This window comes from Rhododendron vialii, chromosome 9a (assembly GCF_030253575.1).
Source record: "Rhododendron vialii isolate Sample 1 chromosome 9a, ASM3025357v1".
NCBI lineage: Eukaryota > Viridiplantae > Streptophyta > Magnoliopsida > Ericales > Ericaceae > Rhododendron > Rhododendron vialii.
In genome coordinates, this window is record NC_080565.1 from 32,800,614 (window position 1) to 32,915,848 (window position 115,235).

At 38.3% G+C, this 115,235-nt stretch overlaps 6 protein-coding genes across 10 annotated transcripts; 5 read left to right on the forward strand and 1 right to left on the reverse strand.

Moving 5' to 3' along the window:
• The first annotated feature begins 14,325 nt into the window (after positions 1 to 14,325).
• LOC131301125 (uncharacterized) lies at positions 14,326 to 25,449 on the forward strand. Of its 3 annotated transcripts, none has more exons than XM_058327289.1 (10): positions 14,326 to 14,455; positions 16,516 to 16,825; positions 17,753 to 18,039; positions 19,119 to 19,368; positions 21,537 to 21,702; positions 21,998 to 22,100; positions 22,280 to 22,411; positions 24,085 to 24,300; positions 24,661 to 24,982; positions 25,258 to 25,449. In XM_058327289.1, exons 2-9 carry the CDS (start codon positions 16,588 to 16,590, stop codon positions 24,937 to 24,939), a joined length of 1,671 nt encoding a protein of 556 aa, XP_058183272.1. In that variant the 5' UTR covers positions 14,326 to 14,455; positions 16,516 to 16,587; the 3' UTR covers positions 24,940 to 24,982; positions 25,258 to 25,449. The 3 variants fall into 3 exon arrangements, with proteins under 3 accessions (XP_058183272.1, XP_058183273.1, XP_058183271.1); XM_058327288.1 differs by lacking the exon at positions 14,326 to 14,455 and adding an exon at positions 15,876 to 16,083; XM_058327290.1 differs by lacking the exon at positions 25,258 to 25,449 and having other exon boundaries at positions 24,661 to 25,041.
• A 4,065-nt stretch (positions 25,450 to 29,514) lies between these two features.
• On the forward strand, positions 29,515 to 36,312 carry LOC131301128 (uncharacterized). Its single transcript, XM_058327296.1, has 9 exons — positions 29,515 to 29,595; positions 29,745 to 30,332; positions 30,501 to 30,835; positions 32,805 to 33,054; positions 33,395 to 33,560; positions 33,867 to 33,969; positions 34,133 to 34,261; positions 34,798 to 35,013; positions 35,785 to 36,312. The coding sequence occupies exons 2-9, from the start codon at positions 30,077 to 30,079 to the stop codon at positions 36,061 to 36,063; spliced, it is 1,734 nt and encodes a 577-aa protein (XP_058183279.1). The 5' UTR covers positions 29,515 to 29,595; positions 29,745 to 30,076; the 3' UTR covers positions 36,064 to 36,312.
• A 5,606-nt stretch (positions 36,313 to 41,918) lies between these two features.
• On the forward strand, positions 41,919 to 72,436 carry LOC131301127 (uncharacterized). 3 transcript variants are annotated; one of them, XM_058327293.1, is made up of 9 exons: positions 66,511 to 66,597; positions 66,735 to 67,314; positions 67,520 to 67,863; positions 69,438 to 69,687; positions 70,180 to 70,345; positions 70,648 to 70,750; positions 70,875 to 71,003; positions 71,124 to 71,339; positions 72,015 to 72,436. In XM_058327293.1, exons 2-9 carry the CDS (start codon positions 67,059 to 67,061, stop codon positions 72,291 to 72,293), a joined length of 1,743 nt encoding a protein of 580 aa, XP_058183276.1. In that variant the 5' UTR covers positions 66,511 to 66,597; positions 66,735 to 67,058; the 3' UTR covers positions 72,294 to 72,436. The 3 variants fall into 3 exon arrangements, with proteins under 3 accessions (XP_058183277.1, XP_058183276.1, XP_058183275.1); XM_058327292.1 differs by having other exon boundaries at positions 66,520 to 66,586; XM_058327294.1 differs by lacking the exons at positions 66,511 to 66,597; positions 66,735 to 67,314 and adding an exon at positions 41,919 to 42,408.
• On the forward strand, positions 43,754 to 49,855 carry LOC131301158 (uncharacterized). Its single transcript, XM_058327337.1, has 8 exons — positions 43,754 to 44,088; positions 44,526 to 44,775; positions 46,302 to 46,467; positions 46,651 to 46,753; positions 46,892 to 47,020; positions 47,616 to 47,831; positions 48,792 to 49,080; positions 49,478 to 49,855. Exons 1-7 carry the CDS (start codon positions 43,762 to 43,764, stop codon positions 49,068 to 49,070), a joined length of 1,470 nt encoding a protein of 489 aa, XP_058183320.1. The 5' UTR covers positions 43,754 to 43,761; the 3' UTR covers positions 49,071 to 49,080; positions 49,478 to 49,855.
• LOC131301144 (uncharacterized) lies at positions 58,473 to 61,627 on the reverse strand. The gene is made up of 4 exons (XM_058327321.1): positions 61,262 to 61,627; positions 59,306 to 59,682; positions 58,759 to 59,008; positions 58,473 to 58,633 (listed from the first exon to the last, which is right to left on the reverse strand). The coding sequence occupies exons 2-4, from the start codon at positions 59,678 to 59,680 to the stop codon at positions 58,605 to 58,607; spliced, it is 654 nt and encodes a 217-aa protein (XP_058183304.1). The 5' UTR covers positions 59,681 to 59,682; positions 61,262 to 61,627; the 3' UTR covers positions 58,473 to 58,604.
• A 15,522-nt stretch (positions 72,437 to 87,958) lies between the features above and the next one.
• On the forward strand, positions 87,959 to 94,850 carry LOC131301129 (uncharacterized). The gene is made up of 10 exons (XM_058327297.1): positions 87,959 to 88,054; positions 89,103 to 89,617; positions 90,170 to 90,531; positions 91,146 to 91,395; positions 91,737 to 91,902; positions 92,167 to 92,269; positions 92,472 to 92,555; positions 92,740 to 92,784; positions 93,103 to 93,318; positions 94,305 to 94,850. The coding sequence occupies exons 2-10, from the start codon at positions 89,443 to 89,445 to the stop codon at positions 94,581 to 94,583; spliced, it is 1,680 nt and encodes a 559-aa protein (XP_058183280.1). The 5' UTR covers positions 87,959 to 88,054; positions 89,103 to 89,442; the 3' UTR covers positions 94,584 to 94,850.
• The last annotated feature ends 20,385 nt before the right edge of the window (positions 94,851 to 115,235 follow it).

The following is a 115,235-nucleotide window of genomic DNA, read 5'->3' on the forward strand; positions in this document are numbered from 1 at the left end:
CACAAGCCTTGAGCTGCTTCAAAGTACTCCAATGCATGGCTGCCGTGTGGCCTTCTAATAGAGGTCTAGGCTTGAGTAGCTTCAAAATGGTCCAATGAGGGGCTATTTTCTGAACAAAACGTGCCTTTCACTCCAAGAGATCGGCAAAGGCCTGAGAAACCTCTATTCTCTCTGCAAAAAAGGATTTCTGTTCCTGTAGCATTCAGGCCTTTGAGCTGCTTCAACACTCAAACTATTGTTTTGAGTGGAATCCCACCGGGCCCACAACTGCTGAAGACCAACATTCCCATCATTTCATTGGACCTTGCATCTCTCGTGGGCCTTTAAATCTTCTGCACCTGGTTCTTTTCAGAAGAAGAATCGAGAATCAGAAGCTCGGGCAAATCTGGATGAGCTGCTTGTGAGCAGCTTGCCTAGATCTGTAAGAGTTATGCACTAGTATTTTCATGGGCTACATGAGTGCCACCTGTTGTGTGCCTTGCATCATTTTAAAAAGCAAGGTCCCACTAGCTCAGACTTTGAGCTGTTTGTGAGCAGCTTCCCCGGACCTGTCTCAGCAAGAATATTCTAGGCCTTTGAGCTGCTTTGAGAGCAGCTTCCAGGCCTTGGAGCTGCTTGGGAAAAGCTTCCAAGCCTTTGAGCTGCTTGTGAGCAATTTTAAGCCCTTTTCTTACTTTATTCAAGGCTTTAACCGGAGCTGCCAAAACGGTGGGCCCTTTTCGTACTTGGACCTAAACTCATAGGTGAGTAATGGGCCTTTGCCCATTGTAAGCCTTCTGAGCTTAAGCCTGGTGAGAAAACCAAGGCCTTTACTGATTTGGGTTTGATCTCGAAGGCCTTGCTTTATTGTAGTGACATGCTTTTAGGTTGGGCTTGGACGAGACAAGTTGACTGATTCAGGCCTCGAGCCTTTAACTGATTTGGACCTACTGAAGGGCCTCATCTTTTCCAAGTGTCAGGCCAAGCCTGATTTTTATTGGAGTGACATTTCGGCCCAAATACCACCGGCAACCGACTTTCAAATCCTTCCCAAGCCTGAAATTTTCAGCGAGGGCTATCTTTGAACCGACCAATCGGCCTTCTGATTATTTAGCCAAAAATGGGTGTAAACAGTATCACATTGGTGTCCGACGCAACAAGCCAACTTCTCTAGAAGTGTTCTGGCATCGTAGAATTGTACATGTTTTTAATAATGACTTGAGCTTGAATTGAATGGTTATACCATACTTCCAATCCAGTGTCCAGATGACTTTTCTTTTTCTTTTTGTACGAATTATGCAAGATATCCGAGCCAGTTTCGGCAGTAACAAAATCACGAGGAACCAATTCCACCATCCACTAATACGGGCGCAATTAAATCGGAGCAAAGTCTTGTATCCACAGGTCTAACCCACTATTTTAGAGCTATTGAGTGTTTCTTCCAAAGGCTCCTTCTCTCCCGGGATTATCGAAGCTTTGGGCTTTCATTGTGCTCTGGAAACAACCTTGAAATGGAACTATTCTCGGATCATAGTAGAACGGGACGCACTGCAAGTTATTCACGCTCTCAACCAATTGCACGATTGGAGCATGTCCTGTATTTTGTCGTCTCCCGATTGTGCTTGTCAGAGCCTCACCGAACTTGGACAATCAAAGCTGGAGCTTCTATTGTCATTGGTGATAAGGGGTGGCAAATGGACGGATTTGGACCAAAATGGGTAAGTTACAAGTGAGTTGGATCTTTAATGGGTTATTGATCAATTTAGACCCATTAATTATGAGTCTAATTACCCAAACACAACCTGACCCATTTATTTAAAAAGCAAACCCGACCCACTCATTAACCCAATTACATACTATATACTAAAATTTAAAATGACTAAAATATCAATGTACACTAAAATGACTATATTTACCCTTGTAAATTTTAATGACTAAAATTACCAAATTACCCCTGTACACTTAATTTTTCCGATACGTATCGTTTGTGCAATGCAATTTTCTACAAGATTCCATTTGTATCATTTTCCTACTTACTTCCGTCGATAGTGCAATAGTGAAATGCCATTTCTAATTGGTTGTTGGGTTTGCTGACGTGGCACCAATGCCAAATCCATTTTTGATGCCATTGAAGCCGAAAATGACACACCATTGGGGCCCCATTTTTTGCAAATTTCGCTGTTTTAATTTGTACAATGACTCAAGACATTTCAGACCACTGGACTTGGTTCGTGGGAATTCACTGATGAATTATCTCACGTCTCAACCTTACACATTCTATCGCTAAAATATCGAAAAAGCTATGGGAACCGATAGTTTGTACACAGACCGTTCTTGAGAGCCCACAACGGCACACTGATTATCTGATACGTTCAGTAATTTTAAAGTAACTAGTATATGAGTGGCCTTATATGAAATTAGCTTGATTGAGGTTCCTTAAATGTCTGATGGATTCTAAGAGATCGAGAAGGTAAGTTAGCCTTTGATTCTCATTCTAGGGTCTGGTCCGATTGGATAAGTGTAAGTGCTTGATCAAATATTCTAATTTTTCATTCATATTAGTATATTACAAAATCCTATTATCTGAATGAAAAGTTAAAAAGTTTGATCAATCAATTACACTTATTCAATCAATCTATCAATCTGATTTATCACAAGACTACTTGATAAATTATTTTAAAATTATCAAACGTATCGGATTATTTGTGTGGGACCTGGAGCAAAGCCCCAACGCCGGTCTGTGCACCCTATGTGCACAAACCATTGGTTCCCATATAAGTTCTCGTAAAATAATTACGTACAAGTCATGAGCCAACGACTCTTTTTCGTGCCTACAGTGGGAGGAAATCAGTTACACGTGATTAGAAAGCTAAGTTGGATTAAGTTGATGTTAATCACCTTCATCAAATTTGGTAGTTGGACACGACTCTCAAATTAAGTAAAATGTGTATGAGTTTCGATAGAGATAGTCGAAGCTATCTTTGGCGTGGTTAGACAAAAAAAAATTTGCAGTTGTTTGATACTTTTTTGTTTTTAGTTTTTTTTTGCTTTTGTCATAAGTTTTTACTTTTTTAAGTTCTTTCGTCGAGACGAATGATTGATCCAAAAAATATAACGAAATCTAACTAAAATTAAAAAAAGATGAACAAAGCAGACAAAACGAAGAAAAAAAATAAGTTTACAAAAACCCACTCTTAGTGCCAATTTAGGTTGCATTCTTGTGAACTTTTTTGTCCATAATTTTTTTTGGTATTTTTTATTTTTCGTAACTGTTTGTTTAGCTTTTCATTTTTTAGGATTAAATGGGTTAGATGAGTTTGGATCCATTCTAACCCAACTAATAAATTGATTGGGTTGGTCTATATATTAGTGGGTGGGTTTGGGTTGATTCAACGGCTTAGAGTAAAAGTCCGGACCTAAGCTTATACCAGGGAGTCCGGACCTGATCCGGAGTGTCCTCTACTATATTTTTCTTTTGAACAGAAAATAAAGAAATTTATTATTAAAACAAGAAGGTTACAATGTTTAAACTGTAAATTAGGACAAGTTCAAAGGTCAACGTTTCACTCACAAAAACATAACTTCCAGGGAAGGACGAACAAAAGAAACACAGAAGACACTCTCCCAATGGCCACCGAAGTCTGCAATGGGTATGCATTTCTCTCTCTCTCTCTCTCTCTCTCTCTCTCTCTCTCTCTCTCTCTGGTTTTTTGATGTAGTACTCTGTTTTGGTTCTTGCTCTGCTTACTTTATTTTGCTTCTACTCATTACCGCAATAGGAGATGCACCGATCATGCATGGGTTGTTGTGGGCTTTCACACATTTTTTTGTTAAACTCGGAAAGGAGAGGTTTTATTGCTAAATCAAAAGGGGGCAGTGGCCCGGTACTCCTTACGAACCAAGAGTACTAGTTAACTTTTTGTTTTCTGCATATTGTTTGATCTCCTTACGGCTGGGGACATAGTTACTGTTGAAAGTCTAAGTCTTTGTAGTAGGTAATAAAGTCTGTAAACTACCTAAAGTCTAAGTCTGTAACCTAAAGTCTAGTCTGTAAACTTAAAGTCTCTGTAAACTGTAAATGCATGCCCAGAAGTCCTATGCAGTAGAAAACCTAACGGGCACCAATTATGTTTAAGCCTTCGTACTCCGCCTATAAAAGGAGAGCTTCACTTCTGTACAAATCAAGTTAATGAAAGCCAATGTCTTCCTAATATATCATGTGTCTTGTATTCTCTTTGATCCTAACCTACTTAGTGTTTGTACCCACTTCGTGTCTGTGAGACAAATAGGCGACAGGACTATTCTAAAAAAATGGGGACATAGACACGGCATGGGACACCTGTTTGTACCATAACTAAGATTTTCATTTTTTACCCGTCGATTAGGCGACACGTGACAAGGGTAAATATGGGCAAGTAAAAGAAAAGAATGGACTCACCTTAATAATTTAGAATGGAAGTAAATCGATGATGAAACTATAAAAAAGTATTGTCTGTCGATTGGCCTACACGTGGCATATTCCTATGGCCCTTTGATCCGTCGATCAGGTGACAAGTGTCAAAGGGAATTAGATTCCATGATTCCACGATTAAAGAGGATGGTAACCGCAATTAACAAGACAATTTTTCCAACGTGGGCATGATCGGCAGTTGGAGAAGGTTCTCAATCAGAATTCTAAGGAGTTTTCAACTGCTACTTTGGGGGGAAGATTTGAGTTCAAATTTAGGGAGGCCTATTTAAGAACAAGTTAGTAGCAGTTTCAAGGACACACAAACAACGCCAATCAGGCATTTATCTTTTCTTTTCTAGGAGTAGAGTTCACTACAAGAAAAATTGCATTGGGTGACAAATGAAAATCGTCGCAAATTGTATCTTTTTCGTCACAAATAATATAGGTGACGAAAAAAAATTTGTCGACTAAAGGTTGTCGAGGATTCCTACCTGGTGACGAAATCTATTTTTCGTCACCTATAGTGCCTTTTGGTGACGAAAAATTTCGTCACGGAAAAATGACTTGGTGACGAAATTTTCTTCGTCACCTATTGTGCTTTTTTGATGACAAAAAATTTCGTCACAAATTATTCCCTTTGGCTCGTCAAAGGTGACCCATTGGTGACGAAATTTTTCGTCACGAAAGACATTCTTAAATGTGAAAAAAATCTCACTTTCTTGCTACTGCGGGGTTTCGAACCAGAGTCTCCTAAGTTTTGCACGCATGCTTTAACCAACTACACCACACAAACTTTTCAACATATGTTTAAAATATCTAATATATAACACATACATTGAACATTAAAATATATTTTGAACGCTATTTTGAACTATTAAACATTAAAATTAGCAATTTTAATAAACATAAAAGTCGTAGCTCTTTATGTTATTGTTCAAACCCAATTTAGATTATCTCAATCGGAGTTCTGAGCAAAGAGTTATGCCCGAAATATACTTGGTGACAAAGCGTAATTCATAAATTTCGTCACCAAAGGATAAATTTTTCGTCACTGAAAACGTAAAAAGAAGACGAAAATATTTTTCGTCACCAAATTGGTTCATTTGACAACAAAATATTTTTTCCGTCACCGAATAGTTATCTTTGGTGACAAAAAATAATTTCGTCTCCTTTTTTAACTCTTTTGGTGACGAAAATTTTATTTCGTCGCCAAATAGGAGCCTTCGGTGACAAAAATATCTTTTTCGTCACTAAATAGTTATAATTGGTGACAAAATAATTTTGTCAAGGAAGTTATCAAAACAGTGACAAATTTATTTTTTTGTCGCCAAATATACTCATTTAGCGACGAAATTAAATTTTGTCGCCACTTTTTCGTCACTAAACATACTTTTTCTTGTAGTGGTTAACTTGTGATTGTTCACTCAATTATCTCGATTGATTGCTCTTCTACTTTGAGGGTTAATAAAGTCCATTTTGTTAATCTTCTTCCATAATTCATCCACTTCATTGTTTGTTTCCAAAGAAGTCCTGAAATACGGCAAGGAACCAAACTCCACTTTTCACACCCACATTCCAGCAAACCTCGATTACAATTTTCCGTCGATTCTCCGTCGATTGGAAAGAAAACAAGAATTTTGGTAACAACACCTCAATCTTTTTTTAAACGGTTCTTTCAGGTATGCAAACCATCATTGTAACCACTACATATTTAGGTTTGGACTCCTATCGAATCCATTATTGAGTGATGGTGTATCCTTATGCACATATATATATGCTGATATGCATGCTCCTTATATTACAATTTTTTGGCTAAATACTATTGAAATTACAAGTATATTGCCGTCACCCTGCCGTGTCCCCATGTGGGTCCCTAGAGTGTCCCACCATTAACAAATATTGAAATATAATGGAAACACCACATGGCGTGTCCCATACGTGTCCCTGGAGTGTTTGACACGGTTACGGTGATCTCTAGGAGTGTCGGTGCTTCACAGGCCACACTGGATAAGTCCGGTCTTTTCCGGTTGAAGTTGAACACAAACCCATTGAGTTCCATTGGAGTTGTTTGATGACTTGATCATAGTGTGTACTCTTTTTGACAACTTTTGTATAGCTGTTGTGATCAAATTCTCATAGTACTACTTTTCTTGAGGAAGTAATTGATAGATCGAGATCATACCCCCAGTGGAATTTCTACTACACAAACATGACACGCCAGGTGGAGAACATGTCAATGGCTACTTACGAAGCCAGCCTGGGGAGGGAAACCAGCACGAATTACCCTCTCGTTAATTTCTTGATGGCTGGGGATTCAGATTTCTTCGTCGGAGCCTTGGGTTCCAGTTGGTGCTTTCTTATAGACGGAATGAGGAACACGGGAGGAAAAGTTATGGCTGGCTATACAAGTGTCAACAAGGATCAGTTTTGGTACTTAGAGAGTAAATATACATAAAGATGTCGGCTGGCGGTTCTACGGGTACGTTTGTTGTAGTTTACTTGTCAGATGTATATGGCCATGGGTATCCTTGCCATTTTTGTAAATGTTCATGTATTTAGCACACTAATGTACAGAAAATTAACTGTCAATGTTGTTGATGGTGCTGTACTTCTATAATAAAATGTGGAAATTAAATGCAGTATCCTATGGTCTATTTGCCATTGCCTGGGTAATCATCTCGAATCAAGACAAAATTGAATGTGCAAATGAAAGTAGAAAACAGAAGTTAAAACCAAATAAGGCACTCGTCAATATTCCTTCTCTATTCCATACTGTGGCCCAAAAAATGACTAGAGAAACGTTGCTATTACAATTTCTGCAGATTGATTCCGCAATGTTCTGTCAGAGCTAGTCAATTCATGAGCCATGCATTCAGGCTGCTGAAATCATAATTTGGTAAATTTTGAGGCAAATTTTGAAGTCCATCCGTTGTTATCTTTTGCTGCAAAAAAATGAAAAACCCATCTTTGGTACCAACTTTGGCTTTGTCGAAGTTGTGTTTTTGTTTTTGTCGGGTTGGGGGTGTGGGTGTATGTGGAAAGCTGTGCATGTGTGTGGGTACGTGGGCTAGCAGCTTTGTGTGTGCGTGTATGGGGTGCTAGCAATGTCTATTGCTGGTGTTGATATAGCTGAGTGCCATTTCCTGGTTTTGCCGCTGCTGCCATTCAAATGCTACGGTTAAAGAGATCCCTTCCTCTCGCTTTAAATTAAAAAAGACACCCTATAGGGTTGCCTTCCCGGGTCTCGCTGCCTCGTGATGTGCCTTAAAAAAGACACCGTATTATGAGTACTACAGTAACAATAGTCATTATGGCAAATAAATTTCACACGAACAGGTTTACTTGCTTTTGCTCTTAGAATCTACCATTCTCCCGCGTTCTATTCTTCTATCTTTCGGGGCCTATATTGCGTATATATAAGAGACACAAAACGAATGCGGACTAGGGGACATTTTTTTTTTTTGAACAAGATTAACGTGAACTCGTGATTTATTTCTTCTTATTTCTAAAGGGCTTTCCAAGCTGTTTTAGGCTGCGGATAAAAAAAAAAGCTGTTTTAGGCTTCTAGCTGAATTTTCCCATATCCAGAGGGGGTCTAAATTGCTTTATCAGTTGTGGCTGTCAAAGGCTGAAGAGAATCGGGAGTACTTCCTATGTGATCTCGATGTGGGCTCACTACGGGTCCCACACAAATTATCCGAGTCATTCATTAAATTTGAAATATTTTTTCAAGGGCCTCCTGCAAAAAATCAGCTCAATCCGATACCTAGAAGTACTTGATCTAATCATCTAACTTTTCATTCAACTTTGAACCTGAATGAATACTTATATGATTAGATCGAGTACTTATAGGTATCGGATTGAACTGATTTTTCATGGGAGCCTTTGAAAAAATGTTTTCAATTTAATGAACGGTTCATATTTTTTGTGTGGGACCCGTAGTGGGCCCGCATCGAAATCTATGCACCCTTTGTCTGTGTCCACAGACTTACGCCTTTACAAAGGATCTATTTACCCTTTCGTGAAAAGCCACGTCTTTATTAGACACACATTAAGAAGAATCACGTCTTTTGAAGACCATTAATTAGGAAAAATCATGCCTCTTACCGGGGCACCTTTCTGCATAGAGCCATACCTCCAGTAGACTTCAATCAATTGGGAAGGGCAATGCCCCTAGTAGGCACCCCCATGTTACACATCCTTTCCCAATAAACACATTCCAATTTAATGAGTGTTATAATTATTCACATAAAGTCATAATCCATGTGAAATTAAAGGTGTTGCAAAATTTCACAAAAATCTATCAAAATACAAAAAAGAATTTTTTTTTTCAAAAAGTCCCAAATAAAAACCCATTTATTACGTTGAAAATCTCTAACGCCGGATTTGCTGCTGTGCTAGCACTCGTTGATGAACGGAATTGGCTATGTTCGTTGCACTTAGAGTATCTGACTCGTTGATGAACTGAATTGGCTATGTACGTTTTCTGCACTTGGAGTGAATTCTGTGGGGTGTGAAATCTGTGGGTGGCGTGTGAATTCTGGAGGGTGTGAATTCTTGAAGGTGTGAATTCTTGGGGTGTGAATTCTGTGGGTGGGGTGTGAATTCTGTAGAGTGTGAATTCGTAGAGGTGTTAATTCTGTGGGGTGTGAAATCTGTGGGTGGCATGTGAATTCTGGAGGGTGTGAATTCGTGGATGTGTGAATTCTGTGGAGTGTGAATTATTGAGGGTGTGAATTCTTGGGGTATGAATTATGTGGGTGTGAATTCTAGGAGTGTTGAAATAGTGACAAGGGTAAAATAGTAAAAGCATATTTAAAAAGGGGCTGGATGAGATAGCTCTACAAAAAAGGATTTGCATGGAACTCTATGGAAAAAAAGGAACCGGCCAGAAATTTCCTGAATATCCAATAGAATATTGAATGAAACACCGTAGGGTCTAAATCCAAACACCAAATAGGCCAAGCTTAAATCCTAGACGTACACTTAATGGGTCAAGCTCAAATATCAAGTGGGCCAAGCCCAAGCCCAAGCCCAAAAAACCTAAGAAAACCAAACCTTACTCTACAAACCCTAGCCGCCGCTACCGACGGCTACTATAGAACCGCCACCTCCACAAACTCCACTGCAGCCGCCACTGATTAGCTACCGCCACCTCCATAATCTGCAAGAGAAGACCTCCCGCACGCACTGATCACAACTTTCGTCTTTATTTCCTACTAACATCTTCTACATTGGTGATTGTAGCTAGACAATACTCAGCTTTAAACAGTTGAATTTGTTTGTTTCATGATTCTTTTGTCATGTTGTCGGCCAAACCCCTATGCGTGCATGCCGTTTTTTTTTTTTATCAACCTTTAGATGGTACTTTCATTGATACAAAAAGTAGACATGGGGAAGAGGCAACCACCCCTATGCGTGCATACCGTTTTGATGGCCCAAATATCATCACTTCAATTATCAAAGAGAAGAATACATAACCAAATGGGTTGACCAGTGTTTGGGCTTCTTGGACCAACTTTAAATTCAAGCCTGATTGCTCGGTCCGAACCTTACCAAACTTTTGACTTCTAGAGGAATGGGCTTATGACCGACCCATCCAAAAAATGAACATCTGATGTGAGGGTGAGTAACGTGAGTTCGAGCAACCTTTTTGTTCTTTTTTCGTTTCAGTATTTTTTTTTTTTTGTATTTTTGTTGAATTCACGGTTTATTTTTTAAGTTAATCATCCGTGTCAACAAAAATTCTAAATTACCCTTTGGTTTGGTATAAAGTAAATGCTAAAATACTTTTAAATTGCCTTAATTTAAGGCAATGCCATTGTCAGTCTTCGAAATTTATGGCTTTTCAAAATTATCCTTTTGATATGTGGTTGAAAATTGTAAATTCAATGTACTTTTCCATTAGTAGAACACTTTTTCCAATTGCATTCACCAATATTTAATGTTTTGAGATTGTTACATGATCGGTAGTAATCAAACATATGACCGAGCATAATTTCTTTTAGCCAATTCCTTAGTTTGGTATAAATAAATTAAATGTTAAAAAAGTAAAGAAAGCATTATTTGATAAATAAAATCTTAAAGGTTGAAGAATGAAACTTAGGACCCGATATCTAAAAATTTGCAATCTTAAGTCTAAGAAGTTTGGCCAAATAGAAATGAGAAAAGCAATACTCCAAGTGATTGTCCTCCATAAGGTTGCATGTTCGAATTTCACAGAGGCCAAACATTCAAACATTGGAGCTATTGGAGGGTTTGTCCGGTCGTTATTTCAGGACATCAAAATTAGTTGAGGTGCACGTGGAAGAAGCTGGTCCGAATATCCGGTGGTTATTATTATTATTTATTTATTTTTGCAATCTTCGGTGATAAAACTGGTCAAAGAGAGAAGAGAGACAAAGAAGGGGCCAGTTCTAACTTCTCCCTGTTTCGGTAATGGGTTCACCGTGTAATATTTTTATGTGGTCAACTAAACAAATAAATAAATAAATTGTAGGCTATGATTAGAGCAAATTCTTTTCTTTTTTTTACCAAAAAAATATATTTTTCCCATGGTGTCTGATCCACACTCCCCTTACTTGCCGGCGCCTCTGTAGATCTTGCCTACGGTTTTCCCGGAATATTTGACTAAAATAAGGATAGTCAATTAATAAACTACTATATATTAATGGATTCGGAGACTCTGCCGTCCCTTTGATAGATTGGAAGACTCTGCCGTCCCTTTGGAACGACACCCTTTGCCGACCTATAAAATGGCGCCGTTTAATGGGTTTAGGGCCCTTCCTCATTTGATTTGCGACCGTTTGGCAGAGCAAAATAGATTACTGGTTCATTAATTTTGTGAGGGCTTATTTCCGGTATCACAAGGATGATTTGCACATCTCATTATTATAAAAATGTTGCGAATAATAAGCGATTAGAATTCTTTTTGTGAGATCCGAAATGAGCCTCAAAAAAATCAATAGATCATCAATCTATTTCACTATGCCAAATGTGACTTAACAATCAAAGAGACCCCCTCAAACCCATGTGACGGAAACCGCGCTGTTTCATGGGACGAAACACTCTGCCGTCCAAAACCGTTTCATTGGGACATCAGAGTCCCCGATATCCCAAATTAATGTATATTCTGATAATTTGGCGTTGCCACGATTATAACTTTATTTGCACCAACGGTAGTGATTTCATAGTTCTTTTTCCGATCTTCACTCAAGTTAATAGACCATATCATATTAATATTATTTGCCTTCTTTTTGTTTCCTTTATTTTAAGGTCATAATGACCTTTTCGTTTAGAGGATTCAAATTTTCTGGGCACGAATTTCAATAAATATTTTCTATCTATCTCTTCCTACTTATTACTACTTTCAAAACCCCAAAACAACATCTGCGTTCTTTGGCAGGCACAAATCAATTAGTCAAGTCCACATCTGCATTGTGAGAAACATTTGAATTTAAAATAACTACGTACGCTACGTTGTGATCTTTGTTGCCATAAATTTATGGAGTATTACTACTACTTTGGGTTTGGAGTAATTAAGGGTCCTATTCCTAGGTAATATGTATACTCTTGATCCAAGGAATATCGAAAAAAATATTTTCGAAAGAGAATAAAAAAATGCAGAGTCAAACAATGCCTGATAACGGTGGAAGCATCCTACTAATGGATTATTTTGTTCAAACTATTTATTCATTCGATCACATACTCCAATCTCGAGACATCCGATGCTTTTATAATAAAAAAAAAAGAGAGAGAGAGAAAAGAAAAAGAAGATTATCTCGATTGTAGGTATTTATTTATATATGGTATATTTGATAGGTGAGTGAGTCTCTGTTGATTTATTCGACAAATGTGTCTGGTGCTTCGTCCTAATTATATCTTCATCTACATATAGACTTCCATCCCGCATGTGCCGATTTTTACTTGAGAATTGATTTTCACACTCTTCTTTTGTCCAAGCGCACTTCATTTTTGTCTTCATTCATGTAGAATTACAAAATTACCCTTTATACATTTTTCTTTCAAACATGAAAAGGATAATAATGTAATTTCACATCACTACAAAAAAAAAAAAAAAAGAAGAGGAGGAGTGCATTTGGACAAAAGGGAAGTGTGAAAATCAATTTCCTTTTACTTTAGTGGTGTAAAAGTCCTTTTTTGTACTACACCAGTGTCGCATGGAAGATTGTGAGAATAGAAATTATACGAAATAAAGTTTTTATGAGTCTTTGAATGTGGATACGACGACAACCACTTTAGTGTAGTTGGTCAGTCATTGTCTCTCCTTTGTGGTAGGTTTTGGGTTCGAGTCCCACAGGGGACAGGCCCTTTAGGGGGCCAGGGCTATGGATATTTTCTGGTCTCCCCGTATTAACTCTAACACCCCCACTAACCCCCGCTGATGTATATCGCTGTGGCAAAAAAAAAAGAAAAAAAGAACGTGGATACGACTAGTCCCGAGAATTCATTGGATTGTTAGTTAAATTTCAATGTGATACATGTGACATAATCTTATCCCATTTTCTGAAATCTTTTTTTTTTCTTTCCCGAATTTGAAGTACAAAAAGGTTACTTGTTTAATGTACATCAAGCGAAAATTTGTGTGATGTACACCAACAGGGTGCATTTGGATAATTGGATTTTTCCTGTGCATTGCATAGCACGAGTTATATGCTAGTTAAATACGATAACAATTATAAGTAGGTGATGCGTGGCAAATTCGGGATGCTTCTAAAAAAAACACCTTCTTTAATAGTACTACTCCTGTATATAATCAATGGCCAGCATAACAATTCATTTTTCTCGACGATGGTTCGCGGTGATGGATTCCTTAATAAGGGAGGAACAGAAGTGGGCGGGCTGTGCTCCGTGGAGAATTGACGGCGATGGGGGGTTTGACAAGGTGAGAATGAGCAGGGTGATCATGGAAGAATTTGATTTTCAAAATCACGACTTGCTATCGTTTTTTATTGGCGAAAGTCAGTACTGTTAGAATAGTTAGATTAACATGTTGAAAGAGCCAAAGAAGAGTTGGACTCCTGACATCTATACTCCTAGCACCTAGCTAGTTGCACGTCTAATGCCATTGGTCCAAAAGCTTCTTGGCTGGCCAGGACTTGCTATCGTTTATACTACCTCCGTCCCAATTTAATTGTCACTTTTGAGAGTTCGTGTTATTTTTCAATTGATTATATCTTGTAATTTATAATGTTTTAGGTGATTTTGAAAACATTGTATTATAGAACAAATCGAGATTTATCAAACAAGATCTATATTAGATATAAAATTCAATACCAATTTAAAGATATAATTAATTTTTTTATCCTGTTAAAATAGAATTGGGACAAGTAGCAGTAGTTTGAGATGATTAAGGAATATAATCTTAAGCACACAACTAGTACAGAGAATATCTGAATTCAAATGGAGTCACTCTAGGTATCGGATTTGACCAATTCCATAAATCATGAGAAGTTCTAGCGTTGTCTTATTATTTTATGAATTAGCGATAATCCACGGAGTTGTCACACAATCGGTACGCAACTCTTTGGTATCCATAGTTGAGTTGGATGTATAAATACACATCCTCTGCTACAGTCCGGTTCCTATTAGGGCGCCCTGACAAGAGCTTAGGTCCGGACCACCACTCAGTCGTTGGACGTGTTTTCAATGGTCCAAATTTTAATAAAACTTTTTTGGGAAAAAGTTAATTGTGACTGGTTATAAATCTTCCGCAGATCTGAACCATTGAAAATACAATCCAACGCCTTAGAATAAAATTCCGGACTTAAGCTTATATCAAAGAGTCCGGACCTGATTGGGAGTGTCCTCTACTATATTTTTCTTTTGAACAGACAGAAGATAAAGAAATTTATTATTAAAACAAGAAGTTTACAATGTTTAAACTGTAAATTAGGACAAGTTCAAAGGTCAACGTTTTCACTCACAAAAACATAACTTCCAGGGAAGGATGAACAAAAGAAACACAGAAGACACTCTCCCAATGGCCACCGAAGTCTGCAATGGGTATGCATTACTCTCTCTCTCTCTCTCTCTCTCTCTCTCTCTCTCTCTCTCTCTCTCTCTCTCTCTCCAATGGTTTTTTGATGTAGTACTCTGTTTTGGTTCTTGCTCTGCGTACTTTATTTTGCTTCTACTCATTACCGCAATAGGAGATGCACCGATCATGCATGGGTCGTTGTGGGCTTTCACACATATTTTGTTAAACTCGGAAAGGAGAGGTTTTATTGCTAAATCAAAAGGGGGCAGTGGCCCGGTACTAGTCCTTACGAACCAAGAGTAAACTTTTTGTTTTCTGGATATTGTTTGATCTCCAATCTGTTGGTTATATATATAATTCAGATTTTTAGTTTGGGATCGTTTCTTAATTGATTCGCAAACATGGTTGCAGTTGGTTTAGTGGTCAAGTCCGGAGAGTCAAGAATAGCTCTCAGATCTCTAAGATTGAAATCTCTCAAGTGTTACCAACTCTTCTGAAGCTAGTTTATACGAGTCCACAAAATTCATAAGTTGAATCAACAAAATTTATACTCCACAATCTATTTTTCAATAGAAATCATATCTCGGGCCGCAATACCCTAGGATCACGAGCCATGGAAATATGTCCGTAACATAGCAAAATCCAAACAAGAACTGTGTGTTGCCTTCATCCAGGGTTGGTATTTTCTGATATGGCCGTTACCCGATCGGTATTGGAATCGGAACCGAAACGAAATTAGCTAGAGCAGTGAGGTTCCTGTTTTATGAAACAACAGTATGTACCGGCCGGTATGGTGCTATATTGACAACCTTGGTGGCAACGGTATGACTTTTTTGCTATTGTGTTCATTCTTCTAATGCATAAAATTTCTTTCTTCCAATGACGAGTTTTCAAAAATTAAGTTACATTTAACTATTTTGATAAAGCTCTGGATATGATTTTACTTTTTCTAATGGATTTAATTTTTTGTTCAAATTAACCTTTTCTCTTTTCTAATATTTATGTGCTCAAAATTACAAAATTTGGAATTTCAACTGTTCCGAAAGAGCTCTTAATTATTTGTACACATTTTACATTTTTATTCAGAATTACAAATAATTTCTTGTCAAATTGTGTCTTTCCTTTGGTATCAGGTTTTTTTTTTTTAAACTTGAACGAAGTATTTGCACCATTTTAAAAGTCCAACTCATTTCCTTTTATAAGACGTCTCTTTAAAAAAAATTGTTCCATTTTTCTAAAATTGATGTTGACTCTACCAAATTCGACAATTGATTTAATCTTTATAAGTCTTTTAAAAGATTAATAAAATATTTTTTGCCGATAAAAAAAAACACAAATCAACAAGTAGTTGACTAATTAAGTTCATTCCAAATAAAAAAGAATCACAAAATAAGATAACTACATGTATCTATATTCTTAAAACAATATTCGCCCCCACCAATTTGAATGATCAATCAGGTGTGTACCAGGTTACCGCGAAGCCATCTCCAAGATATAGTGAAGCTCAATCTTAAAGACTGTTGTCTTATTGCGTCATGCACCAATGAAGAGAGCCCGAATACGTTCAGATTTTGCTAGCCCAACAAGAATAAATTTAGGAGATAATCTAGAGAGAGAGAACAATCAGAATTGTTCTAATCAACTTACATGTTCGGTACGTAGATCCCCTTGCATTTATACAGGCATGGATCGTGACCGTTGGCTAAAGATTACACCTTAAACCCAATAATCATATCAATTTATAATAGCTATGTCTATTCATTTCGCCCCAATAGTTACCTTTTTGTTTGATCATTTCTATTATTTTAAACCAAACAGACATACCTTTTGTATTTAAATTCAATAGCCACATCTACAAATTCAACGTGAATAAATACACCTTTCGGATTAAAACTGTTCACCAATAGTTACATTTAACATCCATTAAATAGCTTGAAAATGTTACTAACACTAATTGTTTTAGCTGATTTTTAAGAACCATGATCATGAACTGGCCCTCTTGATCAATTTTCAAGCTATTTTCTCTTTTCTCTTATGTTTTGGCTTAAATTTTTTTTTTTTAAATGGGCTTCTTATGATTTTGCAGTTGGAACAAGGTAGAAGTGGACCACTGAACTCTCGGGCTGTTTGGGGTGTACGTTCCTCTTGCCTTGGAATTATGAGAACTGGGGAGAATCGTTCAAAAGCTGTCGAGACGGTTGTTTCGCAAAGAGCCCTACAAATGGGCACCTCATTTCCATGCCGAATCTGTGTGGTTGGTTTTCTCTTCGGGGTTTGTCTTACGACGTTATTCCTGGCTGCTCTCACTTCAGGCAGCTTTGCCTTTGGAGGGATTTCGTTCTCTTCGTTTTCAAATGGAATCGCTTCTTGGAACCCGAACACTTCAGATATGAGCAGTAAGTGGAATTAATTTCCTCAATTTTCTGCTCATTTTGTGGTTTGTTATACATAGAGTTTCTCGTATTAATTTTGTACGCCGAATGAGCTATTGACTGGACGCCGACTTAGCATGCTTTGCTGACTAGCATGCCACGTGGCGTACAAAGGCCAACGTGGCAGCAGACGTGGCGCTAACATATATAGCCATATATTGACTCAGCACTAACGTGACGTTGATTGGATGGAGTGGAACTAGCATGGACCTGACTTATAGCGTTGAGCTGGCACCACATGTTTGTCCAAAGCCAATTTTGACTTTTCGGAGGCTTAAAGTGAAAATTAAAAATGAGCCCTCTTTGTGGGACTATAATAAGGAATAAAAAAAGTAGGATGATAAGGAATAAAAAAGTAGGAGAAACCCTTACAATTCAGAATTTTTTGAAGGCCTAAAGTGGCCACAACACAATATTTAGCTTAGGGTCGGCTCTGTGTTCGTTGACCATCAACTCCTGGCATGTTCGCGTGTAGATCTGACATGCGGCCACGCACTGCCTTCAACCAGTGCGTGCGGGCTCCTCCGACCTCTGATCATGATCGGGCTTCCATGTCTGTGATCGTCATGACGAGACGCACAAAACTCTCTGGAAACTTGTTTTCGATAATTTTGCTTTTTTGGTCAAAACGAATAGAAATTTCAAACTAACTGTGTTTCCAATGACCACATTCACACCTAACGCTTGATACCATTTGTCGGGGATCGCGATACCAATCATTTGGACTCCAACGTTGAGAAAAACCTCACAAGACCTCACATATTGTAATTTGTAAACATGTAGTCATGGCGCGCAAGTAGCACTTAACTAATGATACTATATCTGCATTCCAAAACCTCCGCCATGGCCAGTAGTATTGACCAGAGAGCATAATTTTGCGTTGTGATGCAGATATCGATCAGGAGAAAGTGTCTTTCTTGTACTCGGCTTGGAGTGCTTTGCTCAACGAATCAATGAAAGGCCAAGGTGATCAGTCGCCGCAAGGTGCAGATCAAGTGAGGAATGTGCCGAAAGCCCCTCACTTGGAGGATTGCAAGCTGAGTGCACAAGTCAACAAGAAACTCGATAAGCGTGTCGAAAATGAGAGCTTTCCTCCTTGGACGCTGTGGAAGGGACTCTTAGATACTTACCCATCTAGCGAGGCGCGCAAGTCTGATGAAGGTGCTCATCCTCCGTGGGTATGTGTTTTCCCCCCTCATTTTCACTAAGGGTATGTTTGGTTTGATGGAATAAAATTAACAATGGAATGAAATTGAGGTTGAAATAAGATTGAAATATCTTTTTCATTCTCAAGTTTGGTTGTACTTAGGAATAACCCTTCTCATCAGCAATGGAATTGTGTGACAATAGTAGTTTATGGAGTAGAAATAGTAATTTTTAGAGTGGCAATAGTATTTTTTTGGTGTGAAAATACTCCTAGTAATTTTCGAAGTGGAAATAGTGAATTTTGGAGCAACGCTAATAATTTTTGTTTGGCAAAGAAATGGAATGTCCAATTCCTTAGTTTTTTGAGTGGAATGACAATTCTTTTACTAAGGTGATTGAATAGTGATTTCATTTGGAATAATTATTCCATCATTTAATATAGTGAACCAAACATGGGAATAAGTATTCCATAGAATAACCATTCCATTCCGTCGAACGAAACATACCCTAATAGTTATTCGGGATTGTTCAGATACATGAAGAGTTTCCTTGAAAGCGTAGCGTACATGAAAGGTAAATGAATGATTCGGATTCAAGAAGGGTTTCCATGAAAGGGTAATGAATGGTTGGATCAGATTACGTAGTTAGGTCTAATTCCTTTCTTTTCAACAAAATTTCATGCTTTCAGTACTTTCTGTAGAAACTTTACATCCATCTCAAAACCAATTGGCAATGAGTGGAGAGGTCCCAGATGTTATTAAGTGATCACCCATTCCACTCCCAAGCAATGTGGGATTCAATTCCTTAACATCCCCCCTCACGTGCAGCCGCGTTTGAGGTCTGTCACGTGTGGCCACTTTTTGGGTCCTATCATCGTGCAGCCTTTTCGCTGGTCTGTCATTGCGGGGTGTGGATTGTTAATTTTTAAAATGTGGGGTGGAACGGGCCCCGCTCTGATACCATGTAGAAACTTTACATCCATCTCAAAACCAATTGGCAATGAGTGGAGAGGTCCCAGATGTTATTAAGTGATCACCCATTCCACTCCCAAGCAATGTGGGATTCAATTCCTTAACACTTTCAAAGCCAGTTGTTCGTAATTTCTTTGCAGGTAGCGGGATCGGACGAAGACAATTATCCACTGACTAGGAAAGTGCAGCGAGACATATGGGTTCACCAGCACCCTGTGGACTGCAATGATCCTGATGTGAAGTTTCTTCTTGCTGACTGGGAAACGTTGGCAAGGTTAGGCATGGGAGCTCAGTTTAACGCAATGATCGGGCTCCTTGCTATGGCGATCGACGAAAAAAGGGTCCTCGTTACGAACTACTATAATCGGGCGGACCATGACGGGTGTAAAGGTATGAGTTGGTCTTAATTCCGTTCGTAATTCTTTTCCTTACGGACATCGATCTGATTTCTATGATACTACTACTAGATACATGTTACATTGCAGATACATTATCTATATACTCCTTATAACGTTAATTTCAAAAGTTGTGACTTCTTGTAAGAGTTGTAATTTTTGAAAGATTTTAATAGTAATCACTTTTCATTAGGAGTTGTGACATTTGATAGAAGTTGCAACTTCATATAAAGTCGTGACTTCCCTTTAGAAGACAAGGGGATCCTGCAGGGCGACCGATCGAGCCATCCATGTTGACAATAAGTGGCTCAGATCAATAGGAGCTCGGATTTAATCCGAGCTGTCGACGTCAAAATAGATGGCCGGCATTGTTTCTCAATATAGGATTCTCCCCATAAAAGTTGCTTTCTCATTCTTTCCCTCCTACGCTCATACCAATTTATTAACTTTTATATGGGGAACTTTAGGGGATTTTTCCAGAATTACTATCAACAGAATGCATTGATTTGTTATATCTTGGACGAAATTTGATAGAATCCCAGTAAAAAACTCAATTCAAGTGAGGAAAAAAAATATTGTTTTAAAAAAAATTATACGTTTGTGTCTGAAAGCTTAAAGTGTTTGTATCCATCCGGCCTTCCATTTTTGTTATTTTTCCAACAAGAGTGCCATGAAATTTTCCTGTAAAAAAAAGTGTTATAAGAATGATTATTTATCTTATGAATAGCTACATTAGATTTTGACGTAGCGTTGTAGCGGAAGAGAGACTAGATATGGTTCTAGTAGACGAATGTGTTAGATATCGTTCTAACAGACGCTGAAAGTGTGAGAATTTTACAGTAAAAAGTTTTACAGTGAACATGTGAGAAATTTACGCTGCAAGTGTGAGAATTTTACACCTCTAAGCGTGAGAATTTTAGAACAAAAGATCGTGACGATTTAAAAGTCAAAGTTTGTGGATGGCGCTGGTAAAATTAATTTTCTTTCTTTCTTCTGTTTTTTATCTGTAATTTTTTTTGAAAATACAGTTAGAGTTTAATTCAACTCCCACAGGAGAAAAGAAGCAAGGACACGATCGAGCAATTAGCCATACCTCTCAAACACAAAAGACTAGAGTTTGATTATTTTGTGGCCACATACGGCGGGTTCACTCATAGTTTTAAATCGCGGTATCGGTCGCCGTCGCGGTATCGGTCGCGGTATATCGGTATCGGGACATATCGGTGATACGTCGCGGGAATCGGGTGTCGCGGTCGTGAATTTTTAAAAATCATCAGCAACATGTATAAAACTTGAAAAATATACTTTTACCCCAAACATTGGCTTAATTATCACATTTACTTATTTTCCAAGACAAGATCCAAAATTTTTGCAAAAAAAGCTGTGAAAAAAGCTGTGAAAAAAGCTGTGTGGAAGGAGTTTTTTGTTTTTTGCTTTTCTTTTTTTTTTTCAGCACCGATACGTATCGGCCGTATCGGCCGTATCGGTCCAAATATCGGTTACGGACCGATACGTATCGGGAACCGGCCGATACGCCTGTGAATTTCAATCTCACCGATATATCGGCCAATATCCGTATCGGAAGCCGAAAATTCCGGTACGTATCGGCCGATACGGTACGTATCGGCCGATATTTAAAACTATGGGTTCACTGCGGTCCATTGGGTGCTTCACGGCGGTGTCAGCTTGATTAGTTTAGGACTGGGGTGTGTTTTGGGCTTATCCCCTTGTACTTGGGCTTTTAGGTCTTCTTTTGTGTTTGGGCTGCATCTCATTTGCGTTTATTGTTTTATCTGGGTTTTAAGGCCTCTTAAATGCTGGGCTTTGTCGCTTGGGGTATTTTCTTAGTTGGCATCTTGCCAATCTAGAATTGTGGTTGGGTCTCGGATGGGCAATTGTTGTCTTTCTTCTTACTCTAGTCTTTGTAAGCTTTCAATTTTGCCCTTAAAAAAAAAAAAAAAGATGCTAGGACCCAAATCTTACATAAAAAATAGTTTTTTTTTTGTCATTCGTTAAACCTAATCTACTCTATCCTAGGGGATTTGGTGAGAGAGATGGGTGGTTATGGGAAATAAACCATGCTCATGTGCATGGGAGTATAAGGGGAAAAAAATGATCTTCTATTTTGATCGCTCTCTCTTCTCTCTGTCTGTGGTCTTTCAGGGTCATCGCGCTCTAGTTGGTCTTGTTACTTCTTTCCAGAAACATCCCAAGAATGCCGAGAACGTGCATGGAAGTTAAAGGAGGACAAGGAAGCATGGGAGAAAGGAATCATAACAGGAAACGCCAAGTATACAGTAAACCAAGTATGGTTTAATGGGGGTCCTAGGCAAGCTCCTGAACGTATTCACTATATTTGCTTCATAACTTTAGACGCAGATTATGCGTCGTTGTGCAACGAACCAAACACAAGCGCATGAGTGCGCGCACAACAGCACAACTCGCCATTTCTCACTATGTTATTCTCAAACGAAGAAGAAACCAACATCGGCTTAGGTTTGCCAAATTAGATATACTAGGGTTGGCATACATTTGGTGAGGTGTTCAGTATTATTCACGCTTCGAAAACCAACACCAGACAATCGTCAATGCTTTATCTCACTCCATCTAATGTCTTGCGACAGGATTTGGGGTGATCCTTGGAGTTACATGCAGCCTACAGCTGATATAGACGGAAAACTGATTGCTTCTCATCGCAACATGGATACACGGTGGTGGCGAGCCCAGGTATAAAAGTACTGGTCTCGAAATTTTTCTGCTACACTTATTTCAATCGCAAGTACGAAAACATAGTTGGAATTTGTATACGCAAGTATGTGCAATTCAGATGAAAGTATGTTTTCATGCTTATACGTATTATTTGATCATGGCTGACACGCATACTATTGTTCGTTGAATATTTTCAGGGACTCCGCTACCTAATGAGATTTCAGACTGAGTATACCTGCAACTTGCTAAATGCTGAACGTCATGCTGCCTTCGGACGGGAGGCTGCTAAAATGGTGGTTCTTGCAACACCCGCCAAAAAATGGCGCGAGGTTTACATTCTTATATTTGCCCTTGTTTCAAGTAATACAATATGAAGCTATGAATTTTGGAATATTAGCTCCTAATAGATTCAGAACATTCTTCTGCTTAATTAATCTGTTCACCTGGTACTGTAAGGGTGCGTTTTCTCAAAACTAAATGGACTAAAACTCACGTTTTCACGGATTTTTAGGCTGCTTATTTTCCTCACATACATTAACTAAATACCATTTGACGAAAACAACTATTGCTATTAACCTGTAGTCCATTTACTTTAGCGGCAATTAATGTACCCTAATTGTTCAATATGCATGAAGCTGGTCATTTTTCTCACATACATTAACTAAATACCATTTGACGAAAATACATTAAAGTTGCAAACGAGCCGAGCCGAGCTTTACTATGTTTAATTAAGCTTGTTTATTAAGTCTTAACGAACACGAGCTCGAGCTCAATGAAAACTTAACGAGTTGAGCTCGAGCCGAGCGGGCCTTGGCTTGACTCGAGCTCGAGCTTGTTCACGAGCCTCAACGGACCAACGAAAAATGTATATATATCCTCGCATAAGCCTAATACAATCAAAAATATTTTGATTGTGAATGTATATATCTTTCATTTTCCTATGGAGGGATGGTGTGCTGATGTGCGTGTGTTCTCGCCTCCCTTGGTTGACTGGAAACTGAAAACGAAAAGAACAAATTATGAAATAACAATAAAAATCCTAAACTTAAGTGTATATACTCCGGCTCGCGAGCCGACTCGAGCCGAGCTTATCCTAGCTCGAGCTTGTAAACGAGCTGAAAAAAATTGGCTCGAGCTTGTTCGTTTAACACTTTCGAGCCGAACTTGAACAAGCCACTAACGAGCCGAGCTGCGAGCGGCTTGGTTCATTTGCAGTCCTAATTGCCATTAGCCTGTATTTCATTTTCTTTAGCGGCAATTAATGTACCCTAATTGTTCAATATGAAGCTATGAATTTTAGATTAGTTTGAGAGATCGATAGCAATGCATATTGGACTTTTTAATGCATTTTCTCCTTTCCTTTTAGTATCAGTGTCTTTGGAATCCAGTTCTGAAATGGAAAGCTTGCAAAAACAAGGCTATAGAGCAACTGAGTAGCTTAATTACTTGCTTATTACCAATTCCACAAGAGAAAGGCTTTTTGTTGACAACGCTGCTACTTGCACAGCAGCCGTGCACAGACCAGTTTTGCGCCCGTCTCGGGTCTTGTAAAGATGATCGGAGCCGCTCATTTTGTTCAAAATACTTCGTTTATGGTCCATGTAAAAAATCACCTCAATCCGATATCGGAAAGGGTGTTTACGAGACCCTAGACGGACACAAAACTGGTCTGTGCATGGCTGCTGTGCAGCCTTTGCTGTGCAAGCAGACTTTCTGTTTTGTTGAAGCTTGTTGGCAATCCTTGTATTCCTTTGAACCTTTATTTCGAGTTCAATGGCCAAGTGTTTTTTCTTTTTTTTGTTCCAAGTTACTTCTTAAACCTGTTTCTCAAAGCCAAGCTTCAAATTGAAGCTTCTCGGTAAGTTCGGCTTCACATATAAATTTCAAATGAGTGCAGACATGCATAACGTAGAGAATGTGTTTCTGAATTTTGATATAGTTTATCAAAGAATTGCGTCGTTCACTTTTGCAAACTCACGCCTATTAAGAAAATCATCTTCAGGAAGTTACAGAAGAACCTCAGTCTGACATAGAACGATTTGTATGGTCCAATCACAAACCGTGGATTCCTAGGCCATTGCTAAGCATGCATGTGAGGATGGGCGATAAGGCAAGCGAAATGAAGGTAGTTGGATTTGAAGGGTACATGAATCTTGCTGAACGCACAAGAAAGCGCTTCCCAAATGTTCACAACATCTTGGTATCCTCTGAGATGCAGGTTATTAACACTTTCCTCATGCTTTAAATCCTTTTTATCATTAAGACAGTCCCTACGACATCAAGTAGTCGAACTGATTCTCATTCATACATACGAAAGTTGATACTCACGATTGTTTTTGCATCAAGTATGAGATAAATGTACTATACCAAGGGTTTATATATTCCGCAATCCAACCCGAATCAAAAAAATCCAGATACATGCAACAGTACGAATGCCACATATATGTATCGGATAAGTCCGGGCATTCGCAACATAAGTTGAACACAACTACACAAGAACATTGAGTTCTACTTCTTCTTTTTTATCATTTTTGTTTAGCTGTTGTGTTCAACTTCTCACAGTACTTTTTTTCTTCAGGAGGTCATCGATAAATTGAGATCATACCCCGGTTGGAATTTCTACTACACAAACGTGACACGACAGGTGGGGGACACGTCAATGGCTGATTACTCAGCAAGTCTAGGCCCGGAAGTCAGCACAAATTACCCTCTGGTTAATTTCTTGATGGCTGTCGACTCAGACTTCTTCGTCGGAGCCTTGGGTTCCACCTGGTCCTATCTTATAGACGGCATGAGGAACACCGGAGGAAAAGTAATGGCCGGCTACTTAAGCGTCAACAGGGATCGGTTTTGGTAGCTAGAGATTAAATAGATAAAGCCGGCGGCTGGCTATAACACGGGTATGTAAAATAAAACAGGGATCAGTTCTGCTTGATCAATGAACTCATTGAAGTTCCCCATTGTTGTTGGATATCATATCTAATCACCATGAGATTCATTATTGGTTAAATGGTTCATTGACTAATTTATTATTTTGTATTACATTTCTTATGCGAAAGTTATGTTAACAGTTAACACGATTAACGATTTTAATTCCCTGTTTTAGAATATTATTATAATATATGTGCTTTTGAACTTTCAACTAACAGATTTATGTTAAATTTTTTTTTTCCAGCCAAGTCGAGAGCTTAGGTGAAGACTCTGGCGACATCTTGGGAATTTATCATACTTGACCTCATTAGGGTTTTTACTCATGGCTTCCGCACTTTGTAAAATCTTTTTGGTGGACATTGAAACTCCTTTTTCTATTGGTGGCACATAGTTATTATTTGACTTATGGGATATTAATTAATTGGTTGTTAAGTACTATAGGTCGTAATACACCTTTTTGGCTTTGAGTTTGTTGATCAATATCTGGTCCTTTTGTGTTCGATGGTGTTATTTATTTCTGAGCTGGGTGTTCGATCGGCGGGTTCGGTGGTTCGCGCCCCATGCATCAATCACTTCTCATTTTGAGGTGTTGTTATAGAGTCTATTTCCCACTCCCCTAGCTAAATTAATCATCACACAAAGAATCGATAGCTCAGATGAAAGTTGAAAGTGAAAACTCAACCAAACAGAGCACAAGCCATTCCTTCCCAGCATTTCCAGTGATGCAATAGTAACATTACTAGTAATCTAATTCTGCTTACTGCTACCTCAAAATTTTTAATTTACAGAGGGGGTTGTAATTGCTCTATAAGTTCTTCTTGTCATCAAAGGCTGCAAAGAATTGCGAGTACTTTCAATATTGTGATAGTACAATCCGAAAGGAAAAAGCCTTTTTTTAGCTTCATGAAAAAAGAAGAAGAAGAGAGGTTGGCTTATTCATGGATCGTTTGCAGAATTGCACGATCTCAGCCGTCTGTTTCGGCATTGGACGGTCCGGATTTTAAAAAAATTATTCGCACGAAGAGTCTTGATTTAAAAAAAACTATTCGCTGGAAGAGTTAACTCTTCCAGCAAATAGTTTTTTTAAAATCCGGACCATCCAATACACTTTGGAAGCACGCGATTTGGTTCCGTAAACGTTTATTCACGGAAATCTCTATAATAAAGTTTTTAGGCCTCCTTTTGTGGTTGTTATATTCCCTCTCTTAGGATGACTGCTTGTTCTATGTATTTTCATTGTTATTACCAATGAAGTATCCTTTGACAAAAAAATATCAAGAGAGAAAATGTAACATCAACCATGTTAACAAAATTGACCTATCGCAATCGAGAGATTATAAGTGTAACATCAATAACTTTTACGAAGTTGGGCTATCGCAATCAAGAATCTTATAAATGAAAATTACTAATGAAGTGGTTGATGTCGTTGTGACGGGCCAACTTCCTGTTGCGTAAGATGCATGATCTTAAGCGTTGTGCTTCTTTTGCAACTTTTGTTAACTTGTTTTTCGCTCGAAAGGACCATCGTGATCCTTTCGACTATCAAATTATTATCTTTTTCAACTAGACCAATCAATCAACATTCTGACAGTTCATCCTGTGACATTCAAAAAAAAAAAATATCCAAGTAAAAAATGCAACAATGATGGACTATGATCTATGTAGATCATTTGTCTTGTGATTTTAATTCCAGATAGAAATGAGAATACAGTAAAACCGAAGAACACCACCAAAATGAAAATAACACAATGCATTAATTGAATGGTCTTCGGACTTGAGATCATTGCTAGCTCTGAGCTTCGATGGAGGCGTGGGAGATCGTAAGTCTTTTGCCTAGATGAAGCTGCTGATCATGGATGTAGTGAAGTTGGTAAAATGGACTGTGATAAGTTTTTTTAAAAAAAATTAGAGGAAATTTAAAATTTTCTTCCAATCCTACTCTATGAGCATCAGGTTCTGCCCTAAAGAAGTTGATAGCACCTACGAGGTTTCGAACTTGAGACTAAGGAGAGAGCAAATCTATATGTCTGACTGCCCGCCAGGGTTTGAGTAGTGGTTCCTTCCTCGCATGTTTTGTGGTGACGGATGAACTATATTTCTATAGGGTCAACTAGACTAATAAAGAAAATGTAAGCTATGATTAAAGCAATTTTTTTTTTCATGGTGTCAGTCGACCTCACACCTCCCTTACTTGCGGCGCATTGCCTATCGGTTTAGTTTGGACGCCCGTAGTCTTTTGTAGAAGTATGAATTTGATTATCAAGAATCAAAATTCTTAGTAATTTGATAACTGGAGTAATTCTATTCCGACGTTTGGATTAATTAAGTAATCTTCTCTAGTAATCATTTATTTTGGAAATATCCTAAAGTCAAACGTTCCCCTTTTGTATCGATCGAGTCAGGAATCCAAGGTTCCCATGGGAGTAAGAGGGATCAGATTTGTCCTGTATTCAGCAATGTGATTCCTCTTGAAGTGGGAGATCAATAGTCTCATTCTCATTCACACTCTTCACAAACATAAAAATATTAGAGTTTCGAAATTACATTCTCATGCCCCAAGATACCTGTCATCCCCTGCAATGTTTGACTTAAAGAAGGAATATTAAGATCAATAATCTAACAAATTAATATTCCTCATAATCTGGCATGACGTTGACAATGCTTGGCATGATTATTAATTGGTTGTGATAAAAATAAAAACAAAAAATCGCACATATGGTCGGTCACCCTATACGTGTGCATAATTTTGTTTTGTTTTGTTTTTTTTGCTAATCAGTATTTTATTTCGATAGTCGCTGGACAAATTGGGGGATGGTGTTGTGCAATGGTGTGCGCAAAACCGTGTTATGCACCTCCAAACCGTCGGATCGTACATCCGACAGCTTGAATCTCATCTTGGCAATGAATGGCTGCGCAGCACGGTGCTGTGTACCTCAATGCACAGCACCAATCAATGCACAGCACCAATCAATGCACAGCACCAACCTAAGGTCAATCGCTAGACGGTGGGTAGTCTTTGAGTTTTATTTTGTTTATTTACTTAACGGGCATCTCATATTCTCTCTCTTTTCAAGTTCCTCTCAAAAGGATAATGTTAAAAGTTTAATTACTCACTTTGCCATACAACAAAAGTATATACTTACTAGCGATGAGCACGGGTTTGTAAAACAAATTTTTCGTGATGTCTATATTCTATGAATATGTGATAGAATTAAATAACAGATGATATTCACGGAACCAATAAGTATGAGGTACTTGGCTTGTGGGTCTGTGAATTATTAAAATTATTATTTTTAGTAGAAAATTTGAATTTGGATGAATATTTCGAAATATCTCTTTATTTGGAAGTTTGTTGGATGCACTATTTCTTAGGTCGATCGAGAGACGTTTTGCGTAACTCAGTGAAAAAGCAAAATATTTACTTTTTAACCTCATGTATCGATCCCAGCGACAACGAAATCGATATTTGACTGCTTGCAACTCCAATCCAATTTGGAGCTAAAAAGAATTAATAGCGACACTGAAGTACTATCTGTAATCTACGTCCAACATAAAATTTACTTTGTTCCTTGATTCTTTGAACAGCGGAAAAGAATTTTAATTAATCGATATAAATAGATATACAACGTGAATCAGAGGAAGTGAGCATGCATGCTTGGGCATCACGACGCAAGGAAGCATCCCAACGAGGATCGACGATGGTTGGTGGTGATGGATTCCTCAATAAGGAGGAATAAGCAGGATGATCGAAAGTTTAGTTTTAAAATTCTGGACTTGCTATTGTTAATGGTAGTTTGATTAAGTGTTGTAATCTTAACCTCGCAACTACAACAAAGAATATTTGGATTCAAACGGAGTCACGCTAAATAATGGAGTTGACCAATTCCATAAATCATAAGAAGTACACTAAATAATGAAGTATTTTAAACTATCTTACTATTGAAACGCGCTTTGAACGGGGTTATCTTGTGAGAGACGTTTATATTATATAATCTAGCAATGACCCGTGGTATGCACGGAGTTACGAAATAACCAGTGGTGTTCATGGAATCAATAAGCATGAGGTTATTCCTGTAAGACTCCGTTTTTTTAAAAATGTCTCTCGGCATATATAAATGAGTGCATCCAACTATCTTCTAAAAATAAGGAGACATTTCTTAACATTTATCATAATTCAAAATTTCAACATCAATTTGCAAACCCACAAGCACAATATTGCTTTTTGACCTCATATATCAATTTTTGACTGCTTTTATGGCGCCAATACAACTGAACAAATCGATCAAGCACTTTTCATTTTCCAAATAAACTGGTCATTTATAGGGCACATTCAAAAATTATTCTAAACATGAACATATCTGAGTAACATTTGTATGGGACGCAAAATAGAGCTCACACAAGCAGTCGGTTCACAATCGGTACACAACCTGTCGGTACCCATATGGTTGGGTTGGACTTGGCACTATGAACACATATCCTCTGTCAACGTTTCACTCACCAAACATGTTTTAACATCCAGAGAGAGATGACCAAAACGAAAAATAGAGGACACTCTTCCAACGGCCACCAAAGTCCATATTCTGTATGCATAACTCTCTCTCTCTCTCTCTCTCTCTCTCTCTCTCTCTCTCTCTCTCTCTGTGTGTGTTTATTCACAATGATTTTTGAGCGAAGTAGTACTCTGTTTTGGTTCTTGCTCTGTTTACTTATTTAGTTCTCATGATTTTGCAGTTGGAAGAAGGGAAGAAGGTAGAAGTAGACCTCTAAAAGCTTGGGAGGTCCCAAGAGATGAAATGGATGGTGAAGATTGAAGCCACCTCCTGAATCTTCTTTAGAGCAACCCTTAATCTTTCTAATTTCTGATAATCAGTTGAATTCCACTTCTGGGTTTTATTCTTTTCCGGCATATGTATCTGAATTGGGCGTCATTTTGCTGATCAGAGAAACGGAAATTTCAACTTAATTTTCATGTGATTGTTGTTGAAAGTTGGTTACAAGGCTATCAACTTTCAATACAAAAACCGTTGAAAAGGGCTGTTTGGGGTGCTCTCTTACCTTTGATTATGAGAATTGGGAGAAAACGGATGGATACTTCTAAAGACAATTCCATTGAGAGAGCTGTCTCACAAAGAGCACTGCAAATGGGAAACTCATTTCCGTGCCAAATTTGTGTGGTTGGTTTTCTTATTGGGGTTTGCCTTGCATCATTATTTCTGGCTGCTCTCTTGACTTCACTGGGCACCTTTGCTTTTGGTGGGATTTCATTCTCTAAATTTTCAACCGGAATCACTTCTTGGAACTCAACTTTAGATATCATCAGTAAGTGGAATTTCCTCAATTTATGCTCATTTCAAGTATTGACAACCTTACACATATGTAAAACTGTAGTTATGATGGCAAGTTTTGACTACGATCGATAATATGAATTCCCAAACCTCTCCATAGCGTATGGCTAAAAGCACTCTGCACTCTTTTCTGGTAATGCAGAAACAGAGAAGGTGATCATGTATTCTCATCGAACTTCCAAAGATAACATTGACGAGAGAGTGTCTTTCTTGTACTCGGCTTGGAGTGCTTTGCTCGATGAATCAACGAGAGGCGAAGGCGAGTTGCCGCAAGGTGCAGATCAAGTGAGGAGATCTAATAATAATGTGCCAAAAGCCCCTCACTTGGAGGATTGCAAGCTGAGTGAACAACTCAATAAGAAACTTGATAAGCGTGTTGAAAATGAGAGCTTTCCTCCTTGGACGCTGTGGAAGGGACACTTAGATACTTACCCATCTGGCGAGCAGCGCAAGTCTAATGGTGCTTATCCTCCGTGGGTAAGTGTGTTTTCCCGAAAATGGAAATCCTGTGGTGCACTCCCTTGTAATGCACCCTGCATGGTAGATCCAAACCGTTCATCTCGACAATCAATAGTTCAGATATGTTTGTTTTTTGCCGGTCCAAGTTAATTATTACCAGTAAAAGATAACAAACATATTTGAATCATTAATTGCCGAAATAAACGGTGTGTATCTTTCTTTCAAGGTGCACTACAGGGAGTGCTTTGCAGAATCCCCGGATCTATTTCCTTGATATTCACCCATAGTTGTTAGTCTAACTCTGAGATATATACTAGTTCATCGTCTTATCACAACCACATGAAAGGGAAATAAATGGTTCAGATTCAAGAAAGTTTCCATGAAAGGGAAATAAATGGCTCAGGTGAATCTAAACCATTGATTTCCCTTTCATGGAAACACTTTTTTTTTTTTAAATCAGTAAATTCATTCAAATATATCCGAAGGCAAAGATTACATTAATATACAGGAAAACACCAAACTACCTAATCTGAGACACGAGTTACTACACAAAGCATACCAGGCTACAAATTCAAGGATATCATGCAGAAGCAGCCGACACAAGTGTCGACATAAGAATCCTGTCCGGTACTAAGCAGAGAGATACCAAACAGAATCCCAGTACAAACCATTAGACAATAAGCACAGATGTAATCACAACAACAACAAATACAAGCAAAAGGAAAATATTTGCTCCCAAGGGCCGTCGGCCGAAACTAGACCAAAAGACCCAATCTAGAGCAGTGGAGTCCTCCGAGTAAAACCTTCGCTGCCACACAAGGCTCTGGGCGCTTAGGCCGAGGCAGCGCAGGGGAAAGTCTTCGACAAGCCAAACACACCCAGGGCGGACAAAGAACAAACATACCCAACCGTCAGATCTATTGTTGACCACCAACCAAAAATAGGGAGAAACGTAGCCGACCAAATAGTACCGATATTGTTCTCGGAAAACCCTGACATAGCCACTATCTACCACCACTGCTGCTGCCGAGAAGAAAACCCAGAACACGACCACCACTGACGTCGAATCACCAAAACTCTCTACTACGGCCAGACCACCGAAACCCTAACTAAAATTATTCACCCACCACCCAACACCCACCGGATCTAGAGCACTAGACCTGTACAAACCAGACTGGGGTGACCAGCCAGCAGAAACCAAGACAAATTGCCGGAAAAAACAGAGAAAACGAAAAAAAAAAAACCTCTCAACCCATCAGAGCCCAACCCTAAACCGCCATTATTACCTCGCCAACAGCCACTTAACGCCAGAATCTGGGAAAACAAGGTGGAGCTGTGACGAATATATCCAGCCCATAGGTCACCGACCGGAGGTTAGAACACCTGAAACTTGGTCACCACGAACACAGCAGCTCATGGCCCCAAACCGGTGAGAAGATACACTGATGGAGAAGAGAGAGGAGGCCGGAGGGGAAAGGGAGAGGAGGAGAGAGGGGTGGGGGGAGGAGGCGGCGACCCCCTCTCCCAAAACCAGATCTGTTTTTGGGGCTTTTAGAGAGAGAGAGAGAGAGAGAGGGAAGGGCCAGCCCAGTTCTGTCATGGAAACCATTCATTGAGTAACATTATGAAACTTTAGTTTTTTTAAGAACAATCAATCCAATCTGAGACCCATACCTACAATTGGCAAGAAGCCAATCCAGGACACCCAAATGGGCAGAAGCCCACGTAGAGGCCGAAGCCCGAACAATTAACTACCGAGAGACCTAAAATGCCCAAATCAAACACTAACGCTCATTATGAAACTTTAGTTGCATGGGTTATTTATATGCAAGTGAATATATATGGTTGTGATCATTTACATGAAGTCGTATTGAATCATTTCTCCTGTGGCGAGATTTTTTGCAGATTTTATTTTAACAGCGAAAAAGCAGATATTTTATTAATAATCTAAAGAAACAGTACAAGAGATTTCGTAATTTCTTTGCAGATAACGGGATCAGATGAAGAAAATTATCCCTTGACTAGGAAAGTACAACGAGACATATGGATTCACCAGCACCCTTCGAACTGCAATGATCCTAGTGTGAAGTTTCTTGTAGCCGACTGGGATACGATGGCAAGATTAGGCATGGGAGCTCAGTTTAATGCAATGTGTGGACTTCTAGCTATGGCTATCACTGAAAAAAGGGTCCTTGTTACCAACTACTACAATCGGGCGGACCATGATGGGTGTAGAGGTATGAGTGCCTTTTAATTTGAGAAGTTGCGACTTCTATTCACAAGAGTGCCTTTTGATGGAATTTGTAACTTCTCATAAGAGTTGTGATTTTCAGAACAATTAAATAAAACCAATTCGAAAAATTGACTTTTAGTAGAATGAGTTGTGACTAATCTTTAAAAGATTGCATAGCAACAAAATGAAACTAATTTGAAACATTGTGACTTTTCATAAGAAATTTAACCTCTTAACTTTTAACAGAGGTTGTGACAATAAACTAGTCTAAGCAAAAGTCTAAACGAAAGGGGAAAATGATTGATCTTCAATACTGATCTCTCTTTGTATCTATGGTGTTTCAGGGCCATTACGTTCTAGTTGGTCTTGTTACTTCTTTCCAGAAACATCCCAAGAATGCCGAGAACGTGCATGGCAGTTAACGAAGGAAAAAAAAGCATGGGAAAAAGGAATCATAACGGGAAGGCACAACTATACGAAAAAGCAAATATGGTTTGGACAGGCTCCTAGGCAAGCTCCTGAACATATTCACTATTTCCTTCATAGCTTTAGATGCAGAGTATGCATTGTTGTGCAACAAAAACAAACACAAGCGCATGAGAGCGCACAATAGCACAAAGACTAAAATCAATCATGACTCAAGGAGGAACCATGACTCTCCATTTAAGAAGAAACCAGTACCGGCTTAGGTTTGCCAAATTAGATATGCTATGTTGAGAAACATGTGGTGAGGTGTTCATTGTTATTCAGGCTTCAAAAGGCAACACGAGAGCGTTGTCAGTGCTTTATTTCACTCCGTCTAATTTCTTGCAACAGGGCATGGGGTAAGCCTTGGAATTATTTGCAGCCTACAACTGATGTAAACCGAAAACTAATTGCCTCTCATGGCAGAATGGATGCAAGGTGGTGGCGAGCCCAGGTATAGAAACAATGCTATTTGAGATTCAATTTTGCAATTGCGAAGACATTACGGCAATTTGTATATGCAAGGATGTGCAATGAAGATGAAAGTATGTTTTCATGCTTATATGTATTATTTGATCATGGCTGACATAATTATATAATTCGTTGAATATTTCCAGGGACTCCGCTACCTAATGAGATTTCAGACTGAGTATACTTGCAACTTGCTAAATGTTGAACGTCATTCGGCTTTTGGACGGGAAGCTGCTAAATTGGTTCTTGCAACACCCACTAAAGAATGGCTGGAGGTTTTGTCGATCTATCTATCTAAGAAGCTATGAATTTTCGGATTAGCTCCTAATAGATTCAGAAGATTCTTTTGCTTAATTGATATGTTCTCCTGGTACTTTAATTGTTCAATACTATATATGAAGCTATGAATTTTGGATTAATAGCCAGCGAGAGAGAGAGAGATATATATATATATATATATCAACGCGTATTGGACTTTGTAATGCATCCTCCCGATCCTTTCCAGTAATTAATTACTTGATTATTACCAATTTCACTAGAGAAGGCTTTTTGTTGAAGCTCGTTGGCACTCCTTTATCCTTTGAACCTATATTTCGAGTTCAATGCATGGCTGAGTCCTTTTTTTTTTTTTTTTTTCTGCTCTATGTTACTTCTTAAACCTCTTTCTCAAAGTCAAGCTTCAAATTGAAGTTATTTCAAAGGTGTAACTTAGAGAATGCATTTTTGAATTTTGATATAGTATATCAAAGATTTTTGCATTTTGCATCACTCACTTTTCTAAACTCATGCCTGTTAAGAAAATCCTCAACAGGAAGTTACAGAAGAACCTCAGTCTGAGATAGAACGATTTGTATGGTCCAATCACAAACCGTGGATGCCTAGGCCATATATAAGCATGCATGTGAGGATGGGCGATAAAGCAAGCGAAATGAAGGTAGTTGGATTTGAAGAATATATGAGTCTTGCAGAGCGCACAAGAAAGCGCTTCCCACATGTTCACAACATCTTGGTCTCCACTGAAATGCAGGTTATTATTAACACTTTTCTCGTGCTTTAAAACCTTTTTATTCTTAAGACATAAAGATCATAGTAGGCCTGTCAATGGACCGGATCCGATCCGAATCCGATAATGTCAATCCGAAATCCGATAATCCGAATCCGGTAATTCAAATACGGATCGGATCGGATTAAATCCGTTATCAATCCGAATCCGAACTTTATTTTTTTAATTTTTTAAAATTTTTTTAAAAAAACAGTAAATTTTTTATTTTGAAAAAAAAAGTTTAAGAAGTTGTATTTTTATTTTTACTTTTTATTTTAAATTTTTTTAAATTTTTTTAGGAAATATATTTTTTTTTTTTTGCTAAAATTTTTGAAGTAAAAAAAGTTTTCGGATCGGATTCGGATCCGAATTACCACTATCGGATTCGAGTCTTATCGGATCCGGATCGAATTTGGGTCTTATCGGATCCGGCCCATTGACAGGCCTAGACCATAGGACACCAAAAAGTAGTAGAACTCATGATTCTCATTCATACATACAAAAACACTTCTCTCACTATTCTTTTTGCAAATGGGAAAGTCTACAATATACATGCAACAGTACGAAAGCCACATGTAGCGGATAAGTCTTGGCGTTTGCAACATAAGTTGAACACAACTATATAAGAACATTGAGTTCTACCGAAGTTTGATCATATTAGTTAGGCTGAGGAAAATAGGCTCGGCAGCCTACTTTTTTCTGGACATTTTTGTTTAGCTGTTCTGTTCAATTTCTCACAATACTATTTTTCTTCAGGAGGTCATTGATAAATTGGGATCATACCCACATTGGAATTTCTACTACACAAACGTGACACGGCAGGTGGGGAACACATCAATGGCTGCTTACACAGCAAGTCTCGGCCGAAAAACCAGCATGAATTACCCTTTGGTCAATTTCTTGATGGCTGCCGAATCAGATTTCTTCATCGGAGCCTTGGGTTCCACTTGGTCCTATCTCATAGACGGAATGAGGAACACAGGAGGAAAAGTAATGGCCGGCTACTTGAGCATCAACAAGGATCGGTATTGGTAGCTAAAGAGTAAATACATAAAGCTCATGGCTATCGGTTCCACGGGTAGGAAAATGGGCTTTGTAATTGCTTTATCACTTCTTGTCATCGAGGGCTCCAGAGAATAGGGAGCACTCTCAATGTGGTAGTATATGTATAACCGATCACTAAGTAAAAAGCCTTTTGAAGCTTCACGAACAAAAAATTCTTTTGTTTTTCAAAAGAGAAAACAGTTTTTATGTTTCAGCTGCAGGTAAATTATATTGATTGCACAGGACATCATTTTAGGCAGTATTACATGAGCCTCATAAACAAGCTCTCGATTAACCTTGCGAAATGAAATCATCAAACGAGCTCTAGATCAAGCTTTTGGTGAAAAACGGAGAACTACAAGAACACTGATAGACGTACTTACAGGCACAGACAAACTTGAACACACATGCATATCTTTGAAACATCACCGGTCCGACAATTATCTAGTCTCAATATGCTAGGAAATAGGTCGATCGAAACCAAACACACACACAGAAAAACTTGGAACACAATATCTACGCCTACTCATCTCTGATACATTACAAGAGCACCCTAATTGTACAATATGTAGCTATGAATCAATTTTGGATTAGCTTCTGATGAATATGAAGCTATGAATTTCGGATCAGCTTGAGAGAGATAACAACGCGAATTGGACCTTTTAATGCATCCTCTCCTTTCCTTTTGTATGTATCAGTGTTTTGGGAATCCAGTACTGAAATGGATAGCTTGCCAAAAAAAAAAAGGTTATAGATCGAGCAATAGAGCAACTGAGTAGCTTAATTACTTCCTGTTTCTCAAAGTCAAGGTTCAAATTGAAGTTTTTCGATAAGTTCGGGCTTCAGATATAAATTTCAAATGAGTGCGGACATTAGAAATTTCAAAATCTTTGTTTACTGCAGTGTACCATATTTGGGGGAGAGAAATAGGATGCAAGTACCATTTTCAAAATCTCTGCTTCAGCTGCAGTACCGTACCATATTTGGGGTAGGATCTTTCAACAATCAGCTGCCATGAGTGCGGTGTGGTGATTCGTCAAGGGGCCGGATCCTCCAAGCCACCTTTCCTTCCCACCTGAGTTAGCCCGTAAACCGAGCACTTTTTCATTATGACTTTGTGATTCATGAGGTGATAATTATCATCTAAAGCAGGGGGTTTTCTAATTGGAAACAAAATCACAGGACAATTGAATCTAGCTAGGTCATAGTTCATCGTTGTCGCAATTTTACTTAGATTTGTTTTGAATGTCACAGGATGAACCATCACAAGATCGATTTATTAGTTGAGTTGAAAAAAACAATTCCTTGTCACAATCAGCTTAGTCTTATTTATAAATCACACTTGTAAAGTGGTTTATGTTGTTGTGATAAACCAACTTCGTGTTGCGTTAAACCAACTTCGTGTTGCGTAAGACGCATCATCTTACGCAATCATTTTAAGGAAGTTGGCTTGTCACAATCAATAGAGAATATCCAACATTAACCGTGTAACAAAATTGGCCAATCATAATCAAGAGATAAATTAAGTGTAACATGCATCAACAACTTTCACAAAGTTGGGCCATAAATTTTTAAAGAGTTGATGAGACCAAATTGTGAGACGTGAAGGAATACATTGTCAAATGAGAGTAAAAGAAACAAAAAATAAAAATAAAAAAAAATCATAATTTGATATACACTTTCACCAATATTTATTAGTCGGTGTACCAAGCATAATTTTTTAAATGAATTCCTTAGTTTGGTACAAATTAAATGCCAAAATAGTTCATACAGAGTTTTGCTCCGACTTTAATTAGGCTCTTTGCAAGTGAGCATTGAATTAAGGCCCCGTTCAGTTGCACGGAAAGGAAGGGAAAGTATGGGAAAATCAACTTTCTTATAACTTTTTGTGTGTTCAGTTACCAGGAAAGTTGTAGGAATTACAGCTTCAACTTTCCCACTGGAAAACACTTTCCTACAAAATGGGTCTTGCCAAAATAAAGGAATTCTTGTTTTCCTGCAAGATTTCTTGTCAAGAAAACACACATAGGAAAATAAATTTCTATTTCCTTTACTTCAACTCACATTACTTTTTCTACAATCTAATTTTTCACACAACATTTTCGACAAGTGAACGGAGCAAATCCATAAGTCCGACCACTAGGGTTTGAGTATTGGTTCCTTCCTCGCATATTTTGAGGTGATGGTATAATATTTTTGTAGGGTCAACTACCCAGTTCGGCTAAATAAGCCACTTTGGTTTATTTTTTGTCCTTATTTAAATTTTTTTCGTATTTGTTAGTTTCCTGTCAATTTTTTGGGAATTATTACAACATCATGATGAGAGGAATCTAAAAAGTAAAAAATTATGATCAAAAGCCAATTTTTTTTGAATAAAGAAGAAAAAATTGGCTTATTGGCTTATTTTTGTCTTTATTCAAAAAAAATTAGATTTCGATCATAATTTTTTATTTTTTAGATTTCTCTCGTCATAATGATGCAATAATCTCCAAAAAATTGATGAGAAACTAACAAATATGAAAAAAATTTGAATAAGAACAAAAAATAAGTCAAAATGACTTATTTAAACGAATGGGTAATAAATAAATGGTAAGCTATGATTAGAGCAATTTTTTTTTTTTTCCCATGGTGTCAGTTGACCCCTCACCTTGCGGCGCATTGCTTATGGTTTTGTCTATTTTCCCCGGAAAGGTTAAGAAAGGAAGTGAAAATTAATATTTTAATAATATTTTTGTGTTTTCATTTACGAAAAAAGTCATAGGATTCACAATTTCAATTTTCTCACCGGAAACACTTTTTTGGAGAATAGGTCTTGCCAAAAGGAAGAAATTCTAATTTTTCTGCAAGATTTGTTATCAACAGAACACATACTGGAAAATAAATTTTATTTTCCTTAACCCTCACTTTACTTTTTCTGGCAACCAATTCTCCACACAACATTCCCGACAACTGAACGGTAATGTTTGACTTGAAGAAGGAATATTTAGATAGATTAACAATCTAACAAATTAATATTCCTGATAATTTGGCATGACGTTAGATAATGATTGGCCTGATTAGTTTCTATTTTCTTGCTACATAATATATTTATTTTGTAGGTCACGCTAAACGTGCGCATAATTTTGTTTAGCTTTTTTTTTTTCTCTTTTTGCTACATAATATTTTTTTTTCTATAGCCGCCAGACGGTGGGTAGTCTTTTGAGTTCTATTTTGTTTATTTACTAAACGGGCATCTCTCTCTCTCTCTCTCTAAGTGCCTCTCACGAGGATGACGTTAAAAGTTTAATTACTCACTTCGCCCTACAACAAAAATACTTACAAGCGAGGAGCACGGGTTATAAAACAATTTTTTCGCGATGTCCATATTTTATGAATATGTGATATAGAATTAAATAACTGATGATATTAACGGAATCAAAAAGCATGAGGTACTTATACCTGCAGACTTTACGACTTGGCTTTTCCACTAAGTTACGCAAAACGTCTCTCGATCGAACTATGAAATAATGCATTCAACAATATTCCAGATAAAGAGATATCGATATCGATCTTGAGACATTCATCAAAATTCAAATTTTCTACAACAATTTACAGACCCACAAGCCAAATATTTACTTTTAAACATAATAACGTACCTCAGCGACAACAAAATCGATATTTGACTGCTTGCATAACTTCAATCCAATTTGGAACACGAATTAATATCACTAAAGTGCTATAAGTAATGTAATCTTTCTTTTCTTTTTTTTTCTTTTTTGCCAAAAGGTTAGAAATTTCATTGATACGAGAGAGAATACATCAAAGGGCACATCCTTCCTTAAACAAATGAGAGAATAGCCAAACACGTGAATAGACTCCAAAGAGTGAAAACCTACATCTCAAAAAACAAAGCTCACACGTCAAGAGGAAAAAAAACATGTTAAAACAACGACACCTGCAGGAGTTGAGGATAATCTTGGTCCAACATATATAAATGGATACAACTAAGATATATATCCTATTAAAAAACATAAAAGGATACTACGTGAATCAGAGGAAGCGAGCATACATTGACATCACAACGCAAGGACGCATTCCAACGAGGATCGACTATGGTTGGTGGTGATGGATTCCTTGACCAGGGAAATTTCCTTGATGATGGTTGGTGGTGATGGATTCCTTAATAAGGAGGAATATAATAACTAAGGGGGAGGGCTAGCCTGTCCTCCTTGGAGGACTAATACTATTTTTTTTTTTTTCATTTTCTGAATCTTCAGGATTTCTATCTGAAAGAGAAAAACTTTATTACGGAGCTTTTTGTGAATGAACGTTTATGGAGCCAAATTGCGTACGTCCAAAGTGTATTAGACGGTCCGGATTTAAAAAAAAAAATTATTTGCACAAAGAGTTAAACTCTTCCGGCGAATAATTTTTTTAAAATCCGAACCGTCTAATGCCGAAACTAACAGCTGAGATAGTGCAGCTCCGCAAACGACTTATCCCCGGCTCCTCCACGAATAAGCCAACCTCTTCCCTGAGATTCGTTACAATTATTGCGTGGGATGGGGTTATAATTTTTATATACCAAACGGAATGTGGGTACGCAGTTTGATTAAGGTTCATATATAATCTTAACCTCGCAACAACTACACAGAATAATGGAGTCACGCTAAATAATGGAGTTGACCAATTCCACAAATCACAAGAAGTGGTAGCTAAATTTTTTTCCGTATTTTACGTTATATATCTTATTACCATCGATGAAACGCGCTATGAAGGGGTTATCTTGTCAGTGACGTCTATATTTTATAATCTATCCACGACCCATATATATGCTATGCTGAGTTATCAAAAGAGAATAAATTATATTCAATGTCGGTGTAAAACTTCATTTTTCATTACTATCCATATGGGCCCCACCGAGCGTCTATTATTATAATCTGAACCGTTCATATTATAAAACCTGCAGTATAGTATTGTCCCGCAAAAAACCAGCTTCATCGAAAGTCGACAGATATATCAAAATTTGAAATTTTGGTTTATAAAATGGACGATTTGATTTATGTCAATAATAATAAAGATAAACTATCTATTTTATAAAGCAAAATTCAATTTTTGATACTCCTATCGATGTTTGATCAAATTTATTTTTTGCATGGATACACTATTATGTAGAGTCTACAAGATAAACGGTTCAGATCAACAACAAACACACGCTAAGACCGAAAAAGGCAGTGGTGGAAAAGTGAAATTTTTCACCGCCGGTGGAAAGAATTTAATCTCTTATTAAAAACATAGTGACGTTTATATTTACTGCATATGTGATAGAAACTAAATAACCTAAAAATTATGGACTGCAACTTTTTCGTTGTCTTTATTCATAAAAAATTTGTGTTTGTTAGTTTTGTCCCAAACTTTTACGTATTATCAGTTCGTCTCAACGAAAAGAATAAAAAAATAAAGTATGACTTTTACCTGAAATTTTTAGGACATATCCAACAAAACACCCAAGAAATTCAACTTTTTCCCATTTCCCCGTGGTGGGACTTATGGACTTTGGGGTCTCACAACATCACCCTTCACAATCGGAAAGAAACCTTTCGGTACCCATATGGTTGGGTTGGACCTGGCCCTATGAACACATATATATCCAATGGCCAACAAGTCTATATTCTGTATGCATTACTCTCTCTCTCTCTCTCTCTCTCTCTCTCTCTGCATATTCACAATGATTTTTGATCGATGTAGTACTTTGTTTTGGTTCTTGCTCTGTTTACTTATTTAGTTCTCATGATTTTGCAGTTGGAAGAAGGTAGAAGTAGACCACTTAAAACTCTTGGGGGGTCTCAAGAGATTAAAATGGATGGTGGAAATTGAAGCCACCTCCTGAATCTTTTGGAGCATCTTTCTGATTTCTGATAATCAGTAGAATCCCACTTCTGGGTTTTATTCTTTTCCGACATATATATCTGAATTTGGTGGAAATTTCATCTTAATTCCATGTGATTTTTGTTGAAAGTTGGTTACAAGGGTATCAACTTTCAATAATAATAAAACCCATTGAAAAGGGCTGTCTGGGGTGTTCTCTTTCCTTGTGGATTATGAGAATTTGGAGAACAGGGATGGATACTTCAAAAGACAATTCCGTTGAGAGAGTTGTCTCACAAAGAGCACTGCAAATGGGAAACTCATTTCCATGCCAAATTTGTGTGTTTGGTTTTCTTTTTGGTGCTTGCCTTACAACATTATTTCTGGCTGCTCTCAGTACTTCACTGGGCACCTTTGCCTTTGGAGGGATTTCATTCTCTGCATTTTCAAATGGAATCACTTCTTGGAACTCAAGTTCAGATATCATCAGTAAGTGGAATTTTCTCAATTTATGCTCATTTTGTTTTTTGTTATAGAATAAATGATATTTCGAATGTTTTTCGCAAGACTTTGGTTTATTTGCAGTTGTTGAATTAACGATAATTTGAACTAAAACGAGAATTTTGTCCTCTGTTAACATGGTTTGGCTGGAATGCCCGCTCCACCAAGGAAACACGGTTAAATTCGTGATTAGACGATGGGAAACTATGGAGTTACAAACCTAACTCTCTCTCCCTCACTCACAGAGACTCTGGATCCGGTCCTAACTGCCATTTGTCTTTCAGATTGAAAAGCCCTCCATATAACCATCATGTTATTCACGATGTCTTCGACTGATACATCGCCTCCATCTTTGCCCAAAGAGTATTGGCATCCGTCTACTGGGCTATATGGTCAAACACTTCGTATTGAACAACCTGTGGGATCAACCCAATCATCTTTTAATCAAGTTTCTTCCTATTCTCTGCCTTTGTTTCTGTTGATTGACACCTTTAAGCTCCAAAGTGTCGAACAAAGTGTTCAATTACATGACTAGAAGAGCTATTACTGACCTCCATCATCTACCTTAGCTCTTCTCAAAGCAAGAAAATTCAGAAACAATGGCCCTCTAAGCTCTTGGTTGCTCAAAACCTTTAAAATATAGCCTCCAAGGGCTCTAAAATGCACACAGTCGTAGTGTCAAGATCAAGTCGATCTCAAAATTTATGCATGGGGTTCAATCCGAAATATCGAAACAACTCCTAAATTATGTACTTTTCTGGAACATTCCCTAACACCAAATAATTATTCTATCTCTACAAAGGAATATTACGTTAACGCTGAATGGGTCATTGACTGGATGCCAACATGGCACGATTCGCTGACCAGCATGTACCACTTGGTGTACGGACCCTGAAATGGCAACCATCGTTGCAATAACATAGCCACTGACACAGCACTGACGTGGCGTTGATTAGATGACATGGAACTAGCGTCAACCTGACGTGGCTTTGAGCTGGCACCACGTTTTCGTCATCAACCCCTGGCTCGCATGCTTGTAAATCTAACATGTGCCCAGGTGCGTGCGAGCTGCGAGCTCCCCTGACCTCCGTTAGGGATCAGGCTTCCACGTCTCTGACGTCACGATGAGATGAACAAAACTATGGAGTCAAAACTCATTTCGACAACTCTGATTTTCCGGTCATGCAAATAGAAAAGTTTAGACCATGTTTCCAGCGATCACATTCACTCCTGACGCTTGATACCATTTGTTATGATGCCGCGCTAGTGAGCATAATTTTTCGTATGGCTAAAAGCACTTTGCACTTTTCTGGTAATGCAGATATGGTTACAGAGCAGGTGATGTATTCTCAGCAAACTTCCGACAATAATATTGACAAGAGAGCGTCTTTTTTGTACTCGGCTTGGAGTGCTTTGCTCGATGAATCAATGAAACGCAAAGGCCGTAAGTTGCCGCGAGGTGCAAAAGGGAGGAGACCTAATATTAATGTGCCGAAAGCCCCTCACTTGGAGAATTGCAAGCTGAGTGAACAACTCAACAAGAAACTGGATAAGCGTGTTGCAAATGGGAGCTTTCCTCCATGGACGCTGTGGAAGGGACTCTTAGATACTTACCCGTCTTCGACATCTAGCAAGCGGCTCAAGTCTGATGGTGCTTATCCTCCGTGGGTATGTGTGTTTCCCGGACCTTAGGACCCCACAACGCCCATAGCGCGCTGCAAGTTGCAATGCTTGATCTTATTCGTCCGTCTCGGCAATTAATGGTTCAGATTTTAGAAAAACATTTTTGGGTACAGATTTTTTTCTAAAATCTGGACCGTCCAAAACACTTTCGGACAGTGAGATGCAGCACTGCAAGGTGCAGCGCTTTTGAGGCACTGCACCAACCTGCCTTCCTCTATTTCCCTGATATTCACCCACAGTTTATTAGTCTGCAATTGAGGATGTAGGACTTTTGACGAACTACTCGAAAGAAAAGAGATGAGTTAATCATTTCTCATGCGGCAAGATTTTTCAGATTTTTTTTTTTAACAGCGAAATAGCAAAGATTTGAGTAATAATCATAAGAAACAGTACAAAAGATGGAATTCGTAATTTCTTTGCAGATAACGGGATCAGATGAAGAAAATTATCCCTTGACTAGGGAAGTACAACGAGACATATGGATTCATCAGCACCCTCCGAACTGCAGCGATCCTAATGTGAAATTTCTTGTAGTTGAATTTGATACGGTGAAAAGAATAGGTATGGGAGCTCAGTTGGCTGGAATGTGTGGATTTCTTGCTATTGCTATCAATGAAAAAAGGGTCCTCGTTACGACCCGCTTTAATCGGGCAGACCATACCGGGTGTAGAGGTATGAGTAAGCGGTAATTTCTTTCAAAATTCTTTTCCTTCCGGGCATATCTGATTTGCGCGATACTGCTAGATAAATGCATATTCCGTATACACTATCCATGCACCTTCTAAAATTAATTTGAGAAGTTGTGTCCCTTGATTTGGTTTCTTGCTAACCTCGGATTTAGTCTTGGATGGGCATAGGATTACTCTTATTTTTATAACTCCGATGGGTCTCGGGTTAAGGATATAATGCCATTATTTCTTGTTCCTTTAAATCTTTGTACCAATTTTAGATATTAATAAATAAATAAAATTGTCTTTCAAAAAAAAAAAAAGAATACCTTTTAATTGAAGTTGTAACTTCTCATAAGAGTTGTGATTAATCTTTACAAGATTTCACAACTATAAAATACAACCAATTCGAAAAATAGTTACTTTTCATAAGGGTTGTGTCTTAAAAAAAAGTTATTTGTTTGTGTCAAAAAGCTTAGAGTGTTTTTATCCATTCTCCATTGTTTGCTAAATTCTCAACAGAGTGCCATGAAAATGATTCAGGTTACTTTATGTGAAGAATAACTATACGTTACATTCTGCCATTAAAACTAGACCAAACATGCTTAGGCCTTGTTCCGCTAAGGTTCTTAATTTTTAAATACTTATTTTCTGTTTTATGAAACAGGTCATTCTCTCATAATACATTACCTTTAATTCAAAAAATAAGTACTTATTTTAGATAGTGGAACACATAAACCAGTCTAAAAGTAGAATAAAAAAAAACTGAAGAGGAGAAAAAGACAAGAATAGGGGCGAGAAGTGCTAGGGCTGCAAACGAACCAAGTTGCTTGCAAGCAGCTCGAGGCTTGGCTCTCGTCAGGGCTCAGCTCGTTTAGTAAATGAGCCGAGTTCGTGCTCGAGCTTTGGGCTCATTTATTTGGACTCATTTACTAAATGCGCTGAGCTTAGCGCTTCAGAAGCTCGGCTGGGCTTGGCTAAAAAATGTAAGCTCGGCTCGTTTAAAGAGGTCGTTTAATAAATGTATCGGGCTTGGCTCGTTAGTAGCCGAGCGAGCTCGAACACAATAAAGCTTGGCTCGTTTACGGCCCTAGCCAAGAACTACATGCCCAGACACCCGTCAACCAACCATCCAGTAACTATAAGGATTACCCGAGAGCACATTTGGACCGACTGTGTTTCGTTTGGGTCTGGAGACTATAGCTGTTAAAAAAAGAAATAACAATCACCGAATTATTACTAAGGGATACATATAAATCTTTACATCGATATTAAAACTTGTTGTCAATCTTACGTTGTCCAATTCATGTATAGCTCAAAGAGAATTATAAATAAACATGAATGTTGAAATACGTGAGTTATGCTTCACCTTATATATTACTTGCCTATTGTGCGCAACGAACTTATTTGATCACACTTTAAATAAATATTTTCACGTGCAACACACGTGACAATATAAACTAGTCTAAACGAAAGGGGAAAATGCTTGATCTTCAATACTGATCGTTCTTTGTGTCTGCGGTGTTTCAGGGCCGTTACGTTCTAGTTGGTCTTGTTACTTCTTGCCAGAAACAACCCAAGAATGCCGAGAACGGGCATGGAAGTTAGTGAAGGAAAAAAAAGCATGGGAAGAAGGAATCATAACAGCAAGGCGCAACTATACAACACCGCAAGTATGGCATGCAGAGGCTCCTAGGCAAGCTCCTTAACGAATTCACTATTTCATTCATAACTTTCAATGCAGAGTACGTATGTGTACATTGTGCAACGAACCAAACACAAGTGCATGAGCGTGCACAACAGCACGTAGACTAAAATCAATCACGAGATACATGTGGCGTGGTGCTTAATCTCCACTCTGTCTAATCTCTTGCAACAGGGCGTGGGGCGAGCCTTGGAAATATTTGCAGCCTACAATTGATGTAAACGGAACACTGATTGCTTCTCATGGCAGAATGGGTACAAGGTGGTGGCGAGCCCAGGTATAGAAATAATACTATTTGAGCTAGATTTATGGCAAGGATGTGCAATTAAGATGAAAGTATGCTTTCATGCTTATATGTATTATTTGATCGCGGCTTACATAATTATTATATTATATATTCGTTAAATATTTTCAGGGAGTCCGCTACCTAATGAGATTTCAGACTGAGTATACTTGCAACTTGCTAAACGCTGAACGTCATTCGGCTTTTGGACAGGAAGCTGCTAAATTGGTTCTTGCAACAACCGCTAAAGAATGGCCGCAGGTTTGTCGATCTATCTACAAAGCTAAAACTTTTGGATTAGCTCCTAATAGATTCAGAAGATTCGTTTGCTTAATTGATATGTTCTCCTGGTACTTTAATTGTTCAATACTATGAAGCTATGAATTTTGGATTAGCCTGCGAGAGATATCAACGCCTATTGGACTTCGTAATGCATCCTCTCCTTTCCATTTAGTATCAATATTGTCTTTGGATTCCAGTATTGAAATGGATAGTTTGCAAAAACGAGACTATAGAGAAACTGAGTAGCTTAATTAATTACTTGCTTATTACCAATTTCACAAGAGAAGGCTTTTTTTTAAGCTTGTTGGCAATCCTTGTCTTTGAACCTTTATTTCGAGTTCAATGGCCCGAAGTCTTTTTTTTTTTGCTCTAAGTTACTTCTTTAACCTGTTTCTCAAAATCAAGCTTCAAATGGATGTTTCTCGATAAGTTTGGACTGTAGATATAAATTTCAAATGAGTACAGACAAGTGTACTTAACTTAGAGAATGCGCTTCTGAATTTTGATATAGTTTATCAAAGAATTGCATCACTCACTTTTGTAAACTCATGCCTGTTAAGAAAATCCTCAACAGGAAGTTACAGAAGAACCTCAGTCTGAGATAGAACGATTTGTATGGTCCAATCACAAACCGTGGATGCCTAGGCCATATATAAGCATGCATGTGAGGATGGGCGATAAAGCAAGCGAAATGAAGGTAGTTGGATTTGAAGAATATATGATTCTTGCTGAACGCACAAGAAAGCGCTTCCCACATGTTCACAACATCTTGGTATCCACTGAGATGCAGGTTATTAATTAACACTTTTCTTGTGCTTTAAATTATTTTTATCTTTAAGATAGAAAGACCCTAGGACATCAAGCAGTAGAATTGATTCTCATTCATACATACAAAAACAATTCTCTCACGATTCATTTTGCAAATAGTTATCAAGTACAAGATAAATCTACAATACCAATTAAGGAATTATTCCACCATTCAACCCGAATCAAATGAAGTTGTGTGGCCTTATTCAACAAGATAAGCGTCTATTCAAATGCAACCACGCTCTGAATGAATGAATAAAAATCTTGAGAAAGTCTTTCATTGGTCTGTCAATATACCAGTCTAATTAAACACTTTTTACCATTCATAATTCTATATCTGCTCATTTCCATAAATTACAAATACAAAGAAACCTAGCAAAACCCTTGCTTGCCCAGCCTTTTTTTTTTTTTTTTCCTTTTGATTTTCTTCATATTTAAGAAAAAGTCTACCTTTCAACTAAATGATTGTGCAACTTATGAGCTAGCTAACCTCTTGCAACAAACTTTTTCTACTACATTTAGTTCATCGGTTGTCCTTAACTATCAAAAAGATCCCACGTACTGGCAGTCTTCCTTTGTCATTCTCTTTTATCTGAAAAATGTTGCCACTGAGAACAGTATGGATGTTAGAGTCCTGTTCAAGTTTTCTTTTCTAAGTTTCTGTGCGTACGAACTCTACGTACGCTAGGTCTCTTTGAACTTTGGATGCACCACTTTTACGGGAGAAAATTTCATATACATGCAACAGTACGAAAGCCACATGTAGCGGATAAGTCTTGGCGTTTGCAACATAAGTTGAACACAACTATATAAGAACATTGAGTTCTACCGAAGTTTGATCAGATTAGTTAGGCTGAGGAAAATAGGCTCGGCAGCCTACTTTTTTCTGGACATTTTTGTTTAGCTGTTGTGTTCAATTTCTCACAATACTATTTTTCTTCAGGAGGTCATTGATAAATTGGGATCATACCCACATTGGAATTTCTACTACACAAACGTGACACGACAGGTGGGGAACACATCAATGGCTGATTACACAGCAAGTCTAGGCCGGAAAACCAGCACGAATTACCCTCTGGTCAATTTCTTGTTGGCTGCCGAATCAGACTTCTTCATCGGAGCCTTGGGTTCCACTTGGTCCTATCTTATAGACGGAATGAGGAACACAGGAGGAAAAGTTATGGCCGGCTACTTAAGTGTCAACATGGATCGGTATTGGTAGCTAAAGAGTAGTGGGGCCGGTTCCCCTCATACAAAAGTTTACACAAATTTTGACACAAATTTTTTGTGTGAGACTCATTTTGAAGTCCTACGCAAATGATTGAAGCCGTTCAATTTGTTTAAAACATATTTTTAAGGGTTCTTGTAAAAACTTAACTCATTTGGATATCGGTAAGTGCTTGCTTGGTTCATTCAGTTGGTTCTTGTCAAATTTTATAGGATAAAATTGAATAGAGTATTGATCGAGCCATTACCGATATCGGAATGAGTTGATTTTTTATGGGGACTCTTAAAAACCTATTTTAAACGAATTGAACTGGCTCCGATCCTTTGTGTGAAACTCCAATTAGTGTTGTGTTAAAATTTGTGCCAACTTTTGTGTGAGGGGAACTGGCCTCAGAGAGAAAGAGTAAATACATAAAGCTCACGGCTGTCCATCCCATGGATAGGTAAATTTCGGTTTGTCAGTTATTTTCTGTATATGGGTACGTATATCCATTTTTGTTCAGTGTTCTGTATTTAGCAAACCAAATGCACATATAATATCTCCTGTCAATATTGTTGATATGTATTTGTACTTTGTACTTCAATAATAAACTGGCGATTATAAATGTGTAGTTTGAGTGTCTACTTCACATTCCCTAGCTAATCATCACGAAAAAATCTATTGCGCGGATGGAATTTGAAAGTGAAAACTAAACCAAATAGAGCACAAGCCATGCCTTCTGATCAGCATTTCCAGAACTGCAATAGTAACATTCGCTCTTTACGTGCACTAGTAATCTATTTCTGCTTACCTGTGGCTGAAGATTTCAATTTACAGAGTGGGTTGCAATTGCTTTATCACTTCTTGACATCGAGGGCTGCAGAGAACTGGGACTACTTTCAATGTGGTAGTATTACATGAGCCTCATAGGCAAGCTCTCGATTAACATTGCGAAACGAAATCATCAAACGAGCTACAGATCAAGGTTTAAAATAGCGGTAATGGTAGTGGGAGTATCGAATGAGTCGTAGCAAGAATCGGATATTCCAACCGTGCATTTTATCTTACTTATTTTTGGTGCTAGAGCACCTAAAGCGGGCAAAGATCAGATAAAAAGAAATACGTAGTGGGAATCGGCCGATACGGGTGTGAATTTTTCATAGTACTGGAGGGCCAAAAACCGCTATGTAGCAGGTAATATTAAACTGAAATCGGCCATGAGCTTTTCCTTTATCTATTTACTCTTTAGCTACCAATACCGATCCTTGTTGACACTTAAGTAGCCGGCCATAACTTTTCCTCCTGTGTTCCTCATTCCGTCGATAAGATAGGACCAATTGGAACCCAAGGCTCCGATGAAGAAGTCTGATTAGGCAGCCATCAAGAAATTCACCAAAGGGTAATTCATGCTGGTTTTCCAGCCTAGACTTGTTGTGTAATCAGCCATATGACGTGTTCCCCACCTGTCGTGCCACGCTTGTGTAGTAGAAATTCCAATGTGGGTATGATCTCAATTTATCGATGACCTCCTGAAGAAAAATAGTATTGTGAGAAGTTGAACACAACAGCTAAACAAAAACGATCAGAAAAAGTAGGCTGCCGAGCCGGTTTTCCTCGACCCAAGTATTATGATCAAACAACTTCAATAGAGCTCAATGCTCTTGTACAGTTGTGTTTAACTTATGTTGCAAACACCCAGACTTATCTGCTACATGTGGCTTTCGTACTGTTGCATGTATCTAGAGTTTTCTCCGTAAAGGCAGTGCATCCAAAGTCCAAAGAGACCTAGCGTAGAGTTCCTCCGCACTGAAACTTAAAAAGAAAACTTGAACAGGACTCTATTATCCATTACGTTCTTAGTGGCAGCATGTTTCAAATGAAAGAGAAAGACAAAGGAAGTCTGCCAGTGGGATCTCGATAGTGAAGGAATAAGCGATGAACTAAATGTAGTAGACAAAGTTTGTGACCAGTTGCAAGAGGTTAGCCAGCTCATATGTTGCACAATCAATTTGTTTGTTTGTTTTCTTAAATATGAAGTCAAAAGAAAAAAAAAAGGCTGGGCAAGCAAGGGATTTGCTTGGTTTTTTTGGATTTGTAATTTATGGAAATGTGCAGACATAGAATCAGGAATCGTAAAAAAGTGTGTAAGAATGAAATCGAAAGAGATGAATGGGAGTGGTATATTGACAGACCAATGAAAGACTTTCTCGAGATTCTTATTCATTCATTCATAGGGTGGTTGCATTTGAAAAGACGCTTATCTTGTTGAATGAGGGCACACAACTTAATTTGATTCGGGTTGGAATGTTGAACAATTCCTTGGTATAGTACATTTATCTCGTACTTGATAAGTATTTGCAAAAAGAAACCTGAGAATTGTTTTTGTCTGTATGAATGAGAATCAGTTCTACTTGGTGTCCTAGGGTCTTTATGTCTTAAAAAAGATTTAAAGCACGAGAAAAGTGTTAGTAACCTGCATCTCTGTGGATACCATGATGTTGTGAACATGTGGGAAGCGCTTTCTTGTGCATTCAGCAAGATTCATATATTCTTCAAATCCAACTACCTTCATTTCGCCTGCCTTATCTCCCATCCTGACATGCATGCTTATCAATGGCCTAGGCATCCACGGTTTGTGACTGGACCATACAAATCATTCTATGTCAGACTGAGGTTCTTCTGCAACTTCCTGAAGAGTATTTTCTTAACAAGCATGAGTTTACGAAAGTGAGTGATGCAATTCTTTGATAAACTATATCAAAATTCAGAAACACATTCTCTTAAGTTACACTTGTCTGCGCTCATTTGAAATATATATCGGCACTCCAAACTTATCGAGAAACTTCAATTTGAAGCTTGACTTTGAGAAACAGGCAAGAAGTTACTTAGACCAAAAAAAAAAGACTTGGCCTTCGAACTTAAAAATAAAGGTTCAAAGGACAAGGATTGCCAACAAGCTTCAACAAAAAGCCTTCTCTTGTGGAATTGGTAATAAGCAAGTACTGGATTCCATTTCAGTACTATCCATTTCAGTACTGGTTTCCAAAGACATTGATACTAAAGGGAAAGGACAGGATGCATTAAAAAGTCCAATACGAGTTGATATCTCTCGCAGGCTATTAATCCAAAATTCATAGATTCATATTGAACAATTAAAGTACCAGGAGAACATATCAGTTAAGCAAAAGAATCTTCTGAATCCATTAGGAGCTAATCCCAAAATCATAGCTTTGGGTATTGCAAGAACCAATTTAGCAGCTTCCCGTCCAAAAGCCGAATGACGTTCAGCATTTAGCAATTTGCAAGTATACTCAGTCTGAAATCTCATTAGGTAGCGGACTCCTTGAAAATATTCAACAATTAACATAATTATGTCAGCCATGATCAAATAACACATATAAGCATGAAAACATACTTTAATCTTAATAGCACATCCTTCATCCTTGTATATACAAATTGCCATAATGTCTTCGTAATTGTGATTGAAACTCAAATAGCATTATTTCTGTACCTGGGCTCGCCACCACCTCGTATCCATTCTGCCATGAGAAGCAATCAGTGTTCCGTTTACAGCAGTTGTAGGCTGCAAATAAATCCAAGGCTCGCCCCATGCCCTGTTCCAAGACATTAGACAGAATGAGATAAAGCACTGACAATGCTCACGTGTTGGCTTTTGAAGCTTGAATAAAATGAACACCTCACCCATGTATTTCAACCTAGCATATCTAATTTGGCAAACCTAAGCCGCTACTGGTTTCTTCTTAAATGGGGAGTCATGGTTCCTTCTCTTGATTGATTATAGTCTTTGTGCTGTTGTGAGCGCTCATGCGCTTGTGTTTGGTTCGTTGCACAACAACGCATACTCTGCTTTGAAAGTTATGAAGGAAATAGTGAATATGTTCAGGAGCTTGTGATGTAGTATGTAGGAAGGGTATTTATGTCTTTTATATTGAGTCTATATATATATAGGTGTTGGAGTCTTTTCTTTTGGAATTTTTTTATCATTTTGAACAAATATTATCAAGAGCTAGTCTCTTTTGTATCACATTTGGGAGTTTCTCTCTCTACATTATCTATGGGTATTTTTGATTGCATCATGTGGTATCAGAGCTTCTAGGCTCGATCCCCACCGTTCATCTCGCCGGAGACTTCACCGGAAATCTAAATCTCGCCGGAAATTTCGCCGGAAACCTAAAACGGAGCCGAAAAATCTCGCCGGAGCTCTCAAATCACTCCAAATCCTCAGATCTATCCAACCCAACACCCTATACTTCGATTTCAACCCTATTTAGCCCTAAATCGAACCCAAAATCCTTCGGATCTGACGTGTTCAAACTTGAATCAGCCATTTCGGCACTGGTCAAGCTCGATCTACCCATTTCGGCACTGTTTGGACCTGTTTGAACAAGACCCAGCCTTGTTCGAGCTCAAATCTGCAATTTCGGAATTCAAATCGAAGTTTCAAACCCAAATCTGCTTGTTTCGGACCATTTCGGAGCTGTTTCGGAGCTACTACAGTGATTCCGAGTCTGCTACAGTGATTTCAAGACTGCTACAGTGATTTCGGAGCTTGCTACAGTGACTTCAAGTCAGATCCGTGGGTTTTGAGAGTTTTCGGACTGATTTTTGCTGATTTCGGACAAGATCTAAGGTGGGTAAGTATCAATTCCTTATTTTCTTTGCTGTGTTGTTGCTAGATTGCTCCGTAGTTGTCGATTCGAGTATGATTATTGGTGATTATGTGTTTTTGGAGTTGTTCTGTTGAAATTGGTGGCTGAGTTGACTGGGTTTTCATTATTTGGGGTGGATTTACTTGTTTAGAGTTGAATTTGGGTATTGTAATGGCTTATCGAGCTAGAGGTAAAAGAGGAGGTAGAGGTAGAGGCTTTGTGGTGAACAATGGTGAGGAGAATGAGTTTGGCAACCAAAACCATGAGATTCAAGAGTTGAGACAACAAGTTGCTACCCTAACAGCGATGGTGCAAGGCTTGCAAGTGTCGCATGCGGGTAGTGGAGGGTCCGAGGACTCTCAAAGTCACTTTGACAATCCTTTTGATGATCCGAATTGGCGTAGGCCACCTTCCACTCACTCTCCTTATAGATGGGAGAAGAACATCAAGATTGAACTTTCCGAGTTCAATGGAAGTCTTAACCCGGATAAGTTTGTTGATTGGATTAATACGGTTGAAAGAGTGTTTGATTATGGAGACGTCTCCGAGGAGAAGAAGGTGAAGTTAGTGGCTATCCGCCTCAAAGGAAGAGCTTCTGCTTGGTGGGAGCAATTGCAAGGAACTAGGCTACGAACAGGAAAGGGAAAGATTAGAGAATGGAAGAAAATGAAGAAGAAACTCAATGAACAATTCTTGCCTTTCAACTATATGCAAAATCTCTACAAGAATTTGCATAATCTCAAACAAGTTGGAAGTGTTGATGAGTACACGGAGGCTTTCCATCAACTTGTTGCTAGAGTTGATTTGAATGAAAGTGAAGATCAAATGGTTGCAAGGTACATAAGTGGGTTGATGATCACAATCCAAGATGCCCTCGCTATGCAAACTTTGTGGACGGTTTCGAAAGCTTACAATCGGGCCTTGGTGGCCGAAAAGCAAAAAAAGAGGAAGTTTTTGAGATCCGGGCAACAATATCAAGGCGGTTCCAAGTCCGGGCAGCCCTTTTACTCTTATGCTAGAGGTAGTTCTTCCTCTAGTGGTGGCCAATGTACTTCTTTCGGAGTTGGTACTCAAAACCGAGCGGATAAAACTTCAACACCAGCTCAAAATCAGTCTCAATCCGGTGCTTCGGGGGCTCGAAATCAATTCCAAAGTGGGGGTTTCAAGTGCTTCAAGTGTGGAGAACCGGGTCACAAGTCTTCGGATTGTCGTAAGACTTCCGGAGGTCGTAACAAGGCACTTTTCATTGAGGAAGTTACGGAACAAGGTTGTGAGGATGATATTCCCGTTTATGACGAAGAAATATGTGAAGAAATTGGAGGTGATAATGAGGAAGAAGAAGGCTATGCGTTGATGATAAAAAAGACTCTCCTTACTCCTAAGGATGTTGGTAATAAAGATTGGTTGCGTACCAATATCTTTTACACCACTTGCAATGTTGGTGGTAGAGTTTGCAACATAATTATTGATAGCGGAAGTTGTGAGAATGTAGTCTCTCAAGAGGTGGTGGACAAGTTACAACTCAAAGTGGAGGAGCATCCCCATCCTTATACCCTTTCTTGGTTCAAGAAGGGTAATGAAATCAAGGTGACTAAAAGGTGCTTGGTATCTTTCTCCATTCGACAAAAGTACTTTGATGAAGTTTGATGCGATGTGGTACCTATGGATGCTTGTCATATACTACTTGGTCGCTCGTGGCAATATGATAGGCATTCCATCCATGATGGAAAGAAGAATACCTACACCGTCCTTAAGGAGAAGCGACAATTCACTTTGTTACCTATGAAGGAGAAGGTGACTACGAAGCCTCCTCCCACTACGTTGCTTGCTTCTAAAGGATTTCTCAAGGAAAGTCATGAAACTGGGTATGTTCTAGTGTTGGTTCCTATGACGGATATGGGTGTGTCGGATGTTCCCGAGGCGATTTCTAAACTTTTGAAGGAGTATGTTGATGTGTTTCCTCAAGAGTTGCCTTCCGACTTGCCTCCTTTGCGAGATATTCAACATTGTATCGACTTGGTACCCGCAGCGCCCCTTCCGAACAGGCCTGCATATAGAATGTCTCCAAGGGAGAGGGAAAAGATTCAAAAGCAAGTTAAGGATCTTCTAGAGAAAGACTACATAAGGGCAAGCCTTAGCCCTTGTGCGGTGCCGGCTCTTTTGACTCCGAAGAAGGATGGTTCATGGAGGATGTGTGTGGATAGTAGAGCTATCAACAAGATCACTATCAAGTACCGCTTTTCCATTCCAAGGCTAGATGATATGTTGGATTGCCTTGCTTGTTCAAAGGTCTTCTCAAAGATTGATCTAAGAAGTGGTTATCATCAATTCGAGTTCGCCCGAGAGATGAATGGAAAACGGCTTTCAAGACCCCTCATGGCCTCTTTGAATGGCTTATGATGCCTTTTGGTCCTACCAATGCTCCAAGCACTTTTATGCGGGTAATGACTCAAATGCTTCAACCTCTCTTGGGTATATGTGTAGTTGTGTACTTTGATGATATATTGGTGTATAGTCGGTGTTTTGAAGATCACTCATTCCACCTCCAACAAGTCTTTGAAATCTTGAGAAAAGAAAAGTTTTATGGGAACTTGAAGAAGTGTAATTTTGCTGTTGATAAGGTGGTATTTTTGAGGTATGTTGTGTCTTCAAAGGGGGTTCACATGGATGAAGACAAGATTAAGGCCATTGTGGAATGGCCAACGCCTACAAGTGTTCATGAAGTGAGAAGTTTTCATGGGTTAGCTACCTTCTACCGGAGGTTCATTGCCAATTTTAGTAGTATCGCGGCTCATTTACCGATTGCCTCAAGCAAATGATGTTTATATGGTCCCAAGAAGCTGCCGAGAGTTTTAAATTGTTGAAGTCCAAGCTTACGGAAGCTCCTATCTTGGCTTTACCCGACTTTGACAAAACTTTTGAACTTGATTGTGATGCTTCGGGAGTGGGAATTAGTAGAGTCTTAAGCCAAGGTGGTCAACCTATTGCTTTCTTTAGCGAGAAGCTGAACGATGCTAAACTCAAGTACTCTACTTATGACTTGGAATTCTATGCCATTGTCCAAGCCACAAGCATTGGAGTTACAACCTTGCCTACAAGGAATTTGTCCTCAACACCGATCATGAAGCTCTTAAGTACATCAATAGCCAACAACACCTCAATAAACGGCATGCCAAGTGGGTGGCTTATCTACAACAATTCATGTTCTCTTTGAGGCACAAACCGGGGATTCTCAACAAAGTGGCCGATGGTTTGAGTAGAAGAGTGGCTCTCTTGGTGGAAATGAAGAACAAGGTTGTTGGGTTTGAAGAATTTCGCACTTTCTATGCCGAAGATTCTTATTTTAGTAAGATATTCGATGCTTTGCAAAGGGGTAATAAGGTTGTCGATCCATGTTTCATGTTGAAGGATGGATTTCTCTTCAAAGAACTTAAATTGTGTGTCCCTACATGCTCTTTAAGGGAGCAATTGTTGGCTGAAAGTCACAAGTTAGGTCATTTTGGCAAGGATAAGACTCTAGCATTGCTTCAAGATGCATACTATTGGCCGGAAATGAGTAAAGATGTGGAGGCCTATGTGAAAAGGTGCCAAACTTGCCAACGGAGTAAGGGAACAGCCACTAATGTGGGATTGTATTTGCCTTTACCGGTGCCGGAAAGTCCTTGGAAATGCGTGAGTATGGATTTTGTCTTGGGGCTTCCTCCTACGCAAAGGCGGAGTGATTCTATCATGGTGGTAGTGGATCGGTTTTCAAAAATGGCTCATTTTATTCCTTGTAAGAAGACTATGGATGCGACTAACATTGCCAATCTCTATTTCAAGGAGGTCTACAAGTTGCATGGTGTCCCTATTTCTATTGTCTCCGATAGAGATGCTAAGTTTCTTGCCCACTTTTGGAGGACCTTGTGGAGGAAGATTGGCACCAACTTATGCTTTAGTACTTTTTTTCACCCTCAAACCGATGGTCAAACAGAAGTGGTAAACCGGAGTCTTGGAAATTTGTTGCGATGCTTAGTTGTGAACATCCAAAAAGTTGGGATGGAATTCTTCCTTTGGCGGAGTTTGCTTACAATTCTTCTCTAAACCGCACCATCCACACTTCCCCATTTGAAGCGATTTACGGGTTAAAACCTTCTAGTGTGGTTGACCTCGTTCCTTTGCCAATTCCTAAGAGGGGACACTCCAAGACGGAAGATATGGCTACGTTTATAAAGAATATCCACTCTCAAGTTAAGCTCAACATTGAGAAGTCTAATGCGAAGTATAAGGCGACCGTTGATGCACACAAAAGGGAGGTTTTGTTCAAAGAAGGGGATCTTGTTTGGGTTATCTTGAGCAAGGATAGGCATCCTCACGGTGCTTACATGAAGTTGAACGATCGGAAAGTGGGTCCTTGTGAAGTCTTGCGGAAGATCAATGACAACGCTTATCAAGTCCGCTTACCCTCTCACTTGAGCATCTCCAACACATTCAATGTGCAACACTTGGTGCCCTATTTGCCGGAGGACACTACCGTAACTTGAGGACAAGTTTCTTCTAGTAGGGGAGTATGATGTAGTATGTAGGAAGGATATTTATGTCTTTTTTATTGAGTCTATATGTATAGGTGTTGGAGTCCTTTCTTTTGAAACTTTTTTATCATTTTGAACAAATATTATCAAGAGCTAGTCTCTTTTGTATCCCATTTGAGAGTTTCTCTCTCTACATTATCTATGGGTATCTTTGGTTGCATCAGCTTGCTTAGGAGCCTTGTCAAACCATATTTGCTCTGTTGTATAGTTGTACCTTCCTGTTATGATTCCTCTTTTCCCATGCTTTTTTTTTCATTCATTAACTGCAATGCACGGTCTCAACATTCTTGGGATGTTTCTGGAAAGAATTAACAAGACCAACTAGAACGTGATGGCCCTGAAACACCACAGACACATAGCTATCAGTAATGATGAGCAATCTTTGCATGTGTCTAGTAATATCACTGGAATCAGGTGTCAGGGAAGGAAAAGAAGTATGACTGAATTACTACCAACTCATACCTCTACACCCATCATGGTCTGCCCGATTATAGTAGTTCGTAACAAGGACCCTTTTTTCATTGATGGCAATAGCAAGAAGTCCACACATTCCGGCAATCTGGGCTCCCATGCCAAATCTTTGCGCCCTATCCCAGTCAGCAACAAGAAACTTCACATTATGATCATTGCAGTTCGGAGGGTACTGATGAATCCATATGTCTCGCTGTACTTTCCTAGTAAAGGGATAATTTTCTTCATCTGATCCCGTTATCTGCAAAGAAATTATGAAATCTCTTATACTGTTTCTTTTAATTATTAATAAAATCTTTGCTTTTTTCGCTGTTAAAAAAAATTGCAACAAATCTCACCATATGAGAAATGATTGACCGCGCATCTTATGCATATATTTCAATATGACGACATGTAAATGATCTCAACCATATTCACTTGCATATAAATTACCCATGCAGCTAAAGTTTAATCTCTGGTCATGATAAGAGGGTGATCTAGCTAGTATCTCGGAGTTTGGACTGATAACTGTGGGTGAATATCAGGGGAACACACATACCCACGGAGGATAAGCGCCATTAGACTTGAGCTGCTCACTAGCTGTCGACGAAGGGTAAGTACTTAAGAGTCCCTTCCGTAGCGTCCAAGGAGGAAAGCTTCCATTTGCAACACGCTTATCAAGTTTTTTATTGAGTTGTTCACTCAGCTTGCAATTCTCCAAGTGAGGGGCTTTTGGCACATTATTAAATCTCGTCACTTGATCTGCACCTTGTGGCAACTCACCTTCACCTTTCGTTGATTCATCGAGCAAAGCACTCCAAGCCGAGTACAAGAAAGACACTCTCTCGTCAATATTATCGTCAGAAGTTTGCTCAGAACACATCACCTTCTCGGTTTCTCTTGGTTTAAGATTGCAGTCGCACTTTGTAACCATATCTGCATTACCGGAAAATTGCAGTGCTTTTAGCCATACGCAAAATTATGCTCAGTCAATAACCCATGGCGAGGTTTGGGAATTCATATTTGTTAAGGAAATAGAATCCCACATTGCTTGGGAGTGGAATGGGTGATCACTTAATAACATCTGGGACCTCTCCACTCATAGCCAATTGGTTTTGAGATGGATATAAAGTTTCTACATGGTATCAAAGCTAGAGTTTCGGAGGCTTTTCCCCTTTGTCTGTGCCATAGTTGCACTTTCTTTCATTGTGATCCGTGTGTTCCGGATCCTTTGTTTACCTCTCCACGTGCGAGTCAGGGGTCGCACGTGCGGGAGAGTGTTGGGATTTGTCCCACATTGGTTAATTATCTCCTCCAATACTAGTATATGAGCCTGGGCGGCCTCTCCACTCTTAGCCAATTGATTTGGAGTTGGATGCTTTAACAATATTATCATTAGTCAATACTTGCCATCATAACTTCAGTTTTACAAATGTGAGGTTGTGAAGTTTTTTAAAAGTTTGAGTTGAAATGATTGATCTCGCGATCCCCAACAAATGGTATCTAGCATCAGGTATGGCTGTAAAAGAACCGAGCAGCTCACGAGTTCGGCTCGGCTCAACTCATTAACGCTCAGCTCAGCTCAGCTCGTTTAGCTCGAGTTTTCGGCTTGTTCGATAAAAGCTCGGCTCAATTAAAAAGGCTCGTTTAGTAGATGATTAAGCTCGGCTCGGCCCATTAAAGCTTGAGCTCAAGTTTTTGGCTCGTTTACTAAACGAGCCGAGTTTAAGCTCGACAAAGCTCGGCTCGGCTCACTTACAGCGCTAGCGTCAGGTGTGAATGTGGTCACTTGAAAAACGGTTTGAACTTTCTAATCGTGTTGTCCTGAAAATCAGAGTTGTCGTAAACGAGTTTCGAGTACCTAGTTTTGTTCAGGTCATCGAGACGATCACAGATGTGGAAGCCCGATCCCAAACGGAGGTCAGAGGAGCTTGCACGCACCTGGGCGCAAGTTAGATTTACAAGCATGCCCGCCAGGGGTTGATGAGGAACACGTGGTGCCAGCTCAAAGCCACGTCAGGTCCACGCTAGTTCCACATCATCCGATCAACGCCACGTTTTATGCTGGTCAGCAAGGCGTGCCAAGTCAGTATCCAGTCAATGACCCATTCAGCGTTAACGTAATACTATTCTCAGCAACTAATGTTCTTCACACGTAAGGTTCAAGAGTCATCAATGGCTGCTCAAGCCAATGCCTTTTTGACTTCTTTGCCCAGTCACCAACCACATGCGTGAATTCCAACGGTTAGGACCAGATCCGGAGTGTCTGTGAGTGAGGGAGAGAGAGTTAGGTTTGTAACTCCATAGTTTCCGATCGCGAATGAAACTGTGTTTCTTCAGTGGAGCGGGCATTCCGGCCAAACCATGTTAACAGAGGACAAAATTCTCGTTTTAGTTGAAATTTTATCATTAACTCAACAACTGCATACCAAAAGCCTTGCGAAAAACATTGAAAATACCAGAAATTCTATAATAAAAAAACAAAATGAGCATAGATTGAGGAAATTCCACTTACTGATGATATCTGAACTTGAGTCCCAAGAAGCGATTCCATTTGAAAATGTAGAGAATGAATTCCCACCAAAAGCAAAGGTGCCCAGGGAATTAAGTCATGAGAGTGGCCAGAAATAATGTTGGAAGGCAAACCCCAATAAGAAAACCAACCACACAAATTCGGGCGGGAAATGAGTTTCCTATTTGCAGTGCTCTTTGCGAAACAACTCTCTCAATTGTTTTTATTTATTTATGGAAAGTTAATTAATACCCTCGTAACCAACTTTCAACAACAATCACATGAAATTAAGATGAAATTTCCCATTCTCGAATCATCAAAATGACGCAACAATTCGGATTATCAGAAATCAGAAAGATTAAGGGTTGCTCTAGATTAAGGGTCATCATTTAGCCCGAAGGCCCGTGACCCGTCCGAAGCCTGCCCGGCCCGAGACCGTAAAACGGGCGGGCTAGCCCGGCCCGTAGTTTGTAATGGGCGGGCTCATGCCTATGAATTTTTACTCGGCCCGCCCGTAGGCCAGGCCCGTGAGCCCGCCCGTGGTACCCGCCCAAAAGCCCGCCAACGGGCCCGCCTATTAGCCCAAAATCTCACAAAATCCTTTTTTTTTTCCTTGATTTAATTTTACCCAAGGAAATTTAAGCCCGCCCGGCTTTTGGCCCGCCGGCCCGCCAATTGGGCTAGCCCGTGGGCCGGGCTTGGGCTTCAATTTATGGTAGGTAGCCCGGCCCGCCAAAAAGAAAAAGCCCGGTTGGCCCGGCCCGTGGACGGGCTTGGGCAGCGACTTGACGGGCTGGGCCGGCCCGGCCCGATGATAACCCTTACTCTAGATTATGGGTACAAACAGGTTACGTACCGATTGTGAATTGACTCCTTGTGTGAGGTTCATTTTGCATCCCATAAAAATGTAACTCCTTCTGTGATTTGGTGGCAAATTATAGTATGGAATGGTTTGGATAGGCCTCTTCTGTCTTCGTCCCAAAAGTTGGAATGGGCTGCCCAAAATAGAAAGGGTAAAACCCTTCGGGATACAATCTATAAGTTGTCGTTGGCCTTCCATTTATGTTCTATGGAGTCTGGAGGGAGCGTAATCTTAGAATCTTTCAAGGCAAATCAAGAGATGTGAAGGGGATGACTGCAAAAAATTTCAACTCTGTTAAAGCTAAAGCAAGCTATTGGTCTTCAATCAAGTTCTTTGCACAGAATCATCAGATTTGTGACACTTGGTTGTTGGACTCTAGTATTTATGCTCTTAACAGTTCTATAAATGTTGCTTAGTTTTGCTTATCTGGTTGTAGGCTTTGTTGCTGGTGTTGTTTCGGAGGAATGCCCATGTGATCTCTTGTAGCTTTTGCGCTTTTTGGTGGTTTAATAAATTTTACTTACCAAAAAAAAACTCTAATACGTTCATTTTGTTTGGAATAATTTTGTAAGTGTCCTATTAAAAACCAATTTATTCAGATATTGAAAAGTGTTTGATCGATTTATTCAGTTGGATTAGAGCCATAAAAGCAGTCATAAATTGATATATGAGCTTAAAAGGCAATATTGTGCTTGTGGGTTTGCAAATTGATGTTGTTGAAAGTTTGAATTCTGATAAATGTTTAGAAATGTCTTTCTTATTTTGGAAGATAGTTGGATGCACTCTTTTATATAGGTCAAAATACATTTTGCATAATGTAGTAAAAAAGCCAAGTCTTACCAGAATAACCTCATGCTTGTTGATTCCATCAATACCACAAATTAGGGGGTGTTTCCAATAACTTAAAAATTATGGACTACAATTTTTTTGCTGTCCTTATTTAAAAAAAAAAATCGTTTTTGTTAGTTTTATGCCAAACTTTTATGTATTGGTTCGTCTCCACGAGAGCAATCAAAAAAATAAAAAGTTAATACTTTTATACAAATATTTTTGTGACTTTTCGGGCTTTTTGCTGGATATTTCCTTAAAAATTAGGTAAAAGTCATAATTTAAAAATTTTAGGGCCATGAAGCTCCGATTTGTCTTAAACGAGCAGTGTGTTTAGAAAATCTTTGAGTTGTCCTAGCATGACTCCTTATATGTATGTTGGTTGTCTAAAATCTGTTTTGAGGTCTTCGTCAACTTTCTCTTTTGGGCTTGCTATAGATGACTCGCTGGAGCGGAAAATTGAGAATTTGATAATTCGCTGGAGCGGAAAGAAATTAAATAGGCATCCTAACTAGCAGACTTATTTAAGTGTCCATCTTAGTGTGTTTGAATATTTATGTTCTCATCCTCAAATTGTTATGTTGCCCTATTATGTCCTTGGTTATTAATTCATATATATTGTATTTTACCTATCCTTAATTATAAGATTAGGATGTTGCTAAATATGTGGGATTTAGTTGAATTTGATGTAAGTGATTGACGGGAACAATATTTCCACTTTGACACTCTCTCTCTCTCTCTCTCTCTCTCTCTCTCTCTCTCTCTCTCTCTCTCTCTCTCTCTCTCTCTCTCTCTCTCTCTCTCTCTCTCTCTCTCTCTCCAATGTAAACAACCAGATGAGAAGTAATCAAATCTTCTGCTCCTACCCATACGCACTCTACTTCGTCCAAAGCCCATCAACTGTACTCTCCCACTCCAACACCAATCTCCGACTCACCGCCAAACTACCCCTACCCAACTCCCCGTCCCGACCAGAAAATCGCACCATGGATTTGTATTGATTTCGGTGTTTTTGTGTGTGGAACAGATGGTGTCGAAAGCGAAGAAGAAAGCAGCAAGGGCTGCCAAGTGAGGAGGGAAGGTCGTGGTGGCTGCGTCGTCGTCTAAAGTTGCTGCAACAATTGATGAAAGGGGAATTTTCGAGAGAGGGGGGGGGCGGGCGGCTGTGAGCAAACATAGTAGCGTGCCGTTCTGTCCCATTTCACTGGCCGTCTCGGCAATCAATGGTCAAGATTTTAGAAAAACTCTTCTAGGGAAATGTTAAACCCGGGGAAGAGTTTAACTCTTTCCTGAAAGAGTTCTTTTAAAATTTGGACCGTCTAAAACACGTTTGGACGGTGAAATTGCATGCTACTACACGCTGTTGTGTTTTGCTCACAGCAACCGCCGCTTCCGATTTCGAAACCCATTTTAGCTTATTTTAGCATCAGCTTAAAAATTCACGTTTTAGTTGTTTTATTTGCCAAAATTTAGAAGAGTTTCCATTGCAAGAAAAAACCAATACATCAAGGGCCACTATCTTCAAGAAGAGATTTAGAAGCCGGGAGAAGAGAATTCCCACTTACAAATTCCACTCCCTCACATAGCACTTTTGGCACACACAATGAGCCACAGAATTACCAACACATCTCACACCAAGAATATCATACAAAGAAAAGAAACAACACCCACACGTGAGAAAGACCCATGAAGGAGAGAAAGACCCATGTAAGGGAACCACATCTATTTAGAAAAACCAAACAAAAAACGAAAAAACAACACCTAATTAACTAGCCGGACCGGAAACCTCGCTGTCCCAAATCAGATCTACGACTTCGGGTAACTCATCCATGGACGGAGATCCTCAACGGCAAGATCCAAGCCTGTTCTCAAACCTTCTAACTTCGGGCTTTGCAAATCGATCCTCCTGGTCACTGAAACTCTTATTCAGGCGGTGGAAGGCAAAGAAGGTTCGGTGCAAGAACGGCAGAGGAAGGCGGCTAGAGGCAGTGGAAGGCGAAGTGGTAGACTGCGGTGAATGTGGAAACTTTACATCCATCTCAAAATCAATTGGCAATGAGTAGAAAGGTCTCAAATGTTATTAAGTGATCACCCATTCCACTCTCAAGCAATGTGAGACTTTTATATCTTAATAACATCCCCCTCACGTGTAGCCACTTTTGAGGTTTGTCATGTGTGACTACTTTTGGGTCCTATCATGTGGGGTGGAACGGGCCCCGCTCTGATACCATGCGAAAATTTTACATCCATCTCAAAATCAATAGGCAATGAGTGGAGAGATCTCAAATGTTATTAAGTGATAACTCATTCCACTCCCAAGCAATATGGGACATTATATCTTAATAGTGAAAGGCGCTAGGGAGATTAAGAAAACCTACACAGGGGTAGGATAGAACAGGAGGGAGGGGAGATTCGGCCGGAAGGGCCCGGATTCCCCTCCAGCCGCCGGTGCCACACAAATTGGAGGAAGACTAGGAGAGAAAAGTACAGAGAGAGAAAACATGAGTTTTAGTTGTGTGTGTGTCAAAATGATCAACGAATGGTAACATATCATGCATGTCATTGTCTAGAACAATTAAATGTCCAAGTTTTTTCCCATTTTCTGAAAATGCCTCACAACGTCAGAACGTCATGTAGTTGATAATGAGGTGCACATCAATTCGACATTTTCATGGAATTAAGGTTTGATAATGATAATGAGCTGTAGTTTGATAATGAGGTGCACATCAATTAGACATTTTCATAGGTTTGGGAATTAAGGTTTGATAATGATAATGAGTTGAATTGTCAATTCAACATTTTTATAGGTTTGGGAATTAAGGTTTGATAATGAGGTGCATATCAATTCAACATTTCAATAGGTTTGGGAAGGTCTAAGTCCTCAATTATACGGGATCCGGGGGTGCTGTAGTGCACCCCCGTGTCGTGTAATGCGTGTGTAGGGTGGCACATAACCGTCGATCTCATCAATCAACGATTCAGATCAAAAATCAATTATGATCGGTTTATCGGTCATAATTAAAAATCATATCTCAATCACTCATTGTCAAGATTGATGGCTTTTATGACTCCAACCCAACTGACTAAATTTATCAAGCATTTTTAATATCTGAATAAACTGATTTTTCATAGGGCAAATCATAAAATTATTCCAACCAAAATGAACTTTTGTATGGGACTCAAAATGTTCTTAGGGCACGTTTTAATATTATTCCGAACAAAATAAACTTTTGTATGGGATGCAAAACAAAAAGTCTACCCCACCACTCTGTTTCACCGCTCCTCTACCGCTCACAATCTCACCATTTAAAAGTGTTTCGGATAGTCCGGATTTTAAAAGAACTTCTAGTGAATAGTTATTTTAAAATCTGAACCATTGATTGCCGAAATAGACGGTGGGATTGAGCGCTGCAGTTGGGGAAGTAGTAAAACAGAATGGTGGGAATAACACTACAAGACTCAAAATAAGCCTCACACGAGGAATCGGTACACTACCCGTAATTAAGTACCCATATGGGTTGGGTTGGCCCTATAAATAGACATCCTCTGCCAACGTTTCACTAACCAGACGTAACTTCCAGAGGCAGAGGGAGATAACCAAAACGAAATACAGAAGACACTCTTCCAATGCCAACAAAGTCCATATTCTGTATGCATTACTCTCTCTCTCTCTCTCTCTCTCTCTCTCTCTCTGTGCGTGTGTGTATTCACAATGATTTTCGATCAATTTAGTACTCTGTTTTGGTTCTTGCTCTTTTTACTTATTTAGTTCTCATGCTTTTGCAGTTGGAATAAGGTAGAAGCAGACCTCTAAACGCTTGGGAGGTCTCAAGAGATGAAAAGGATGGTGGAGATTGAAGCTACCTCCTGAATCTTCTTTAGAGCAACCCTTAATCTTTCTGATTTCTGATAATCAGTAGAATTCCACTTCTGGGTTTTATTCTATTCCGGCATATATATCTGAATTGGGCGTCATTTTGCTGATCAGAGAAACGGAAATTTCAACTTAATTTTCATGTGATTGTTGTTGAAAGTTGGTTACAAGGGTATCAACTTTCAATACTAAAACTGTTGAAAAGGGCTGTTTGGGGTGCTCTCTTACCTTTGATTATGAGAATGGGGAGAAAACGGATGGATACTTCGAAAGACAATTCCATTGAGAGAATTATCTCACAAAGAGCACTGCAAATGGGAAACTCGTTTCCGTGCCAAATTTGTGTGGGTGGTTTTCTTATTGGGGTTTGCTTTACATCATTATTTCTCTCTGCTCTCTTGACTTCACTGGGCACCTTTGCTTTTGGTGGGATTTCATTCTCTAAATTTTCAAACGGAATCACTTCTTGGAACTCAACTTCAGATATCATCCGTAAGTGGAATTTCCTCAATTTATGCTCATTTCAAGTATCGAGTGACAACCTCACACATGTAAAACTGTAGTTATGATGGCAAGTTTTGACTAACGATCCATAATATGAATTCCCAAACCTCTCCATAGCGTATTGACTAGCTAGCTAGTGAGCATAATTTTGCGTATGGCTAAAAGCACTTTGCACTCTTTTCTGGTAATGCAGAAACAGAGAAGGTGATCATGTATTCTCAGCAAACTTCCGAAGATAGCGTTGACGAGAGAGTGTCTTTCTTGTACTCGGCTTGGAGTGCTTTGCTCGATGAATCAACGAAAGGCGAAGGCGAGTTGCCGCAAGGTGCAGATCAAGTGAGGAGATCTAATAATAATGTGCCGAAAGCCCCTCACTTGGAGGATTGCAAGCTGAGTGCACAACTCAACAAGAAACTCGATAAGCGTGTTGAAAATGAGAGATTTCCTCCTTGGACGCTGTGGAAGGGACTCTTAGATACTTACCCATCGTCGACAGCTAGCAAGCGGCTCAAGTCTAATGGTGCTTATCCTCCGTGGGTATGCGTGTTTTCCCAAAAATGGAAATCTTGTGGTGCACTCGCTCGTAATGCACCCTGTATGGCAGACCCAGACTATCCATCTCTGCAATCAATAGTTCAGATATGTTTGTTCTTTTATCAGTCCAAAGTTAATTATTACTAGTAAAAAATAACAAATATATTTGAATCATTAATTGTCGAAATAGACGATCCGGATCTTTCCTGCAAGGTGCACTACAGGAAGTGCTTTGCAGGATCCCTGGATCCGTTTCCTTGATATTCACCCATAGTTATTAGTCTAACTCTGAGATATATACTAGTTCATCGTCTTTTCACAACCACGTGAAAGGGAAATAAATGGTTTAGATTCAAGAAAGTTTTCATGAAGGGAAAGTCTTCAATACACACCCCTTTAAGGTGTATACCATATGCACCTATTGTGTGGTTCATATTGTGCCACCTCATAAAAAATTACTTGTAGGACCGGTCATTCATAACATTTTATTTCGTATCGTAACTTTTACACTAAAAATTCGTAACTTTTCAACAATATGATTCGTAACTTTTTAACAATAGATTCGTAACATTTTGGGATTCATAACATTTTGGTGTATTTTAATAAGGGTGCATATGATACACACCCAAATAAAAAATGTGTATTGTAGCACTTCCCTTCCATGAAAGGAAAATAAATGGTTCAGATTCATTCATCTGAACCATTTATTTTCCTTTCATGAAAACTCTTCATTGAGTAATATTATGAAACTTTAGTATTTTTAAAGAGAAATTGACCAGTCGGTCCCGCTTTTCAATTTCTTAGCCGTTGGGGTCCCTTCAAGAGAAATCCATTGCTCATTAGGTGCCCCACTAAAATTAGCCCACGAGCCATGCATTTACACACACATGCTGTATTTTATGTCCGTGGTCCCCCCCTCGCCATCTCTCAAGTCACTTTCACTCTCTCTCACAGCACACATGCACGCCCTTCTCTCTCTTCCTTTTTTGTTGATATTTTTACCTCTAAGCACAAAAAAGTGACACTTAATTTCTATTAAAAAGAGATAGAATACTTAATTACCTCTAGATCCACTTTTATAAAAATACATTTATGATTAATGAAAGTGTCACCCTATGCTTTTAGGAGATGCTAGGGAATTATGGTACCCTAGTGGGTACCCTAGTACCCTTGGGTACCTTAAAATCTTAGATTGCCCTAGTCGCTTTCATATATTCTTCCAATCTGAGGCCCATACCTACAATTGGCAAGAAGCCAATCCAGGATACCCAAATGGACTGAAGCCCACCTAGATGCCGAAGCCCAAACAATTAAGTACCAAGAGACCTAAAATGTCCAAATCAATCACTAACGCCCATTATGAAACTTTAGTTGCATGGGTTATTTATATGCAAGTGAATATATATGTATGTGATCAATTACATGCAGTCGTATTGAAATATGCATAAGACGGTCAATCATTTCTCCCGTGGTGAGATTTTTCAAAGGTTTTTTTTTTTTTTTTGACAGTGAAAAAAACAGAGATTTTATTAATAATTAAAAGAAACAGAACAAGAGATTTTGTAATTTCTTTGCAGATAACGGGATCAGATGAAGAAAATTATCCCTTGACTAGAAAAGTACAGCGAGACATATGGATTCACCAGCACCCTCCGAACTGCAATGATCCTCGTGTGAAGTTTCTTGTAGCCGACTCGGCTACGACGGATAGATTAGGCATGGGAGCTCAGTTTAACAAAATGTGTGGATTTCTAGCTATGGCTATCAAACAAAGAAGGGTCCTTGTTATGAAGTACTATAACCGGGCGGACCATGATGGGTGTAGAGGTATGAGTAAATAGTAATTTCTTTCGAAATTCTTTTCTTTCCGGACATATATATCTGATTTTCGCGATACTAGCTACTAGATAAATGCATATTCCATATATACATTATCTATACTCCTTATAAAATTAATTTGAGAAGCTGCGACTTCTATTCATAAGGGTGCTTTTTAATTGAAAATGTAACTTCTCATAACCAATAAGACCAATACAAAAAATTGTTACTTTTCGCCAGAGTTGTAACTTTTAATAGAATGAGTTGCCACTAATCTTTAAAAGATTTCATAGCAACAAAATGAAACTAATTTGAAACATTGTGACATTTCATAAGAAATTTTACTATTTTACAATAGAAGTTGTGACTTCTCATATGAATGGTACGTACGTTTAAATAGTTACTACATAACTTTCAGTTGTGAGAATTGGTAGAAAGTGCAACTTCATATAAACGTTGACTACTGACTACTGATCGCTCTTTGTGTATGCGGTGTTTTAGGGCCATTACGTTCTAGTTGGTCTTGTTACTTCTTTCCAGAAACATCCCAAGAATGCCGAGAACGTGCATGGCAGTTAATGAAGAAAAAAAAAGCATGGGAAAAAGGAATCATAACGGGAAGGCACAACTATTCGAATACGGAAATATGGTTGGGACAGGCTCCTAGGCAAGCTCCTGAACATATTCGCTATTTCCTTCATAAATTTAGACGCAGAATATGCGTTGTTGTGCAATGAAACCAAACACAAGCACATGAGCGTGCACAACAGCACGAAGACTAAAATGAATCACGAGAAGGAATCTTGACTCCCCATTTAAGAAGAAACAAGTATCGGCTTAGGTTTACCAAATTAGATATGCTAGGTTGAGATACATGTGGTGCAGGAGTTTAGTATTATTCAGGCTTCGAAAGGCAACACGAGAGCGTTGTCAATGCTTTTTCTCACTCCGTCTAATGTCTTGCAACAGGGCATGGGGTGAGCCTTGGATTTATTTGCAGCCTACAACGGATGTAAACGGAATGCTGATTGCTTCTCATCGCAGAATGAATCCAAGGTGGTGGCGAGCTCAGGTATAGAAATAATGCTATTTGAGATTCAGTCGCAATATCGATGAAAGTATGTTTTCATGCTTATATATATTATATTTGATCATGGCTGAGATAATTATATTATATATTCGTTGAATATTTTGAGGCACTCCGCTACCTAATGAGATTTCAGACCGAGTATACTTGCAACTTGCTAAACGCTGAACGTCATTCCGCTTTTGGACGGGAAGCTGCTAAATTGGTTCTTGCAACACCCTCTAAAGAATGGCTGGAGGTTTGTCGATATATCTCTCTATGAAGCTATGAATTTTGGTCGACAGGTGTAACTTAGTTTATCAAAGAATTGCATCACTCACTTTCGTAAACTCATGCCTGTTAAGAAAATCCTCTTCAGGAAGTTACAGAAGAACCTCAGTCTGACATAGAACGATTTGTATGGTCCAATCACAAACCGTGGATGCCTAGACCATATATAAGCATGCATGTGAGGATGGGTGACAAGGCAAGAGAAATGAAGATAGTTGGATTTGAAGAATATATGAATCTTGCTGAACGCACAAGAAAGCGCTTCCCACATGTTCACAACATCTTGGTATCCACTGAGATGCAGGTTATTAACACTCTTCTCGTGCTTTAAATCCTACTTATCTTTAAAACAAAAACAATTCTCACGATTCCTTTTGCAAATAGTTATCAAGTACAAGATAAATGTACAATACCGATCAAGGAATTTGTGCCCTCATTATTCAACAAGATAAGAATCTATTCAAATGCAACCACGTACCCTATGAATGAATGAATTAATAAGAATCTTGAGAAAGTCTTTCATTGGTCTGCCAATATACCTGTCCCATCCATCTCTTTTGATTTCATTCCTAAATACTTTTTAGATACATAATTCTCTATCTGCTCGTTTCCATAAATTAACAATACAAAGAAACCTAGCAAAACCCTTGCTTGCCTAGCCTTTTTTCTTCTTCTGATTTTCTTCAAATTTAAGAAAAATTCTACCTCCCAACTAATTGATTGTGCAACATATGAGCTGGCTAACCTCTTTGCTGATAAAAAAGCTGGCTAACCTCTTGCAACTGGTCACGCACTTTTTCTACTACATTTAGTTCTTCGCTTATTCCTTCACTATCTAGATCCCACTGCTGGCAGACTGCCTTTGATCATATTTCTTAGGCTGAGGAAAACAGGCTCTACGGCATACTTTTTCTGATCATTCTTGTGTTTAGCTGTTGACCTGTTGTGTTCAACTTCTCACAATACTATTTTTCTTCAGGAAGTCATTGACAAATTGAGATCATACCCACATTGGAATTTCTACTACACAAACGTGACACGACAGGTGGGGAACATGTCAATGGCTGCTTACACAGCAAGTCTAGGCCGGAAAACCAGCACCAATTACCCTTTGGTCAATTTCTTGATGGCTGTCGAATCGGACTTCTTCATTGGAGCCTTGGGTTCCAGTTGGTCCTATCTTATAGACGGAATGAGAAACACAGGAGGAAAAGTTATGGCCGGCTACTTAAGTGTCAACAAGGATCGGCATTGGTAGCTAAAGAGTAAATACATAAAGCTCACAACTGTCAGTCCCATGGGTAGGTAAATTGCGGGTTGTTGGTTATTTTCTGTATATGGGTACGCATATCCATTTTTGTATAGTGTTTTGTTCTTCAATAATAAACTGGCGATTATAAATGTGTCGTTTGAGTGTCTACTTCCCATTGCCTAGCTAATCATCACGAAAATATCTATTGCGCAGATGAAAGTTGAAAGTGAAATCTAAACCAAATAGAGCACAAGCCATGCCTTCTTCCAGTATTTCCAGAAATGCAATAGTAACATTTTCTTTTTATGTGCAATAGTAATCTATTTCTGCTTACTTGTAGTTGAAGATTTTCAATTTACAGATCGAGGAGGTGAGTCTCGACCAATCACTTCGTGTCATCGAGGGCTCCAAAGAATTTGGAGTACTTTCAATGTGGTAGTATAACCGATCAGAAAAGATAAACTTTTTTGCTTATGACTGATATTAGCATTGACCGTCGGTCACAACTTTATGGTGATGAGTCTTGACCGCGATGCAATTTTGCTTCAGCCCACCAAGTTTGGTGAGCTAGATATGAGCCCGTCCATAATTTGCCAATTCAGGGAGTCCGCAATTAAGAGTTGTATGGGCTTCTGACGCTTCGACCTGTAGAGAACAGTGTCTAAGTTTAGTTATTTAATATTTCTTTAATGTGAAAAGTGTGTATTTTAAATATTTTAAATTTTATGAGCCAAAAAAAAAATTATTATTTTTGAATATATTTGTACAGGTGCATGTGTAGGCATTTTCTTGACTGTGTTCGAATTCATTGGTCCTTTGATTGAGTGTGTTGGGAGACTCCTATGTGTTGTGTAATTAATATTAGAAATTTTTAGAGCTAATTATTTGTTTTAGTGTTAGTTGAGGGGCTCTAGTACAAGAAGTTATAGCATGCAGGTATTATGTGATACTTTAGAGACTTGAGGGGGGAAGGGTGTTATTTTTACACCTTAAGTTCATTTGGCCAGAGAACATCTCGTGTTCTCAGTTTTCTTTTTTCCTTTTTTCATTCCCAGAGCTGTGCTCTCTCTCTCTCTCTCAAACACACCCACACGCAACAATATCATCTTGCACCTTCTTTTGCTTGGGCATTTTGTATCTACATCAAGAACTTGGAGAAATCTAGGGATTTAAGCTTGTGGGCTTTCCTCCATCACCATCTCACTCATCTCTTTTGTGTGTTATCATTTGAGGTAGGATTTTTCTACTAGATATCTTAAAAATGCAAGTATTGTGTTTGAGGATTGAATATTTTCATATATTTAAGTAGTAATTGATTTATGGAAGAAAAGCCCTAATTTGAGTGGTTGTGTAAATTTCATATTTTTAGTTGTATATTGAAATTGATGGATTTAGTGTTTGATTGGGTGTGGAGAAAATCTTATGTCTAGGAAATTTGTGGTGTCTAAATATTGGCTTATGTTTATTTGGATTGATAATGGATATACTAGTTTAGGGTACTTGGATTAATTGTTTGCATTTGGTGAAGAGCACATTAATTTTTTTGTATTTGATATGAATTACCTCTTATTGACATAATTGATGAATTTTTTGAGGGTAGAGTTGAAAAAGTATAGACATTTGTATATCTATGTTTAGTGCTTCGTGGATTTGAAAGTAAAGATTAAGATTTGTGTTGATACAAGTTGTATTTACTTATTGGAATTGATTTGAGATTGATACTTGTCATTTGAGCTAGTGAGCCATGTATTGATGATTGACTTGGCCATTTTATGCTCGTTGTGTAGCCGGAAGCATATGGATAATGAGTTATCCGTCGGTGTATAGTCCGTAAACCCGCGCGGGATAAGGTGCCCCATAGGCCTTTGGGTTAGTAGCCCATAAATTTGGATGATTAGGGACCTGATCAGTCGTCTAGGATTGGTACACAACTGTGATAACTTGGACCTTGGTTTTATGTGCTCTTACTTTCTTGTACTTAGTTTAATGTGTTGACTTATTTTTTTGTTTGAAGAATTTTATTTTATCCTTTCGAGCTTATTATATTTATTAAGAGTTGTGTCTAGCTATCATGAGTATTCATATTTTCAAACATGTCACTTGCATCTTTTAGTTTCTAGTAGATTATGTGTGGGCGGTTGTGCTCACCCCTACCTTACAGGTTCGAAAGGCAAGGATACGCTTTAATGGACACGGTGATGGAGATATCTTTTGTGCTTTGGCGAGTCGATCTGCAAGATATTTTGTTGGGTCTTTGTAACGCCCCGAATTTTGGGTACGTTAAAAGGGCATTTTATTCATAAAATCAAATGGAGTCTGGGCTTAAATAAGTAATTTTATTGAAAATAAACTGAGTCAAGCTCTTTATTACAACAGAAACTTAAAAGGAGTACTTTTATTACAAACGGAAGGGAACTAAGGTTCCTAACTACAGCTCCGCCTGCTCCTCCATCTGAGCCAGCTCTTCAGCTCCAAAGGCCTCCAAGGTGTACGGCTCACATTGATCATCTACAAAGTCTGACACATTATACCAGCGTCGCCACCGATATAATATGTCAGGGTCACCAAAAAGGCAACACCGTGAGCTACGAAAGCTCAATAGAAAAATCCTATACCCGCTAACCCATAACTAACAAACAATAGGTTATAACATCACATCGATTTCCACATGATACGTATATACAAAGCTAACAATGACACATCCATATTCGAATATCAATATGCGTTGGTGTCCAAGATTTTCCGTGTTTTTCCTACGCGACTCGTCGTAGACTGTGTCAACATTTTCATTTACAACTCAACCTTTCAAAAACCATTTGTTTAACTCACACAGTTTACATTGGCTCCGTACCGCGGATAACCAAGCTACACACCCAACCTCGGTTCCGCCGCGCCGGTCTCCCGAGTATCCTCACAATGGTTCCGCCGCGCCGGGTTCCCATTGGCACACAAAACTTGCATTGGCTCCTCTCCGCGGATAACCAAGCCATATTACCAATGAGGCTACCACGTCCGGCCGCATTGGCAATCTTCACAATGGGCTACCAAGTCCGGCCACATTGTGGTTTTCACAATCCACGCAATGGGCTACCAAGTCCGGCCACATTACGAGTTTTCATACACACAACGGGCTACCAAGTCCGGCCACGTTGCGGTTTTCACAATCCACACGATGGGCTACCACGTCCGGTCGCATCGTGGGTTTCCATACACACAATGGGCTACCAAGTCCGGCCACATTGCGGTTTCAAAACATATCTCATCATTATCCACACCCTAGGTGTCATGTTTCTACTTTCTTGGTTCTCGTGTCACGTTATCATGCATAGACTCCGCGGTGGGACTTTTTCACATACGATATCATTCATGGTAATATTCAATCTAACAAGATCATCCAATTACTTATCACACTCAATTACAACTTATAGCATAACGCCACATATACGGACGCCTTTGGAGTGTATCACTTATGCTTTATTCAAAGCACAACGCCACATGTACGGACGTCTTTGGAGTGAAATCACTTATGCTTTATCACATACCACAAGTAATACAAGCAACTCATATAAGCATAATCCAAATCCATCTTAAAGATCAAAAATACAAATACTTAAAGATAAGTAAGTAAATAAAGACAACCTACTTTGTACTTGGGGTGAACGATAAGGATATCCTACACATACTTAGAGTTAGGGGACAAGGAATCCTACCTTCCTTCTTGGCGGTAGTAGTCGGCTAAGAAGATTTGGTCGTCAGTTTTGGATTTCGGCGGCGTAACGGCGTCGGTTTTGCTTCGAAAGGAAAAGAGTTGTACTTTCTTTTCCTAGAAACAACTTTCTAACTAACTAAGCTACTTTAAAAGATCTAACGGTGGTTTTGGGAGGTGGTTTGGTGGTTTCTCTCAAGAACACTCAAGAACATGAAGAACAAAAAGAAAGAACAAGAAAGAACACAATTTTTTCTAGAGAGAGAAGTTGCTAGGTGAAGGTGTGAGTTGAATGAGAAGTATGGGGTGCTATTTATAGGCAAAACTTGGGCTCTCCCTCTCTCGCTAAGGCCGGCCCTCTCTCTCTCCAAATCCTCCATGGATTTGTTCCATTAAGTTGTCAAACCACATCACATGTCATGCCATGCTTTGTCCAAACATATCTTAGGCAAAATCTTAGGTGTAAGGCTAAGAAATCAAATAAGATCATTAGGCTTTTTAGGTGAATCTAGGTAATGAAAACCTAGGTCTAGCTTGTAGTCAAATCTTAGGCTAATAAAGGCTAGGATTATGGCCCATCATAGGTTGTCATTAGGCAAAATAGACTTGGGTCTAATGTGGTAGCTTACAAGGCTAGTTTAGTCCTTGGATTGGACTCTTGGAAGATTTGTTGCAATGGAGGAGACATGGGTACAAGATTCTTGGTTTAAACAAATGAAATTGGTACAAAGGAGGACATTGAAGGAAGATATGGAAGATATACATCTTCAATTTTTGAAAAGATGAAGAATCACCAAGTACAAGTCCCATCTTTCTTCTCCTTCCTTCTTCTTTCCTTCTCTCTCTCTCCCTCTCCCTCTTTCTCTCTCTCGGCCTCTCTCCTCTCTCTCCCTCACGGCTCTCTCTCTCTCTCTCTCTCTCTCTCTCTCTCTCTCTCTCTCTCTCTCTCACTCTCTCTCACTCACTCATGTAATATCTATATATATATATATATATATATATATATATATATGTACTACTAAAGCAAGGCAAAAAATAAATTAATAGGTACTTTTGTACAAAAGATCAAACTAGCCTTTAAGGGTCAAGATTCTACTTAATAAACTAACAAATGGGTACAAGTGTACTAAGGCAATTTACATCATCCAAGTACTTATATACATATATACATATGTACAAATATATACTAGGGCTAAAAGGGTCAAGATTCTTCCAATAAACAATTAAAAGGTACAAGTACTTTAAATAATAAAATAATGTACTTTTGTACTCCCGGGAATCTTAACAAAATATTATTTTAATGGGATAAGTACTTTGTTTGAAAGATGAGCCTATTACCCAATGGTTAATAGAATCCCTAATGGTTATTATCCAAGGGATAATAAGGTACGGGTACTTTAAATACTAAATTAAGTTTTTGGAAAAGACTACATGTCCTTTTTGAAAATACACATGTGATATATATATATATATATGTACTTACTAAATAAAATAAAGAAAAGGCTTTTGTCCAATGGGTAAAGATTACCCTAATGGTTATTGTCCAATGGTCCATAGTTACTTGGGTACTTTTATTAGTAAAGTAATTGAAAAGTACTTTTAAAGTAATTATAAAAGTCTACTTCCAAAAGATTATAGTACTTGGTTTAAATCTTTCAAAATCCTTTTAATATAAAGAATTGGGTTTCTATTATCCAATGGATAATAGTTCCCCTAACATTTATCGTCCAATGGATAAAGAATAAAACTAAAACAATAAAAGAAAACAATTAAACCATTTCTAGTCTAGGGTTCAAAAGGTTCAAAAGGTTCAAGATGGGCAAAATGGTCCATCTTCGGTTAGGGAAACGTAGCTCGGTGACTTCCTAGTTTGGTTACTCCATCGAGCCGGTTAGAAGCTAACTAGGCTTGCTAAGTAGGGCATATAAGTCAAGAAACGATCCTTGAGGGTCCAAAGTGCAATTAGGGTTTCTAGTCGACCAAAATCTAATTACGACGAAAATAAACAAGAAGTCATATAGCCATTCAAGAGAAAATAAGTAATTAAAATAAAATTCAAATTTTTTAACGAAATTTTTATTGACCAAAATTGAGGGGCGTTACAGTCTTAAAAGCTATCTTTGGATTATATGTATATGTTTTTGACTTCAAGAATGTAATGATAAATGTTAAATTCCCCTCTAGGAAAACTTGTACCTCCTTTTGTAATTAGAGTTGTATGGTTTAAGTGATGTTTTTGGGTGCCTTGGTGGCTAATCAAAAAAAATTTGAAATGTTTGGATGTGGATAGCTTATCTTGCTTCTTTTAATTTGGTTAAGACTTATAATTCATTGCATGATGGAGTGAAAAGAAAGTTATTTTTAGTTATTGGACAAAATTATTTATTTATTGAGATATAAATCATGTTGCCGAATTATTATAAAGCGGGGCGTGACACGACCGTTCGAATTGATCAAGGTATTCAGCCGCCACTTGCTCTACATCAATCAGTAGTTCTCCATTTGCATATTTGTAACGACCCGGATTTTTGACCCAATTTTTTTTCTTAAATATAATATTATTTAGAATTATTTTTCTTAATGCAATTCTTTTTTTTTAAATACAATTATGCATGTAATATATACATGTATTCTTTTTTAAAATTTTCCTGCACACAAATTACATGCATGCACAAATACAAACTCCTTCCATCTCTCCGTCTCCTACTCAGTCTCTACTTCCTCCCTAACCCTCAAATCAAGCCCAATTCGTCCATTCCAAATCCTATGAATCCAACTCCATTAAATCCACTCTTATCCTCTTCCATCAAAATTCTCCTATAAATACCCTACCCCATTGACCCACAAAATTTACACCACAATATTCCCCACGCCCCACCAGTCCAAAAGAGAGAAAAAAATCAGAGAAAATCAAGTTTCAATTCATAGAGTTTTAGAGAGAGAAAGAAAGAGAGAGAAAAGTGGGTTTCATAGCCACGACCAACCGAGACCCGAATTGATCATTCCAATCACTTCTCTCAACCCCAAGCATCATTCAATTCGAGCCCAAGGTCCCCCGATCGCCAAAACCGAAGTTGTCTTCTCCAACAACTCAAGATTCGTGTTAAAATCAATTCGATCCAAACCAAGGTATTATAATACTATCCAACCTCTTCTCCAAGTGTATTAAGTGTTTATATGTTTAACCCTATGTTCCGAACGAAAAAAATATAGTTTATCGCGCGTTTTCTGCTATATTCACCAATCTGATATTATTTTTGAGCCCGACACTTTATATGTAATTATTTACTAAGAAGATGACCCTTCTGATATGTATTTTATAACCCGTCTAATATTAAGATTATAAAAAACTACTGACTTGGTATTATTTTCTTACAATATAATATCAACTTAGTATAAAACGTATTAAATATATCAGTTTAATTTATCTGGTAGATTAAGTTGGTTTTAAACGTTTCGAAACAACTTTGCGACCTTCCGAATATCATTTTTGACGCCCAGACTATTTTTCCTAGACTTTTCACACCTCAAAGATCATAACTTGTTAAGATAATATTTTTTTATTTAATTATCTATTTATTAAATTATTTATTAGTTATCTATCAAAGTTTACAAACGAAAAATCTTTGCGACCTTCCAAACAATGTTTTAACACCCAAACTAATTTTTCCTAAACTTCTTGCATCTCAAAGATGATATCTTGTTAAATTAATTTTTTTTATTTAATTTACTATTTATTGTTATTTCTATAGCGTTTCAAATCAAAAATTCTTTACAACCTTATAAACCTTATTATAATGCCCGAATAATTTTATTTAGACTCTCTATATTTTGAAGATAAAATTTTGTTAACCGTAATATATTTTAAATTTGTAATTATTTATTATCTATTTACTTCACTTTTGGCCACTTCATGTAACGTCTTTATTTAAATTAATCCCGTGACCCTCTGAACCCAACTTTTGACACTCCACTGGTTGCGTAGGACCTTTAGGACTCTTATTTAGGTCATGATAAATATTTCAATATTTTTATCTAATTAATGTATTTTATTAGTTTTTAATTAATCTATTATCTTAGAATTAATTAATAAGAGCCCAGAAAATTTTCCTTTTAATTTCTTTTAAAACTCTTACTTTATTATTGACATTGTGATTATACAAGATTAAGGGCAATGGCCTGTTCATAATAAGTTGCGTGATTACATTGTTTATTAATTGTTTTAATTATTATTGATTTGTTGTATATTGCATCGATACTTGATTTGAGTGTCTGATTGGACCCTAGAGACATGGGGTGGTATGCGAATAGAATTCACTTAGATGGTGCTAAGTAATAGATGAATTGAAAAGTTTTATTTCTAGATTGCCTGCAGGCGTGATGTTGAGATTTGTGATGAGATTGAAACTGGCGTGTGTCCAGTGATGAATTGATAAATTGGCGTGTGTCCAGTGATGATGATGAAGTGGTATATAAGATAGGCGAGCCCTAGTTGTGATTCAGGTATGATAAGCTTTCTCCTCGTTGTAGTTATTGGGGTGCACACTCGGTATATAACTTAGGTGTACCTGCGACAGCAAAAGGAAGTGACCTCATGGGACCGAGCATGGCTAGCGGTTGAGGGAGGAAAGATCTCGCGGAGGGATCTTAGATTTCACATTAGGATAATGAATAGTAATAAATTGGTGTTTGTAAATCCTTATTCTGCTCTTTCGCATTATTATTATCTTGTTGCTTGTTAGCTGTAAAGTAAGAGGGATGGTTGGGTTGGATTATTCTACTGGGTGATTTATCACTCACGGATACGTCTGTATCCTGGCAAATCGTTTGCTTCGGCGATCAATTTGCCAGTGGGCATAGGATTCAATGGAGATGATTCAAAGATGGTGCAGTTCAACACGGAAAGAATATCAAGAACGAAGATCGAGTATGCTTCGAATTTGTATCAAGCCTAGAGTCAGCTCTGAAATTAATGTATTTTGAATTAGTAAATTTATCTTGTGACTGTAACAGCTAAACTTTATTTTGAAAAATTATATTTATTTAGCAAATTTTCTTAAGATTTTATTTTATATTGCTTCCGAAAATTCGGGGCGTTACAATACTAGTACAGAATTGCATTCAGTTTACACATTCAATTAGTTTATGGAAATGTAGTAGACAAAGTTTGTGACCAGTTGCAAGGGGTTAGCCAGCTCATATGTTGCACAATCAATTAGTTTATGGAAATGTGCAGACATAGAATCAGGAATCGTAAAAAGTGTTTAGGTATGAAATCGAAAGAGATGAATGGGATTGGTATATTGCAAGACCAATGAAAGACTTCCTCAAGATTCTTATTCATTCACTCATTCATAGGGTGGTTGCATTTGAATAGACGCATATCTTGTTGAATGAGGGCGCACAACTTAATTTGATTCGGGTTGGAATGTGGAATAATTCCTTGGTATAGTACATTGAATTATATTGTACAGTACTTGATAACTATTTGCAAAAAGAATCGTATGAATTGTTTTTGTATGTATGAATGAGAATAGTTATACTGCTTGATGTCCTAGGGTCTTCCTATCTTAAAGAAAAAAAAGATTTAAAGCACTAGAAAAGTGTTAATAACCTGCATCTCAGTGGATACCAAGATGTTGAGAACATGTGGGAAGAAGCGCCTTCTTGTGCGTTTAGCAAGATTCATATATTCTTCAAATGCAACTACCTTCATTTCGCTTGCCTTATCTCCCATCCTCACGTGCATGCTTATCCATGGCCTAGGCATCCACGGCTTGTGACTGGACCATACAAATTGTTCTATGTCAGACTAAGGTTCTTCTGCAACTTCCTGAAGAGTATTTTCTTAACCGGCATGAGTTTACAAAAGTGAGTGATGCAATTCTTCGATAAACTATATCAAAATTCAAAAATACATTCTCTTAAGTTACACCTGTCTACGCTCATTCGAAATATATATCTGCACTCCAAACTTATCGAGAAACTTCAATTTGAAGCTTGACTTTGAGAAACAGGTAAGAAGTTACTTAGACCAAAACAAAAAAAAAAAAAAAAAAAGACTTGGCCTTCGAACTTGAAAATAAAGGTTCAAAGGACAAGGATTGTCAACAAGCTTCAACAAAAAGCCTTCTCTTGTTGAATTGGTAATAAGCAAGTAATTAATTAAGCTACACAGTTGCTCTATTGCTCTATAGTCTCCATTTCAGTTCTGGATTCCAAAGACATTGATCCTAAAAGGAAAGGAGAGGATGCATTAAAAAGTCCAATACGCTATTAATCCAAAATTCATAGCTTCATAGTATTGAACAATTAGAGTACCAGGAGAACAGATCAATTAAGCAAAAGAATCTTCTGAATCCATTAGGAGCTAATTAATCCCAAAACCATAGCTTCGTATACAATTGCCATAATGTCACATCCTTCATCCTTGCATATACAAATTGCCATAATGTCTTCGTAATTGTGATTGAAACTCAAATAGCATTATTTCTATACCTGTGCTCGCCACCACCTCGTATCCATTCTGCCATGAGAAGCAATTAGTGTTCCGTTTGCATCAGTTGTAGGCTGCAAATAAATCCAAGGCTCGCCCCATGCCCTGTTCCAAGACATTAGACAGAGTGAGATAAAGCACTGACAATGCTCTCGTGTTGGCTTTTGAAGCTTGAATATACTAAACACCTCACCCATGTATTTCAACCTAGCATATCTAATTTGGCAAACCTAAGCCGCTACTAGTTTCTTCTTAAATGGGGAGTCATGGTTCCTTCTCTTGATTGATTTTAGTTTTTGTGCTGTTGTGAGCGCTCATGCGCTTGTGTTTGGTTCGTTGCACAACAACGCATACTCTGCTTTGAAAGTTATGAAGGAAGTAGTGAATATGTTCAGGAGCTTGCGTACAGATCTCTTTCCTAATCTATGAAATTCGGTAGGCACAAATTTTTTCTGCTCTTCCAGGAAAACGTTAAACCCGGGGAAGAGTTTAACTCTTTCCTGAAAGTGTTCTTTTAAAATTTGAACGTCTAAAACTAGTTGGACAGTGAGATTGCGCGCTACTATACGTTGTTGTGTTTTGCTCACAGCAGCCCCCGCTTCCGATTTCGAAGCCCATTTTAGCTTATTTTAGCATCGCTTAAAAATTCAAGTTTTGGTTGTTTTATTTGCCAAAATTTAGAAGAGTTTCCCTTGCAAGAAAAAACCAATACATCAAGGGCCACTATCTTCAAGAAGAGATCAAGAAGCCAGGAGAGAATTTCCACTTACAAATTCCATTCCCTCACATAGCACTTTTGGCACACACAATGAGCCACAGAGTCACACCAAGAACATCATACAAAGAAAACAAACAACACCCACAAGTGAGAAAGACCCACGAAGGAGAGAAAGACCCACGTAAGGGAACCACATCTATTTAGAAAAACCAAACAAAAAATGAAAAACGAAAAAACAACACCTAATCAACTCGTCGGACCGGAAATCTTGCTGTCCCAAATCAGATCTACGACTTCGGGTAACTCATCCATGGACGGAGATCCTCAACGGCAAGATCCAAGCCTGTTCTCAAACCTTCTAACTTCGGGCTTTGCAAATCGATCCTCCTGGTCACTGAAACTCTTATCCAGTCGGTGGAAAGCAAAGAAGGGTCGGTGCAAGAACGGCGGAGGAAGGTGGCTAGAGGCAGTGGAAGGCAAAGTGGTAGACTGCGGTGAATGTGAAAACTTTACATCCATCTCAAAATCAATTGGCAATGAGTAGAGAGGTCTCAAATATTATTAAGTGATCACTCATTCCACTCTCAAACAATGTGGGACTTTTATATCTTAATAACATCCCCACTCACGTGTAGCCGCTTTTGAGGTCTGTCATGTGTGACTACTTTTGGGTCCTATCATCGTACAGCTTTTCGTAGGACGTTGATAGTAAATTTTTAAAATGTGGGGTGGAACGGGCCCCGATCTGATACCATGTGGAAATTTTACATCCATCTCAAAATCAATTGGCAATGAGTGGAAAGGTCTCAAATGTTATTAAGTGATCATTCATTTCACTCCCAAACAATGTGTGACATTATATCTTAATAGTGAAAGGCGCTAGGGAGATTAAGGAAACCTACACAGGGGTAGGATAGAACAGGAGGGAGGGGAGATCCGGCCGGGAGGGCCCGGATTCCCCTCCCGCTGCCGGCGCCACACAAATTGGAGGAAGACTAGGAGAAGAAATCCTAGGAGAGAAAAGCACAGAGAGCTGATCAAAAAAAAAAAAAAAGTACAGAGAGAGAAAAGATGAGTTTTAGTTGTGTGTGTGTCAAAATGATCAACGAATGGTAACATATCATGCATGTTATTGTCGAGAACAACTAATGTCTTAAGTTTTTTCCCATTTTCTGAAAATGCCTCACAACGTCAGAACGTCATGTAGTTTGATAATGAGGTGCACATCAATTCGACATTTTCATAATGTAATAAAGGTTTGATAAATGATAATGAGTTGCATTGTCAATTCAACATTTTTATAGGTTTGGGAATTAAGTTTTGATAATGAGTTGCATTGTTAATTCAACATTTTTATAGGTTTGGGAATTAAGTTTTGATAATGAGGTGCAAATCAATTCAACATTTCAATAGGTTTGGGAAGGTCTAGGTCCACATTTATACGGGATCTAGGTTTGGGAAGGTCTAGGTCCACATTTATACGGGATCCGGGGGTGCTATAATGGACCCCCGTGTAGTGCATGTGTAGGGTGGTACACAACCGTCGATTTCATCAATCAATAGTTCAGATCAAAAATCAATTATGACCGGTTTATCGGTCATAATTAAAAATCATATCTCAACAATTCATTGTCAAGATTGATGGTCCGTGTACGCCCTACAAGGTGTCTTGCAGGACCCTGCACTACATGATTTCCCAATCCCATTTATACTCGTGTAATCAATGAGAATGAGGTTATTCCTGTAAGACTTGGCTTTTTCACTACATTATGCAAACAGTTCGACTATGGGCACAGATTTTCTTTGCACAGGTCCCTGTGTGGAACTCGCTCCAGATCTCACAAAGAAAATTTGAATCGTTCATTAAATTTAAGATATTTTTTCGAGTGATCTCGCAAAAAAAAAAAATCAGCTTAATCGGATAACTATGAAGGTTTAATCTAATCTTCCAACTTTTCATTCAGATTTGAGGATGAAAAGTTAGAAAATTAGATCAAACACTTACTATTATTCGATTGAACTAATTTTTTGCAAAGCCACTAATAAAGATATTTTAAATTTTAATAAATGACTCAAATCATTTTTGTGAGACCTAGAGTAGACCTTAATTACACAGAGATCTGTGCACAAAAAATTTGTGCCTACCGAATTTTCGTTATGCAAATTGCAAAATGCCTCTTGACCTATAATTGAGTGCATCCAACTATCTTCCAAAATAAAGAGAGATTTCACAACATTTTTCAAATCCAAACTTTCTACATCAATTTACATACCCATGAGCCAAATATTGCTTTTAACCTCATGTATCTCAACAGCAACAAAATCAATATCTTACAATGTGTTCCTATTTTGTGAAGCAAAGATGGTGATTACGAGTCTATCAAGGTGGTTGTGAAAGAGTGGAGGCAGATGACTCGGCGGTGCTTCTTTTATTTTTTTATTTATTTTAATAATGTCCTCTCTTTGAGGGGTTTGTCCTCCTTCGAAGGGTTTGTCCTCCTTTGGGGGATTTTTCTCATTCTGTAGGGTGGTGCATCTATGCTCTTAGACGCTCTTTCTGTTGGAGTATCTGATCTGTGGACTCCCAACATTCCCCCATAGAGATCTTTTGATGAATACTACTACCTCTTAGGGGGGAAAAAAACACAATGAGCCAGATATTGCTTTTAACCTCATGTGTCTCAACAACAACAAAATCAATATATGATAGCTTTTATGACTCCAACCCAACTGACTGAATTTTTACGGTGCTTCTTTTATTTTTTTATTTGTTTTAATAATGTCCTCTCTTTTAGGAGTTTGTCCTCTTTCGAAGGGTTTGTCCTCCTTTGGGGGATTTTTCTCATTCTGTAGGGCGGTGCATCTATGCTCTTAGACGCTCTTTTTGTTGGAGTATCTGATCTATGGACTCCCAACCTTCCCCCATGGAGATCTTTTGATGAATACTACTACTTCTCAACTTTTGGGGAAAAAAAAAAACACAATGAGGCAGATATTGCTTTTAACCTCATGTGTCTCAACAACAACAAAATCAATATCTGATAGCTTTTATGACTCCAACCCAACTGACTGAATTTTTATCAAGCATTTTTTAATATCCGAATAAACAGATTTTTCATAGGGCACATCATAAAATTATTCCTACCAAAATGAACTTTTGTATGGGACTCAAAATGTTCTTAGGGCACATTTTAATATTATTCCAAACAAAACTTTTAACATATCATGCATGTCATTTTCGAGACATTTTTCCCCATTTTCTGAAAATGCCTCACAACGTCAGAAACGTCATGTAGTTTGATAATGAGGTGCACATCAATTTTCGACATTTTCATAATGTTAGAAATATTTGATAATGAGTTGCATTGTCAATTCAACATTTTTATAGGTTTGGGAATTAATGTTTGATAATGAGGTGCATATCAATGCAACATTTTAATAGGTTTGGGAAGGTCTAAGTCCACATTTATATTCGTGGTAATGGCTTAATCCAAATCTTCTAATTTTCATTCAGATTTGAGGATGAAAAGTTAGAAGATTAGATCAAACACTTATTGTTATTTGATTGAGCTAATTTTTTCCAAAGCCACTAATAAAGATCATTTTAAATTTTAATACAGGTCTCGAATCATTTTTGTGAGACCTGAAGTGGGCTCCACACAGAGATCTGTGCACAGAAAATCTATGCATACCGAATTTTTGTTATGCAAAATGTCTCTTGACCGATAATTGAGTGCATCCAACTATCTTCCAAAATAAAAGAGAGATTTCGCAACATTTTTCAAATCCAAACTTTCTACATCAATTTACAGACCCATGAGCCAAATATTTCTTTTAACCTCGTGTATTCAACAGCAACAAAATTAATATCTGACAATGAGCCAAATACTATTGCTTTTAACCTCATGTATCTCAACAACAACAACAAAATCAATATCTGAAAGCTTTTATGACTCCAATCCAACTGATTGAATTTATCAAGCATTTTTCAATATTCGAATAAACTGATTTTTTATAGGGCACATCGTAAAATTATTCCAACCAAAATGAACTTTTGTATGCGACTCAAAATGTTCTTAGGGCACATTTTACTATTATTCCAAACAAAGTAAACTTTTGTATGGGACGCAAAACAGAAAGTCTACTCCCACCGCTCTGTTGCACCGCTCCTCTACCGCTCACAATCTCACCGTCCAAAAGTGTTTTGGACGGTCCGGATTTTAAAAGAACTTCCAGTGAATAGTTATTTTAAAATCCGAACCATTAATTGCCGAGATGAACCGTGGGATTGAGCGCTGCGGTTGGGGGAGCGGTAAAACAGAACAGTGAGAATAGCACTACAGGACTCAAAAGAGTCATGCTACACACACAGCAGATCTGTGCACAGATTGTGCACAGATTTTGTTATGGGGCCCACCACGGGTCCCACACAAATCATCCGAGGCGTTCATTAAATGTAAAATATTTTTTCAAGGGTTTTTGTAAAAAATAGCCTCAATCTAATAACTATAGGTGATTCATCCAACCATCTAACTTTTCATTCAGATTTCCAGATAATGAAAAGTTATATGGTTGGATCGAGCACCTATAGGTATCGGATTGAGCTTAATTTTTACAAGGACCCTTGAAAAAATGTTTTACATTTAATGAACGGTTCGGATGATTTGTGTGGGACCTGTGGTGGGCCGCACAATGATATGCACAGATCTGCTGTGTGTATAGACTTTCTGAAATAGACATCCTCTGCTAACGTTTCACTAACCAGACATAACTTCCAGAGGCAGAGGGAGATGACGAAAACGAAACACAGAAGACACTCTTCCAATGCCCACCAAAGTCCATATTCTGTATGCATCTCTCTCTCTCTCTCTCTCTCTCTCTCTCTCTCTCTCTCTCTCTCTCTCTCTCTCGATATATTCGCAATGATTTCTGATGTATTACTCTGTTTTGGTTCTTGCTATGTTTACTTATCTTGCTTCTACTCATTACCACAATGGAAGATGAACCGATCATGGGTGGTTGGGGGCTTTCGGTTTCTTTATATATATATGTGAACTTCTTGTTTTCTGAATTGCACATCAGAAAGAGAGAGAGAGAGAGAGAGAGAGAGAGAGAGAGAGAGAACTTCTTGTTTTCTGGGTACTGTTTGATATCCAATCTGTTGGTTTTATAATCCGACACCCTCCATCCCTAAATTTTGATCCCTTTTGTGAATCAAACTTCTTAAGAGGACACAATTATTGCTCTTCAAAATATATGAACTTCCAAAACTACCATCGTATTTGAAATGCAATATTGATTACTTTTTAAACTCCAATTCATTTTTTCCTCCACTTTTGTGTTTGAATTTATATGTAGGGACGAAGGGTAAAAAAGGAAAAGACACAATTATTTTTCCATCACTAGTAAAAATGGACAACAATTACGGGACATCGAAGAGAGGAAAGATGGACCAAAAATTATGGGACGGATCGAAGGAGTAGGCTTTAGTGTTAAATTGTTAATGGATTCTAGTTTAATTTGCAAAAATGGTTCGGGTTGGCTTAGTGGTCAAGTCCGAGGAGTTAAGATTAGCTCTCGGATCTCAAGATCAAAACTTCTTAAGTGTTGTCAACTCTTCTGTAGCTAATTCATACATAACAACAAAAAAATTCATATTTTTTTTACCACAAACTAGTTTTCATTAGAAATCATATCTTGAGTCGCAAAAATACCTATCACGAGCTATAAAAATTCATATGTGGCTCTTAGCCTATTTGGGGTTCGAGTCTATGGAAAGACGTCGAACCCTTTTGGTTGTTAACTTACTAATTCCCCGCTAACCCCCACTGATGTATACAATATTGGGGAAAAAGAAAAGGAACTGGGAACTGAAGCATCTCCCGTCTTTTGCAGTTGGAAGAAGGTAGAAGTGGACCACTAAACTCTTGGGAGATGTCCAGAGATGAAATGAATAGTGGAGATTGAAGCTACCTGTGATTAATACTATTCTATCCTGAATCTTTTAGAGAGCAATCCTTAATCTTTCTGGTTTCTGATGATCAGTAGAATTCCCCTTCTGGATTTTCTTCTCTTCCAACATTTATCTGAAATGGGTTTCTTTTTGGTGGTCAGAAAAAGGGGAATGTCATCTTAAATCTGATTTGATTGTTGTTGAAAGTTGGTTACAAGTGCATTAAATTTCAGTAGTATTTTTTTTTTTTAAATTATCAAAGTTTCACAAAGAAGACTACAAATGGGAAGCTCATGTCCATGCCAGATGTGTGTGGTTGGTTTTGTTTTGGGGGTTTATCTTGCAACATTATTTCTGGCTGCTCTCACTTTACTGGGCACCTTTGCTTTAGGTGGGATTTCACTCTCTTCATTTTCAAATGGAATCACTTCTTGGAACTCAAGTTCAGATATCATCAGTAAGTTGAATTTCTTCAATTTTATCCTCCTTTAGTTGTTTATCACAGAATTCGGTATGCTTTTCGGAAGGCTTCGGCAATGCAAATGTTGAATTCATCATAATTTCGACTGAAACAAGAATTTTGTCCTCTCTTGGGGATCCGTAGGTCCCACACACAACACAGATACTGAATGTTAACGTGGTTTGGCCGGAATGCCCGCGCCATGGAGAAAATACAGTTTCATTCACGACTGGAAATCATGGAGTTACAAAGAATGCATCTGAAGTCACCAAATAAGTGGGAATTACTTATTACACAAAATTTCATACTGTTGTATAAGCTTGTATAATCGAAGGAAACATGAAGCTAGTAACAAAAAATACAAAGAATTAGACGCTCAGGTAGCCCTCCTAGAAAAGCTCAAACCACTTCACGTGCAGAAAAATGTAGTTATGATGACAAGTATTGCCTAGTGGTAATCTGCATTCCGAAACCTCTTCATGGCAAGTACTGACAAGTGAGCGTAATTTTGCATACAGCTAAAATCCCTGCACTTTTCTGGTTTTGCAGATATGGTTACAGAGGGCGACTGCAATCTTAAACCAAGAGAAATAGAGAGGGTGACGTGTTCTCAGCAAACTCTCGACAGTAAAATGGACGAGAGAGTGTCACTCTTGTACTCAGCTTGGAGTGGTTTACTCAATGAATCAATGAAAGGCGAAGGTGAGTTGCTGCAAGGTGTTAGATCTAATGTGCCAAAAGCCCCTCACTTGGAGAATTGCAAGCTGAGTGCACAAATCAACAAGAATCTTGATAAGCATGTTGAAAATGAGAGTTTCCCTCCTTGGACGTTGTGGAAGGGATTCTTAGATACTTACCCATCATCGACAGCTAGTGAGCGGCTGAAGTATGAAGGTGTTTATCCTCCATGGGTATGTATGTTTCACTGATATTCACGCATAGTTATTTGTCTAACTCCGAGATATAAGCTCACCCTCTGACCATATATGAAACTTTAGCTGCATGGGTTATTTTTATGTAAGTGAATTACGATTTTGTATCACTTATATGTAATAATACAGAAATATGCATAAGAAGGCCAATCATTTCTCCCTGCCAGTGGCAAAATCATTTGCAGGTCCTTTAGCGAGTATGTCTTTTGTGGCATTTCGGTTGATCTATCCGTCTTCTTCTTTTTATTTTTACATGGTTTTCAAAAGCAGCTAGAATGATTGCTTGCGTTAGCATATTTATTTTGCAAGTCCAGAAATTTTCCTTATCTGGAGGTGATTATCCTTCTGCTATTCTATGATTTGTAGTGTTTTAGCTTCGCATTCTGAGAAAATAAAAGGAATAGCAAACTTGAGGGAATGAAATGATTTGGTTTTCCTTTTTTTGACATTTAAAGGCCTCAATTTGTCCACTGCAATAGCGATGAGGTGAATCTCTGACAATTTAAAATGGCCTATTGTTGGTGTGATATAAAATTGATGGTACAATTTATATTACAAGAAGTCAGCTGTTCTTTTCTATATTTTTTTCACAGATAATGGGATCTGATGAAGAAAACTATCCATTCACTAGGAAAGTGCAGCGAGACATATGGATTCATCAGCATCTTCTGAACTGCGATGATCCTAATGTGAAGTTTCTTGTAGCTGACTGGGAGACACTGCCACGACTTGGTATAGGAGCCCAGATTGTCGCAATGTGCGGAGTTCTTGCTATTGCTATCAATGAAAATAGGGTCCTTGTTACAAACTACTTTAATCGGGCAGACCACGATGGGTGTAGAGGTAAATTACTCTTGGCCACGAAGAATTACTCATGGCCACAAAGAATTACTCCTGACCGCAATGAATTACTCGCGCCAAATTACTCTTGGCCGCAAATAACTACTTTTGGCCAAAATTCTTTGTGGCCAAGAGTAATTCTTGGTGGCCATGAGTAATTCTTGGCAGCTATGAGTAATTCTTTATGGCCAGGAGTAATTCTTTGTGAACTTTTAATCTCAGCCATTGGTTTCAATGGTTGAGATGGAGTGTGTAATTTGTTCGTACATCTTTTCCTTCCCTGACATCTACATGCAAAGATTGCTCATCATTACTGATCGTTCTTTGGGTCTGTGGTGTTTCAGGGCCATCACGTTCTAGTTGGTCTTGTTACTTCTTTCCAGAAACATCCCAAGAATGCCGAGACCGTGCATTGCAGTTAATGAGGGAAAAGGAAGCATGGGAAAAAGGAACCATAACAGGAAAAGACAACTATACACAATCACAAATATGGTTTGGAAAGGCTCCTAGGCAAGTTCCTGAACACATTCACTATTTCCTTCACAAGTTTAGGCGCAGAGTACGTGTTGTTGTGCAACAAACCAAACACAAGCGTGTGATCACGCACAACAGCACAAAGACCAAAATCAATCATGAGAAGGAAGAATGACTCGCCATTGTATGTGGTTCCACAAGATTCCCCACATACATGGCTCACACCTAATGTTATGAAAAACCAACAAGCGAGCATATTGATCAGTGATTTATCTCACTCCATGTAATATCTTGCAACAGGGCTTGGGGTGACCCTTGGATTCATTTACAGCCTACAACAGATATAAACGGAACACTGATTGGTTCTCATCGCGGAATGGATAAAAGGTGGTGGCGAGCCCAGGTATAGAAGCGCTGCTACTTGAGTTTCAATCGCAAATATACTCACCAATGTAGTCTGAGTGACGAAAAGTCAAAAACATAAGCGGAATTTGTATATGCAAGTATGCGTAACTAAGATGAAAGTATGTTTTCATGCTTATACAGTTATATGTACGTATTATTTGGTGGCTGACATAATTATGTTATTGGTTGAATGTTTTCAGGCAGTCCGCTACCTGATGAGGTTTCAGACCGAGTATACGTGCGACTTGCTAAATGCTGAACGCCATGCGGCCTTTGGACGGGAAGCTGCTAAACAAGGACGGATCCAGGATTTTACCCTAGCAGTGGCGAAATGTATACTAAAAAAATTTAGTGATGGTGAGACTATATAAGTTGGGCATAAATTTTTTTTTTACATATAATAATTGCATTTTTTAAAGTTCTTGTCGTGGCGGTCGCCGCTACTAGACCCCCCCTGATCCCATCCTTGCTGCTAAAGTGGTTCTTGCAACACCCGCTAACGAATGGCTGGAGGTAATACTCGCTCATTACCAACTCCACAAGAGAAGGCTTTCGGTTGAAGCTTGGTGGTAATCCTTGTCCTTTGAACCTTTATTTGAAGAAGTTCATAGGCCAAGTCTCGGTTTTGTTCTAAGTTACTTCTTAAACCTGTTTCTGAAAGTCAAGCTTCAAATCGAATTCTAAGGGTAATTGCGGAGTTCAGATACAAATTTCAAAAGAGTGCAAATTGGTGTAACTTACAGGAAGTGTTTCTCAATTTCGTTATAGTTTATCAAAAAATTCTGCAAGTCATTTTTGTAAACTAATGCCTCTTAAGAAAATCCTATTCAGGAAGTTAGAGAAGAACCTAAATCTGACATGGAGCCATTCGTAGGGTCCAATCACAAACCGTGGATGCCTAGGCCATTGCTAAGCATACATGTGAGGATGGGCGATAAGGCAAGCGAAATGAAGGTAGTTGAATTCGAAGACTACATGGATCTTGCTGAACGCATAAGAAAGCGCTTCCCGCACCTTAACAGCATCTGGCTATCCACGGAGATGCAGGTTATTTACAATCATTTCTCATGCTTTAAGTCCTGTTATCCTCCAGAAAAAAAAAAAAACACCCTAGATCTCAAGTAGTAGAACTGATTCACATTCTTACATCCAAAACAAAATATCAAATTTTTTTCTTTTTTTTTTTGCCAAAAAGTTATCAAGTACGACATAAGTGTACTCTAGCGAGGGATTATTCCACAATCCAACCCGAATCCAGTTAAGTCGTGCGCCCTTATTCAACAAGATAAGTGTTCATCCAAATGCAACCACCCATTGAATGCATAAGACTCTGGGAAAGTCTTCGATTGATCTGTCGATATAGCAGTCCCATCCATCTCTTTCAATTTCGTGCCTGAACACCATTTATGATTCATAATTCTTTATCGTTGCCCATTTCCATTAAAAACAGATACAGAGAAACCTAGCAGAACCCTTCCTTGCTGAGCCTTTTCCAATTGATATATTTGTTGTTTAAGGAAAAGTCTACCTCTCAACTACATTGTTTAACGTTTATTGCTCGAACGTAATTGATTGCAGCATAAGCTAACCTCCTGCAACTGGTCACAAACTTTTGCTACACATTTTATTTCTCTTATTTACCGCCGATAGTTGAAGTATAAAATTCCTGCACAATTTCATCGTTTCTTCCTTCCCTGTTGAGAATATCCCGCTAGCAGTCTTTCTTTGTCCTTCATTTGAAACATGCTGCCACTGAGATAAAGAGTGGAGATCGGAGTTCTGTTCAAGTTTTCTTTTTAAAGTTTTTGTGCCGAGAAACTCTACGCAGACGCACCTCCCTTACAGGATAAAACTCCAGAATAAATCCGAGGGTTTGCAACAGAAGTTGAACACAAGACCATTGAGTTCTATTCAAGTTGTTTGACTTTGATCATATTACTTAATTTCGGGAAAACGGGCTCGGCTGGCTACTTTGTCTAATGATTTTTGTTCAGCTGTTGTGTTCAACTTCTCATAGTGCTACTTTTCTTCAGGAGGTCATCGATAGATTGAGATCATACCCCCACTGGAAATTCTACTACACAAACGTGACACGGCAGATGGGGAACACTTCAATGGCTACTTACACAGCCAGTCTAGGCAGGGAAACCAGCACGAATTACCCTCTGGTGAATTTCTTGGTGGCTGCCGAATCAGACTTCTTCATCGGAGCCTTGGGTTCCACTTGGTGCTTTCTTATAGACGGAATGAGGAACACGGGAGGAAAAGTCATGGCCGGCTACTTAAGTGTCAATAAGGATCGGTATTGGTAGCTAAAGAGTAAATACGTAAAGCTGGCTGCTGGCGATTCCACGAGTATATATGTAAATTGCTCACTTGATCTGCAAGATGCCATAAAGCTGGCGGCTGGCGATTCCACAAGTATATATGTAAATTGATCACTTGATCTGCAAGATATATGCCATTTACAGGAACAACGTGCATTGTTGTATAAAGAGTTGTTCAATTTGTAAGACTATCTATTCCTGAATTTCATGTGTGTAAGCTTAGGTCTATGATTATGCATTTCACATTTCTCATCTCCTTCAGATTTGCGGGTGGTTTGAACCATTAAAAAATTTGTTGAATTTACTTAGTAACACAAGTAGTTTGGATTCAAAATGTACATTAGATGATATGACCATTTTATCCGCTGTGGTGAGGTCATTGTACTTGAAGTAGTGGCGACAATACAGGTGGGGTGAAGCGGTTATCAAATGATGGTGGTGATGGTGTTTTGGTAGTCGTAGTGGTCAAGTGATATTGTTGGTGGTATAGACACCAAAATTTTGCTACTTAAAAATAAATCCTAAGGATTAAGCAGTTTTGGGTTGTTCAATGAAACGTGGAAAGCCCTATGAATTCTCTAAAGCTCTTATGAAATGAACAAATACCTTAGAACAAGGAGTGTGAGCACTGAATGGAACATAGAATGAGTGGAAGGGTGCCAAAAAATATTTTATTCTTAGTGGCTCCGACGATATTTGAATTGACATACTTTTGGCCAACATTTGATAAACCAAAATCTAATTTTTTTTATGGTTCAATCGCACCAACTTTTAGTACTTTGAATACTTACTTTATCGACATAAAATAGGTTTCAATCCAATTTAAAGTTAGTGTGATTCAAGGATTTCCAAAAATAATTTTACTTTTCGAACTGTTGACGGTAAAATTGGCATAGCTTTTGGTGTATAAATAATTTTGAAGTAAAACTGATTTGGTTAGAAATTAGGCTAGACAAGCTTTTCAATGCTCCAAATCACGTGCAAATCGGAGTTCGGGAGTGTACATGGCAAGACCGTAAAGCATGTCGATTTTGAAATTCTGAAGATGCGCCCGGGGCGCAATGGAATGCGCCTGGGGAGCATAGTTTTGTGCCTGGGGCGGATTAAGACTCCACAATTGTTCAAACTTTGCGGGTTTGTCCCGGACGCTCCTGAATTTTGATTTTTGCAAAGTTTGAACAGTTAAAAAACTTGTTAAGTCTAATTTCCAACCCAAGTAGTTTGAATCTCAAATTATTTGTTCAACAAAATACATGACCAATTTACCCTCAGTGAGTCGAAATTAAATCGATCATTTCAATAAAAAAACTCGGATCTCACTCATCTTAAATCAGATAGAAACCTATTATATATCTTTAAAAAAGATTTTCAAAGTACTAAAAGATAGTGGAATTCAATCATAAAAATAATAATGTTTAATTTATGAAAAGTAGGTAGTAAGTCACTACAAAGATCATCGAAGCACCACCACCATCAATTCACCACCTACACCAACATCACATCACTTCACCACCGCACTTCCACTCGATACCACTTGGCACCACACATCAATCCTACCACATCTGCATTCATTTAAAGTTAGTGTGATTCAAAAATTTCCTAATATAATTTATTTTCCAACTGTTGAGGGTAAAATTGGCATATCTTTTTGTGCATAAATAAATTTGGGGTAAAACTAATTCGGTTAGAAACTAGGCTTGACAAGCTTTTCCACGGTTCAAACCACATGCAAATCAGAGTTCAGAAGTGTCCGTGGCAAGACCATACTTGATTTTGAAATTCCGAAGATGTCCGCCTAGGGCACAATGGATTGCGCCTGGGGCACATTAAGACTCCACAATTGCTCAAACTTTGTAAGTTTGTCCCGGACGCTCCCGAATTTTGATTTTTGCAAGGTTTGAACTGTTAAAAAGTTCGGTAAGTCTACTTTCAAACACAAGCAGTTTGAATCTCAAATTATTTGTGCAACAAAAGACATGACCAATTTATCCTAAGTGAGTTGAAAAGTAAATCATTCCAGTAAAAAGCTCGCATCTCCCTCATCCTAAATCCGATAAAGACCTATTATATATAGATAAAAAGGATTTTCAAAGTATTTAAAGATGGAGGAATCCAATCATAAAAATAATAACGTTTAATTTATGAAAAGTTGGTACAAAGCAGACCACTACAAAGATCATCGGAGCACCACCACCATCACTTCACCACCATGACCACTACACTTCCACTTTATTACCACCATTGGCACCACACCTCAACCCTACCATCTCTGCATTCATTTAAAATTAGTGTGATTCAAGGATTTTACAAAATAATTTTACTTTTCGACCTGTTGATGGTAAAATTGGCATAGCTTTTGGTGTATAAATGATTTTGGAGTAAAACTGATTTGATTAGAAATTAGGCTAGACAAGCTTTTTAACGCTCCAGATCACATGCAAATCGGAGTTCGGGAGTGTACGTGGCAAGACCATAAATCTTGTTGATTTTGAAATTCCAAAAATGCGCCCAGGGCGCAATATAATGCGCCTGGGGAGCATGGTTTTGCGCTTGGGGCGCATTAAGACCACAATTGCTCAAACTTTGCGGGTTTGTTCTGTACGCTCCCAAATTTTTATTTTTATAAGGTTTGAACCGTTAAAAAACTAGTTAAATTTAATTTCTAACCCAAGTAGTTTGAATCTCAAATTATTTGTTCAACAAAATACATGTCCAATTTACCCTTAATGAGTCGAAAAGTAAAAATCATTTTAGTAAAATACTCGGATCTCACTCATCTTAAATCCGATAGAAACCTATTATATATCCTTAAAAAATATTTTCGAAGTACTAAAAGATGGTGGAATCCAATCATAAAAATAATAATGTTTAATTTATGAAAAGTAGGTTGTAAGTAGACCACTACAAAGATCGTCAAAGTACCACCACCATCAATTCACCACCTACACCAACATCACTTCACCACCACACTTCCACTCTGATACCACTGTTCGCACCACACATCAACCCTTCCACCTCTGCATTCATTTATAGTTAGTGTGATTTAAGGATTTACTAATATAATTTATTTTCTGACTGTTGAGAGTAAAATTGGCATATCTCTTGGTGTATCAATAAATTTGGGGTAAAACTAATTCGGTGTAAAACTAATTCGGTTAGAAATTAGGCTAGACAACTTTTTCCACGGTTCAAACCACATACAAATCAGAGTTCAGGAGTGTCCGTGGCAAGACCGTACTCGGTTTTGAAATTTTGAAGATATGCGCCCAGGGCGCAATGGATTGCGATTGGGGAGCATGGCATTGCGAGCATGGCAATGTGCCTGGGACGCATTAAAACTCCACAATTGCTCAAACTTTGTGAGTTTGTCCCGAACGCTCCCGAATTTTGATTTTTGCAAAGTTTGAACCGTTAAAAAGTTCGTTAAGTCTAGTACTTTCAAACACAAGTAGTTTGAATCTCAAATTATTTGTGCAACAAAAGACATGACCAATTTATCCTCAATGAGTCAAAAAGTAAATCATTTCAGTAAAAAGCTCGCATCTCTCTCATCCAAAATCCGATAAAGACCTATTATATATAGATAAAAAGGATTTTCAAAGTATTAAAAGATGGAGTAATCCAATCATAAAAATAAATAAAGTTTAACTTATGAAAAGTTGGTAGTAAGCAGACCACTACGAAGATCATCGGAGCACCACCACCATCAGTTCACCACCATGACCACCGCACTTCCACTTTATTACCACCATTGGCACCACACCTCAACCTTACCATCTCTGCATTCATTTAAAATTAGTGTGATTCAAGGATTTTACAAAATAATTTTACTTTTCAACCTGTTGAGGGTAAAATTGGCATAGCTTTTGGGGTATAAATCATTTTGGAATAAAACTGATTTAATTAGAAATTAGGCAAGACAAGCTTTTCAACGCTCCTGATCACGTGCAAATCGGAGTTCGGGAGTGTACATCGCAAGACCGTAAAGTTTGTCTATTTTGAAATTCCGAAGATGCGCCCGAATTTTGATTTTTGCAAGGTTTTGAACCGTTAAAAAATTTGTTAAGGCTAATTTCTAACCCAAGTAGTTTGAATCTCAAATTATTTGTTCAACAAAATACAAGACCAATTTACCCTCAGTGAGTCGAAAAGTAAATCATTTCAGTAAAAAACTTGGATCTGATCACTCATCTTAAATCCGATAGAAACCTATTATATATCCATAAAAAAGATTTTCAAAGTACAGAAAGATCGTGGAATCCATTCATAAAAATAATAATGTTTAATTTATGAAAAGTAGGTAGTAAGTAGACCACTACATAGATCGTTGGAGCACCACCACCATCAATTCACCACCTACAACAACATCATCACTTCACCACCGCACTTCCACTCTGATACCACCATTGGCACCACAAATCAACCCTACCACCTTTGCATTCATTTAAAGTTAATGTGATTCAAGGATTTCCTAATATAATTTATTTTCCAACTGTTGAGAGTAAAATTTGCATATCTTTTGATGTATAAATAAATTTAGAGTAAAACTAATTGGGTTAGAAATTAGGCTAGACAAGCTTTTCCACGGTTCAAACCACATGCAAATTGGAGTTCGGGAGTGTCCGCGGCAAGATCGAACTTGGTTTTGAAATTCCGAAGATGTGCGCCCGGGGTGCAATGGAATGCGCCGGGGGCGCATTAAAACTCCACAATTGCTCAAACTTGGCAGGTTTGTCCCGGACACTTCCGAATTTTGATTTTTGCAAGGTTTGAACCGTTAAAAATTTCGTTCAATTTACTTTCTAACACAAGTAGTTTGAATCTCAAATTATTTGTGCAACAAAAGACATGACCAATTTATCCTCAGTGAGTCGAAAAGTAAATCAATCCATTAAAAAGCTCGCATATTTCTCATCCCAAATCCGATAAAGACCTATTATATATAGATAAAAAAGATTTTCAAAGTATTAAAAGATGGAGGAATACACTCATAAAATAATAACGTTTAACTTATGAAAAGTTGGTAGTAAGCAGACCACTACAAAGATCATCAGAGCACCGCCACCATTAGTTCACCACCTACACCATCACTTCACCACCACGACCACCGCACTTCAACTTTATTATCACCATTGGCACCACACCTCAACCCTACCATCTCTGTATTCATTTAAAGTTAGTGTGATTCAAGGATTTTCTAAAATAATTTTACTTTTCGGCCTGTTCATGGTAAAATTTGCATAGCTTTCGGTGTATAAATGATTTTGGAATAAAACTGATTTGATCAGAAATTAGGCTAGGCAAGCTTTTCAATGCTCTAGATCACGTGCAAATCTGAGTTCCGGAGTGTACATGGCAAGACCGTAAAGTTTTTCTATTTTGAAATTCCGAAGATGTACCCAAGGCCAATGCAATGCGCCTGGGGAGCATGGATTTGCGCCTGGGGCACATTAAAACTCCACAATTGCTCAAACTTTGCGGGTTTGTCCGGACGTTCCTGAATTTTGATTTTTGCAATGCTTTAAATCGTTAAAAAACTTGTTAAGTCTAATTTCTAACCCAAGTAATTTGAATCTCAAATTAATTGTTCAACAAAATACAAGACCAATTTACCCACAGTGAGTCGAAAATAAATCATTGCAATAAAAAAACTCGGATCTCACTCATCTTAAATCCGATAGAAGCCTATTATATAGATTTTCAAAGTACTTAAAGATGGTGGAATCCAACCATAAAAATCATAATGTATAATTTATAAAAAGTAGGTAGTAAGTAGACCACTACAAAGGTCATCGAAGCACCACCACCATCAATTCACCACCTACACCAACATCACTTCACCACCGCACTTTCACTCTGATACCACCAATGGCACCACACATCAACCCTATCACCTCTGCATTCATTTATAGTTAGTGTGATTCAAGCATATCCAAATATAATTTATTTTCCGACCGTAGAGGCTAAAATTTGCATATCTTTTGGTGTATAAATAAATTTGGAGTAAAACTCAATGGGTAAGAAATTAGGCTAGACAAGCTTTTCCACGGTTCAAACCACATGCAAATCGGAGTTCGGGAGTGTCCGTGGCAAGACCGTACTCGGTTTTAAAATTCCGAAGATGTGCGCCCGGGGCGCGGCGGATTGCGCCTGGGGAGCATAGAATATCGCCTGGGGTGTATTAAAACTCAAAACTTGCTCAAACTTAGCGGGTTTGTACTGCACGCTTCCGAATTTTTATTTTTACAAAGTTTGAACCGTTAAAAAGTTCGTTAAGTCTACTTTCTAATACAAGTAGTTTGACTCTCCAATTATTTGTGTAACAAAAGACATGACCAATTTATCCTCAGTGAGTCGAAAAGTAAATCATTCCAATAAAAAGCTCGCATCTCTCTCATCCTAAATCCGAAAAAGACCCACTAAATATAGATAAAAAGGATTTTCAAAATATTAAAAGATGGAGGAATCCAATCATAAAAATAATAACTTTTAACTTATGAAAAGTTGGTTGTAAGCAGACCGCTACGAAGATCATCGGAGCACCACTACCATCAGTTCACCCCCTACACCATCACTTCACCACCATAACCACCGCACTTCCACTTTGCTACAACCGTTACCACCACACCTCAACCCCACCAACTCCGCACTCATTTAAAGTTATTGTGATTCAAGGATATTCCAAAATAATTATACTTTTCGACCTATTGATGGTAAATTGGCATAGCTTTTGTTGTATAAATGATTTTGGAGTAAAACTGATTTGATTAGAAATTATGCCAGACAAGCTTTTCAATGCTCTAAATCACGTGCAAATCAGAATTTGGGAGTGTACGTGGCAAGACCGTAATGTTTGTCGATTTTGAAATTCCGAATATGCACCCGGGGCGCAATGGAATGCCCCTGGGGAGCATGGTTTTGTACCTGGGGTGCATTAACACTCCTCAATTGCACAAACTTTGTGGGTTTGTCCCGGACGCTCTCGAATTTTAATTTTTGAAAGGTTTGAACCGTTAAAAAGTTCGTTAAGTCTACTTTCTAACACAAGTAGTTTGAATCTCCAACTATTTGTGCAACAAAAAACATGACCAATTTAACATCAATGAATGGGAAAGTAAACAATTCCATTAAAAAGCTCGCATCTCTCTCATCCAAAATCTGATAAAGACCTATTATATATAGATAAAAAGGGTTTTAAAAGACGGAGGAATCCAATCATAAAAATAATAACATTTAACTTATGAAAACTTGGCAGTAAGCAGACCACTCCAAAGATCATCGGAGCACCACCACCATCACTTCACCATCTACACCATCACTTCACCACCACGACCACTGCACTTTGACTTTGCAACCACCGTTGGCATCATACCTCAACCCTACCATCTCTGCATTCATTTAAAGTTAGTGTGATTCAAGAATTTTCCAAAATAATTTTACTTTTCGACCTATTGATGGTAAAATTGCATAGCTTTTGGTGTATAAATGATTTTGGAGTAAAACTAATTTTGATAGAAATTAGGCTTGGCAAGCTTTTCAACGCTCCAAATCACGTGAAAATTGGAGTTCGGGAGTGGACGTGGATAGACCGTAAAGCTTGTTGATTTTGAAATTCCAAAGATGTGCCCGGGGCGCAATGGAATGCGCCCTGGCAACTCAAATTTTGCCAGTTTATCCCGGACACTTCTGAACTCCGATTTTCGTGAGGTTGGAACAGTTAAAATGCTTTTCAAGTCTACTTTCTAACTCAAGTAGTTTAAATCTAAAATTATTTGTACATCCAAAGATATGACCAACTTATCGTCAGAGAGTTGAGAAGTAAATTATTTCGGTAAAAATTCAACGATTCCCTTGCAATTAGTTCTTTAATCGTCATAGTTAAAAAAAATTGAAATATATCATCAGTTGAGGGAAGAGTTATTGATGGGAAGGAACAAAATTTATGAAGGGAACCCATGAGAAGATTTTGTCCAACCAAGTCACAGGGAGTTAGTTCCGTTTGTTTTTTTTTTTTTTTTGCCAACATACAGAATTGTTTTCCACAACCAATTGATCAATGCTGTTAGGTATTGTTGCATACATATGCCTCCATTATATCAAATGTATATATGGATAGGGATCAAAAGGGAGATTTGGAGATAGGTCCATTATAGAGATTTCATAAGTGGACAGCTTCTTCTATGCGTTCAGTTTTCCCAGTTGTGTCATGTGTTTGGTGGTAGCGTCGACCACTTCTATGCATTTAGTGGCTCCGACGATCTTTTAGTTGGTGTAATCTCGACTAACTTTTCATAAACCAAAAAAAAATTATTTTTATGATTTGATCACACCATGTTTTTGTACTTTGAATACCCTTTATATCAATATAAATTAGGCTTTGTTCCGGTTTAATGTTGATGTGATTCAAGGATTTTCCAAATATAGGTTATTTGTCGACAAGTTGAGGATAAAATTATCGTATGTTTTGACATATAAGCAATTTGGGAGTCAAACTAATTAAATTAATTAGAAAGTAGGATAGACAAGCTTTCCAACGGTTCAAACCACGTTCAAATCAGAGTTCGGGAATGCCCGTGACAAGGCCGCAAAGTTTGGTTAGTTTTGACATTTAAAGGTCGTGCCTGGGCGCAATAGAATGCGCCTGGGGCGCATGCATTATGGCGCATTGAAACTTGAAAATTGTTCAAACTTTGCGGGTTTATTCTGGATACTCCCGAACTCTGATTTTCACAAGGTTGGAACCGTTGAAAAGCTTGTTGAGTGTAATTTCTAACCCGAGTAGTTTACATCTTAAAATATTTGTATATTAAAAAATATGACCAATTTACCCTTAAAGAGTTGACAAGTAAATTATTTCGGTAAAAAACTAACATCTCCCTCATTTTTAATTGGATAAAGACCTATTGTATATCGATAACGAGGATTTTGAATGTACAAAAAGTTGGTGAAATCCAATCGTAAAAGTAATTCTTTTTGTTTTATGAAAATTGGGTAGTAAGAAGACTACAAACCTCATCGGAGTACTACCACTACTCCACCACCAACATTGTCACCATAATACAACCCCTCCACCACCATTCAGTCACCACCTACACAAACATAACTTCACAACTACTACCACCGCACTTCCGCTATGCTTCCACCATTGGCACAGCATCTCAACTCTACCGCATTCATATTCATTTAACCATTGCCACAAACACGGCCACGACTTCACCAACACGATGATCACAACTCCACATGCTACTCCACCACGATTGCTACAGTTCCACATCACCATCATTTTTGCACCACATAACCACCTCCCCTCCTCCACTCCACCATCACAACTCTTACTTTTTTGACGATCTTTGAGTTGGTCCAAATTCGACCAAATTTTTAAAAATTAAAATCTATTACGTTTTTGGTTTCATCCCACCAAGTACGTTTTAGGACTTTAAATACGCTCTTCATCGATATAACATAGGTTTCAATTCGGTTTAAAATTAGAGTGATTCAATGATTTTTTTCAAGAATATTATATTTTTCAACTTGTTGAGTGTAAAATTGTCATTATCTTCTGATGTATAACTAATTTTTGCTCAAACTAATTTTGGAAAGAAAGTAGGCTAGACAAAGCTTTCAAGCCATTCAATTCAGAATCCAAACTGCCCGTGGCATGACCACAAAGTTTGGTCGATTTTGAAATTTCTAGAATCCGCCCGGGGAGCAATGGAAGGCGCCTGGGGCGCATGGAATTTGCGCCTGAGCGCATTAAAACTCCATAGGTTCTCAGATTTTGCAAGTTTATCCCAGACACTCCAGAAACTCCGATTTTCTCAAGGATGGAACCGTTAAAATGCTTTTCGAGTCTACTTTCTAACTCAAGTAGTTCGAATCTAAAATTATTTGTACATCCAAAGATATGACCAACTCATCGTCAGAGAGTTGAGAAGTAAATTATTTCAGTAAAAATTCAATTATTCCCCTGTAATTAGTTCTTTGATTGTTATAGTTAAAAAAAAATAGACATATTTTATCAGCTGAGCGATGAGTTATTGATGGGAAGGAACAAAATTTATGAATGGAACCCATGAGAAGATTTTGTCCAACCAAGTCACAGAGAGTTAGTTCCGTTTTTTTTTTTTTTGTCAACATACAGAGTTGATTTCTATAGAGACCCGTATTTAATTTAATTAGTTTTAATGTTTATAAATGACGAAAATGAGAAAAGTAGCGTTTATGTGATTTGGGGCTAAGGTGAAGGAATTGATTGTGGAGGGGTACAATGTGTAGTTTACATATATGTGAATATATATAGGTGGGTGAGAGAGTAGGAGATTATTTTCTCCTCTCCACCTCTCATGCCTCTCTCCCTCTCTCCCGGCTCTCTCCCTCTCTATTGCTCTCTCTCCAAATCTCACTCAAGACCTACCAAAACAACCTTCAATCCTTCACCCTCTACGCGTATTGTGGTCCGTATTTCGCTGGTTGGAGCTCGGTGGAGTCGAATCACTCTCGGTTTTGATTTCGGAAAGCTAGGGCTCGTAATTTCTTGGGTTTCGTTCTTCGGCCTTGAGGTAGGGATTCTACCTCTCAATATATGTAATAGTAGTGTTTTCCTTGCCTTGAATCGTGTGCTTGATTGGTTGTGGTTGAAATCCTCAAAATCTGCTGTAAATCTGCTGGAAAGCCATCTGTATCGATACGGCCCTTAATCTGTATCGATACAACACTCTTTGGACTGCTTTGAAGCTCACCCGTATCGATACTTATTAAGCTCGTATCGATACGGAGAGCTTAGTGACAGATTTTGCTATTTTGCTCCAAACTCTATTGTTTTAACCCCCAATCATTTCTAACTTGTTCTAAACATCACCAAATCACTCTGTAACATCGTTAATCATATTCATTGAGTTTGTTGTGTATCTTTACATCCCTTGCCACTGTTCGGTAAACTTTGACGTCGATTATCACATGAGCTTCGATTGAAATGAAATGACACGTTATGAGAAGATGAGACGTTTGAACCCTTGTTGACACAACGATGAACATTCAGGACCTATCAACGGGTAGGTGCTTGGCAGGGGATATCGAGGTCCCATAATTAGCCCTGCAGGAGCTAATGCTCAAGTTGAATACTCAAGGCCAGACCTTCTAGGTGGGCGCTTGGCGGGGGGAATCGGGGTCCCATAATTAGCCCGACAGGAGTTTCGGCTCATGACGCACGACGCGAAATGACATTGGACATACAGAAAGTTGAAACGGTTAAAGGTTGAGGTTTATACCAAATTTCGTATCGAGTACGTGGGATTGTTAAGCCTTGGTTATTGTCTGTTATGCGGTCTAAATCTCATTCTTGCCTTGTGATCATTCTTGCACTCCTCTTTCATATAATGTCTGAGTAGAATTTCTTACTGGGCTAGTGTAGCTCAAGCCTATTATCAAATTTCAGGTACTAGCGCAGGGCAGTAGCGTGCATGGTTGAAATGCTTCGATGTGGAATTACTTTCGAAAGCTAACGATTGAGGAGTTTCTTAGTCATCTTTGTAAATTTTCTTTTGAAAGATGTATTTGTAACTCTAACTGTAAATATTCTGATTATGGAATATTGTAATACTTAACTCTTGAATATTCTGTACTTGTGTTAATTTGGGCCTCGGAGCCAAAGATGTAATATATTGGGAATGCTAAGTTATTTTGGTTATCGTACAGATTATGGCGAGGTTTTATTTATAGAAATCATTTATATTTATGTTAAAAATCGAGGGTGTGACAATTTCCACAGCCACTTGATCAATGCTGTTAGGTATTGTTGCATACATATGCCTCCATTATATGAAATGTATATATGGATAGGGATCAAAAGTGAGATTTGGTAATAGGCCCATTATAGAGATTTCGTAAGTGGACAGCTACTTCTATGCACTCGGTTTTCCCAGTTGTGTCATGTGTTTGGTGGTAGTGTCGAACACTTCTATTCATTTAGTGGCTCTAACGATCTTTGAGTTGGTGTAATCTCAACTAACTTTTCATAAACCAAAAAAATATATTTTTATGATTTGATCACACCAGGTTTTAGTACTTTGAATACCCTTTATATCAATATAAAGTACGCTTCGTTCCGGTTTAATGTTGGAGTGATTCAAGGATTTTCCCAATATAGGTTATTTTTCAACAAGTTGAGGGTAAAATTATCAAATGTTTTGACGTATAAGCAATTTGGGAGTCAAACTAATTTGGTTAATTAGAAAGTAGGATAGATAAGCTTTCCAACGGTTCAAACCACGTGCAAAATGGAGTTTAGACGTGCCCGTGACAAGGCTGCAAAAGTTTGGTTAGTTTTGACACTTAAAGGACGCGCCTGGGCGCAATAGGATGCGCCTGGGGCGCATGTATTTGCGCCTGAGGCATATTGAAACTTGAAAATTGTTCAAACTTGGCGGGTTTATTCCAGATACTCCCGAACTCCGATTTTCGCAAAGTTGGAACCGTTGAAAAGCTTGTTGAGTGTAATTTCTAACCCATGTAGTTTAAATTTTAAAATATTTGTACTTTAAAAAATAGGACCAATTTACCCTCAGAGAGTTGAAAAGTAAATTATTTCGGTAAAAAACTCGCATCTACCTCATTTTTATTTGGATAAAGACTTATTGTATATCGATAACGAGGATTTTGAATGTACTAAAAGTTGGTGAAATCCAATTATAGAAATAATTCCTTTTGTTTTATGAAAATTGGGTAGTAAGAAGACTACTACAAACCTCATCGGAGTACTACAACTACTCCACCACCAACATTGTCACCATAATACAACCCCTCCACCACCATCCAGTCACCACCTACACGAACATCACTTCGCAACTACTACCACCGCACGTCCACAATGCTTCCACCATTGGCACTGCCTCTCAACTCTACCACATTAGTATTCATTTAACCACTGCCACAAACTCGGCCACGACTTCACCAACACGATGATCACAACTCCACATGCAACTCCACCACGATTACTACATTTCCACATCACTATCATTTTTGCACCACATAACCACCGGCTCTCCACTCCACCATCACAACTCTTACTCTTTTGACAATCATTGAGTTGGTCCAAATTCGACCAAATTTTTATGAATTAAAATCTATTATCTTTTTGGTTTCATCCCACCACGTACGTTTTAGGTCTTTTAATACGCTCTTCATCGATATAACATATGTTTCGATTCGGTTTAAAATTAGTGTGATTCAAAGATTTTTTTCAAGAATAATATATTTTTCAACTTGTTGAGGGTAAAATTGTCATTATCTTCCGATGGATAAGTAATTTTTGCTCAAACTAATTTTGGAAACAAAGTAGGCTAGACAAGCTTTCCAGCCGTTCAATTCAGAATCCGGACATCCCGTGGCAAGACCACAAAGTTTGGTCGATTTTGAAATTTCTAGAATCCACCCGGGAAGCAATGGAAGGCGCCTGGGGCGCATGGAATTTGCGCCTGAGCGCATTAAAACTTCATAGTTGCTCAAATTTTGCCAATTTATCCCAAACACTCTAGAACTCCGATTTTCGCAAGGTTGGAACCGTTAAAATGCTTTTCGAGTCTATTTTCTGACTCAAGTAGTTCGAATCTAAAATTATTTGTACATCAAAAGATATTATCAACTTATCGTCAAAGAGTTGAGAAGCAAATTATTTTGTTAAAAATTCAAAAACGATTCCCCTATAGTTAGTTCTTTGATCGTTATGGTTAAAAAAAAATTGAAATATATCATCAGTTGAGGGATGAGTTATTGATGGGAAGGAACAAAAATTTTGAAGGGAAACCATGGGAAGATTTTGTCCAACCAAGTCACAGGGACTTAGTTCCGTTTGTTTTTTTTTTTTTTTTTTTGTCAACATACAGAGTTGTTTTCCACAGCCAATTGATCAATGCTGTTAGGTATTGTTGCATACATATGCCTCCATTATATCAAATGTATACAGGGATAGGGATCAAAAGGGAGATTTTGTAAGGACCCATGTTTTCAGAAATTAATAAAAAAGGTTTATTCGATATTATAATTAAGGAAAATTTGGGTTTTATGAAGTTTAAATGAATTGGGGTGAATGTGATGGGATTGTTTGTAGGAGGGTGCATGTGCAATTTGAAGTGTGGGTAGAGCGTGTGTGTGTGTATATATATATATATGTGTGTGTGTGTGTGTGTGTGTGTGTGTGTGGGTGTGTATGTAGAGGAGTATTATACCCCTCACCCTCTCTCTCTAACTCCCGATCTCTCTCTCCCACTCGGCACTCTCTCTCTCTCTCCTCCTCCAACACCCAAAACTTCACTCCTCACTTAAAATCCATGACAAATAACCTTCAACCCTTCATACATTCTTGTTATTGAACCCGTATTTCGTTGGAGCAAGCTCGGAGAGGAATAATCTCGGAGGATTTCAAATTTCAAAGCTAGGACTCGATCAATCTCGTTGAGTTTCGTTCTCCAAGTCGAGGTAGGAAATTCTTACTCTCTTTATATGTTTATGAGTAGATTCAATGTCCAAAACTTGCCTTAGATCGTTATTTGGAGGCTTTGTGTTTGCCCTTGAAAGCTGTCAAAATCGTGCTGAAAAACCCAGGTGCTACATGTACCAGTGTTTACCCCGGTATATGTAGCAAACCCAGATTTCTTTGATTTTTTCGTTCATTGGCTACATGTAGCACCCTTAACCGCTACATGTACCAAACTCAAATTATACTTTCTGTTCGCTCGCTACATGTAGCACCCTTAACTGCTACATGTACCAAACTTAAATTATACCTTCTATTCGTTGGGTACATGTAGCACCCCTAATCTTGCTACATGTACCAAACTAGAAAATTTTGAAAAGTTTCTCCTTCCATGGTTTGGACCTCTGATCACTTCTAATATCTTTTAAACACCTTCAAATCATCTCTAAGATTGATCGCTCGTATTCCAATGATTCGTAGATCATACTCACGCATTTGGCTCTCGTTATAGTTAAAGAAAGTGTAGAATTAAATGAATATCATACTTATGCGTTTGTCTATGCATTCGGATTATTGTGTGAGTAGTGTGACTTGCTTTATGAATAGTACAGACTTGACATACGTTATGCTTTACCATATTGAGGCCTGTAAAATGAAAAAAATCACAACTTAGAATGATAGAACGAAATGAAGAAAGCCACGGATCCATTATGAGGTGGGATGCCGGAAATGGGACGCACGGGGTCCTAAATGCCCGGAAGTGCACAAGAAAGCCACGGATCCACCAAATGGTGCGATGCCGGAATAAATTCGGGATGCACGGGGTCCCAAATGCCCGGAAAAGGAATCGAAAACACTTGCTACTATGAAAACAGAGAATTTAGAGATCATTAAGTGACGTGAATATGAATGGGGTTGATTATCAAGTATTATTCTCTTGCTCTTGTCCACGTGGGAAACTTTCTTGTATCAATGTTCATCTCGGTGCATTGTCCATTTCATATGCATATAGTTTGAGCAAAGATTTCTCTACTGGGCTAGTGTAGCTCAACCTATTATTATTTTCAAGTACACCTCAAGGGCATTGATTTGGAATGCTTGATGTGCATATGACTCCATTCTTTTGAAAGCTAACACCGAGAAATTACCATGGCATCTTTTGAAAAAAAATCCTTTTGAAGATGTAATGGTAATTCCTATCATATTCTTTTGACTTACTCTTTTGGGATTATTGTCTAAGTATTTGGGGCCGGAGTGCCACAAATTGTAAACTTTAACTTAATGGTTCTTTTGGACGGATTATGGATTATAATTTGGGGTATTATGAAATACTACCATGATGGACTATTATCGGAAATACAATCATTAATATGTTAAAAATCCAGGGCGTGACAGATTTGCTGATAGGTCATTTATAGAAATTTCGTAAGTGAACAGCTTCTTCTATGCACTCGGTTTTCCCAGTGTTGTCATGTGTTTGGCGGTAGCGTTGACCACTTCTATGCATTTTGTGGCTCCGACGATCTTTGAGTTGGTGTGATCTCGACTAACATTTCATAAACCAAAAAAAAAATTATTTTTATGATTTGATCACACCATGTTTTTGTACTTTGAATACCCTTTATATCAATAAAAAGTAGGCTTTGTTCCAGTTTAATGTTGGTGTGATTCAAGGATTTTCCCAATATATGTTATTTTTCGACAAGTTGAGAGTAAAATTATCATATGTTTTGACGTATATGCAATTTAGGAGTCAAACTAATTTGGTTAATTAGAAATTGGATAGACAAGCTTTCCAACGGTTCAAACCACGTGCAAATCAGAGTTCGGGAGTACCCGTGACAAGGCCGCAAAGTTTAGTAAGTTTTGACATTTAAAAGTCGCGCCTGGGCGCAATAGAATGCGACTGGGGCGCATGCATTTGCGCCTGAGGCGCATTGAAACTTGAAAATTGTGCAAACTTTGCGGGTTTATTCCGGATACTCCCGAATTCCGATTTTCGCAAGGCTGGAAACGTTGAAAAGCTTGTTGAGTGTAATTTCTAACCCAAGTAGTTTAAATCTTAAAATATTTGTTCATTAAAAAATATGACCAATTTACCCTCACAGAGTTTACTAGTAAATTATTTCGGTAAAAAACTCGCATCTCCCTCATTTTTATTTGGATAAAGACATATTGTATATCGATAACGAGGATTTTGAATGTACTAAATGTTGGTGAAATCCAATCATAGAAATAATTCCTTTTGTTTTATGAAAATTGGGTAGGAAGAATACTACTACAAACCTCATCGGAGTACTACCACTACTCCACCACCAACATTGTCACCATAATACAACCCCTCCACCACCATCCAGTCACCACCTACACAAACATCACTTCACAACTACTACCACCGCACGTCCACAATGCTTCCACCATTGGCACTGCATCTCAACTCTACCACATTTGTATTCATTTAACCACTACCACAAACACGGCCACGACTTCACCAACACAATGATCACAACTCCACATGCAACTCCACCACGATTCCTACACTTCCACATCACTATCATTTTTGCACCACATAACCACCGGCCCTCCACTCCACCATCACAACTCTTACTCTTTTGACAATCATTGAGTTGGTCCAAATTCGACCAAACTTTTATGAATTAAAATCTATTATCTTTTTGGTTTCATCCCACCACGTACGTTTTAGGACTTTTAATACGCTCTTCATCGATATAACATATGTTTCGATTCGGTTTAAAATTAGTGTGATTCAAAGATTTTTTTCAGGAATAATATATTTTTCAACTTGTTGAGGGTAAAATTGTCATTATCTTCCGATGGATAAGTAATTTTTGCTCAAACTAATTTTGGAAACAAAGTAGGCTAGACAAGCTTTCCAGCCGTTCAATTCAGAATCCGGACATCCCGTGGCAAGACCACAAAGTTTGGTCGATTTTGAAATTTCTAGAATCCGCCCGGGAAGCAATGGAAGGCGCCTGGGGCGCATGGAATTTGCGCATGAGCGCATTAAAACTTCATAGTTGCTCAAATTTTGCCAATTTATCCCAAACACTCTAGAACTCCAATTTTCGCAAGGTTGGAACCGTTAAAATGCTTTTCGAGTCTATTTTCTGACTCAAGTAGTTCGAATCTAAAGCTATTTGTACATCAAAAGCTATTACCAACTTATCGTCAAAGAGTTGAGAAGTAAATTATTTCGGTAAAAATTCAAAAACGATTCCCCTATAGTTAGTTCTTTGATCGTTATGGTTTAAAAAAAAATTGAAATATATCATCAGTTGAGGGATGAGTTGTTGATGAGAAGGAACAAAAATTATGAAGGGAAACCATGAGAAGATTTTGTCCAACCAAGTCACAGGGACTTTTTTTTTTTTGTCAACATACAGAGTTGTTTTCCACAGCCAATTGATCAACGCTGTTAGGTATTGTTGCTTACAGATGCCTCCATTATATCAAATGTATACCGGGATAGGAATCAAAAGGGAGATTTAGTGATAGGTTCATTATAGAGATTTCATAAGTGAACAGCTTCTTCTATGCACTCGGTTTTCCCAGTTGTGTCATGTGTTTGGTGGTAGCGTCGACCACTTCTATGCATTTAGTGGCTCCGACGATCTTTGAGTTGGTGTAATCTCGACTAACTTTTCATAAACCAAAAAAATATTTTTATGATTTGATCACACCATGTTTTGGTACTTTGAATACCCTTTATATCAATATTAAGTAGGCTTCGTTCCGATTTAATGTTGGTGTGATTCAAGGATTTTCCCAATATATGTTATTTTTCGACAAGTTGAGGGTAAAATTATCATATGTTTTGACGTATATGCAATTTAGTAGTCAAACTAATTTGGTTAATTAGAAAGTAGGATAGACAAGCTTTCCAACGGTTCAAACCACGTGCAAATCGGAGTTCGGGAGTGCCCGTGACAAGGCCGCAAAGTTTGGTTAGTTTTGACACTTAAAGGTTGCGCCTGGGGCACATTGAAATTTGAAATTGTGCAAACTTTGCGGGTTTATTCCGGATACTCCCAAACTCCGATTTTCGCAAGGTTGGAACCGTTGAAAAGCTTGTTGAGTGTAATTTCTAACCCAAGTAGTTTAAATTTTAAAATATTTGTACATTAAAAAATATGACCAATTTACCCCCACAGAGTTGACTAATAAATTATTTCGGTAAAAAACTCGCATCTCCCTCATTTTTATTTGGATAAAGACTTAGGCTTTGTTTGATAACCTAAATCCAGCACTTAAAACTGAATCAATTAAGTAATAAGTGATTCAGTAGGTTTGATAACAACATTATACATTTCTTAACAAATTAATTGCTACTTAAAATGTAGGCTAAAAAGTTGAAAAAAATTAAGTAGCTTTGAGCTACTTAATTCTGGCTGAATTCTTGTGTACTTTCATTTAATCACCAACCACCACCACAACCACCACCACGACCACCCTTACAACCACACCACCACCACTTCACCACCAACACCATCACCACTACGACGACGACCACCACCCCCACCACCCCACCACCACCACTCCCCTATCACTCCATCACCACCACCACCATTACCACACTGCCACCACCACTATCACACTGTCGCTGCTGCCACCACCACAGTGCCACCACTGCATTACTATCACTCCACCAACACCACTCACCATCACCATTACACCATCACTCCCCTGCCACCACCACCATTACACCACCACCACCACTCAGTGCCGCCGTTACATCACCATCACTCCACCACCACCATTACACCACTATCGCATGCACTCCAACACCACCGCCGCCGCCGCCACTCCATCACCACCATCACAATCACCATTTCACAATTATTATAAGTACATTGCGACCATTAGTAAATTAAGAGAGAATCGGAACTAAAATTAATTTATCATTTTTTTAATTCAGTACTTTATGTGTTTACCAAACAGCTTTTCAGCTTAAAAAATTCAGCATTCAGCTTTCAGTACTTAATTTTTCAGCATTTAGTTTCAATTTTCAGTTTTATCAAACAAGCCCTTACTGTATATCGATAACGAGGATTTTGAATGTACTAAAAGTTGGTGAAATCCAATCATAGAAATAATTCCTTTTGTTTTATGAAAATTGGGTAGGAAGAAGACTACTACAAACCTCATCGGAGTACTACCACTACTCCACCACCAACATTGTCACCATAATACAACCCCTCCACCACCATCCAGTCACCACCTACACGAACATCACTTCACAACTACTACCACCGCACGTCCACAATGCTTCCACCATTGGCACTGCATCTCAACTCTACCACATTAATATTCATTTAACCACTGCCACAAACTCGGCCACGACTTCACCAACACGATGATCACAACTCCACATGCAACTCCACCACGATTACTACACTTCCACATCACCATCATTTTTGCACCACATAACCACCGGCCCTCCACTCCACCAACACAACTCTTAATCTTTTGACAATCATTGAGTTGGTCCAAATTCGACCAAATTTTTATGAATTAAAATCTGTTATCTTTTTGGTTTCATCCCACCACGTACGTTTTAGGACTTTTAATACGCTCTTCATCGATATAACATATGTTCCGATTCGGTTTAAAATTAGTGTGATTCAAAGATTTTTTTCAAGAATAATATATTTTTCAACTTGTTGAGTAATTTTTGCTCAAACTAATTTTGGAAACAAAGTAGGCTAGACAAGCTTTCCAGCCGTTCAATTCAGAATCCGGACATCCCGTGGCAAGACCACAAAGTTTGGTCGATTTTGAAATTTCTAGAATCCGCCCGGGAAGCAATGGAAGGCGCCTGGGGCGCATGGAATTTGCGCCAAAGCGCATTAAAACTTCATAGTTGCTCAAATTTTGCCAATTTATCCCAAACACTCTAGAACTCCGATTTTCACAATGTTGGAACCGTTAAAATGCTTTTCGAGTCTATTTTCTGACTCAAGTAGTTCGAATCTAAAATTATTTGTACATCAAAAGATATTATCAACTTATCGTCAAAGAGTTGAGAAGTAAATTATTTCAGTAAAAATTCAAAGGCGATTCCCCTATAGTTAATTCTTTGATCGTTATGGTTAAAAAAAAATTTTGAAATATATCATCAGTTGAGGGATGAGTTATTGATGGGAAGG

Bases quoted from the DNA above. Each gene is read 5' to 3' on its own strand.
- LOC131301158 (XM_058327337.1), top strand. From the start codon at position 43,762: ATGTATTCTCAGCAAACTTCCGACAATAATATTGACAAGAGAGCGTCT. The intron at 44,776-46,301 runs GTATGAGTAAGC...GCGGTGTTTCAG, and splicing joins AGACCATACCGGGTGTAGAG to GGCCGTTACGTTCTAGTTGG. The intron at 47,832-48,791 runs GTTATTAATTAA...ATTTTTCTTCAG, and splicing joins TGGTATCCACTGAGATGCAG to GAGGTCATTGATAAATTGGG.
- LOC131301128 (XM_058327296.1), top strand. From the start codon at position 30,077: ATGAGAATTGGGAGAAAACGGATGGATACTTCTAAAGACAATTCCATT. The intron at 33,055-33,394 runs GTATGAGTGCCT...ATGGTGTTTCAG, and splicing joins GGACCATGATGGGTGTAGAG to GGCCATTACGTTCTAGTTGG. The intron at 33,970-34,132 runs GTATAGAAACAA...GAATATTTCCAG, and splicing joins CAAGGTGGTGGCGAGCCCAG to GGACTCCGCTACCTAATGAG.
- LOC131301144 (XM_058327321.1), bottom strand. From the start codon at position 59,680: ATGGTTACAAAGTGCGACTGCAATCTTAAACCAAGAGAAACCGAGAAG. The intron at 59,009-59,305 runs GTATGTGTGTTC...ATTTCTTTGCAG, and splicing joins ATGGCGCTTATCCTCCGTGG to ATAACGGGATCAGATGAAGA. The intron at 58,634-58,758 runs GTATGAGTTGGT...GTGGTGTTTCAG, and splicing joins AGACCATGATGGGTGTAGAG to GGCCATCACGTTCTAGTTGG.
- LOC131301129 (XM_058327297.1), top strand. From the start codon at position 89,443: ATGGGAAGCTCATGTCCATGCCAGATGTGTGTGGTTGGTTTTGTTTTG. The intron at 90,532-91,145 runs GTATGTATGTTT...TTTTTTTCACAG, and splicing joins AAGGTGTTTATCCTCCATGG to ATAATGGGATCTGATGAAGA. The intron at 93,319-94,304 runs GTTATTTACAAT...ACTTTTCTTCAG, and splicing joins GGCTATCCACGGAGATGCAG to GAGGTCATCGATAGATTGAG.
- LOC131301127 (XM_058327294.1), top strand. From the start codon at position 42,153: ATGAGAATTTGGAGAACAGGGATGGATACTTCAAAAGACAATTCCGTT. The intron at 42,409-67,519 runs GTAAGTGGAATT...CTGGTAATGCAG, and splicing joins CTCAAGTTCAGATATCATCA to AAACAGAGAAGGTGATCATG. The intron at 70,346-70,647 runs GCAAGCTCCTGA...GTCTTGCAACAG, and splicing joins TGGTTGGGACAGGCTCCTAG to GGCATGGGGTGAGCCTTGGA.
- LOC131301125 (XM_058327288.1), top strand. From the start codon at position 15,973: ATGAAGAGAGCCCGAATACGTTCAGATTTTGCTAGCCCAACAAGAATA. The intron at 16,084-16,515 runs GTACGTAGATCC...ATGATTTTGCAG, and splicing joins CTAATCAACTTACATGTTCG to TTGGAACAAGGTAGAAGTGG. The intron at 21,703-21,997 runs GCAAGCTCCTGA...GTCTTGCGACAG, and splicing joins TGGTTTAATGGGGGTCCTAG to GATTTGGGGTGATCCTTGGA.